Source organism: Serinus canaria, chromosome 2, assembly GCF_022539315.1.
Source record: "Serinus canaria isolate serCan28SL12 chromosome 2, serCan2020, whole genome shotgun sequence".
Taxonomy (NCBI): domain Eukaryota; kingdom Metazoa; phylum Chordata; class Aves; order Passeriformes; family Fringillidae; genus Serinus; species Serinus canaria.
The window spans coordinates 57,450,609-57,551,561 of record NC_066315.1 but is presented as its reverse complement, the minus strand read 5'-3'; the positions used below and the strand labels follow the sequence as shown (position 1 = coordinate 57,551,561).

Below are 100,953 nucleotides of genomic sequence, written 5' to 3'. Positions count from 1 at the left end.
GGACACACTTTGGTGAGGCTGGCAGGTGTCACAGGTGATTTGAACAATCAGTCTATGTGCCTGCCGAAGCAGGAGCACTGGGGATGGTGTAGAGAATCTGGAGCAGCTTTAGGTGAAATCAGCTGAACTTTTTCACATCAACATGCACACATTTAGCCAGGCAGGGGAGGCATGGATGATGGATTTCACAGAGGCATTGTGTATAGAGAATCAGGAAAAGGAAAGATTCCCTCTCTGTAGATCAGCCAAAAATTTAGACCAAGAAACATCAGAGCCTACTTATAAACATAAGAAACAAGTGTGAAATTATCATGCTAGCAATTGAAATTATCTACTTAGCTGCCTTTGTTATTTAAGAGTCTTCCTGGTTTTCCTAAGAAATTAATCTGTTTTGCTTTTCCTCTTAAGTTACGCTACAGGAAGCTGAATACGTGTACACAGAAACAATGCCAAGGTGCATTTATTGTTAATTTATTATTAATTAATTTATTAATTAATTTAATTTTTTATTTCTTTATTTTTAACTTTATTTTCCTTTTCCCCCCACTGGATCTCTGAAATCTGCGGTTATCGTTTCTGTCCCAGTCTTCCCCCAGCTTTTTAGCATAAAACAAAATGATGACTTTTAAAGAGCAGCAAATACAATCTCATTATGGTTAGAAAAATCACTTGTGCCTTGTGTCTAGTGTAAACATTTGTATTGGTGAGTCCCCAGAAGGGGTATAAGTGGTGAAAAATGACAAAGCTGAATTAGAAGGGATAGAGAGAGAATCATCTCTTAAGTATTGGGGTGAAACATCATACACAAATTGCATTGTGAGTGTTCCTTAGGTCTCTCCAGTAGGGATTCTTGGTGAGTATTGACAGAAGGTATGCATGAAAAGGAAAGACAGCAGAAACAAGGAGAACAAAGAACAGAGAAATATGAGTAGCATGCCAATAACATGGGAATGAGGTGAGCACAAGACAGAAAGTGTGGAAGATGCAGACTGTCACAGGTGGAAATCTCTGTGGCCACCTTCGACTAATAGCAAGCCTAGAAAAGTCCCAATAAAAATAGAAGAGTTTTCCTTCAAATTGGAACTGAAATAAAGAGTACCTTTAATACACATGGCATTTTAAAAAATATGTGGAGTTTTTTTCTGGAACGCAGAGGATAAACAGGATCAGGTGTCTGGTGATATGTAAGAACTCCTTTTTCTGTCCCATTCCCTTTTCACTGTGCATGGCACTGAGAGCTCACACAGATATCATCCCTTATGGGGGGGGAACTCTCCTCAGTGAAGGTCCTAGGCTGTGTCAGTTTGTCATTTGTACTATCCTACTCCTACTAGATTAGCTTCTAATCTAATATAAATGTGGGGGTTCATTAAAAGCAGTAATAGCAACAACAGCATGCCAAAAAAGTCTTACAATCTGCCTAAAATATCTTCCAATTTCAAAAATATTTGAGGCTAAAAATGAAGGTTCTGGTAAGAATCCCCTTCACTTGCTATCCTTAGAGTGAGTCTTGTATTGAAATGAGTCGAGAAGAATTCAGCTAATTTCCTCTTCCACCCTACTTCCCAGCCAAATCTATTTCCAACTCCCTGTCTGATTAATTCATTCTCACCCTAGTCTTCATCTTATTCACCTTAACTGGTAGTAATGTGTGTGGGCTGAATTAATATATTTTCAAATGTAATTTCAGAAGTTCATGTTTATAATGTTGTAACACAGTGCTCTGCAACATCACTTAGTCCAGCAATATTTGTCCAACTCCTTCCAGCATAAACTTGCACAGCAGCACTCATTTCACTTGGAGAGTGGTTGGCAAAATGTCAGCTGTTGAATCAAGTAAACTCACTATAAATTTGTGTGGTTCTACATTCATCTGCATTAATTTTCACCAAATTGTGCAGTTTTATTGATACAATGCCATTCACAATCATTGCTGTTCTATTTAACAGTTTGCATTATGGCATAAAATTATAGACTGGAACTCAAATCCCATTAAAATCTTAACCTGCTTATGCATTTAATAGACATTCATATAAAAAAAGTGCATTTTCTTGAGGAAAGACAGGAGTGATAATAAGTGATTTATCATAGTTTATATTGCATCAGGAGATTTTTCACACTTCACTTGTCAAATATTTGCTATTTATTAATTTATTTTTCCTTTCATGAGATTTCTCAGTTTGACAGGGATGTGCTTCTTAATTTCATATCACCTTAAATAGATTTTTGGCAAATGCAAATATTAAAAGTCTGATACAGTTTTAGGGATTTTTTTAAACTGATTTTTTTTTTTTTTTTTTTTTACCTCAGCTTTGAAAAAATTGCCAAGAAGTAATCTTTACAGGACACAGGTCGTGTGAAGGATATATAAGATACTTGTATAACAATTATACTGAGATACTCATAATTCTTTCTTTAAGCCATTATGTACACAATATTTCCAGAAATTACAATGCTAGAGTTCAGTCAATTGAAAAAAAAAAAAAAAAAAAAAAAAAAGAAGAAGGCTCAGGACATAACACCATCATTATTTTTTCAGTAAGTAGAAATTTTCCTTGTGCAATCTTTCTGGAAGTCGGAAAGTATCAGCTGTTGTGTGATATGGTATCTTTATTGTAAGCATAATTCTCAACCAATGCTTTTTGTTACTGATACAGACCCAGGTTATTGGAAACTGCGTAAGGTTTTCCATAAAGAGCACACAAGAAAATGGACTCTGATAATAAATACATATATGTAAATGTATTCTTGTACAAGTACATGTTTTGTACATGAGCTTATGTATACTCAGTGGATTCTTGGTTTATTGTACATATATTGGTGTACCTATAGGAAATTCATGATAGACAGTCCCCTCCTCTGTCCTCTCTGTGTCCTGCTGAAATATTAATGAATCACACAACAATTCCCTGATATCTCCAGTCATTTGATACCCTGCCAACATTAAAAAATTCCATAAGCAGTCACAAGTACACTTTGAACTATTAACTTCTTGTTGTTAAAAGAAATACAGTGTTGGCCTTTAAACAGTGTTTTAAACCTTGTTTTTAGAAGATGGTATGACAACTTTTTTTCCCTAATACTGGTTTCCTCCACCAGCAAACTCAGAATTGGCATGTAACTTTTGTTCCTGTTGTCATGGGCAGAACATTGCCTACAGGCAATCAGAGGTGTGATCTCAACTGCTGCTCCTCCAAGCCTTTGCTTATCTCTAGAAAAGATCCACTGGAGAAGGCTTTCTCATTTTTCTTGCTCTGCTGCAGGTATTCTTGATCCATGACACATTTAATAAAAACCATCTGGACAACATGGCTAGCTTCAGCACTTTCAATAGAAGGATTTTTTCTAATCAGTCAGCATTTTTTTGAACTAGATTTGGGATAAGTCATGAATATAAGATGGAACACTGGCAGAACTGGTGCCCTTTCATTAACTGCAGCTGAAATGTTAAATTGTGGTATGAAATAAGCAGGGCAGGGGATCTTTCTCCTTTTTAATGCCGTTATTATAAGTGATCAGCTTACAATGGGGGTTTAGCAGGTCCTCAGGTTACTGCAACCACTCCCAACAGTGCCTTGGAAGAGCAGGAGCATGCAAGTCTGTCCTTCTGTCCTCTAGAGGCAGAGCCGAGAGTCCGATCCCCGCAAGGGCAGGGGGGATACAACCAAGATTCTCTGCTCGGAATGCCTGTCCAGGGGGTCCTGGGTCCGTCTGACTTTGTTTCTAATCAAGGCGAGGAGTGACCGAGGTTCTCAGTGTCTCTGCCGGCTTCGGACCTCGCCCCTGCTGTCCAAACACCACCCTGACCTCTCAGTTCTGCTTTGGCTCGTCTCTTTTGGGGTATTTCCCAGGATTTGGTGAGGTTCTTGTCCCAATGCAGTCTGGGTTTTGATATAAATTTGCATGTCTCCTGAGATGCAAAATCTCCCTTTCTCTCCACCGTCGTGGGGGGGGTTGTCATCTTCTTGGCAGCAGACAAGGGTGGTGCTGAAAAAAAGAATTCTCCATAATAGAGGGTTAAACGTCGATACTCAACGATACTCAACAGGTGATTACAACATTTAACTAACAAAAGAACTCTTGGCCAGCGATCAGTTCCCAGCTTAAGTTTAAACTCTGCAGCTCCTTCTCTTAAGAAAAACGGGTAACTCTTTTTTTACTCATAACATGGTATGAGCATACTTGGAATAAGTTGTGACAGTAAAACCACTGCTGACAGCTTGTCTCTGCTGAAGTTTGTGGTTCTCCTAATAGCAGCAAACAGGATTCATGTTCATGGCTAGGAACTAACACTCTCCACGGGGCTCAGCAACAGGTTACACAGATGATCAGCAGCTACCTACTTCCAGCTACAGTTTTCTCTCTCGAGTGGTAATCCACAAAAATGTTACTTAGGCATTGGCTACAGCCACCTGTAGAAGTCACAGAACAACATTTGAGTGCCCAAGTTATGCTCTGAAAAAGATGAAAAAAATGTAGAAAGAATTTGTTGTTAGACACTGAAGAATTCTTCAGTCTTTATCTACAACATTTGCTGAATGTGAAGGAGATATTTTGCTGTCATGCTTCCTAAAAAGAGAGTAGCCAATTCTGTCTTCAGATTTGCTCCCTCTTAAAGAACTTCCCGCATTATTTCCTTTCACTTATATAAAGAAGAAGGAAGGAGAGTCTCAAGATGTTTCATTGAAGTCAGTTGGTCCAGTTTGGGGCCTGCACTTGCTTTGAGGTAATAATGACAATAAATTCCCATGGAAATTTATAGATTTAATTAACTAGCTAATTTATTTATGGAGTGTCTGTGCAGGACAGATGACCATGAAAAAGTGTGTAGGTTTTCTCCTTAGTGATTGAAATAATAAAAATAATTTCCCTGTCTTCCAATAATTTCAAAGAAGTTAAAGGAGTCCTGTTCATTTTTTACCTCTGATAAAACCAGCTGTTTTGTTAGGGAAACAAAAAGGTAGTGTTTTTCCACAGAAAGTCCCAGAAGGAGCGGACTGCACACAGATTGTTTTGGAGCACACAAGAGCGGAGAGGAGCTGCTGCTGCTGTTGCAGAGGTGTGTGGAAGGGCGCCCTCAGCTCTGCCCGTCGGGAACAGGATGCTTTGCTGTCCTTTTACAGCAAGGCGATGACTATCATGGGTCCGTCTGCCTGCAGCACCATGGTCCCGTGATATCATGGACCATGCAGGATAGCAGGCAAATGTTATCAGCAGGAAAACGGGCTTTAGGGGTCGAGTAGAACCTCTTGAAAGGTCTCACAGTGTAAGCATTAAAAAAAAAAACCAAACAAAAAAACCAAGCCAGATAGCGTTTTAAAAAGTTTTTAACACAGCGCATCTTAACAAGCAGACGTAAGCGGAAAGCCGAATGTTGCACGCTGCTGTCCTTTCCCCGAGCACCGTGAGAAGAGGTGCTCTCTGGTGGACAGAAGGAAAAGCTGGTCTGAGGAGCGCGCTACTGCGCCCTCGGTGAGCTAGGTCGAGCTCAGAAGGGGACTCGAGGTTGAGAAGGGGAAAAGCGTGCGTTTCCTCTGTGACAACCTGTCGGGACAGAGAGGCTCAGGGAGGGAGGCTGGTACAAAAGCATCCAAAGCGCCCGAACGGAGACCTGTGGATGCCCCGCGCACCCGGCTCCGGTGCGGGCGCGGACCCCAGGCTCCCCTAGGACATGCCCCCCGCAGCGTCCCAGCCCCGGCTCCGAGCGCCAGCAGCTCCGGGCCGCTGCTGTTCGCCGCCCACCTGCCCAGGGCAGCACGGACACAGCCCAGAGCCTGCGGCCGGCCCCGCCGACCCCCGGGCGCTCTGTCAGTCAGGGCATCGCCGTCCCCGCACGGCAGCCTCTGCGGGAGCGGCGGGAGGCTCCGCCTCCGCCCGATCGGGAACAGCCTGATAAAGGCAGGTGCGGGCGAGCAGCGGGACCCCAGCTCGAAGCATCCGCTTGTGCGCGGAGCCCCTGACCCGTCCTTTGGCACCCCGCGCCAGGCGACGCCCGGGGCAGCCGGTGCGGACGGGACAGGAGGGGACAGGAGGGGACCCTGCCGCCGCCGGCCGCGCGCGCCGCTGTCCCGCCGCTCCTGAGCCGTCGGGCGCGTCTCTGCGAAGGGACAAGGACCTCGCCCCCAAGGACCTCCGAAGAGGCGGGATCTCTCCGGGAAGGGGAAGCAGGATTTTGTTGTGTGGATTGAAGATGAGGCAGGTATCTGCAGTGGCGCTCCTCCTGGGGCTGATGGCTCTCCCAGCGGCGCTGGGACAGAGAAGCTCGGAAAGCCCTAAAAATAGCAACGAAAGCTTTGCCATCGTCTCTTTCAAATGGGATCACGTCAAGGAGCCGTATGTCATTGTACTCTGGATACTTGTGGCCAGCTTGGCCAAAATCGGTGAGTCTGGAGTTACATATTAATACATGTCCTCTCCCTTTCCCTCCCCCCTTGCCCTTCTCCCACCCGACGTAAATGAAGAAAGCTTATCATAGGTCCGCTGACCCGTTTTCAGGGGGTTTACTGTACTCTGTCCTGATTTCATAATACTGCCCTACACGGTGCTTAGCAGTGTGATTTTCACCAGCCTCGAGGGGTTACCTGGTTCATTTTCACCGCCCACGACAATGGTTTCTGCATCTGACTCCTTGTGAACCCTTTCATTCCTTGAGACCTTGCATTCCTCTTGTTCCTAGGAAAAACTTTTTTGCAAAAGTGAAACAGAAATCGGGCCTTACTGTTTACACAATATCTATTGCAGTCTATGATATGCTTTTCTCCTGCCGATGATTGTTAGCTATATCAGCTGGTAATATCAAAAACAACCACTGCAAACTGCACATATGAATTTAGCGTTCTCTGCTTTGAAGTGCATTGCTAGATTAGTGAAAGAGCATCGTTTATAGAGAAAGGTAACACATATTATCAGACCATCTGATGTAGCTGAAAAAAAGACAAGCTTTAGAGCACCCAGAATTTTCTTCAAGAAATTGGAACGAGTGAAAAGCCAGGACTTAGCCTAACTTCGGTGTAGATTAAATGAACCTACATGAATGCGCCAACTCTTGTGTTCTGAACTTTGTGACTTTTTCCAAAAGCGATCTTGTATCAATAATGCATTTTGCTGAATGAGAAAAGTCACTATTTAATTAGAATGTATTTTACTTGATTGATGTTATTACTTTCAGACCTTTTGTCTTTGGATTTAAAAACACACCTTCAGTTTGGCTGACACTGTAAATGCCATTTTCATTTAAATAAATCTTTTCTATAATCAGTCTCATCTCAGAAGGTCAGCTGGAAATCCTATTGAAGACTTTTCTGGACTTGTACTGTTCATACTAATTTGGTATACCAGAATCACATTCCACAGATTTTTCATGCCACAGAGAATGAAAGATGTAAAAAGGTATACTTAGGTATATTCTGTCTAGCACATAAGAGAAGCATAGTGAGACCTGGATGGAAAATGCTGTCTCCAAACCCCAGAAAAGTATTTTTAAAAGGAGTAGTAAGTTACAAGTTGGGGTGTACATAATTTTCCAGCAGTATTTGCATCTTGGTTTTTACTTGGTTAACCATAGATATATAACTAAATACCTTTATCTGAACCTGTTTGACTACATTATGCAAATAGTTTTGTCTTCAGACAATTGCTGCATCACCAAGATTACATAACAGACATTTATGTTTTAATTGACTTTTATTGAGGAGTTATAGCAATTAGAAAGCTGGGGAAACCATATATAGGAAACAACTGACAACACTGAGTACCTATAAAGTTGTGCTGAACAAAGTAATAAACAGGCTGCTTGTTTGAACCTTCTTTTTGAGACAGTCTTCTAAGTGGGTATAGTTATTAAGGCCTTGTGCTATTTAGGCTTTGCTGTTCTGTACATGTGGCCCAGTTGTACATTGTAATATTAGTGGTGCACAACCACATCAGTTTGTGTCTAAAACCACTGAACCCAAGCACAGGACAGTTAGATTGTACTATATTGAAATTGCAATGGCCTGGATTGAGATTAGTTGGGATTAATATGAGCCATTTTACCATGAAGTCCTTGATATAAACTCTTGATAAAGCACTTACTGTCAAGAGCCGAGTGGTGCTGATTCTGTTTTTAAATTCTTTGTGCTTCTTTCACAGCTACACAGAGCATGTCACTTATTAGTAGATCATACCTACCATCAACTCCATCACTTTTCTTCTCCAAACCTCTCAAGCTTTGTATGTATCTCTCTTCACATTTGTATTTTTCATCCTATACTTCTCTGGACATAGTTTCTGAAGAAGCAATGGATAACTGCTGTATTCCCCTGAGAGCCTATGAATGTCTCTGCTTTCTTAGAGACATTCCCATCCCAGAGACCAGTCACAAATAACACACAGAAAAGCAAGAATGTACACTCACTGTTCAACACCTTCTTAATGAAGAAATCAAGAAGGTGTTCATGTAAGTCTGTGAGATAAGGAACTGAAAAAAATAGCTTTGCAGCCTTCTGTCTGCCTTGGTGTGTCAAGGGTTCTGGAAAGTAGGTCAGAAATCTATGAGAAGATTTTGAATTGCAAAAGTCCTGTGCTGCATCAAAGAAAGTTTACAAATTCAAAAACAGACAAGAAAGAAAATATAGAACATCTGTCCTTGGGTTTCTTCAGTACCTGAAGCAGGTCAATTGTAGTGGAAAGTGCTGCTTTTGCTGTGGGTTTTTCAGCAGGGAAGGAGCTGTTCTTACACATGCAAGCTCACTTTTCCATGGCTACAGGGATTGGGAGTTATTTTACTGATGGATGATAGACAACTGGGTCAGCAGAAAGTGTTCTAGGAATTGCAGTTGTTACCTGGGGATAAAGGTATATGAGAATTGGAATAGCATTAGTGGTTTAGTGTTGATTTGAATTTTTGTTGTTTTCAGGGTTTTTTTTTAGATTTGTTTTGTTTCATTTGTGTGGAATTTCAGGGTTTTTGTAAAAAACAAGTTTCAGTTCATGACGTTATATGACTGAGGGAAGCACTTTTTATTAGGAGAATTTTGCAGATTTTCTGGGGGTTGATGTTCGTGTTGTGTACAAGGTATTCTGCAACATAAACTATTGCATATTAAATCTCATAAGTATCCCAAATACATGAGGAAGTGCCTAGTGTTTTGGGCTTTTGGAGAAGGAAACTGCTTTTTTAGTTTTAGCTTGGTCTAGTTACTGGTCAACTCTAAATATTGCTACAAATGAAACTGGAAAAAGAGTCTTCATACAATTTGCTTTCATGCATTATAGAAAATAAAAAAATTGTGCCTTCCATGAAACTTCTGATGCATCTTGGTCTACTGTTTAACATATTCTAATTGATTTGATTTGACCCACTTCATCTGAGATATTCCAACTCTTCATTCTTCCACTTCACGTGAAACATTCTTAAGGTTCACAATGTTCTGCTTTGGCTAATGATCTTTATTTCCTCTGGTAGGTAGGCTGTCTTATCACTACAGAGGAGTATCCTTGTGGGATAGGGCCAATAAACTACTTAAATTTGTAAATCTAAGCCAGAAAATCATCTTATCTACATGAAGAAGGTACATGAGGTGCAGCTTAGGACCCTCCTAGTGGACTTCAGGAGTTCCACGTCCTGGTATCTCAGATGAAATAAGCAATACCACTGGAAAAGAATCACCTCCAAATGCACACATGTGTGCATTTATAGCTACAGACAGTACAGACATTTCCTGCTGTAGGTAAAGGATGTACCATTTTTAAACAACATGCTTACACAATGTATTTCTGGTTTAAGATGAAAGACACTTGTATGCTGACCAGACTCTCACGTTCTTTCTGAGCTCACTTGGCCATGTGTTCTTCTTCTTCTTTATATGTCTGTCACGAATAACATCTTGGAAATATAAACTTTGAATAAATAGATGCACAGAAGACACAAACAATATTTTAGCAGGAAAGTCTCTACAGAAAGATGTAGGAACAGGTGGAAGATCAGAAAACTTTTGAAACAAGTAGAAAAAGGGAAAAAATAATGAGCTCAGAAGCTAAAAAATGGCTAAGAGAAGAATTTTTTTAACACTGAACATTATATACAATTTTGTGACAGTATTTCTCAGGCCATGTCAATAAAAACCAAAAACCAACAAGTATGCTTTCTACTTGAGGGATATCTAGTACATGTTTCTATACTTGTTCAGAATCTGGAAACAGAGAGAGATTGTATTTATATCTTTGTTGAGGTTATATTGGGGAAATTGTGAAATTTCTTCTCGCAGTTTAAATCCCTTTGTGAGCTCTAATATTTTTATAACATTTTTCAACATTTTTACAGAAGAATAGTCAATTGTCCTAAAGTAAAAAAAAAAAAGCCATTCAAAGCAGCCTTTCTGTCTGTCTGGCCCCCTGGGTTTGCTCAGTGTATGCAGATAAGCAACTGGAAGAAATAGTGGGAGAGTAAGTGACTATGAACAAGAATGAGGAAGGATACACAGCCTTTTCATTATCTGAGTCAAACCTCTTGCCAACTGACTTTGTTGGTATAGGATATGCTGAGTCTAAGAATGTCACAAAAGCTTTTTTTCCCCCCTTAATTTCTGTGTAGTTGCATACAAATTCTAAAGGCTTTTACATAAGAAATTAAAAAGTGGGAGTGAAATTTGAATCCAGGGCAGCTGATAAATCTGTCTTCAGGAATTCCACAATGCTTTGGAGGAGGGGGAAGAAATGATTCAATAACAGTGAGCAAACACACAGGAGAAGGCTGGTGAAGATACTGTGTCAGATGGACTTACTGAGTCCCTCAGCTCTTGAGACCCCAGGAGGACACGAGGTTCAGAGCACAATGCATCTCTGAGCTCAGAGATATGGGTCCCCACAAACAGTCTGGTTTCTGCATGCCTGGGCTCCTTCACATTGTCTCAAACTACCCTGAGAAAGGAGCTCTTTAGAATATTTTGTTAACACAAACAATTGCTGTGGAGAATTTTAAGCATGTTAGGGATGGGCTAGGGAAGGAACTGTGAAAGGCAGGTCTAACCACCCATCTAATTTAGACTCCTGGGGCAATATTTTCTTTGAAGAAATCAATAACCCTCCTTCCAAAGCAAACTGTCATAACAAAAGCCCATTTGACTCCAAAGTTTCTCCTCCTGGCACTCTAGCTACTGAAAAGTGTCAGTTGTGTAGAGAAAGTGATTTAGGGTATTGTTTTAATAAAATAAAAAATGTGAGACTAGCTCTTCTGTTGTCAATTCTTCAATAAATGACATAGTTAGAAAAATGTTGAAGGGTGCTTAGCAGAACTTTACTGGGTGTATTTAACTGAAAATGGAGTCAGAGATTCAAAGGTGATGATATCACCAGACCCTGCAAAGTTTAAAATCTCCTCATGACTGTAGATATTGTTAACTGTTGCCTTCATTAGCAAGTGATAATCTTTACATTGTGACTTAAGAAGTCTGGAGTTTGCTATCTTCCCCCATATCCTGACAAAGATAAAAAGGGGAAGATGCTTCTTTTACCTTTATTGTGAAGTCAGTAGAAGCTGGAACAGGTTAGCACACTTAGAACAGAGGCATAAGCATTTTCTCCCTGGATGGTCATAGAAACAATATAAAATTGTGCTGACAACTTACATATTGCAGTGTCTTTATTTTTGTATGATGCTGTATTTCCTTTCCAACATGCTCTATAAAATACCTGTGAGGTAGGAATGTTAAGTACTGTAAAATCTCTTCTCTTTTAAGGAATTACCTTTTATATCTAACATTTTATAAGTTTTAGGCATCTGAAAAGAATATTTCCAAAACTGAATAATTGCATTTCCAATGCTAGGAACAACTGCGTGAGCCCTATTTTTATTAAATTTATCATCTGTAAGTGACTAACTATTCCCACAATTTAATTCCATTTTACTCTTGTGCCTTACTTATAATTTTCCTGTACTTCCTGTCTCCCTGTAACACACATCTATCTTCTTCCCCCTCCCCCTCCAAGTCTTGCAAGTCTCAAGTCTTAATTATTTAGAGCAGGGAAGAAGATATGGGGATAGTATAATTTGACAAGATTCAGATTACATGCCCTGGCAAATAGCAAATGTACAATGGCAACTTGTGCGAATTACATAAGAAAACAATGGCATTTTGAGAATGGCCCTGAATTGAATACAGTTCAGGCATGCATACCTAAGGAAGGATCTCTGCCATCAATTACTTTCAGGCACCTGTGTGCAAAGTGCTCGGCGTTCTCTGCAGAACAATGGAATCCTTTTAATACTGTAGTCTTAGGATTGTTGAAACCATTGATTTACTGTCTTCAGAGCTCAAGCCACTTATTACCAAGAGCCATCTAGGAACCCCCGAAGTGGCTGTAAGTCTCTTATGTGGTAAGGCAGCAGACCACAGCCCCATAAGGAATTAGACCAAGCAGCAAATCCTTCTAGGTGTACTGAAGGAGGTGCACACTTGTTCTTCAAGTGAAAGGCTCTGAGGTCCCCCTTAGTGTTTTGTGGACATTTGTGTGTTAGAGATGCTTAGTACGCAAGCTGGTACTGGAAATCCTGAATTATTACTTCGTTTGACATGTACGACCAGAAGCCTGTCAAAAATCAGTAGTTTTACCACAAGTTTGCTTTAAGAAATGTTTGGAATCCAACTAAAAGAGTTCCCACCCCTATTTAACAGAGTTGTAATTGCTCTGAATTAACAGGCTAGTGGATTAATTAGTTCTTCTGTATTGTATGGCTGGCTCTATTCCAAGATGAAATATTGAGTACAAAGTCATAGAAGAATATTTCTTACCTGAGTATTCTTTTTCCTTTCAGGAAAATGTCTCTGATTTTTCTCTTCTCTCTGCAGCAGTGAAGTTAGACTAATGGCCTGAAGTTAGACTTAATGGTCTGAAGAACCAGAGTCTTTAATTGTTATTTGGTTTGTTGACAAGTGGCAATCATTTAAAACTAGAGACCGTTAAAACAGTCTTGGTAAACCACAGAGCATGGTGGATTGGCTGTGTTGCAATATTTGTTTCCTTTTGTAAAGCAATTTGCAGAGTATTTACCCCTGTGGAAGGAGTGACTTGATACCCAAATGGCTGCTATGTAAAGCACTGTAGAGTCATAAATACTGAAACTACAGGCTGACAAGGAAGAGCTGACCAAGATGGAATGCAAGACATCAAGTGGAAACACTTTTAATTAAGGCACGAATATTTAATGTTCATTCATGGAAGAAGAAAACTGGAAGGTGTTCTGAAAGGCCTGCACACTAAGAGGAATTTTAAGTACTTGGATCTGGAGAGTTTTCTCCTTCCATTAAATGAAAATAGAAGCAGTAATTCTGGATTCATAAAAATGTGTCTAGGACAGAAGTTCTGCTTTTATCTATTAAAAGAAAAAAATGCCTTAGTTTTTGCCAAAGCCAAATGTAAAATAGCAGTAGTCACACACCAGGGAAGAAAATCTCAGTGTAGATTGTAGATTGATTTTCAAAAGCATGTAGTTATGATTATTTTTGCTTCAATTACAATTTTTTAAAAATGGGGGAAAAAAGTTTGAACTAGTATCTTTATGGATTCATCCAGTTTCATAAGTTAAGCTTTGAGGAAAATATTAAATATTAAGAAACCAGTAAAGGTCTTGAGGCAGTGAGATTTCACAAAGAAAATCTCCCAGTTGCAAATAGATTGTAAACTGATGGAGAGACTTGCTAGCTCCTTTATTAAAATTAATACTATTTTATTGGTTTGGTGATATAATACTTTCCCAGGGACTAGGTGATACCAGTTAGTATAAGATAGCTTTATGTTAATGTTATGTGATTGATACATTAACAGTTGTACTGGAGGTAGAGTTGTTATGTGATCGTACTTAAAACTAAATATAGATATATTTTGGAGATATTACCATTCTACTCCAGTGAATATCTAGGTGTAAATTTTCAGACCATGGCAGCTTAGATATATGCTTAGGAAATTCAGTTTTTAAATGCTACTTAGTGGTTTAAGTGGTTAAAATATTAATTCCAGAATGACTGAAGCAGTCTTTGAATGCTTCCTCTTCTGTCTGTGCACAGTCTAGAGTCTGAAGTGCTCTAAGACCTTGAAATAAATGTCCAGATTTTCTGTAGAAATAATTCTGGCTCTAAGCTATTCCATCCTATTTAGTTCTGGGAATGAATTTGGGACAGTAGTGAACTGGGGAAAACCGTTTGATACTGGGTCTCCTACAGAGTTCACAGAATCATAAAATAGTAGTGTCACAGGCTTGTTGAGGTTGGAAGGTTCAACATCTGGTCCTATGCTCCAGCTCACCCAGGGTGACCTACAGCTCATTGCCACAATCATGTCCAGACAACTTTTGATTTTTTTCAAGGATGGAGACTCCACAACCCTTCAGGTCAGCCTGTGCCAGTGTTTGGCCACCCTCACACCTCTGCCAAGCTGTTCTGCAGCTGGGTGCCCCCTACATACAATGGTGTGTGGGGGGGGTGTTCCTCATCAGTCGCAGGACTCTGCACTTCTCTTTGCCAAACTTTATACAAGGTTCCTGTCAGCTCGTTTCTCCCGCCTGTCAAGGTCCCTCTGGATAGCAGCCACCCCAAATTTGTGTCATCAGCCAAATGGTTAAGGGTACTCTCTGCCCCATCATTCAGAGCATTAATGAAGATGTTGACCAGGACTGCACTCAGTTCAGACTCCCCGGGGTTCGTCTCTAGTTACCAGCTTCCGACTATACTTTGCACCTCTGATCACCATCCTCAAGGTCTGTCCATTCATCCAGTTTTCAATCCAGCCCACAGCAGCCCATCCAGCCCCTACAGCAACAGCCTGAGGCTGTTCTGGGAGGCAGCATCAAAGGCCTTATTGACGGCTCATTAGAAACTCATCAGGCACTGCTCTCCCCTCATCTTCCATGTGCATCACTTTATTGTCATCAGGTCAGTCAAACACTTTCATGTAGCGACGCCTCCTGAGAAATTTCTTGTCCCTCATGAGTCTGTTTACTGAATTAGTTGCTCTGTCAGATCTGCAGAACCTTGGATTAGCAGTGGTCATACATGGGTGGACGTTAATCTGCATTTTACCTGGTCAAAGAAGGCAACATTTTTGTATGCAGTTGTACACTTTGGTTAGCTGGTACAAAATTGCACACCACAGAGAAGTGAAGAATACAAGGTGTTCATATAGTGGCCACATGATCATGCCATCATGAATTAAATAAAGGAATGACAAAGTACCAGCACAGTTTATCTCTCCTCTAAGCTAGGTGCTCTCTGATCAGAGTGGCTTCAATTTTCTGTTATGAATGGCTTTCACTCATATGTCACTCACCCTTCTGCCTTCTCTTACCTGATACAGTGTGAGTTTCATCTCTTTATGTTAGCCAAAGCTTTCTCCAGGATGAACTGACATTCTAATGAGAATTATTATTATTACTTGATGGGAACATGCAGTGAGATCTGTTAACTGGTAGTACCAAGCTCAATCAGCAGCTAAATGAGTCAGGAAGAACATGTGTAAACTCAGCGGTGGTGTTTGTAGTGTACCCTGTTTCCTACAAATCCCTCTCCTGCACGCAAGCTGTATGCCAGAAAAGCACACCTCTGTGGCTCTCCTCAGTACTATGCAGCTATTGCTTCTGCATCTTCCACTTGCAGCACTGGCACTTTGCAACCTCGTCTCAGCTTGTCCACTTTTAATGGGCTTTTCTCAAGAAGACTTTGTCCTTCTAAAAAAAGAACCCTAAATTATGGCCATAATGGTCTTCTATTCCTTCCCAAAATTATACTCATTCAGCTAACTTCATTTCACTTCACAAAGGACTGTGAAAACTCTTGACTCTGGATAGGAGGACATTTCAACTATTGAACTGGTATTTTGTCAAGAAACATTATTGAATTGTAGATAAAGATATTTTGAACTCCGTTACTTGGTCAGATCAACTGCTGTGGATGATCATTACTGGACGACAGTGTATTTTTTTTTCTAAGTAGAACTACTGCTTAAATGCTGTGTTTATTCTCATGCCTCCATTTTCACTTGCCACCATAGGAGCCATGTAGAAAAGAAAGCACAAATAACTTTATAGGTAAAAAGTATTTGAAGTTGCATGCACAATCTTTCTGGTGTAATGAACTGAGAAAGATAGTCTGCATCAAAAAAAATGAGCACTTTTGAACTGAGCAGTGGCCTGAGTAGGAATGAAAAAGTATGAGATGAAGGGCAGAATGGAAGCTACAGATGAGGGTGCTATTACGTAAGCATAAAAACATTGGAATTACATTGTGAAAGAACAGGAAAAACTGCAGAAAGAATCTTGATATTTACATTCAAAGCCTAACAAACACATAAATGTATTAATTAATTTCTCAATTTCTGTTGCTTTGTCATCACAAAGATAAGCACTTGACTGTCATTAAAGGTTTTCTGTTAGAATATTTTCTATTCATTGAAAGAATCTTGTCATGAACTATTGCCTGACAGATTCTATCAAGACTTCTGTTAATCATAATGTCTTAACATGAGTTAGCAATGTAAGATTTTTGGGACTTTGCTCTATAGAGCTTCAAGAGGATTGCTTTTGCTCTTGGGCAATCTGTCCTCAGGAGGACTCATCCAGTAGCTCTCCATGTTATCCTGTGCAGTACAGTGTATCTGCTGTACAGACAGCATTTCTTAGAGAAGATGAATAGGCATCAAATCACTGAGCATCAATATTTTCAGCTCACTGTCCTGCTAAATATTCTTTCAAATGAGGGAGCCACCTTTCTACCTGGTCCCAGAAATTCTATAAATCTTCTGGGATATTTGAAGCTGGATCTTCCAATTGCTGCATGGAGCAAAGTCTTATGATTCAAAGCAAGAATAAAAGATAGGTTAGTGGCTCACTCAGGCCAGATATCTAAGTGGCTGTGTAGCATCTTTACAGAGACTGAAACTTGTACTGGTGAAAACTTACACAACTTATGCAGTAGAAGTGCCTGGAAAAGGAAGGCAGGTTTTGTTACTTTCTCCGTGACAAAATTTAGGAAAAAAGTCAACAATCCTCCAAAATTTTTGTTAGAAATGAAGAACATAAGTTCAGAAAATTCTTTTTTTTTTCCAGTATAATAGATATGTCACTGAAGTCAGTGAAAAATAAAATTTTCTAATTCACCTTCCCCCTCCTCTGCTCAAGTTAATTCAATCAATTTTCAGACATTCTCTGATCTTAGGGTGAGGTTATTGCAATTTACATGAGCTTAAAAAAAAGGACTGTCACATTTACCATGGACTTAAGGAGAGCAGCAACTCCTTAATACACAATACATTAATCTTATTTGAACCTTATGTTCCCTAGCCTTTCAGTAAGCAGAAGAATATGTTGTTTTCATGTCTTGAATACTTGTACTGAAGGAAATGGTAATTAAGGGATAAGCTAAATCTTTTTTGGAACCAAAATTATTACTTTTGAGCACTCAATAAGGCATCTTAATTCTTTAGCTTTTCTTACAGCACTGTTGACCTTACTAAAAACCATAATTTTTAAGGCATGTTCACTTGAATAATGCTGTTTGGTGTTTGAAAGTATGAGGATGTAAAAACAGCAGGAGGAAGTATGAAGTTTCCTTCTGTTTATTGTGATTTAAGAGTAAAGATTAAAAGCAGTCCAAGATAAACCTGCCACTGCAAGTGGAAATTCAGCTTGTGTGCGGGTACTGAAGTGCTTGTGTCAGAAAAGACCCATGGAAATATAAAGGAGAATGGTCCTACATTTTCCTCTTGCTACTTGGTCTAGCATGTGTTGTCTGCTGCATTTTGGAGGATCCCAAATGTGTCGAAGGTCAGGAGAATCTTGTTGATATGCCATCATGTGAAAAATGCTTTCTGATTATAGGGAGATGAAGAAGTACTACTGCCAGTGGTAGGGCTTCTGCTGTAGTGCCTAAAACACAGAATCCTGGATCCAGCCAGGACAGGGTTAATTTTTGCAGCAGCCAGGAGGGGCATGGCAAGGAGGTGATTCTGTACCCCTTAAGTAATTTTCTTGGGAGGGTGGGAGGGTTCCCACACTGGGTTGCTCTGTGAGGCAGAGTGGGGCCAGGGTATTGACAGGGGTTTTCTGAGAGGGGTGGACAATAATGTGTGAATCAGTCACTGTTTTTCTTTTACTGCTCTGGCACTGGTATTGCTCCTTGTTTTATTTTATTGTTTCTTCCTGGGCTGCATCAGAAGCAGCATGGCCAGCAGGTCAAAGTGGGGTGGTTCTCCCTCTGCTCTGCCCTGGTGAGAGCCTGCCTGGAGTGCTGTGTCCAGCTCTGGGGTACTCAGCACAGGAAGGAAAGGGATCTGTTGGAGCAGGTCCTGAAGAAGCCACCCAGATGACCAGAAGGTGGGAACACCTCTCCTATTAAGACAAGCTGAGGGCATTCAGGCTGTTTGAGAAGAGAAGGCTCTGGGGAGACCCAATTGTTGTCTCTCAGTACTTAAAGGGTGCCTAAAACAAAGACTGAGGCAGACTTTTTAGCAGGGCCTGCTGGGATAGGACTAGGACTAATGGTTGTTAACTGAAAGATTCAGGTTACATAGAAGGAAGAAATTTTTTATGACTAGGGTGGTGAAACACTGGAACAGATTACCCAGAGACGTGATAGATGCTCAGTCTCTGGAAATGCTCAAAGCCAGGTTGGATGGGTCTTTGAGCAACCTGGTCTAGTTGAAGATGTCCCTGCTCATTGCAGGGGGATTGGAGTAGATGGCCTTCAAAGGTCTCTTCAAATCGTAACTACTTTGGGATTCAACTGAAGTTTAATTCTTATATATTTGGTAATAAAAGTAAAAAAGAGGGACTACTATATGGGTAGTTTAATAATATTTGTTTCATACTGAATTCTTACTGCTCCCAAAGTTTAATTTCTGCACAGATGTTTTTAGGAACACATGCAAAATCTTTCCCATGTTGGAAGGGATCTATCTATATGAAGCACATGCTTTTACAATTAAAAGAATCCCATGTTGATATGACTTTATACTATATATCATACAATAGAATCATGCTTAGTCTATGTATGTGGCATTCAGGGATTTTTTTTTTTTACTTAGGAAGGGATTTGTGTCTGGTTTCTACCTTTCTTTTTTCTTGTAATAAACAGTCATCTTAAGTACCCAGAATATTTGAGTTGTGAGCTGGCCTTCAAATACAGCTTTTGCCAGTTGTTTTGTTCCCTTCCTTTTTATTTCTCCACTGTGGAAAGTAATGTTAAACTAATCTCCTTGTGAACTTCTTTTTGCACACTGTCCTGTCTCATTTTGCCTGTGCATTTGTGTATAAAACACAAATGCATGACTGAAAAAACCAGCTGTCTTACCACCTTCCTACTGCATTTCAAAACATCAAAACTATTTTCCATGTACTACATTTTGCAGTATATGGACCCTAAATACACTACAGTTACCCTGCTGCCACCATCGTGTACATCACATCTCAAATGAGATAATGAAGGTATGAAAGTTAACGTTTTACTTAACTGGAGAAGCCGTAGGGGATAAAAATCAAAAGTCAAGTTGAAGCACATTGAATGATAGCAGTATCTCAGAGCCATTTGCAGGATAAAATTAGAGTGATATAAACTAAAATGCATCTTGCCCTTTAGTCCAAAAGAAATAAGTCACATATCTGGATTTCTGAGCAAATTTACTTTCTTACGGGCAGGAATGAATGCATTCAGTAACAAAGCATGCCACATTTTCTGTTTTCTGTTGCCTAACCCAGAAACTTACAGGCTTGATTGGTGAAAATGGTGTTCTCTTAATAGACGGAGTACTGTGTAACTATTGTAACATGAGAATTGTTCCCTCTTTCTTTCCCACAGATCACCTTGCTCAGTTCTTTACCATATTCTTTCTGACTAGCACTAGTAAAGTTAAAAGAGCTATTCTGTCATGAAGCAAATTCCATAATGTATTCTCCGTAATAGTATATGGAGAAATAAGTAAGTGACATGTTATGTCTACAGCATTCTTAAAGACAAAAGTTTTACTTGCTTCTCCATTTTATGATGAAGTTTTGGGATCATAAACCATTCACTGAGATGTCTGCAAAGCCTTAAAAAATTAGAGAATTGGGGAATCATAAAATGATTTGGGTTAGAAGGGACCTTAAAATCAGTTTCTCCCAGCTCTCCTGCATGGGCAAACACATCTTCCCCTAGACCAAGGTTACCCACATCTGCATCCAGCCAGGTCTTGAATACCTCTAGGGATCGGGAGACCACAATCTCTCTGGAAACCTGTGCCTCACCACCCTTACAGCAAAGAATTTCTATCTAGTATCTACCCTCCTTCAACTTAAGGCCATTTCCCCCTTGTCCTTTCACTATGTATCCATAGGGAAAGTCCCTCTCCAGCTCTCTTGCAGTCCCCCTTTAGCTACTGTAAGGTTGCTATAAGATCTCCCTGGAGCCTTCTCCTCCAGGCTGAACAACTCCAAGTCTCCCATTCTGTCTTCACAGTGGAGGTGCTCCAGTCCTGCGATCCACTTAGTTGCCTTCTCTGAACCTGTTACAACAGGTCCCTTTCCTTGGCTGGGGACCTCACAGCTGGATGCAGAACTCCAGGTGGGGTCTCACCAGAGCAGAGTGGAGGGGCAGAATGTCCTCCGTTGCCCTGCTGTCCATGCTGCTTTGGATGCAGCCTGGGAGACAAGTGGATTTCTAGGCTGTGAGTGCACACTGCTGAATTGTGTTGAGCTTGAGAAGAGACTTCATCTCTTGTCATTCTGGCCACCTTATGTCAATAGGGAGTGTTTACCTTTAACGTATTTCTAACTTTTTGGTTCAAAATCTCACCTAGAAAATCTGAGATGACCAAATTTCTGGCACATATAAACAATATATTTGAGTTTCTGAAATTATGTATAGGAGTTGTAGTCCACCATGAAACTCTTCTCTTATCAAGCTGCTGGAGACTCTCCTCCAACATATAACTGGCAAAACTTTGAAGCTTTTCAGGGGGTGCAGTAGTATTTACTTTCAATGGAAAGTAGACTGGCATATTTTGTTAATTCTCTTAAATTAAATTCTTTTTCTGTTTTAAGCAAGAGCTACTTGACATATGTGTGTTTACTTGGTTGGGGTTTTTTTGGTCTGTGGGCATTGCTAGGGAATTTGAATACCATAATGCTTATTTAATTTACTGCTGTAATCAGGAATACTTCCACTGTAATTCCACGCTATTCCACTTGCATTAATTAAAATCTTACTGGGGGGTAATGTAAGGGGCAGGAAGCAAGCCAGTCTGCCAGTGCCTGAAAAAAAGTACTTTCCTACCCCATGACTTGGAGCAGCCTTCATAGCTATTTGCCCTAGCCCTTAGGGTTTATGTCCCTCATGCCCTTCCTAGCAGAAACAATCCTTACTATGCCTTGCTGGAAGCAGTACAGGGGAAGAAGACCAAGTCCCTACCATATAAGGACATTTTCAGAGTTTCAGCCTACTGTTGGTATTCATTAAATGATTTCTTCCTCATCTTCTTTTTCTTCATTTACTGTAGACCTCAACCAGGGAGAACTGATTCTGGTTTTTATTCAGGCTTTGGTAATTCCTTACACAATTTATCATACAACAGAAAAACTGCTTCCTATATTACTAGTAACCTATTTCTGTGCAGTTTTTTTATCTGTATGAGCAGATGCCAAAACATTCCCATGAGGATGTCTTAGTTTCAATTAATTTATCATATTAAAATGGAGGTTGAAAGGAAAAAAAATATGAAAATTCATAGTGTGAAACTCATCTCTGGTAATTTCTTTATTTAACCCATGTTGCTGGAAAATAGTTTGGTATTTTAAAACTAACAAAATGCTTTCGCTATCTGTCCATAACTTTCAGTGAACTTTATAGACAATTTTAAAGCTGGAGCAATTGCAATATATTGCAACTTAATTATAATACCTTTACATAGCAAGTGAAGCAGTTTTATGATTCTTTTACTGTCCTGTTTTATATCCTCTACTATACTTCAAGGTGTTTCCAATGTGTACTTTGCTCTCATTTTGAAATATTATTTTTGACTGTTCCCATTTTTCTTTCAGTGCTGTTCAGTTCCATAAGGGCCAGATGCTACCACACTTGCACTGCAGTGGGACTGCCCCTTCAAAAAAGAACCACTTAGCATAATTATGATAAACTGTGCCTGACTGTTTAAACTTCATTATGTTCTAAGTGCTTATAGAGGTAATAGTTGCTTACTCACACACTTCTTTGAGTTTGGCTTGAGGCTATCTTACTATGTTATGACCTATCAGCTGAGAACCTTGACCTGTATGTTGGTTACATTTTTAATTGCTAACATGTTTTGTTAATTGTTCACCTACAGAGACCAGCTACCTAAAATTTCCTCCTTAATGAGCTCATTACAATGCTGTGCACTTTGTAAATGGTGACCATTACATGTGTGACAAATAAAGCAAGCTTTCTTGAGCTGGATTAAACCAAACTCAAACCAGTCCTTCCATATGAAGGACTTTTGTGCCTTGCTTAGGAAAAATATGTCCAAGATTAAGTATAAGTAATATTAATAGACATGGTCACGTAGTATATTTTAAGGCAGTACCAAGATCCAATACTAAAAGTGGATTTTATCTCTTTTTACAATATATGTATATTACATCTCTTGAGTTTCTTCAGATATAAAATAACTCAATTGTTTTTTTCAATAAATCTCTTGTTTTTTCTAGGTTGGGTAAAAGCATAAGGTACTGATTAATAAAATAATTTCATTCTGTCTAAGGAGTATGGATAGAAGAAATCCTTAAATCTGTTTTCTTAACAGATTTTTGCCTGTTGTATATGAATAATTCAAAATGGCAACATCAATTCACAACACTTGTTTTGTTGTTGCAAGGTCCACAGAACAGAATCCAAAGGACTATAAAATATGCTATCAGTGCTCTGAGCAGGAAAAAAAAGAACTGAGCACACTTTGTTGATAAAGATTAGAAAGGCAAATATAGAATAATAATGATCAGCTTCAGTTCTGACAAGTCTGCCCAAACATTTCCTGGACAAACTAGAAATGCAGTTCCCCAGTGCTTTGAATCTTTGCTTCAACTGAACCACTCTTAGAACACAATGGAAGATATTTTTTCTTTAATAAGGTCTAAATTCATCTGCAGATAAGACAGGGTAAAATAGTTTCTGTGCAGATAAAGAAAAGATGAGATAAAAGTATGAAACTATAAGAGGATTATTTTTCAGCCACAGGAAGTCACTAGAGTTTAGTTTTTTGGACAGATGTTATGCAGGGCTTGGTTTTGCTCTTTTTTGATTTACCACTACACAGCTGTGGGCCTTCCTACTGAAGGTTTCTGATTACTCATTTCTGCAGGCATTATCAGTATTCATGTAGATCTGGCTATTGTTCAAGGAAAAATATATAATCCTGAGTACTAAGGGAAGGCGTGCAATATAGTAATAGCAAGGGCAGTTTCACTCAGAGGCCGTGACAGGAATTGACATGAGAATGGGAAGGGGAAGAGAGGTACATCTGTACAAAGTGAATGCAAGGTGACTGTGAGTCACCAGTGAGATAAAGAATCCAGGATGTAGCTGAACTATAGATTGTGATAGGAAATTATTAATGCTCTTGGACCCGCTTCTACTATGACTCATGCAGAGTGCAATCTATATTTCTGATGGCTCTGAATCCACAAAGTTCACGTGAACTCAGATTGAAGCAGACAGAACTGAGGCCTGAAGAGCAGTGGTTTACTTTCAAAAACCAAAGACAAGCAACAAAACACGTGTTTTTCTCTGCTGATATGGAAATTAAGGAATTAATATTAGGGCAAACCAGCATTTAAGAAAATCGATATCACTTCTGCAAAAGAAAATGGACATAAAGTATCTGTGAACAAGTTCAGGCTAGAAATCAGAATTAAGTCTCTAACTGTGATGAGGGCTGGTGGTGTACCTTCACATAGACTTAGCTGAAGCAATAATCCTCTGAGATGAGGATCATTAAATATGATGGTGTGATAATGAAGGTCTGGATAAACAGCCAAATAGCCCTTTTAGTATTTATGGTTCTTGATGAGAATTCCCAGATGCTCTGTGCAGGCTACATAAGCAGCTGTAATTAGTTATGGCTATGCAGGCAAGAAATGCTGTTTTTCTTTGCTAAAGTAGGAAACTCAGGAAGTCAAGTTGTGAAAGACATGTTAATAAAGAGATCCAGTACAACTGAGGTCAAAGCACTCAAGGATGCAAAACTGGTGCATCTGTGAAAATAATAAAAATTACAAGGATAGACCAGAAAATGGAAGACCTGAGAGTAAAAAGAAATCAAGTATAGCATGTGCAAGAAGTTTATTGGGGAACTAGTAGGTGGGCATGACGGTTGAGAAGTAAAGGGAGCCATAATAAAAGATAGGAGAATTATAAATAAGTAAAACTTCTTAAACAAGAAATGGTATTAAAAAACCATCTCTTAGTAAAGTATGGAGTAAGCAGAGATTAGATTTATCAGCAAAACTTCTGGAGAAATTAGAGATTAAAGTGGCAGTATAAATGAATTGGCCCAATAAACAGAAGAAAAAGCAGCATTAAAGAGAACTACTTTTAAAAGCTGCCAACGTGATTAAAAATGAAATAAAAAATGACCATTATTGTTAAGCAATTTTCTAAACTGTTGCAATGGGGAAGTTTGCTAAGGATTTTGTGCTGTCCATTTTATAAGAAAACTTCACTGTTAGACTGGATGAGGCTATGTGCAGACTGGGACTGACATACACTGCCCTCTGTATCATGAGAGGACCACAGCACACACCAGAGGAAGCCAATTAAACTCAGTGATTATATGAGACTCCTGGTAAACCAAGAGTGAGAAGGGGTTTTCAAACAGTGACTGCTCAGCTGCTTTTTCGATGTCAGGGCTCCTACTTAAACAGTTTAATGGGAAACAATCTCCAAACAATCCTAATCTAATCTAATCTAATCTAATCTAATCTAATCTAATCTAATCTAATCTAATCTAATCTAATCTAATCTAATCTAATCTAATCTAATCTAATCTACTTTACTCTGTTAAAGGAGTTTGCAGACTAAAGAAAAAAAAACCAGATATAGAAAATACACTGTCTCTGAACAGTGAATGGTGTAGGAACTGTCTCTGTCCCAGTTCCTACACCATGAATGCTGCATCCTCTTGCAGGGGTGTGTATTGGCTGGATGTATTTCTACAGCACTGCTGCCTCTTTCTTGGTGTGGCAGATGCGGCTGGTCAGTCTGAGCTGTGACCCACTATGTGGCTGCAACTAAAGTGTGGGGCTAGGGAGCAAGAGCGTGCCCAGGGATCCATGACTTTAAGATTACTGACCAGCTACAGTTGATACAATTTAGGTTACAAACTGGTATTTGTCTATACTTTGAACTATTATACAGGCAAGATAAACCAGATTTTTCTCCAGGTGTGCTATAGGAATCATGGTTTTTTTTTGTTTGTTTGTTTGGTTTTTTTTTTGGTGTGTGTGTGTGTTAAATAATATATATCTGCAGAAGGCACCACTGAAAAAATTGCAAAAATGGTAGAACTAAACAGTTTTTGAATTAAATTCTTTTATAATGCTAAGGAGAACGTGAACAGGTACATAAGGTAAGATAAAAAAAAATTTCATGCTTACTGGTCTGTGTCCAACTGCTCCAAGCTATTTAGAGGGAAGAATTCTCTTTGGGCAGAATATTCTTCTGTGTAATTTATTATGCCTTCTCTCAAGAAGTTTCTTGTGCTATTAAAAAAAATTTACTGTGTGTTGCCTTGGAGATCCTGTTATTTGCATTTCTGAAAAGTAAAGAAGCACAAAGGAGCCTGCTGTGTTTTGCTCTCACTTTGGTCAATGGCAAGGGTTTGGAGCTCCAATTAGAAGCACCCATGGCTTGATGAAGTATGTTAACTTCAACTTTATAAGTGGAAATATAAAGTCAGAACTGGAAAACAGACTAATAAGGGAGTGTCAGTGCTTATTTGAACCACTAGTAAAAATGCATGTGGGAAACGTCATGTCTGGCACTAACCTTGATAGGAGGAGTTTAAAAATGTTTGTGGATTCATATCTATGCTTTCACAGAAACTATGGAAATTATAGGCTGATCATATTTTAATTTTCTAAATTATTTTATGTGTCCTTGGATTTTATCCAAAGATACATAGAAAAAAATCATCAGAGAATTATCATCATTATTATAGGTCCTTTCTTGATTTCTCTGGATGACACATTGTGTACTGTGCACATGTGGTAGGATTTGTGATTCACTAGAACAGTGATGCTAACTGCAAAAATAATTTCACTGTTTTCAGAGACTTGATTTACACTATCAAAGTTAATAGAAATGTAATTATTCATTTGAAATAGTGTTGAAATGACAGCATAAATCCTGAAATTTAGCAGTATTTTAAATAGGTACTTTCAGATTTTTGTTTTTGCAGTGGTGTATTTTCGAAAGGTTGTAAATCTATCTCAAATTGGTAATTTTGGCTGGAAATAATGCAAAAAAAAATCCTAGCTCTAGCTAAATTAAAATATTTCCTTTGATAAGAAAAAAACCAGTATTGATTAAAAATAGGTTTTGTTAGAGACAATTAAAAAAAAATATGGAGATGAATTGTACAGTAGTATCTCTTCTTTATTATGTTTAAATCAATTTTTTCTTTCTTTTAACCAGTTTTCCTGACTTCATTTCTTTGACTAAGTGAGAAAAAGCTTATTCTGTTGAATCACATCTTCCAAACCAGTCACAGATAGCCTTAGAAAGCAAGAGATAGTTCACTAAATGCCGTAAATTCCTCTGAAGGATTTAATCAAAATAACTGCATTTATAAAGGGCCATAAATCCTAATTTACTTCTTAAAGTATGTTTCAAAAGAAAGTGGTTCCAGTCACCACTTTCATAGACTGCTGATTTGTTTTGTCTTTCTCATCAGCTTAAATGCCACAGGCCCTTTTCCTGGATCTCAAAGGAAGCATCTGAAAAAAAATCACAGGATGTTTATACTGTGCAACTGTTTCTTAATTTTGTAGAAAGCTTCTAATTTGGTGATGCTCAGCTTGAATTTAAACCCAGTTTACCCAGTAGCCAGTCCAATCCACTTTCAAACCAGGTACAGCATGTATTGGAAGTGAGGCAGATGTTTAACTTTTTTTCTTTAACACTGCATCTAGACTTAGGTAGAAGAATTCCAAATGCTAAATGTTAAAATGTTAAATGTTAAAATTAATGGATCACAAAATTGCCCTGTGCACAGTTATTTCTTTTATGCCATGAGCTGTCTACAGGTGTTCCTCCTTTACCCTTTCCCTCTCCCCATTAAAATATATTAACAGTGGTGAAAGTAGACAATTACATCTCTTGGTCTGTAACAGAGTAATTCATCTGAGCAGCACTGCATGCTATCCTCCTTCCTGATAGTTGACATTTCTTTCACATCAGAATCAAACTAAACTCTGTCCATTAGGAGTTTACAAACCTTGCTGGACTGTATTTTGCTCCTCAGTCAGGTGAAACACCAAGTCATGCTAGACATTTAGGTGTAATTAAAGGTTCCAGTTCTACTTTGTCATGGGGACACAATTAATTTTGTGGAACAGTTTTTGGATCTCTTTTAGACAAGTAAAGGCAAACATTATGAAACAGAAGTGCTATCATTGTGTGAGTTTGTAATACTCTCAGAATATATCAGAGACGTTGCTTCAGAATAATGAATGACAAAAATAAACATTAAGAAATTAATTTGGAATTAACCTGTTTCTATCAAATTCCACAAATGTAATAACTACTCATAATGTACAATCTTGATTAAATATATTTTATACACATAGCCAGAAAAAAAAAAAATCAATCTGTGTAGGTGCAAATACGAGCTCAAACACTAAGCTAAGTTCCAATTGCATCTCAGTCCAAAGCTATTTTATTGAATTTCATCAGTTGTGGTATTTTCCTTTTATTTATTTCTCTGCTTATTGACATATTTCTGTTAATCACATAGCATGCTATCTGCCTGAAGAGTTAGCTAAGCAATTATCTTCAAACAAATACAGTCTGGTTTTCAGATTTTGCTTGGGCCATACACAAAAATGAAAAGAGGCTTCTCTAGACCCCATTCATGCAATAACTTTCCTGTCTACAGCCTGCATCCTTAAACTAACAGAGCAGAAGAATTTATTGCTGATAGTATTAAAATCTGGCACAGATAATCAGTGGGTTGGAGTTAAAGGGGACCGAGACAGATAAGACAGAGCTGATTCACTGGGAAAACGCAACTTTTAGGAGGAGACAATCTTATAACCAAAATCAGATTGGCTTCCCAGCATTCAAAACTGGTTTTGGTTGTAAAGGGGAGAATTCTACAAAATATGAAATTGTAGCTGGACATTGTTTTTTTTTTCCAAATGCCTAGTTTTGAAAAGTCTTCACAGGTTCATCTTAAATTTTTAACTTTAACTTCTTGTAACCATGGCTTATCTGCTAATGTAAGAGTAGGAAAAACAGACTTTGGTTAGTAAGACTAGCTCAGCAACATTCATTTTCAGGGATAAGGAGATAATCCCCTCTCTGTGAAGTGATAAATTCGTTGATAATTCACTGACTGGAAATTCAAGGAATCAAGAATGACTAGTAGGAAGGACTTTTGAGAAGCTAAATGCCACAATTTGTACACATGGAATAGTAGCTAGTTTATTTTTCTTCATTTGATTTCCTCTCTCTTCTTCTTTTTTAATGCAAGCCCAAGGGATTTTATAACAAAGAGAGGAAACTTAACAGAAAAATCAGAGTGTTTTTTTATCTCTTCATTACATGACACCGATGACATAGAAAGCTGGCAGGGCTTAGTCAGCTTCACTGAATGCAGTTTGTTTTCATGTCTGGTTGCTTTTGGATTAATCCCACTTTTTAGCTGTGCTTCGACGTTTTCAAGTCTTGTCTGCAAACACTCAGGGACAAACATTCATGTTCATTATTGGCATAGGGAGGCTGTGGTCACTTTTATGTTTTCTATTCTGATGAGCCCATGAAGGTTCTAAAGCTTAAGGAAGCATGTTATTGTGGGGCTGCTGTAGTGATGGATGGTGCCTGTGTAGATGCAGCCAAGGCAAAAGCTGACAGTTCAGGAGTGGGGCTTTTAAAACACTCCAAAAGGTAACTAGTAAATGTTTGACAAGGACAAATACTTGGATGGGAAGAAAAACAATGGTCTTTCAGTGAAGTAACCTAGTCTAAGATCTCTGCATGGTCATTGGAAAGATTCTTCTGCTATGGCTTAAGAGTCTGGATTCATAATCATGGATTTTTGTCCAAGCTAGTTCTTAGCTAAATTGTGTTAGCATTGTAACAGCTGATGTTCAAACCAGGAGAAACTTGGTGGTTTTTGCTAAAATTTCCTTCCTGAAGTGTAACTCACATTTTCAACACAAAGCTATGTAAGTAAAGCCACGTTTATTGGGTCAGTTTCACAAAGTACCAGGGTTCAGGCCATCTGGGACACATCATTACTTAAGATAAACTGAAGGACAAGCTTGCAGAAATCCCAAGAAAGTCAATTAAACCACCCGTTCTTACTTATTATCAAACACTTCTGCCTCTTCCTCCCATTTTATGTTCCAACTTTCTTTGTAGACTTGACTTCTCTCTGTTCTTCTCTCTGCTTTTTTATTTTCTTTTATCTCATACCTATCAAATGCACTATACATATATGTTGCCACATGTATTTGCAGTCTGAGCTGTGTTTCTGTCACCTTGAACAGTCTTGTTTTTTCTGTCTGGTTGTGCCATCTCTCTGTCTCTTTAGATTTGCTCATGGAATTCAGTAATTTTCCCTCCTTCTAATCATTGGCTAGTTTAATAGTTTGATCACAACATACAGTTACATGTTTTGCTGTGATAGATACTATATATTCTTTGTCTTTATTAACAGATTTTACAGACTATTGTAATATAAAATTTTTGTGACACCTTATACAAAAGAAAGCAGCCTTCTGCAGAACAATTTCACATAAATAAATATTTGAAGGAACCACTAAAGCCTCAATTCCTTCGGAAAGCCTCTGAATTATGAGAAATCCTTATTAGGGATGTCTTGAAGAAAAGGCTTAAAAGGGATCTCCCATGATATAAGCTTAATTTTTTTTCCTGCTGCAGGCTACATTATCAGAATATTTATTCATTTAAAAAAAGTTGTCTTGAAACTAGTTCTTCTTGCAGCATCCTTATCATATCTTCCAATACACCTGTTAATAAACTGATCATTTTTAAAGACAATAATTAGGAGGCTGGATGCGTATTTTTAGTTACAGAAACAAACCATAATATCCTGCATTTCCAGGACTTCTCTACTACTTTTCAGCTTGCACTTTCTGCTTTGCACAGAACATCATCTTTCCCTAAACAGATCTTGTTAAGAAAAGATAATCCAATGAAGGATATAAATGTCATGGAATATTGGCTCCATAGAAGTTAAAATATGCTGGATAAAATCTGAAGATTGACTCCTTTTTTTTTATTCTATAAGGGTCTGTTTCCCAAACATTCCATGCAAGCTTTTGGGTCTAATCACAGTGAAAGCAAAAAGTTTGTGTGGAGTCAAAATTGCCAGCTAACAACAGTTGTTGCTCAAATTGTTTCTCCATTTCATTTCTGACTCACTGTTTTTGTGTTTCCTTGCAGTTTTCCACTTGTCCCACAAAGTCACTCGGGTGGTTCCAGAAAGTGCTCTGCTGATTGTCCTTGGTCTTTTCCTCGGTGGCATTGTATGGGCAGCAGATCACCTTGCCTCCTTCTCCCTGACACCAACTGTATTTTTCTTCTATTTGCTGCCCCCCATTGTTTTGGATGCTGGATATTTTATGCCAAATAGATTGTTCTTTGGAAATCTTGGCTCCATCCTTTTGTATGCTGTCATTGGGACAATCTGGAATGCTGCCACAACTGGTTTATCTCTCTATGGTGTCTATCTGACCGGAATAATGGGTAAGTTTGATCTGTGAAGACACAGTTCTGAATGCCACTGTATATACTGTTAGATGGGTGATAAGTTACAACGTAACAACTCTTTCCAGCAGAAAATTTCCATTTAAAAGGGAGCAATTTGCAATATCTTTATCAAAATTAAAAATGACCTTTTCCTTAGGGAAAAATCTTCCCTAACAAAAGTATAAAAGCTTCTTGAATCCACGTCTCTTATACTGTCCTGGTCAAAGTGTGTGCGCACATTCTCAGGATAAAGCTCAGGATTCTTTCTCTAATGGACATCTGGACAAGAATACACACTAAAGGGCTTGTTTCTTTCTGCTGTGATAGAAACCTTAAAAGTTACTCTGAAATGAAAGTGTCTTTCTGAAGTCAGCTTTAGTATTATGTGTTATTTTTACTGTTATTTAATATTAAATGTTATAATTGTATTTAATGTTATTAATGCAATTAAATGCTATTTATAATAAGTGTTATCCAATATTAAGTGGCTACTGAGTGGGTATATATGCATGACTCATCCACACATCTCTTTTGCATTTCCTGATTTTGGAAATTGTAACTAAAGATCCAGAAGTTTTACAGACTGAAGTAGCAGATGTCTTACTAAAAAAAAAAGAAAGCCATTTTAATGGGAGCAGTCCAAAGGGGCTTGAAGAGGTGGCTGACACACAATTTCCTAGACCACAAATCCAAAAAGTGAGGGTTTCCTATTGCTTGTGCTTTCCACCGAGGAGCTGTGGATGGCCCATCCCTGGCAGTGTTCAAGGCCAGGTTGGATGGGGCTCTGAGCAGCCCGGTCTAGTGAAAGCTGTCCCAGGTAGTGGAACTGGAGGGTATAAGAAGTCCCTTCCAGCACAAATCATTCCACGACACACTTTGTCCTAATTACACTGTGATGTAAGGGCACAGGGCTGCTAGAAGAGGCATAGAACAGCAGTATTTAATCTCTACTTTCATTTAAGACTCATGTTATGTAATTGCAGATGTTTGTAATATAGACAGCTATGATGGATATATTTTAGATATTTACCTTATTATAACTCTTATTTTAGAAGCAGTAATATTTTCTTAAGAAGATACAAAGGAAACAGCTCAGATGCAAAAATATTTGACATTTTTTAGGTAGATAAGAGGTTTACTGTGCTTTAAGCAATATATTTAATCCACAATATCACATTTATAATTAAAATCAGGTGTTCATAAAGAAAATATATGACAGGGATATTTCTATTGCAGATTGGAAAAGGATTTCTTTATTTAAATATCCAAGATGCTTGGAACAATTTAAAAATATGACAAAAAATTTTTTCTTAAAAAACCTGTTCCCAGAAATATAATTTATGATAATTACTATAAAAATAGGTTGCTATAAGTCATTAAAGGAAATGATTGATTTCCTTACAACATACGAAATATAAAAGTTGCCTGTTTCCCAAAAAAATTTATTTTAGGAGGAAAATTCACTTTAATTAGTCTTCTCCTCCCAATCTGTAAACAGCTCAGGACTAACTGCAAAAGCTTGGTTTGATGGTTATGTGTTCTGCTTCATCAATATGAGAATCTTTTAGTGACAATGCATACTAGAACTCTGAGGTTACAGCTACACAGGACAATCAGCCCCTACTACAGGTCACAGCTAAAGCTCTACAAAAGAAATATGGGGATGTTAATAAAGGCAAACAATAAGCTGACATGTCTGGCAAACTTTAATGTTTACAAAGAGCACTATTTGTGTACTGTGGGGACCTGTCTTTGCCATGAAGACCTACTAGAGTTCTAATTCCAGCTGTGAAAAAGGCCAGACAAGACTGTCCCTGATTCAAACTATGTCATTCTCCAGCACAGCTGAGTAGAAGTCTAAAATATCTACATGACAGAGACTTACTAATCCACTAAATCTATTGTGTTGACCTCCAAGAGGTCAACAGGATCTAACCACCACACTGTGAAAAACCTTGCTATTGTTACTTGCTGAAGATAGGAGAATGCTGAGTTGCTCAGTTTCTAGAAGAGTTCATAGTACCTTCTGGTTGAAGCTCCATGGCTTATATTTATTTCTATCCCATCTGTTCTACAATTGAAGTGAATAATCATAAAAGTAATATTACTAAAATGAAGAAATGTAAATCCACTACAGACTACGATGAACTAAAACCAAAGGACTTCTAGCTTTGCCATTCAGTGCCATTCAGTAGTACTGTCCATCAATAAAAGAATGCATAATCCAAACTGGATTGCATAGATTTCCTACATAAATAAACATAAAAGCAGCTCTTTGTTGTCATTCAACACCCTTGAGATATAATAATTTGCAGAAGGAAAACTGAGAAGGTGGTAATGATGAAGAAATCCTTCTTTAGAACTGAAATAAAAAGATTAGCACATTAATTGTTAACCATTAGTTGTACATTGTCTGCTTCTTTCACAGAATAGGAAGAATTATGTAATTTCTGATTACAGGGAGCTGTTCACTGTCCACTGGAGAAATAACACTTGCGGTATTGTGGCTGTGACTAGTTCTTAGAACTAGTCACTAGTTTTTCCTGTACAATCTAGGTCATAGCTGCAACATGCTGATTGTGTCTAAAGGTCTTAAACTGGGCCCAGTGAACATATCTTGCTCAGGTGTCACTGATGAGCTGGAGGAAACCACGGTCGTGTACCAATTAAAAAGAACTGCTATTATTACTCTAGATGAAAGTCTGATTTAGAAACTACAGGCCTCTTGACAGTGCTTTGTAGAAATTATAGATGTGTCCTAATCTCCCCATAAATATTTGCTTACTAGATTTGCAAGTCTTCAAAGAATGTACCAATGATTATAATTGGTAACACATAAAAAAGATAAGCAATCTCAGTGAGCCAATTTATTTTCAAACCTTATTTTCTATTATACCCTGATATCTGATAGTTATTGTCATTGGGCTTGTTCCTTCCTTAGGTCTGCCTGAGAAGGACAACATTTGGTGGAACCATTGCTTAGATTTAGGTTCAAGGCTACTGTCAGAATTTTTGGCACAGACTTAAGGTCACTGCCTCAATCCCACTCGCACGCTAAAACTGATAGGCTCAGTCCCTGTTCACAGCCCCATAGGTCCAAGTGTGAGCAAGACTATTTATCTTCTTGAAAAAATAAGGTAGTTATACATCTGTGCAAGCTATGAGTTTCTGTTTTCAGGGCCTTACCAAGATCCCTACAAACTGTATGGAAACCTTGTAGATATTCTGACTGGCAGATAGTAGCTAAGAGAATATATACATCTGCAGCTCCACCAGAATATTGGCCACTGTCACATATAACAGGTTGTTGTTTACTCCTGCCTCTGACTGCCCATATAAGTATCCTTTTCTTGAGTAAATAAGCCTATGCATTTTGTATCAAAACTATTTGGAATCTGGTTTCTGTTTCATTTACATTCTAAGCACAAACCATTTTGAATTTGAAAAATTACCTTTCAGTGTTCTTTCTAGAGGGGTGGCCATATTGTTCTGGAAGTACCTTACAGGCACTATTGATCCTGTGGCTATGGCTACTGACTGTCATTGTCTGACTCATCCTTCAAAACCATTTAATTAGACAAATTTCTTCTTTACCTGTAGAAATCATATCTGATAATTTTGGGCATGGGCCTCTGCATTGTGTTTTAATGAATGAATTCTCAACCTGTTCCTTCTTGGCTCTTCCTCATAAAATTTTTAGCAACATCACTTCTTTGTAAACCTTGCTTCCTCCATCCATTAATGAACACAAAGGGAATTTTACTGGTCAGAAATCTTTTCCCTAGAAAAAAAGGACTAGGTTTCCACTTTTGATTTCATGAAGGAGGTAGATTTTGCTAGGTATTTTGGAAGCTGAGCAAAGCATTTTTTGTGGCTATGCTACTTTTCTTTTTCTGCTACATTTATAATGACAGTGAATGCTTGTTTTGGTCTGTTTGCATAACTGAACAAAATAACATTAATAACTAAAAGCAGGTTAAAAAAAATACTGGGTTACACTGTCACCAGAGTTTTGTACCTTCAAAACTTTTGAAATCATTGCCAAAATTCCTTAGGGGCTACAACACAAACATGTTGAGGTACATTTTGGTCCTTCATCTATTTTTACGGTCCACTTGCAGACAATTTAACAGCCTCATGAATCCTAATTTGGGAACAAGTAGCTTAACCACACCTATCAGTGAGTAAGGAGGCCACAATTGGTTTTCATTTGTACTGAGTGCAGTTAAACACTACTGTAGCAGTTCTTACTGACCAAAAGTCAGATTTGACCTGTAACATGAAATATTTTGGAACATTTACTTCAGAAATGCTGGTATGGTCCTCTTAACATCTTGTGAGTTCTCAAGTTATCCTGGGATAATCTGGTCAAGTTAGACAAAACATGCCACACACAAATAGAAAGCTAGTTTAGATCTGGAACTGTCTTGTCACAAGAACAGGCCAGTAACTGGTCCTGCTCCCAGAAGTAACTTTGATCCACGTGGGCTAATGCTGAATCCAACAAAACTTGTAGGACACAACATGACTCAGCGCAGAACTTTTTAAGTGGTCACTGTAACATGCTTTCAAGTTGATACCTTGGCATCTCCATTTTCCAGTATTTGGCATTATCTCTAATATCCCAGTCTGTCATTGCTATTGATAATACAGAGATTATTCTGCTTATATTTTTTTTTTTGCTTTGTTTTGGAAGGTGAACTGCAATCTGGGCTGCTGGACTTCCTCCTCTTTGGCAGCTTAATTGCCGCTGTGGATCCTGTGGCTGTTCTGGCAGTGTTTGAAGAAGTCCATGTCAATGAGGTTCTATTCATCATTGTTTTTGGAGAATCACTTCTGAATGATGCTGTAACTGTGGTAAGCAAATTATATATCCCAAAGTCAACCTAACTCAAGGGGATTTCTTCTGAAGTGCATTTTCCCCTTTAAAGAAACACTATACTCTCTGTGTGTATCTACTCATGGGCTACTGCAGTGCAGCTCATGGTGTTTTCTAAGTCTTGCTTACAAACATCAGATATTTGAGCATGAAAGCTATTTGGAGCTGGTAAGTGACATAGAACTCACAGTCCTGGGTTAGACACTCCAAATGAAGTTTCAAGGGTGCATATTTTATTTGCCTTTGCTGTTTAAGTAGGGCTTTCATGACTTAATGAAATCAGTTTCAGGGATTTTAAGCCTTCCTTTGCTGTTATTTTTAATGCGCATACATTTTTCTCTATATTTGTGTTATGCCCATAATTTATATGCATACTTCAGCCAGTGAGAGAGAGAATACTCTTCAAAGTGTTTATGCCTGCTCCCTTAGTTTTACTTTGATGTTTATCAAGCAGATATAGGATAAAGAGCCAATTTGGAAAAAAAAAAAAGAGTGACATTTTAGAAAGTTTCTGATTTATTAAAAAAAAGCCCAAACATTATTTTTAAAATTTAAACAGGCTTTAATAGACATGGCAGAATCCCAGATTTCTACTGATTTTTTTTTATTTTTTTTTTGATTAAAACACCTTTTCACATAATTTTTTTTCCCTGAATAAAATTGTCAATAATTTTGTAGTTCAGAGCTAGTGGTGAGGGATCAGGAAGTCCTAAGGCAGAAAGATGCTTTGCAACCAAGTTGCTGGGCAGCTTCAGTTCACTTTTGGATCATTTACAATTCCTGCTCCCTCTGCAAGGGAGAGTAAGACGTGTTCATGAGGCTTAGTGACTTAACTTTTTGCAGCCAAGAAAACAAAGCACTTCAAGGTCATTGGCAGCAGCCTAACTGTTGACATGAGCTTGAAGCTGACAGTATGGCTTCCAGAGAAACCTAATTGCCCCTGGATATTGGTATCATTAGTACTTCTGGGGTATTACCAGAAACAAATATAAAAATAAATGCTGATGAACTCAAGTATCAACATCACTGGCTTTCAAAAGGAAAGGAGATTTTGTTACTGTGAAATGAACACAAACAGTCTACAAATAAAAGAAAGTTTGATTGTTCATTGATGAAAAAACAGAAAAGCAAGTATGGTCCAGAAGTAGAAAGCACAGCCTATGGGGAAATTTGAAACAGTGGAGTCACTACTTTGAAAAATGAAAGACTGGAAGACAGAAAAAAGTGGATGGTATAGCTTTCTTTAAACATAAATATGTAAAAGACTACTTTTATAGAAGAAAAGTAACCTGTACCCCATGACTGGGTGAAGACGATAAGAATTATCAAGTTTAGCTGCAACAAGGAACGTTGAGAAATCCATAGTAAAGTCCTCATTCACCACTGGAGAAACTAAGAGCAGATTAAATTGGTATGTCTCAAAAATGATACTCAGGTAAACCTCCTTAGGCACAGGTATGGATAAGGTGAATTCATTACTTTCAGCTCAATCACTGTTAGTCAATTATTTAAAAAGTTTCAGCACAATCATTATATTCTCTTTTATGTTCAACGTATTCAACATATATAAATTCAGTAACTTATTATTAGCATCTTATTATTGTCTTATTAAATATCTTATTTATCTTATACATGTGAGTAAATGAATCTTTCAAATACCTGGATTTTTCAGTGAGGAGTGCTTTAGAAAAAACACCTATATGTAACAATGCTTCTTATACATAGGGGACATATTGAAGGGAGAAATGTGCTGTGAGGTGTTATTTTTTTATCTAAAAAATTGTTTTTTCTTGGCCTACTGCATTTCTTTTATTTAGAGAAAATATTAAATTCTCCCTTGAGACAGAATTTCCTTCAGTCAAACTCAATTTCAGACTTCATAATGTTGAGGCCCCTAAGGAAATTATTTTAATAGGCTCAATTCAGGAGCAATTATTAAATTAGTCTACTTTTCTTTCCAGGTGCTGTACAATGTGTTTGACTCTTTTGTTGCGATAGGTCCAACGAATGTGACGGGGATTGAATGTCTCAAAGGCATAGGTGCGTAGAAGTGAATTCTGTATCACACAATTGGTATATATATGCAGTATTTTAAACAAAATATTACTATTATGCTATTGGTAACTGTTATTTTCAGCCCTTTTCATTATTACTCATATTCACATACTTTTATGGCAAATGTCTTAAGAAAATAAATAAATAAACATTCCTGAATATTTGGGAAACTTAATCAGATCTGTTTTCTTTTGAGGAGACTCAACAGGTCTGGAGTTCATTTGTTGAGAACACCAAACCTGACAGCTATATATATTTTCTTTGTATTTAAGAGCATTTCCCTAATTTCAGCCTATGCTCTCCCTGCATTGCAGGAAAGTTCATACTGCATGCAGACATTGCCACTCCCTATCACTGATCACCATCAGGCAATGTTTGCCAGTAACTATCAAGAAATTTTCCCTGAAAAATTATTCACTATTTCCTATTCCAAGCATTGCATGAAATGAAATGATCTTATGAATAAATGTTGAAATAGCGACTTTGTCATAGTCTACAAAATGTTTTTGTAAAATCAATTGTTTACAGATCATGGGAAAAAATAGCATAAAGAAATGCAGTGGGTTTGAAAGTAAAATGCTGAGGCTTAACAGAAGTAGCCTTGTTTTTCTACAGAATTCTACATTCACGTACCAAATGCTCAAAAGCCTTGAGCCTAGAAATGAATTTGATGTGTCCTCCAAATTTTTCTGTGATTTACTGGCCATTTGCTGTCCTCTCTGTGGAAGAGAACTAGTTCAAACCATTATATTTCTATGGTTTAAGTTGTGTTAGGTGTTTTGTTTTTCAGTGTCATTCTTCGTGGTGAGCCTTGGTGGGACACTGGTTGGCATTTTCTTTGCATTCCTGCTCTCATTGGTCAGTCGTTTCACCAAGCACGTGAGGATCATTGAACCTGGATTTGTGTTTATCATTTCCTACCTGTCCTACCTCACAGCAGAGATGCTTTCTCTTTCTGCCATCTTAGCGTGAGTCTCTTTTTATTACTGCCTACAAAGGGGATGAGAAGGGAATATGGTTTTTAAAAACATTGAAAGGAAAACCTAAATTATATTGGACAACTATAGACTACAACACTCATTAAGTTTATGCTGGATAATATTATGTTCACACTGCACTAGATTATAGTTTGCCAATCCTGTCATTCAGCCTTGAAAAGGAATGCAAGTTTTCCTGTATCTGCTGAGCAACATGAGAACTCTTTGCAAAATACAGACATGACTCTTTCCTCTCTGTTATTAATAATACTTCAAACTTAACAGTTGTCCATTTGTGCTGACATATTTCCCTATAACTTGAAACTAAAGCAATATTTTTCTAAGGCACTCTGTAAATGTCACTATTCTCTGTTCTCTCTCTCTGTCTTGGCTGGCCATTAAGGTTTGCCTGAATGTTGCCTGTTTTGGCTTGAGTACGTCTGTGGTCTTCTATTAGTCTCCACTTATTCTCAGCATACTATTCTTCCCAGTTTTCCTTGTCATGTTTGTAAATGATATAGTAGGTGTATTCAAGTTCTGAAAATCTTTCTGCAAACAGATCATTAGTTTAAGATTATGTCTAACGTAAACAAGGCTTAGAAATTTGCATTGAAAGCAGTATGGTAATCTGAAGAGAATTACATGCTGTTATGTTCTAATGAAATCCTGTTCACTCCACTTGAGGTCACACCATCATGTATGTTTGAGATATGCTTTTTACCAAGGGTAGACTCCACAAGTACTCATGAATGTATCTTTTCTTGGGAATTAATAGTGAGTTTTTATCACTATGTGACAGATGGATGGAAATAATATTAAATGTTGCAACATATATTTTCTGAACAATTGCTTCTTTTTCTAGGATAACCTTCTGTGGCATTTGCTGTCAGAAATATGTTACAGCTAACATATCTGAACAGTCTTCTACAACTGTAAGATATACTATGAAAATGCTAGCCAGTGGAGCAGAAACTATTATCTTCATGTTCCTGGGTATTTCAGCTGTGGATCCAGAAATCTGGGATTGGAATACGGCTTTTATTCTGTTGACTCTGCTCTTTATCTCAGTATATAGAGTCATTGGTAAGAGAGTGACCTTCCTGTTCTTGCATTGTACTGCTGATGCAATCACATATTCTTTAGCCCTCTCCCCAAAAAATATTTTGAGTTCTAGGTTTGCTCCTTTTAAAACATTCCATTTATTTTAGTTGAATTTGTTGTTGGATTTGGATTAGAGTAGTAGAATAAGCTCTACAGTAAGTTCTGTCATATGCTGAAAATACAGCAGGATTTAATTTCTGATGATGGTTGAGAACATGAGTAGCCCAGCAGTTAACACGAATCATTCAGTGGCTAACCTTTGTTGACCCAGCAAATGGTACTGGCAAAATCTCCCAGTAAAATTGACTTTGTTCTTTAACTTGCAGCCTAACAAAAGAAGTGACTCTTGTTAGCTGTATCTTTTCTTCAGCTCTTTCAATTTGGCACTAAAGAGATTGTCTTAAGCTAATGTTATGGTTGACTTCAGGCTTTGGACACACAGTGATATCAGACCATACAGAATTACACTGCAGTTTCTCTGGCTTAAGAAATAATTCTCAGAAACTGATGAAAAACTGAGTAAATAAGGCTGTGGCAGTAGAGATTACCTACTGTTAATTTACTGGGTTTATATAAGTTTGCAAACATTTCAAAATACCAACGATGATTTGCCCAGCTACATAGTTCAGCTGTAGTTTTGCTAAAATAGCAAAAGAGTTGTAGAATGAAATACTTGTTGAGAGTAACACACATGGGAATTTGGTGTATGTACTTACCCCTGGGAATAAATGAAACCAGCTTATTTGCCTGTTTGTCTTGACTTAAATTCAAATGACAGGTCACACATCTATCTAGCTGGCAGTTTTCCTAGATTCTGTGCTCTTATTCTGTGCTCTTATTCTTACTCCTGAGCTGAATGAAGTGCTACCACCTTGCCCTCATTTTCTAAATATTCTGCAAGCATTGTTCATTTAGCTGCCTTTCAGTAACTGCAAATGTGCCTGAGGTGTTTTAAAAGAGTTTTCCTGGTCTTGTCTTTGACATTTTTGTATTCCTCAAATGAGTGGTTAACGATCCTGTAATAGATGTGATGATAAGTAAATAGTAAATATTCAGCAATAACAATAAGCACCCACTAAAGTAATTGATCTTAGACATTCACAAATTACCAAATACCAGATGATATTGGGCCTTACATAATTGAAGTTCTCATTCTCTGGAGGAGTCAGATTGGTAGAATTTCCAAGGTCCCCTCCTCCGGAGGCCCTCCTTACAGTGACAATACACTTCTCTTGGCACAAGTTCAAAGTTCTTTAAAAAGAGAAGAAACTGTTTTGCACTGGTTAACAGCCCTGGCCTGCAGCAGTGGGAAACACATGCCATAGCAGTCACATGAGTGGTGAAGCTGTTTTCCCTCTGTATGGTGGGAGTTCATTGAGATAGCTAGAGCCTTAGGTCTCCTGCAGCAGGCAGCATCTCACCTGTAGGTCTGGAGACAGTGTCAGCATAACTAAACAACCCGTCATAAGATAATGACTTAAATGTAATTTTCAGTGATTTGCAAAGGGTACAACGCTTACTCCCTAAATCACTGCTGTTTTAACCTGTTTCTGTTAACTGACCCTGTGCATATCACTGGTTACAGTGCTACAAAACCTATTCTTTCTTAATGTATTTCCAAGGTCAGCACATGGCAGAACCTTCCCTGGAGTGCCTGTGCCAGAGGCCAGCACTCTCAGAAGAGCTGCTGGCTCACAGAAGTGGCTTCACCTAATTCCTTCGGCTTGATGTAATGAGAAGGCACCAAGTGGGCCACACAGTGATAAGAGGGGGGAAGTAGATGGTGAAGATTGTTATAAAGGCAGTCTGGTGGCACCATTTCTCTTACTCACAGCTGGGATATTGATGTTCAGTAAGGGTATTTCTAGACATGCTGACATTTGTTTGTTACAGGTGTCATTATACAGACGTGGATTCTCAACCGCTACAGAACTGTCCAGCTGGAGATAATAGACCAGGTGGTGATGTCCTACGGTGGACTACGAGGAGCAGTTGCTTTTGCTCTTGTTGCGCTTCTGGAGGAGCATAAAGTGAGAGAAAGAAAGCTGTTTGTCAGCACAACTATCATTGTTGTGTTTTTTACTGTTATATTCCAGGTAATTTAATTTCTCAAGCATGCTTCTTGCAAGGAGAAGGAGTCCCCCAAATGTACTGAATGCTTAAAGCAGTTCTCAGCTGAAGGTTGCATATTGTTTCACTGAACTGAAAACATAATTGAATTTGTAATTTTAGTAACAAAGATCCTATTTTATGTTTTCATGTGGGACCACATGGGGCAAAACACAATTTCCTCTGCGCTAAAAATTGTTCAGTCTTAGCTGCTTGGTATTAATAGTGCCAAGTTAATATCTGATTAAACATCCTTCACCTCATGTGAATAACTATAGGGAACAGTGCTTTTAATGGGCAGATACAGTCATTAAGCTGATCTACCTGAGTTTCAGTCCTTGTTTTAAAATATAGCAGCAAGCAGTGGGACAAGGAAGTATTTAACATCCAAACAAAATAGCACTTTCTGGATGAAAAAAAAAGTAATTTAAATGAAAATACGTCAGTAGATAGCAGCTTACAATATTTTCTAAACTGCATTACAGAAAGTTTATTTGTGTTCACAAATTCCTGATTTGTGGAGAAAATTCCACATTCAGTGGCATAGGAAACACTTCTTCCACTACCATATTTTTCCTATAGATTATATATTTTTCCACTGTTGACTTTTCTAACCTTTATAATAGGAGCTGAGGGTACTGTATTATTTTATCTTCTAGAAGGAATAGAAATCAACTAAGAAAGCATGAAAACCACTAAATAAAACACAAATGTGCTTTATTTCTGTTTACCCAGTCTAAGAGGACTTCCAAGCATTTATTGTCATGTTTCAATCCTTAGGGACTGACTATCAAACCTTTGGTACAGTGGCTGAAAGTGAAGAAAACTGAACACAGAGAACCAAAACTGAATGAGAAACTTCATGGCAGAGTAAGATATTTAGAAAAAAACCTCATGGTATCTTCTGCATTTTTACAGAGCACCTTAGGAGAAAAAAAACTTGTTATGAAAATGTCTTTTCTTTGTAAGGGAGTGGGCTATCAAATTTCAAGAGCAAAATCCTTCAAACATTTCAAAAGTTATTTGTAGGCTGCTGTTTCTCTTTGGTTGGAGTCCTGTGAGAAGATTTTCATATGAAAGTTCTGGTCTTTCACTTGAGAATTCAAAGGGGCTGGGAGTCCTGGGGAAACAGCACAGATGGAATATGCTTCTTTGTCTTCATCTAAAAGAGGAGGATGATTGATAATTGCTAGGGCAAAGCATGTCCAAAAATTTTTATTTTCCTTCTCAGAAACTTAATTTTGGGAAAAGGTAGGAAAGCAGGCTTTGTAGCTTGCATATCACATGGAAAAATACTCTGCTGCCCAGTACAGAAAAATTACATACTGAAATTCCATACTAATGACAACAGTTTCAATTCAGTGTGAGTGTTGTGTCCCAGGATTTCTTTACCCTTTTAGAATATTTTGAAACACAAACTCTTCCAATTGACTTTCACACCACATTATAAAGTTTCCATTAAGTAAAAGAAAACATAACTTTTCAATATAAATATAGGTTAAAGGATGGAAGACTATAAGACATCACAAAATCATCAAGGTTGGAAGAGATCTTCAAGAACATCCTGTCCAACCATCAACACATCACCACGATAGTCACCCCTAAATCATATCCCCCAATAGCACACCCAGACAGCTCTTGAACACTTCCAGAGACAGTGACTCCACCACCTTCCTGGGCAAATTATTCCAGTGCTTACCACTGTTTCAGGGAAAACTTTGTTTTCTGAAATCTAATCTGAACTTCCCCTGGCACAACTGAGGACCATTTCCTCTGGTCCTTTCACTTGAGACATGGTAGAAGAGGCCAACACCCACCTGCCCACAACATCCTTCCAGGTAGTTATAGAGAGTGAGCCTCCTTTTCTCCAGGTTTAACAACCTCAGCTCCCCCAGGTGCTCCCCACAGGACTTGTGTTCCAGACCTTTCCCCAGCTTTGTTGCCCTTCTTTGGACATGCTCCAGCACCTCAATGTCCTTTCTGAAGGGAGGGGCCCAGAACTGGACACAGGTCTAGAGATACAGGCTCACCAGTGCCAAATGTCAGTCCTGCTGTTTCAAACCTAGCACCTGTATATTCTGCAGTAATCATTCCAACGTCCAGAGTGAAATGTTAATAACCATACACAGAAAAAGGCCAAATTGTACCTGCAGCTGCCTTGGTTTGAATCAAGAGTTATAAGCCTCCAGATTTCTATCAGCCAGATAATATACTCAGTATGAAATTTTGCCCTAGATATTAAAAGAATGGTACCTACTTCTACTCTGAGGGGAGTATGAACTCCTGAAACATCTAAAAAGAATTACTGCGGAAACTGCTCAACTGAAATAATCACCTACACTAATAGTGGCAGATGTACTTAATAGGGCAGAAAAGGAGATGGTAAAATGAGTCCATAAAAGTTTTAAAATTGAATGTTAAAATGGGGGTTTAAGTACCTTCTCATTGAGACCCTTGTAATTCAAGAACATTTAGTGAATTTATGAAGAACTGGTTAGAAAGTTCAGAACCTTTGAAGGAAAGCTTATAGTAGTTAGTACTTCTGTAAAAAGGGAAAAATTTTATAACAGCCAAAAAATTATTCTGCATAGTCACCTGGTACAACTTGAAATAAATTGAGCTATTTTCTAATTATGCTTTGTTTATTTCTGTAAAGATATTAATTCCACTCTCACTTTCCTAGGCCTTTGATCACATTCTTTCTGCTATAGAAGATATTTCTGGACAAATAGGGCATCATTATCTGAGAGACAAGTAAGTAGTAACCAATTTAGAATCTGGAAATACTGCTAGGAAATATCTGTACATTATAACTTTTTACACCTGTGAGCTTAGGGAAAGTAAGGATGCTAAATGTAGTTAAAGAGGTTGCATACTGAAAATACTGGAAATACAGCAAATGTCAAAACATTGAGTTTATTTTTGTCCCCTTACAACTAGAAACTTTCCTTTCTCTTCCACAGTTTAGGTTATGCCTTAGTAAGCACTGTAGGTGCTTCAGTTCACATACAGATGTCATTCTCTCAAGATTAGAGAACTGACTATTTGCAGAAGTTTTCATCTAGAATGTTAATGTTGGTTTTTCTTGGTACTACTACATTTCATGAACACTATGTGTGGAGGCGCTAAAAAAGTTCAGGTACAACTATGCTAGCTGTTTATCCTGTCTCTACAAGGATGTGTTTAACACCTGTGAAAGTTATGGCAGAGGGTTCTCTGAAATTGCTCTGACAGTTTCACCCTATTAGTCTGAAACCAATAGTGAACCATCTCCTCTGTTTATAGTTGATTCATCCAGAAACAGAATCACTCAGCTGAAAGATACACCATTACTTTTAAAGTACATGTGAAGATTTACCCTTGTGATGGACACACTTCCATACCTAGATGAATAAATGTGGTAAAAAGGACATTAAATCTGGACATCCTTAAGACTGTTATTTCGAGTTGTTTCTCCCTGGAGTCAGGTCATTTCATAGGTGCAAACAGTCACAGTTTTGACCTGCTAACCTTTTGCTGACTCCACATGACAATTCCAATCCAAAAGCTATGTGGTTCTGTTAGCTTTCTGCAGAGCACACCCCTAATGCTTTTTAAGAAGCTGAGTCTGCTAGCTTAGGTTTAACATTATCATGCAAAACAATACAATTCTTAGGCTGAAGCATGTTTGTACTGGAACTCAAGCAGAATTGCTCACCTGCATCCAGTTATAGAGACAATCTCCTTCCTTGCCTTTTACTCTTCATTTATTTATGCAATAAAAAATTTTCCTGAGGCACTACAGAGAGAATAAATCTTCTTTATTTTGGTCTAAGATTGTATTTTACTTTTTGGGAATAAATTTCAGTAGGCTATATATAATATAGGCAAATATGTCTCCAGTTTTGCTATATTACCTCAAAGATAGAGCTGTATTTTTAAAAAGTGGCAGATTAGCATGTGACCTCTTGCACGTCAGAAAGTAATCCCCTGGAGTAAGAACAGAAGGAATAGCTTAATGTAGATTCATGGTTATGATGACCAATGTATTTTGAATGAGACCATCTTAAGCTGGCCTTTTGGACTCAACGTACATGGAAGTGCTGCTTCCATAAAGAAATGGCAACCCCTAGCATCCTCACCGATGGGTTTAGGTGTGGAAACCTGAATTAGAACCTTCTGGTCAGATGTTCTGGCCAGAGAAGAGGAATAGCCATTAATTATGTGAATAATATATAACACAAAAAGGTTTAAGCAATCTGAATCAAAAACTGTAAACTCAAAATGGCCATTGGGTGAGATGGATAGAGTAATTGTGAGCAGTAGTCTCCAAAGCTGCCTCATGCCCTTTAGATGAAGTGTTGAGGAAGTTAGAAGAAAGTACAACAGCTTTTAATCTTTTGGACCCTAAACATGACAGGGCAGATATTCTACTCTCAGACAATCTTGGAAGTGTTAATCATTGAAAATACACACGGCTGCTACCCCCAGAGCAAAGCACATCAGTGGCATGAATAAGGCCCTCTGGTAGAGCTTCTGGAAGGGCACTGTCATTCTAAACTGATGGTCTGGCTGTCTTACAATACACCTGGAGAAAAGCAGATTACTTTCTCAACAAGGGAAGAAAATTTAACGTAATCAAGAAGTAGAAAAATAAGGTAGCATAATATCCCAAAGTATAAAATGTGCTAATGACTCCGAAATGGGATACTGTAATCACAGCACTCTTCTAGTAGTGTTGGGTAAGTGAACTGATTAAATGCTTTGTGACAGCTGTGTAAGTATGTAGCAGGCTTTTCCTTGACCTTCTTTACATTCTAATTGAAAAGCTTCAAGACACAAACCCCTCACATTCCACTGTTCACTCTTTTTTTCAAAGTGTTTAGCTAAAAAAAAATATAATTTATACTAAATTAAAAATGCTTTGAAACTAAAATTGCTTGATGCCATTAACACAGTTTGTTTAAATTATCAGGTGGTCCAATTTTGATAGGAAATACCTCAGAAAAATACTGATGAGAAGGTCTGCTCAAAAATCAAGGGACCAAATCCTTAATGTTTTCCATGAGCTCAACTTGAAGGATGCAATTAGCTATGTGGCTGAGGTACTTATGAACACTTGTTGACATATTATAGCGTCATTTGGAATTTGTTTTTTTAAATTTTGTACTATAACCTAAAGTTGATCTATTGCAGGAGATGCCTAAAGGAAAACTATTTCCATCTCAGCTCTGCTTTTATTTATTTCTTTAATGTGTTTTAAGTATCAGTATTGCTGTTTTGAGGAGCTGTAGTTCTCAATATTGTGCCTGATTGTCAAATGCTAGTGTATTGTACTTCAGTGTACATTTCTGTTGCATTTTACTGAATATCTTTGTTTCTATATTCATTACATGAAAAAAATACTGTAATTCTGAAGGGATGTTGTCTTTCTAAATGTGTCGACAGGGATGTTGTCTTTCTAAATGTGTCAACAACCCCAATAGTGGTTCTATGTGATCACAAATCTGATTTGAAGAAGCTCACTTCTCACATGATGTGCATATGTGGCCAAAGTGTGGGACTGCTAATCTCAATCTGCCAGATCACTGTAATATGCACCAAAAAAAAAAAAAAAAAAAAAAAAAAAAAAAAAAAAAAAAAAAAAGAAAGAAAAAAGGGTAACTTTAATTCAATGGAATCATAACCCCCAGAATTCAGTAATTAGGGTAAAATCATCTACAAATATCAACTGCAATCAAAGAATTGTGAAGTTAGGGAAACTTAAGACTTGCAACAGGAGACGTTGCAAGAACTAGTATCATTGATACTACTACTACTTCTAAGCTCTTTTTTCTTTTTTTTTTTTTTTTTTTTAATGAGCTATAGCCAGGCAGTTTTCTTCAAATGAAACATATAATTTTGGAGAATGAATTCAGAAAACAGGATGAAATTCAGAAATTATGGAAGATGGAGACTAGTTCAACAAGACAAGCAAATTCTTCCTTTTGAGATTTTGTAAACTATCCATTTGGTTTTTAGACCATCTGAACTCAAGAACTAGTTTTCTTTCCTGTGATTCTTTCTGGGTCACACCTCAGAGGAAGAAAGTTGGATAATGACTTTGAGGTGGACGACCACAAAACTCATGTTCAGATTGATTGCTCAATCTGTTCAGTAGATTCAGTACAGTGTTTCTTCTCTTTAACAAATGCAAAGGGCTTTATAGATCACCAACACATGCAGATTTAGAATCAGAATTTTTATCAAATAATGTCTTTGATCCCATATAGTAAAGACAGATTTCTAAAAGTTAGATTACTCATTTTTTAGGAGATGAAACACAAGGGAACTGCTTTTTGTTACCTTAGTCCAAATCCTATTTGTGTATATTGTTAAAGAAAAATTTTGTTGGGTAAATGTCTACTGATCTGATAATAATAGAAAAAGAAATTAAAAGTTCTCCAAGTTCTACAGAAGTTTTGCAACACGTTTTCTTCCAGCAGAAATTAATTATGAGCTGTGAATCCTAAAGTAATTTCACTTTCTCACTTTTAACAACTAAAAAGTTGTTAAAACAGTGTATCAAAAGAATGTATTACAAGAAAACTTAACTTTGCAAATATATCTTTGAACTAAATATCTCTGAATTACAAGCTGACATTGAAACTGAAGTTATTTCTTTCAGGACAAGTAAAGACCTGCTTCCCCACAGCTACTCACTCTCTTCTTACTTGCAAGAAACTGAAGAGTTTAAAAATTATTTTTATACTCTTCAGTTCCTTGCAAGTAAGCTCTTTTCCTTTTTTCAACTCTGCTGCTGTGGTGCATCTATATAATAAATAAGAATTGAGAGAGTTAAGTCTCTATTTAAGTAAATTTCTTACAGTTGAGAGGGGAGAACCTAAGCCAAGAAAAATGAAAAAAACCCAGAGCAACTGGAGGGAAGTGACTTGAAATACTCATGGTTCATAACTTGTTCTGGCTAAAATACCTTCACTACTGATATGGTATGATGTATGTATGAAACATTAATCTTGATTTGAAAAGAAAGTCAGATTCACTTAAGAAAATGGATGGGGCAACATTCTCCCAAAATTCAATTTTATTAACCTTTTCTGCCTGCAGAGCCCCAGTGTACTTCTTAATGCCATTGGTAACCCACATACTGTGATGTATGTGGGTTACCACATCAAAAGAAAACTTTTTTTTTGTTTGCTCCATGAATATGAAAATGTAGAGGGAACACAGGACAGTTAAAGTTAGAGAAATGTAGATAAAATCTCTGTTCTGCAAGGGAGGTGATTTTTCTTGATTATTACTGCTTAAAATCTATAGACCTGCTATGTGATTTCACTCCACTGATTCAAAAGCATAGACATTTTCAGCCTGTGTAACCACAATGTCACCCAACAGATACCTTTTAGCTAAACAAGAGATTACTTAAGGTGTAGGCAAAAGTATGAAGACATAAAACTGAGCTTTTCCAGCAGTTCATTTCTGTGACATCAGTTTTAAAACGGAAAAAAATCTCATCTCTTCAATATCTCATGTTTTCATGTCATAAGCTCTTTTTAATAGTTGTGTAGACTTCTATCACCACTTAATATTTGCTGCTTCCAGTCTGGTAGAGAACAAAAAACTTAATGTTGTGTCTTTAAAAATGCTTCTGATAATGGGTTGATGTGTTGAAGCATAAAACATCCTTATCTATGTTCCTATGCTCTTGGCTTGCAGCATTGTACAAAGTAAAGTTGCAAATCTATTGAGGCACAGGAAATCATTCACTTTTCAAAATCAATTTCTAAAAGTGGAGTAGATTTTCTCTTTGCTTCATTTGTTGGGATAATGTCACTCAATGCAAAGAAACCATAAAACCTAAAAATGGTTTTTATTTGTCACCTAGATACAACTCCTCCAATGCTTCTTGTGCCATTTCCATAGTCTCACAAATTATCTGTACTCTGATATGCATTTTGTCCTAGGTTTTTACAGCTGTAATATGTCTTGTTTCTTTCCATGACCAGGGAGAACGTAGAGGTTCGCTGGCATTTATACGTTCTCCAAGTACAGACAACATGGTAAATGTGGATTTCAGCACTCCACTCCCAAGCACTGTGGAAAGCTCTGTCTCTTATTTATTGTAAGTAATGTGGTCTGACAAGGTGGTGTGTGAGAGGAAATTGAAACACTGCTAAAAAAATTGAAAAATGCAAACTACAGGGGCTTCAGTCACTACTTTTTTGAACTTTATTAATATTTTCTCCCACAGAAAATGGGTGTATATGTATTTATAATGTCATATTTTACACACAGTTTTTTCGGTAAAGTCTGGTAGTACGAAGCAGACATCCACATTAGAGTTGGTTCATTTGCCTTTGGTTCATCAACTGTTATATACAGGGCTAGATGTTATTTCTGTGTTTGCTCCAGAAAAAATAAGGAGAGAGGCAAGGAAAAAAATTGCCCCTTCGTTAACTTCGTTAACTGAAAAAAATTGCCCCTTCAGTTAACTTCGTTAACTGAACAGACCATGCGTCATGTACACTGTGAAATTAATTAATACTACATACCCCTGAAAGACAAAAACCAATGATCTTTTCACATTTCCCATTAGGCATTTACTCAGTCATTGTAATTTGTTTCTTACTAGTTCTTACTCTTCCTTTTTTTTTTTTTTTTTAACTTCATCTTGTTTTCTCCTTTTCATTCCTTGTCTTCCTGTTTTTTCTTCCTCTTCTGCAATCACTGATTTTAAAAACCACTGTTTGTGTTTTTCTTCAGGAGAGAAAAAGCTGGACCAGTTTGCCTTGACATGCAAGCTTTAGAGCAGAGAAGGAAAAGTATCCGGGACACAGAAGATACTCTTGCTCATCACACCCTACAGCAGTACCTGTATAAACCCAGGCAGGAGGTGAGAGCCAGAGGCTAGCATTGGATTGTTTTCCAGGCTAAAACTAAGAGGAAATAGGAACCAAAACTTGCGAGTGAAACTCAAAAGGAGAGAACCCTCTGCAAAATCTGCACCCTTGAGGAAGATAGGCTCTTTGTGTGATTTCCCATTTAAGAACATGGCATTTTAAAAGAACTAGTGCCTTTGAAATTACTGGGGCCAGTGGAATGCAGAACTGAGTCCAGCAAATGTTCTGATCAGGATTAAATGAAGTGTATCAACTGAAGGGATTCAGACACTTACAGGGGAGAAGCTTACTTTGAATGACTGAAAGTCCACTCTTACACACTTAAAAATCCTGGACTTGTTTCATGAAGAAAAAAGAAAAATGGGAGTTTCATTAATGTCTTCAGGCTAATCTTTAGTTCACTTGTTCTTACGGAGTTGTTTACATTTTCGTGACACTGACTGAATGCATTGATTCAGGGCTTTCACCTGTATTTCTCAGTAAATGAATATTGTCTTCCCTTCCTGGCCACAGCACAAACACCTGTACAGTCGACATGAGATCATGCACAGTGAAGATGACAAACAAGACAAGGAGATTTTCCATAGGACAATGAGGAAGCGCTTAGAATCTTTCAAGAGTACCAAACTAGGAATAAACCATCCCAAGAAGCTCAATAAAATCCACAAACGAGACCGGGGCCAAAAAAGGGTAAAAATACTTTCACAAGGACCCAGATGTAGCCACCTATTATACAAACTAATGGGTGGGAAGGGTAGGGAGGACTCTGAAGGGTCCTATGTCCTGCACTTATCTCTGTCCTATAGAACTTAATGAATTTAGAGGACCTAAGCAAGAAGAGATAAAACTAGGAGGTAAATCTAGGGGCTTCTTCTCACATTCTGCACTTCTCTATGCTTTGGGACTCTTCTTCTCTGTCTGTACACACTTCAGGTATAGGTGGGAAATTAGTGGCCTCCCTATTGAGTCTCAAACAAAGATTACAATGAATTTTAGGCTTCTTCTGCTGAACTCACCATTTCAAAGGGTAACACTGCCAGTGCTATCTGATGACATTAGCATTTTTGGTCACTTTTTGCTTTCGTTTCAGAGAAATAGCAGTGTCATACCAAATGGAAATATTCCTTCAGAAAATCCAGTACAAGATTTTGCTTTGAAGGAAAAAGGTAAAAAGATTCTTAGACTGTTTTCATTAACTGAATTTTACCAGCTACATTGCCAGCAAAGCATCACTAAGAGATTTTGTGATATGCCATAGCAAATCTGACAGTAAAAAGGGACTTCAAGTTATAGTTCAGAACTTGGAGTGGTGATCTACTTCATGCTTAAATGTAGCATTTAGAAGTTGGTTTTTTTAGGAATCTGGATGACAAACAAAATTTTAGTTGGCCTTTTTGCTCACATTTTAAAAGTATCACATTAATATTCTGTAAATAAAACAGTGCAGCGGCTACAATATAAATTAAATTTCAGCTTCTGTTTGGATAAGGTACACAGAGCTGCCAATTTTTTTCATCACAGCAGTATATGTCTACCTAAGATATCAGCCGTATAAAATTCAGTAGCTGAGATTGCATTCTTATCTGAGTTAAAATCCACTGCTTTAGAAGGGTCTGAATCAGAGTTGAGGCTAAGCAAGCATGATATAACTCAAGGAAGGCGTAGCTTTGGAAGGAACATGTAGTCAGAGGTCAGTTCCAGCACTGCTTCACCCTCCATGAACAGATCTATCACATGGATCAGGATAATTGGAAGCTGACCAGCCTGGGGACTATCCCTAGCAAAAGCTGGTCTTGCATATAAAGCCCAAAATTCTTTCCCGTTTTAGCCATTTTTTTGGCACTGGTGTCAGACATTGCCATGTGCAATGGGTACTAACATGCTTGTTATATAATTTTAAATTATATGTGTCACTTCAAACTGAAATGTGGTCAAAAGCCACTGAATTAACTTTGATTTGTGTTCTTCCCTCTGTTTATGCCTGTAAGTCCTTGATCTCAAAGACAACTCAAGTAAAATAGAGGGGGATTTATCTTTTCTCTGTAGCTCCAAGCAAATATATTTTTCCTTATGTACCTTCTTTGAATCATTTACTGAGTCTTAGTTTTGCTTGACTGAGAGGAGCAATACAAGTTGTCTCCCCAGGTGTAATATTCTAGAACTACTTTGCTTGGGAAGAGCCTTACAAATACTCATTAGTAGGTCATTCAATATTGTCTTATTAAAGAATTCTGCATAGAGATGTCATCATCTACTTAACACCAAAAAAGTTTAATTGGAAGACAGACTTAGCAAGTGGTTTAGCAGCTACTGTAAAACTTATTCTACTGCAGTAAAAGCAGCAATGACCTCATTAGGTTTGAAACTAGTCATTATACTAATGCTGACCATGTCAAGTGATGAAAATCCTTGTTAAAGATGTATTTTTGATAACCATGACAGCATTAAAACAGTAGGAAATAGCAATTTCTATCAGAACTGATACAAAGCTCTAATGAAATTGCATTTTTTTGCTTTCCCCCTAGATCTGGAGTTTTCTGAATCAGAAGAAAATAATGATTATGAGACATTGCATCTAGGCAAAGGAGTTGATTTCCTGGCTAATGTGACGAAACAAAATTTCTCAGATTCTCCTGCTGGTAAAAATATTTATTACCTACAAAGATTTTTTTCCCCCTCAAATATAACAAAATGAAATTTATTAGAAATGCCGATGAGTTAGCCTGTTTTTTTTTTTTTGTTTTTTATTTTTTTTTATTTTTGTTTGGGTTTTGTTTGTGTGTTTTGTTTTGTTTTTTTGATTGAGTGATTTTATGTGCTCAGTCTGAAAATACATTTGCTTAATGTTAACATACAGATTTTTGGATATTTGGAGGTATGGAGAGCACCACTTTTGAAACTGACAACAGTTGTGAACATGACTACCTAGACTGGTTTTAAAGCCATTAATTATTTCTAGCAGCAGAAAATGTCATTTTAGAGTTGTCTTACTTCACAAGACCAGTCAATACTAGTCTTCTGGAAATATTTTTCACTTGCATTGGAACTTTGTTGTGATAAATTTTGTTCTTATTTCAGGCAAGATTTCTACTTTTATGTTCAAAATCCCATCAGATCCTTACAGGCTTATAGAAGTCACTGAAAAGGGCAGATTGCAGCATTTCTGGAGCACTCCATGCTCTTGATTTCCAGCCCTGAAAGACTCTAAAATATTAGATTGGAAGCTTATAAATATATATAACAGGAACCATATCATATGACTTATGGAGTTATAAAATTCAGTATTTCTCTTTAGCCCTTCTGTGTTTAAGTTTTTTCAGTATGCCACTGTTTGCTTCATGTGTAACTGGTATCTACAGTGAAGAAAAACACTTGTGTCCGTACTCTTGTGGCAGACACCCTTAAATGCAGTTTATGCTTGACACTGTTTCATGACTAATTCTATGTTTGAGTACGTATAAAGACACCTAGAAATAAGTGGATGGTAAGATGCAAAATGTTTATGTAAAAACTTGTCAAACTTGATAATGTATGAACAGGCTCCTGTATCTTACTTTCGACTGTTTCATGGCCTGCCATAGCTACCTCACACCCATCTGTTTATGGAGTGGTGAAGTCAGGGTTTTTTTCACATTTTTTAATGCATTTGATTTGAATTTTCTGCAGTTAATTTATGCTGTGTTTTTTCCCCCCTCTTGCTTAACACTTCAGGACTGATTAATTCTTTTATTGATTTTATTTTTTGTCTCAAGATATCCCTAACTTAATTGCACATTTGATGTGACAACCAATATTTCTCTTTATTGAAATCCAGTATACAACTAGCTATAACCAAGATATATATATGTGTGCGATGGTCTGTGTATTGACTTCGTCACACACATACCAGCATATCAGCCTCTTTTTTCCAACAGCCTTTCTCTTTTTATAAAGCATCTTGCTGTATTATCAAGAAATAATTTTGATTACTTTTCTTTGTCACTCGTGAATTTCTTTTTAGGAATTGATAACCCAGTATTTTCAGCTGATGATGACCAAAGCATCTACATGAAGTTCTCACCATGGTTATCTGGTGAAGACACTGTGGTACCCTCACAAAGGGCCCGAGTGCAGCTCCCATATTCTCCAGACAACTTCAAACGGCTCACTCCAATCCGGCTCAGCAATAAATCAACAGATTCCTTCCTGCTAGCAGATGGCCCAGAGGACCGACCCAGATCTTTTCTCCCAGAATCAACACATATGTAATATTTTAAAAGATATTATCACCTTTATTTTTTAACCAGACTTCTTATCAATCCTGAGAAGTAAACTTATTCTTGTTTTTTCTTCTTTCAGAAAATGTCTTTCTTTCCTGTTTTCTTTGTACAACTTAACATCTTTTATTTCCCTCTGACTTAATTAACAAAACACTTCTCTATTTTCCTTGTGCAGAAGAGCTGTTCAACCATTTGGGGTCCAATGCCTTGCAACTTTTACAGCACAAAAGGGTCCTTCTCTTTGTTTTCACTTGACTATTTTAAATGCCAAGAAAATAGTATTCCAAGTACCAGAATATTGGGCATACATTTTCAAGAGGCTTTAGGTTTCCCGGTTAGTCAGTCCTAGATGATAAAACTGGTAACAGAATTCCCTAAAAGGAATAAACTTTTTTGACTCTGTTGCTAAGAAGCCTTGAACTAGCTGAACATTTTTCTAGATTATTTATCCAGTGTCCAGGGAGAAAAAATGCCCCACTGCTACAGTGCAACTATTCAGTGACACTACTGATGTACCATTAAATTACATAAGAAAGGGGATTAAAATGAATTGTATTTACTAAAATGCATCAGATTCTCCTTGTGGGGATAATTACACAACAGAATTGGGGAGAAGCAGAGTTTCATTTAGAGCTTTATCCTTAAACTGTGAATTTACCTTAATCCATACCTTATTTTGAAACTTGAAAAAGGCTTAGCTTTCTGATGCAGCAAATAACTTGTTGCTTCTAATGTGTTAGAGGCTTGAAATTAAATTGACTCTGGGTTTAAATTGATATCCCAGTTGCCCTTTAACTTCTGCTGTATGGAAATTTTCCACACCATAAAATCAGCTTTCATTTTTATAAACAAGTCAGAGAGTGCTTCAAATGAGGTGGGTCGGGTCCACAGTTCAGATGTAATTGAATAGAACACAGGGCACTTCAGGGATTGTGCAATGCAACACAAAAGTCAGTGTCATCATGAATACACTTTGGTGGAATCCATGGTCACAAATATAAGTCTTAGTGTCCTCTTAGTGTGCATCAACCAAAAAAGTGAGTTGAAAGTATTCTGTAGCTGGTTGATGAAACTTTGTTCAGACAAACACCTCAGGCCAAGAGCAAGTACTGTTAATTTTGACATAAGAAGAATTCCATACTTCTGAAGAATAAGCAGAAAAGGTAGTTCTATTTTTCCTCTGTTCTGGCTTCTGCCCCTTCAGAAGATGTGGTAGTTCAAGGCTAAGTAGGGGAAGGACATCACTTTCTTTACAGGAGTGGCTTGTAGGTCTGTGTTTGGTTTCAGTACTGAGTTTCTTCATAATGCATCTTTGTTTATTTTTTAAATGATGTTTTAAAATAAACACTGTATTAGTTAAAGGACTGTGAATTACAGTCCAATATTCTGATTAGAAGTGTGAACAATGAGCAGCATTCCAAAAGGAAAATTTCACCTGGACACTTATCCACACTGAAATTCTCTTCACTTTTTCTTCCTCACTGAGAACATTGTCACAGAATATTGACATATGACCTGCAGAACACTTTCTTGCAAGCCTTTGTTCTTTTCCTCCATTTAATTGCTTTATTTATAATTCACTTTATTATTAGGAAGTGGTATGTGTAAGTTCATTTCGGGGTATCTTTGATATGTCAGTATCACTGGATGTTTGACTAATGTGTTTCTTAATAAGTGTTTTGCAAAGTTAGATTTCCCAAGCTAATAAGCACACACCTTGATTACTGTCTGAAACAGTCTTCTGAATGATCTCCTTAACAATGTTCTCCCAATATGAGAATCATAGTAAAATTTCAATTAAAAGGTTTTGAAAAACAATGGAAACTAGAAGCCAAGAGTGTTTGAAATGTTAAGTTTCTCTACATACCTAATGTATACAGAAAACTGATAATAGGTTCTGATCAATTAGAGATTGATTCCCTGGAGTGAAATCCTCTGCTATTTGATTGAAAGAGTACAATTTGTTTCAAAAATTTCTGAAATATTTCTTTGCTGAGAATCAGGACTGTTTAGAGATACACCTTAGTGACCAGATGATGGCTCCATCTCCTAACTATCTGAAACAGGCAGTTCATCTAAACACTGAACTAAGTTTTGCCTGACATTCAGCAAGGATAAGAAGTTTACTCACTTCAGGTTGTCCAAGATAGAATTGGATACAGAGGAACGTTCTTCAGGGAAAAAAAAAATCTTTAACCACTTACTTTCTTAAGACTATCATAAAAAGAGCCAAAAGCAAAGCCCAGTAGCCAGCATACTAACAGATAAACTGTGTACAAATAGAAAACAAATGTTTCTATTTAATTATGCTCTCTAGGTGATATGGACCACGATGTTGAAATGACAGAATACTCCTCTTCAGATGATCAACTAAACCAAAATGGAAGTGTTTCAGTGAATCCCCTCCACTTCTTCCCCTCTTGTCTTCAAATGCCTTGGACACAAAACTATTCTTCATTGGAAAACAGAGGGAATATATCTCTATCTGCTGTCTCTGAGTACATTGCTTCATGTGACCCAAATGTACCTGATCTCTTCTGGGAATCTGGTACAGATATGAATAACAAAGAGACAGTAAACTCAGGTTATTGTTCTGAAGTTAGCTTCAAGTCGGAGAATTCACAAGAAGAGAATACTCTGCTTATGTTTGAAGGGCTGGAAGACTCTTACATGAAGGAGCCCCAAGAGAAGAAAATGTTGCTTGATATAGAAGGGAATTACAGGTCTGCTGCAGCCAGACGTGTACAAAGCCGACGCTCTTTCCACAGGCCAAAACCTCTGCATCACCCTAAGCTTCAGAAGCTGGCATCTCTTCCAGCATCTTGCCATGTCCCTCCACATTCCTTGGAACAGGAGGAAACACAGCTGTGAGCCAGAGCTTAATTGAAAGAAGAAGATGAACAAAGGGCTTTTGTAAAAATAGAGAGCAACCTATTGGGTCATAGGATCTGCTCTAGGATGGCTTCAGATAGAAAAGGGAGTGGGGTCCTGTGATGTCAGAAACACTTGAGCTTTTCTGCTGCACTTACATTTTTAAGTTCTTATTCATAATGAAAGGGTGCATAGTGAGAGGGAATTATGACTCCTTGTTATTTTTTCATGTAGACTGTTACAAATAATCTATTATTTTTGGCGGGCTAAACCAAGAATCCTTTCAAATGGTAAATCCTTGATGTTTTTTGACACGGAGATGGTTTATTATGCCATTATGCCATAAATACATTTAAAGGAATAGGCTGCATTTGCTGCTTCAGTAATGGAATTAAGCATTTATGCTACATGAAATTAAAGTAGAAGAAGCCAATGGTTAGCCTCTTCCCTGCTAAGTCTACTCTGATTGAAATGGATCAGTGCCTTTATAAGTGCAAGCTACAGAAAATATTTTCCTGCTCTTGAATATTTGTGTCACTGAGTAATTGTGGAATATTGACTCTCGTGTAAAACTTTCCAGGGAGAGGAAAGTCCTGGAACCTTGAAATTTATTCAAGTACTCCAGGAGGGCCATTTCCTTCCTTCACCTTCACTCCCTCAACTCGGTAGCACTGGAATGAAAGAACATCCAGAATTAGCTCAGAATTTTAATTTGTGTGGTCAGAAGCAATTAATTTAATATTCTTAATTAAGCTGCTCTATTTTAAATAGCCTCACTCAGACAGAAGTGTAAATATTTGTCATTTTTACTGCTGCTTTGGAAGACACCTTCCATTATCTTGTTAATTTATGTATCACTTCAATAGCTGATCAGGATAGTGGTCTCTCAGATGGTGTTCTGCATTTTGCCACATGATTTAAGTGCCACAAAGACTCAGGATGCTGATGGTTCAAAGTATTGTACAGAGGCAGTTTGGCTACTGTGCATGTATATACCTACTTGTATTAGGAATGTCCTTTATTTTTGTACGTGGTTTTCTGTCAAATGATAGTCATGGTTGCACTAGACACTTACTGCATATGAATTAAATCTACATCACCTTGAAGACACATGGAGACATCAGTGAAAGCCAATTCAGATGAAGACTAAATAAAAGTGAAAACTCTAAAACCTCTCAAACATGTATAATACTACATGTATAGTCCTCTGGCCATGTTGCTTTGGATGATTCCAGTCTTGAAATTTTGGTTTGAAATCTTCAGTGGTATAAATTGTAAAGGTTCTATGACATTAATAGAAGGAGAGTGCTTAGCCACTTCTGTGGTCCTAATATGTTCCTACTTTCTATTTTATATCAGTGTAAACTATTTGTAAATGAGCTGTCACCTTCAGGGAGGTATCTGAATGGTTTAAGACTGGATCCTGGACAGTGGCTTTATGTGGTAAATTTTTTACTTTATCTATAGAAATTAATGATTTTTTTCACTCTACCTACCCATATTTTGAATGGGTTTGAGATGATTCTGTGTCAGATATCAAAACTGAGATTTACCCAGACACCCAAGAAGAGTGGAGCAATGTGTGAAAACTCATGCCCACATTCTTTTTCTATCATTGTCCTGTTTCTGAAATCTGTATGTTAGGCTGCTGCAAATTGCAGAGATGTGATGGCATATACAAATCTAGACAGATACAAAAGGTACACCTCTAGAGACTAGACTCAGAGAGAAGTGGTTCTTTTCGTATCAGCTGCCACAAGCAGCTGCCTGTTTGGCTGTCATTGTAGGCAACGATTCAAATCAGGGTCCCTAACTGGAAAGCTTCATCACCCAGAGTTACTCTCGTTAAAATTCAACAATATAAATACAATTTTTGTGAAACTGAGTACATGTGAACATACTATTTTGATGAAGTAGAGCATATTAATGCCATTCTAGATATTATAATTGGAAAAAGTATTTTAGTATTCAGCATAGATACGTAACAGGATTGTGACTGATCCCAAATATTAGTACAAGTAAAGTGCAATGTGCCAAAAAACTACCCCTCTGTCTCATAGCATAATGCTGAAGTACCAACACCAAAATTGGCAAGATGCTCATCAGGTGTTGGCTTTTTTTTAAACAAAGCTTTCATTTCTTATTGGTGTCATACAGAAGTCATTGCTGTACTGCAGAGAACCACACTGTGGACTGTTTTCTGCATGCATGTTAGACCATTACCAATCTGTTTTTGTACACCTCAAAGGTGTACCTCAAAGGTAGGAACCTCAAAGAAATATTTGTAAGTTGACATCAGCAGATGGGAGTTTTCACCACATAACTGTTGCACAGACAAGAGTATGCAATTTTGAAAACCACATTGTATGTTTTTACAGTTCTGGTAAGCTTTTAGGCTAAAGAAAAGAGGATCCATAGACATCACCATATTTACAAACACAGCTGTCTCTGTGAAAAGTCAGCAGGACCCTGTATGTTTTTGAGGGCTGTGGGCTGTAGTATTATAGAACAGAGGAGTATCACACCATTTCAAACAGTAGAAATGGAAAGAGACTATATAAAAAGGGCTTATCTCTCTGTTTCAAGGGCCTTAGGCATTGTCTATATGTTGCTCAACATATAGAAAACTACAGCTCAACAAATATAAGATAAAATGGGCCATTCTGATAGCGAAGAGACCTTTCCCTGGAATATTTTGCATAACTCCTGAAGCTCTTATGCCCCTGGAGGAGGTTTTCTAGTAGAATTGATTCTACAGCAAGCTTTTGCTTGTCATAATTTCTCAGTTTGAAATGTGATGAAAAAGACTTTCATGTCCCCAGTTTCCACATTTGAGAATGTACTCATAGCTCATAATACTCCTAATAATGGATTATAATTCCTTTTTTATCAAGGGCAATTGATAAATAGACACTCCCACTCTCTATCAGGGTAAATACAAAAAAGCAAGTTATAACAGTTGATAATTTGTCATATTTTTTTCTTTTTTTGCATTCTCTTTCATTGTACATTCACATTTCCTGTGGTATGTACCTGTGGGTGAAAGTGGTTACTTCTTCAGCACACTTCAATCAGTCAAGCACCATTGACTTCTGTCACAGCAATATAAATTCAGAGCTGCTGAAGATACAGCTATTTTTGCCCTGGTTTATTAGATTGGAATGATCAGTTGACAACTCATTCACCTCTGATGAGGCCAATTCAGTTCTTACTTCTCTGAAAACTCTGTCTCTAAATTTTTTTTTGTGACATACTCTGTCAGAAAAAGAAAAGCTTGGCATTTCACAGTTGCTATTTATTTAATAAGTAACTATGGCCTACCTTCTTGCAAAAACATGAAATGAAGAAATATATCTTGTTTCTTCTACATATTTTGCTCCATGAATAAAGTTCTTTTTACAATGTTTATTATGCTGCACTATGATCTAGCAATGTTCAAAAACCCCAGAAGTGTTGCCTGCATTGAGGTGAATTCTGTCTCTCCGAGCTGTGAACCTAGGTATTGAAATATATGAAATTATGTTTTACAAACACATGGTCTAGTCAGAGATTTACGTAACAAAGGTTGCAAAACAATCACGTGCCTTAAATTGTCACTCTCTGGAGTGCTGTTGTTTGGAGATACTTGTGTGTACTTTCCAAAAGGTGTCAACTTACTTCATATATTTTTAAACAAGTCAAGTTGTTCTGCTAATGTCTTTATAGAAATGTTTTAATAGTATATCATAATGAGAAGTTTGGCAATAAATTGTATCACTTTGGTGGAATCACACTGCTTTGGTAAGTGATTTAGAAAATCATTTATTTATTACAGTTGAAAAAGACTTTGTATTCAAGACTTCTGAGAAGTATGTATTTGTGCTCCCAAATCAAAGTTAAAAAGGACAATGAAGTGCTGCTGATAATTCATGTCACTTATAAAACATGAATCATTAAAAGAAGCAGCAAAACTGGTAGATTTCCTGAGGCTCTTTCTGACAGCTGCAACACTTTTTGTATTGTTCTAGTCCCACTGTAGTCAATGACAGAATTCCAATTGACTTTAAAAGCCACAATTTTCATCCATAGAGCAGAAAGGCACATATTTTGTCAAGTTATATAGAGATGTAATCATAACAATGATTTATAAATTAAATTTTATGTAAATGACATATGACATCTCATTATTATTATTATTATGCACCAGTATCGGGGCAATTCAACATCATAGAAGCAAAGTTCTGACCAGTCTTAAAAAATTATTTCATCAGTTTCAGCAAAGTTTCAGGAGAGCTAAGTGATAAACTGGCTCTAGGAGGTATTTATAGTTTATTTTAAAGCGTGATCCCTCAAGCCTTATCGACAAGGGAAGAGGCTTCTCAGACCCAGCACAGAATACTGCAGTGCTTTCAGGAAGCACACATGTGCAGGCATAAAAGGGATCCTGGAAGGCAGTGTAGCTGTACTCATGACTGAAAAAATGAAGAAAGTCTAAAGCAGAAGGATCACTTTAGTGCTAAGGTGTGAGTATCTTAGAGTGGGGAGAAACCTTATGTGGTCTATGTACCTATGAATACTCATGATAGGAACAATGAAAACTGAAATGGGTAAAACTGACCTCAAAGGAAGATAACACAGAGAGGTGCAAAACACACCTATATCACCTGCCTAATAACCAATGCTTAGTTCCCACTCACACATACATATTTTTAAAGGATAACGCTATAATGTGCAATTTTAGCCGGCATCTTAATACAAACATTTCCTTCAGTGTAAAAGCAGTAGAAATGACAGATAATGTAGTCACAAATAATCCTGGACCTACAACCCAAGATGTGAAAAAATAATTCACAGAAGTTTAAACGAGGACATAAAACTCACTTATCCAGTGACTGCAGTAAGGCACCGAGAAACACCAGGATGATTACACAACTTGTGGCCATCCCATACTCACTGGCTCAGAACATTACTTTATAGAGTAGAGAGAGTTTCACCTAGGAAATAGAAATGGATTTTGATAAGACAGGATAGAATGCAGTGACCAGTTGAAGGGCATGACCAGATAACCAGACTGACCAGCAACCTGTTCACACACAACCAGTCCCCTAAATACCATCATCTCTCTATCTTCTTAGAGTTGTTCACCCTCAAAACACCTTAATTGCCTCCCTTTCCCTGTCTTAGCTTCCTATTCAAAGCATCTTATGCAAGGTCTTTCAGAATCCCAAGATTTATCCCATTATCCCATAGGCAGTAACCCTCCTTGTTCTGCAAGGTGATACAGAGCCCATCCACGTGACTGACCTCAATGGCTTTCACCACACAGACAATAAGGCTGATTGTCCTCCTGTGACAGCCTTGGAAGAAGCCAGATTAGAGTGCCCCCGTATCTTTTCTTCAGTTGTAATGGTTTCCTGACTATCACTGTCTCTCTGCTCCTCTGTGTGTGTGTGAGGATGAACTTTGTGCTTCATAATCTAACAGTTTCATTGTAGTTTCTGGGGAAAAAAAGTTCTATTGCCACCTGCTCAGGTTTTGTGTGTGATAAAAAGTATTTTTTGAGTTGGTGGGATTATCAAGATAAATAGTGTTACCTGCACTAAACTGTTTTTTTTTTTTCTGCTAAAAATTGGTGAATTCTATCCATCGCATGACATGCATAAAGAATAACAGCATCATTTAAAAAATAGCAATTATAATTTAGTCAATTAGTATTACTGAAACTCTTATCTAAAAAGGCTATTTATAACATCACTCCAGCAAACTCCTACTTCTTTGACAAGTTTAAAAGCCAGATCAAGCTGACAGGTAATGTACAATCCTAAATTTAATCCCCCGAACACTGCCTATATTTCTCAAGATACTGAAGCTATTCAGACATTCAGAATATGGAATCATTTAGGTTAAAGAAGAACCTTAAGATCAATGACTCCCACTGTTAATCTAACACCTTCAAGTCCACTACTAAACCATGTCCCTAATCACATGTCCAGGTCTTTTAAATACCTCCATGGATGGTGACTCAAACACTTCCATCCGCAGTCCCCGTCAGTGCTTGTCAACCCTTTCAATGAAGACATTTTTCCTGTTATTCAATCTAAATTTCCAATCTGCAGCCTCATGGGGCAACTTGTTTCCACTTGTCCTATCACTGAGGAATGAGGCCACAAAGCTAAGCTAAAAAATGTCTGAGACATAGATATGTTGGAGAGCATTGAGTGTAGGATGACTGTAAAGTCTCATGCCATAACACAGATAGATCTGTTGTAGAAATATATTTCACAGGTCAAAAACAACACCCAAAAGTGCCAATGGAAGAAGATTTGTGTTAGATTCATCACTGGAGTGATTGCTGAACCACATGGGATAAGTAACCTTTTTGGAGCATTGTAAAATAGATTTTTTGGCTGCATTGGCATGTGAATGGTCTAACAATAGATGTAAATGTGCTGAAGAAACAGCTGAAGTGAAACAGCCTTTATCATACAAGAGTAAGCAAAATACTGGGAATATAGATAAGGATTACCATATGGATACAAAAATGGACATAATTTGGACAGAAGATATTCCTATTTTCCAGTGCTGCAAGTCTTTTTACTTCATGTTTTGGAACAAATACAGCTTTTTAAGAAACTAATTCTTATACAAATCATTAGGGGACAACCTTGTGTTGTGAATGTTTCATTTCTTTAACAGGCTTGCACTGTAAAACATTTAGATGTCTTTTTAAGTGACAATTTTGAAATTGTCAGAAACTGGTTTTGCTCATGATTTCGCTTAATGTTAGAATGATGCTTAATTCTAACATGAAATAGTCAGGAGTACAGAGATAGTTTAACCTATCTTCCCAAGCAAGCACTGCCCTTCTAAACAACTAATTTAATAAAGTGGAAAAGGAAGGGGTGGCTCTCTTCCCCTCTTTTACCTTCCTCCACACCTTGAAACATGTAATTAATATCTTCAAGAATTTCCAAATCATGTGGTGATTCCCATCTGAAAAGAAATCTGAATGAATTCGTCCTGCTGTGTTGGATCTGGATACACTCTGGACAGGCCTAGAAGAAAAGAAAATCTTTTATGAAGGAAGGTAATGGTACTTTTTGTATACATGTGGTAAATATACGAAGAGATAAGCAATTACTTTTCTGGGAGCAACTGAGTGTGACCAATAGGCCCTTTTTGCTAGCTTTCACTAGGATTCCTAATGAATCCTAGGAATTTTAGGATTCCTAATGCCTATAGCTGTTAGCAACACTACCAGTTTGCAGGAATGGAATAATGAGTTTGACTAGCCAGTGACCAGTAAATCAGATGTTGTGACAGTTTGTAGGAACCTTTGTACAGCAGGGTCAGAAAAAAAAAAAGACTGGGACTGAACACCTAGAAGTGCTTTGTGCAAATTATAAACCTAAATATCTGTCATGAGAGAATACAGGCTCTTGACTACATTTCTGCCATACCTAATGAGGAAATAGTGGCACATTTCAAGCATTCACCTGACCCACCTGAGCTCTGAGTCCACTTCATGTTACATTCATATTCAAACATCCTTGAATAGGTAAATAAGAAGCAGTTATGCATTAGAAACTACCTACATTTAGCTTATGTAAAGAAATGAATACTTAGACTTTTCTGCAAATAATGAACCTGGTTCTACATCCTCATTGTCAGTATTTTCTTTTGCTTTATTGGACTTTTTAGTTAGGCTCACTTATAGTGATGATAAATATGTATTGGGCAATTGGGAGGCCTAGACAGGGAGATCCCTTGACAAAGGAACATTGCACAAGTACAGGGTACAGCATGTGACAGGTGTTAGCAATCCATGGACAGATAGTTTCAGGGAAACACTTTTTGAGTAGCTTTACAAGTTTATGTTTCAGTTTGCTTTGCAAACAGTTAGAATTTTACTACAGGAGAACATACTACTAACATACAACTGTATGAAAAAATTATTAGATTAGATCACAAAATCAGATTAGATTTGACTAGATTAGATTACAGGATCACTAGGTTGGAAGACACCTTCCAGATCATCGAGTTCAACCCATGCCCTAACACCTCAACTAAACCATGGCACTGAGTGTCACATCCAATCTTTTTTAAACACACCCAGGGATGGTGACTCCATCACCTCCACGAGCAGACCATTCCAGTACTTAATCACTCTCCATAAAAATCTTTTTCCTAACCAACCTATATTTATATCCAACCCATTTTTCCCACAGCTTAAGACTGGGTTCTCTCATTCTGTCAGTTGTTTCTGCCTGGAGAAAGAGACCAACCCCCACCTGACTACAGGCACCTTTCAGGAGGTTGTAGAGAGTGATAAGGTCACATCTGAGTTTCCTTTTCTCCAGGATAAACAACCTCAGCTCCCTCAGTCATTCCTCACAGGGCTCATGTTCCAAACCCCCCCCAACCTCATTGCCTCCTCTGGATGCACTCGAGCATCTCAATGTCCTTCCCAAACTGAGGGGCCCAGAACTGGACACAGCACTCAATGTGTGGCCTCACCAGTGCCAAGAACAGGGATGACCTCCCTGCTCCTGCTGGCCACACCGTTCCTGACACAGCCCAGGATGCCCTTGGCCTTCTTGGCTGCCAGAGCACACTGCTGGCTCATGTTCAGCTGGCTGTCACCAGTACCCCCAGGTCCTTTTCCACCTGGGCACTGCCCAGCCACACTGTCCCCAGCCTGTAACGTTGCAAGGGGTTATTATGGCCAAAATGCAGGACTCAGCACTTGGATTTACTAAACCTCATCCTATTGGACTCTGCCCATCCATTCAATCATTGCAGATCTATCTGCAGAGCCCTCCTGCCTTCCAACAGATCAACACACGTCCCAGCTTGGTGTTTGCAGATTTACCAGTGGAAGACTCAATCCCCTCATCCATGTCATCAATAAAGATATTGAACAGAGCTGGCCCCAGCACAGAGCCCTGAGGGACACCACTGGTGGCTGGCTGCCAGCTGGCTGCAGCTCTGTTCACCACCACCCTCTGGGCCTGGCCATCCAGCCAAAGATGTGTAACCCAGCAAAGAATGCTCCTGTCCAAGCCGTAGGATAAGATTAGATTACATTAGGTTAGATTAAATTAGATTGGAAGCGTTACTGGACCTGCTGCTCAGCGAGAAGGGCTCTCTAAAAGAGGTGAAGCTTTACAGCGGTATCCCGGGGCCGCCCGCCGGGCCCGAGAGGCGGGATTCTGTCCTGGACGGATTGGGCCGGGCTCCTGGAGCGCCGGCAGGGCAGGGCAGGGCAGGGCTGGGCTGGGCTGGGCTGGGCTGGGCTGGGCTGGGCTTTTCGGAGCCCACGCCATTCCCGGCGCTCCGCGCTGCTCCCGGGGCCGAGGGCATCCTCCAGGCCGGGGCTCCGTCCGGCCGGGCCCGGCCACCTCCCGGTGCGGCCCGCGGCTCTCCGGCCTCGCAGCGCCGGCCCGGTAAATCCCGCTGGGGCTGGGGCTTCTGAGCGCCGCCGCTCGGGCTCCTTCGGCTGCTCCTCGCCGGTTTCCGCCAGAAAGGCGCTGGAAGGGTTGGGATTAGCAAGTTTTAGGAAACAGTCTTATCCCAGCTGGCGGGGTTTCAGAGCTGCAAAGCTCTGATAGAAAAAGGGATGGCAGGGCTCAAACCGCCCCCATGTTCCGCTTTAGTAATTTCCCTAGACAGTGTTTTTCAGGGGCTTTCCGAAGATCACCGGCTGTTCAAGCCGCGCTCAGGACTATAGTCCTGAACATAGTGGTGCTCACACCGAATTGTTAGGTTTTCTCGACGTCTTATTAACCTGGCATGAACATAACCCCCCTGACAAATCCAGTTTCACGTAAAATATTTAGCAAGCTGTTTGCACTATGGTATGATGGGCTTTTGTTTGGGAGAAAAAATATAAGGGCACAGCTTTCTCCCATGCTCCAAGTGCCCAATGGAGAAATGGACTCTAATTTTAATATTCAAGTAGACCCACATGCCATGTTTATGGTACCACTTGCACGTACAAACAACATGACCTCCAGTCTTTATGCTGCCATCACTATAGAAAACAAAGTTCTCTTCATACTGTAAGCCCCTAAAAGGTATGCTTTGGGGAATTTACATTGTGTGTTCTACAAAAAACATTGCTCACCAACTGCTAGTTAATAACATTAACTTTTTCTCCCCTTAGAGAGAATCATTTAGAGTGAAGATCTTTAAGACTGAGTCCAGCTGTAAACCTAATACTTCTACTCCACTAAAACTTGTCTCAGATCACCACACCTGTGAGTCTTGGAGATACCTCCAGAGACAGCAACTCCACCACTGACTTCCCTGGGGATCCTGTTCCAGGGCTTGACAACCTTTTCACTGAGGAAATTTTTCCTAATATCCAATCTAAACCTCCCCCTGGTGCAACTTGGTGCTCTTTCCTGTCATCCTATAATTTCTTATTTGGAAAAAAAGCCTTAGACATGCTTTGCTCAATAATTAGAGTGTGATTAGATCTTCTCTGCACCTCCATTTCTCCAGACTGAACAACCCCATCTCCCTCACCTGCTCATCAGACTTGATCTCAAGACCTTTATACAATTTCATTGCTCTTCTTCAGACACCCTCAAGTTTAACATACAGATTCAAGGCTATTAGTTCTTCTGTTTAAACTGTGAAAATGAAGAAATCAGAGCATGCCATATCTTGTTTTTTTAATATTTTATAACCTGGCTATTTTCATTTTAATTTCTCTTCCCCTTTGGCAGATGACCTGTTTTTTACATCTCATGCCCACAGGTTTCAGTCGAGTCAGAGCTACCTCTTTTGAAGCTGCAGATCACACACTTCAACTGGTGAAAATAGATAATATATTTTTGAGCAGCAGACCAGGATGTTAATAATTTACTAAGCTGTCAGTAAAACACCACAGTTCCTTTTGACGCACAAGACTTTTCTGCACTGCAAGAATTTCTGCTCTGCCTGAAGCTTTTGCATTCCACAGCACATTCTAAACTCTCCTTGTCTTGCTGAAACATGGTAATAATGTTTGTTGATCACAGTGCTTCATTCTGCATTCTGAAGTGATGCAGTTATGAGATAATCACTTTCCTCCCATCTTTTACACCCTTTTTTTGGGGTGTAAAAGGTTTTTGGGATATTTCTGTTTTTATAACCTCTTTTATAACCTAGGTTTGTGATTGCCTACATTCAAATAAATATTTTATTTTTAGTGTCTTCTAATTACTTGGAAAGTAACTATAGAATATGCTTTTAAAAACAATCTAAAAGTTTGAGCTGTTAAATTACAACTGTGTTTTAAGATTTTAGTATATATAGTTTAGCTCAAAGGACTAATTAAAACCTGCCAGAATTTGTAGATTTTTGTATTGCAAAATGAATATGTCCAGTGACTGACAAAAAAATGGGTATGATCTGAAAAACCTGAAACATTTTGTGCCTTGAAGTAATCTGAAGTGGTGAGTGGCAAAAGCATGAAAGAGCAAACAGAGGTATCTATATTGTGAAAAATCAGATTAATGTAATAAGATTTTAGGATAGGAACTGCAAGAGGTACTTATATATTACTTATTTGGGTAATTATATATTACTTATTCATTCACACACTTGGTGTGGAGAAGGAGTATCTTAATTTTAGTATAATATAAGATAATTTCATGGTGCTGGTTTGCAATAGGATTTTTTAAAACTCCCAGACATTTATTTTTTACATGATAATGTACCTTTGGTTCCTGAATGGTCAACTTGCATCCTGGTTTTGCCAACAGGTTTGACTTTGTTGCTGAATTCTTAAAAAAATATTGTAAACAGGATGAATAGTCTTAAAGAAAATTTCAGTTTCCTTTTCCAAAAAAGTAAAACTTCATAGACTAATTTGATGTATATTTTTAGAATGAGTTTATATTGTGATGCAAATCTGTTTCTGTTCCATATCATTGACACTTAAAGAGGGTGTTATATGTTCAGTGCTTTTTATATCATAAAAGAGTAAAAATTTTGATGAAGGTTGACTTAAGCTGTCCCTGGCCAAAGGAAAATGTGATACATGTAGATGTAACATGTTACATAGTTTAAAGAGTTTAAAAGTGCAGTTACATTTGTCACTTAGATGTGCAAGGGAAGAAAACCAATCTTATGTGCAAATAGTGTTTGTTGAGACTGTAGAGGAATACTGACAGAATTTTAGAATAACTAAATTTTCAGTTGTGGATTACAGATGTGATGTGGATTTGTTTTATTTCTATGTTCTAACATCAAGCTTTCAGCTTAAAAAATGTAAAATATATTTGATTAACTTTTTTGCCTTCACACAAAAGAAAAGCTATTACTGATGCTCAAATTGCTCAGACTTTAGACTGGATAACTGGTTTATAAGGCTGGCCAAAATTTTCAGATTAAAGATTGTCATATTTTGATAGTGTAAAATCCAGCTCTCTACCTTGTGCCTTAATATTACTCATGATTGTAAAGTGGAATAAATCACAGGATTAGTGATAGTGAAAATTGTTATCTTCCATTTTCTGATTGCTATATTGTGCTTGGATCATGGAAAGATTTTTGTATCATTCCCATCTGAGGCCATGGTTAATGCATTGGGTATCAGAGGTCTGCACGTGCAGATGCATTTCAAAGGCATTTGCATTTCGAGGCCAAACTGATCCTTTTATCCTTCCCAACCTCCTCAACTTTTCCCTGCCCTTTCTCTTTCACACTCCCCTTTCTCTATCCCTTTGCCTTAAGCCTTCCTCTACCTTTAGCCTACCGCCTACTACCCATCTCCCAATGGATCTTTTATCTCCTGGCCAGGCAGTGGAACAGCTGTTTGCTGTATTGTTGTTGCTATCTTGTTTTTGTTTGTCTGTGGTGTATTTTTTTTTTGTTTGTTCGTTTTGAGTTTTTTTGTAACTGAGAAAGTTATCTCAGCATGCACCATGAAGCAGTAGAAGAGCATTTAGCAGTATTTGGAAACAGTTACTCTAATCTAGTGGAGGTGTGTGTGATTGGCAATGAGGAGTGTTTCCTGGGAGCACATGAGTGTTTATAAAACTACATAAAGAAGGGTGGTGTAAGCTGAAAGACATGTCAAGTGAAATTTAGAGTGACATGGATATCAGTGCTTTGCATTGTTTTGACAAAGTGCCATTTATGCAATTGCTTTTTTCATTGAAATCAGGATGCAGGAAGTCTCAAGATGCATCACCAAACCCAAGCCCCAAAGACAAGTCTTGACAGCTGTTGAAGTAGAAAGGTATGTTGAATGTAAGTGCAGTCAGGGAAGTGATAGCAGATGTGTGTGCCCTTAAAAAAGGCCTTGAGATAACAAAAAGTGTTTTGATGGATGTAGGTGATAATTCTGTGATAATGTTAAGTAAACAGGAGGTTCAGGTAGCATTTGATAAATCCTGTATTTTGTATCCAGGTTTGCATTCTCCTAGGAGAGAAAAACAAAAGAAATATGAGTAAACATTCACGTTCTTCAAGAGTAGTTTGGTCCCTGTAGGTAAGTTCTAAGGGAAGGGGCAACACACCATCCTTCCTTCTGCCTTTTTTCCTCAGCTTTAGAACTGAGTACATTTAACAGGCTGCTTCTCACTGTCAAAAAAAAAAAAAAAAAAAAAAAAAAAGGAGATTTTCACACTTCAATTATAGCCATTAAGCCATGATTTATTGCTTAGGGAACTTTGCATTTGACTTGACAAACAGGTATGACTTACAGAAGCAGAACAATACAACAGTGTTACTTGCATGCAGATTTTTGAGAAAGGCTTGGGTTGGGGGATATTTCAGTAAGTGATGGTAGCTAATCAACAATATTTAAGATTTTAGTATATATAGGTTAACTCAAAGGACTAACCAAAACCTGCCAGAATTTGCATTTCAAATTTGGAATACAAGAGCAGATGCATTTACACAGGTTTGTTGGAGAAAAGTATGTGCTTTTTTTTCTCTCTAAAGTTTGTGCATAAAGTGTGTAAGCAAAATAATGCCAGAAAAATGCTTGAAAGGAAAAGAAAGTGCTGGTAGTATCAAAAACATTGCTGTTAAAGGGGAAATTTTAAAGAACAAATTCATTGATTGGTCAGGTGGTTTGACTTGCCTTGTAGTGCAACTCTATTGCTATATCCCCATAATTCACAAAACATTGTTAGTGTTCAGTGCTTATTGTTGTCACAGAAATAGTGAATTCAAGCCTGATTCAGTGTATTTTTGCTATACAATATTTGCCATGAGGAAAATTCAGGCTCTTCTTTCATGCATAAGCAAATTGCTATTAAATAAAAATGCAAAGAATATCTGTAGTGATCTGTGGGACACAGGGAAGCTCAGCAGCTTTCACCTTCATCTGGTACACAGTGGGGAAGACAACATGTAGCAAGTGTAAAAATCTGTCTGTCATGCCTGTTGAGAAACAGTCTAGGTGTAGCAATACTTGATTCAGTAGTTATGCTCTGCGAGCCCTCTGTTCAAAATCAGTTCAGCCTGGGAGACAAGTTTAAGTTCAGTAGATCATTCAAGAGAGAATTGGAACATTTTGAACCTTTTTTTTTTTTTTTGAGTTCAACAAATGTCTTGCTATGAAGACTGAACTTACCACCTTATTTGTCATATTTGCCTTTGAGCTTTAATCAGCTGGTGAACCAAATTTAATTCCTACTGCTTTGACCCATAGAGAATTCTTGGGGCAGTGAGTGAATCTTATTCAAGTGAATTGTATTTGATAGAGTGTTTTTTCTGCTTTTTGGTGCTAGCAGGTAGAAGCAACTACACATCCTTGTAGAATGGAGGCTAAGTGGATTGAAAAAGTCAGGCAATCAAAATGTAATTTTCTCTCTCAAATACTATTTATATTTTGTGCATTTTATGATTCAAAGTATGTGTTGAAATAGCTGTAAAAAAGGCTTAAGATTTAACTCTAGAAAACAAATCAAACTATTTCTTTTGCCTCAAAGGATCTTTCTTTTGGAAAATATTATCTCAAGATCAAGCCTAGTTTTAAGGTTCAAAAATGACTGTTGCTAGCAAATACACAGAATTATGATTAATTCTGAGATAAATGCAGACTCTAAGATGCAGCTGATGAGGAGATGGATCAAAGGGCTCAGAAGTACCTGAAACACTGTGCTTAGAGAAAGGCTAAGCCTGTATAGCAACACTAGCAAGTGTTTCTCTGACTAGTACTTAGTATATGTCTATAAAGGTTTTCACTGAAATATGAGGCTGGCATAATCTTGTATGATTATCTCAAGTCAGTACACTCCAATTTTGTGTGGAATTCTTTGGCACTGCATGCCAATGAAAATAAGTGCAATGTGCCAAAAGGAATTGGGAGGTCTGTGATTGTCTCCTTTCTCCTCCCGCTTCCAGGTGAGTGAGCTAGTGGGAAAGTGAGCTAAAGAAATTCTTATCTTTTCCTGTGACTCTTTGTGAGGCAGGCTACACTCTCAGGATCACTGTTTGCTCCTCTTTAAGGAAAAGAGATCCTGAATTTTAGCAACTGCTTAGAGGTGTTTGCTTCCTGAACAGGTGCTCTTTATGGTCTGTGTTTCCACATGAATAACACCATCCATCCCTTTATATTTTAAACAAGAAATTAGGAATAAATGAACAAATTCTGGCATACTCTGTGTACTGCAAAATATTCTCGGGGACACAATCCTGGGTCACTCTGCTTCCTGGGGTCCAGTTTTCTGACTTTGAAATGGGACTTGTGAAACTCATCAGATCATTACAGTGCCAGACCGAGCTCACTCTTCTGTGAAACATCTGTAAGACTGGGCTGGAGAACTCATTGCTTCCAGCCTGACCTGGAATTGATGACTTCATTACTGGCTGAACAGCAGATCCTGGAGGGTCATGATCAGTGACACAGGAGCTAGTTGGAGACCTGTCATTAGTGGTATCCCCCAGGTTATATACTGGGCCCTGTGTTTAACTTGTTCATCAGTGATTTGAATGAAGATGTAGATGCCTCCTCAGCAAGTTCACTGATGACCCAAAGCTGTGAGGAGTGTCTGACACCCCAGAGAGCTGTGCAGCCCTTCAGAGGGACCTTGATAGGCTGGAGGGATGGGCAGAGAAGAACCTACAGAAATTCAACAAGGGCAAATGCAGGGTCCTGCACCTGGGGAGGAGTAAGTGTGACCACCAGTACGGGCTGGAGGCAGACTGCTGGAAAACAGCTCTATGGAGAAAGACCTGGGGTCCTGTTGGACCCCAAGTTGTCCATGGGCCAGCAGTGAGACCTTGTGGCCAAGAAGGCCAATGGGATCCTAGGATGCATTAGGAAGAGCATGGCCAGCGGGACAAAGAGGTGATCCTGCCCTTCTACTCAGCCCTGGTGAGGCCACATGGAGTGCTGTGTGCAGTTCTGGGCTCCTCAGGACAAGACATGGAGCTCCTGGAGCAGTTCCAGGGGAGAGTTACAAAGTTGATCGAGGGTCTGGAGACTCTCTCTTACAAGGCAAGGCTGAGGGGGCTGGGCCTGTTCAGCCTTAGAAGGAAATGACTGAGAGGAGACCTCATCAATGTCTATCAGTATCTAAGTGAGGAGTGCCAGAAGATGGAGCCAGGTTCTTGTCAGTGGTGCCAGCTGAAAGGACAAGGTGCACTGGGCAGAAACGAATGCCCAAGAAATTCCACCTGATGTGAAGAAAAACTTCTTTGCTATCCAAGTGACCTGCTGAGCCACTTAGATACTCATAAGTCTATGGGACCAGATAGGATTCATCCAAGGAAACTGAAGGAGCTGCTGGAACATTCACCAAATCTCTGTCCATCATTTTTAATCAGTCCTGGTTAACCAGGAGGTCCCAGACAGCAAGAGATTGGCCAGCATGATGCCCACCCACAAGAAGGGCCAGAAGGAGGGTCCAGGGAACTACGGGCCTGTCAGCCTGACCCTAGTGATCTGGAGGGTTATGGACCAGATCATCTTGAGTGTGATCACACGGCACATACAGGACAACCAAGGACTCAGGCCCAGCCAGCATTGGTTTAGGAGGAGCAGGTTCTTCCTAACCAACCTGATCTCCTTTTATGACCAGGTGACCCACCTGGTGGATGGGAAAAGGCTGTGGATGTTGTCTGCCTGAACTTCAGCAAAGCCTTTGATACTGTCTCCCATAGCATACACCCAGAAATGCTGTCAGCCCATGGTTTAGACTGGTGCAGTCTTTGCTGGGTTAAGAACGGGCTGGATGGCTGGGCCAAGAGAGATGTGGTGAGTGGTGCTACATCCAGCTGGTGAGTGGTCACTGGAGGGGTTCCCTGAGGCTCAGTATTGGACCAGTCCTTTTTAATATCTTTATTGATTACTTGGATGAGGGAATCCAGTACACTCTCAGTAAGTTCACAAATTACATCAAGTTGGGTGGGAGTGTTGATCTGCTGGAGGGTAGGAAGGCTCTACAGAGGGATTTGGATGGGCTGGATTGATGGACTGAGGCCAATTTTATGAGGCTCAACAAGACCAAATGCTTGATCACAGTAACCCCATGCGGCTCCATGGGTGAAAAGCTCCAGCTGGGGGAAGAGTGAAAGCTGCCCAGTGGAAAAGGACCTAGAGGTGCTGGTTGGCAGCAGGCTAAATGTGAGCCAGTGTGTGCCCCAGTGGACAAGAAGGTCAAGAGGGTGTGGCTTGTATCAGAAATAATGTGGCCAGTAGGACCAGCACAGGGATAATCCTCCTGTACTCAGCACTGGTGAGGCTGCATCTCAAATCCTATGTGCAGTTTTGGGCCCCTCCCTCCATGAAAGCCATTGAGGTGCTGGAGCACATCCAGAGAAGAGCAGTGGAGCTGGTGAAGGTGTGGAGGGTAAGTCATATAAGGAGCATCTGATGAAGCTTGGATCGTTTAGTTTGGAGAAAAGGAAGGTCAGGGGTACCTTGTTGCTCTCTACAACTGCCTGAAAGGAGGTTGTATCCAGATGGGAGTCATTCTTTCTTCCCAGGCAGCCAGCAACAGGACAAGAGGCTTCAAGCTGCATCATTGGAGGTTTGGGTTGGACATCAGGAGGAAGTTATTCCTTGAAAGAGTTGTTAAATATTGGAATGGACTGCCCAGGGAGGTGGTAGAGTCACCATCCCTGGAGGTGTTCAGGAAGCAGCTGGACCATGGCACTTAGTCCTATGGTCCTGTCCACTCCTAATCATTCTGCATACTGTGAGTCATTGCTCTCACTTGAATACAAAGAGCATTAGGAGGTGCCATAAATGTGCAACATTACAAACAAACTTTAAACTCTGTGGATAAAGTATTATGTCATTTGGATTTACTTAAGATTAATTCCCCAATATGATGAAGCAATAAAGTAATTGGAAATAGGTGTTAAAAATCATGTGTATGTCAAATGAGGGGAAAAATAATGGGTATGTTAATACATAAATTATATTAGGAAAGTTGTGTGGAACTATTTGAAGTGTGTATTATTTGTCGTGCAGAACAAAGCCATATACAGGTGTTACCTTTAAAAATCAGAATCTGGCTGAAGAGAACTTTTTAAACTTGACATGTCATTGGATGTCTTTTGCTGACAGTGTAAGTGGGAATATAGCTTTTTTGGTAAGTTGGTGGTGCGACTTAGTAGCTATAAACATTTATTAACAGCCTAAGCCTAGACTATATGCTTTCAGATAAAATAAAAGACATGGATGATGAACTACTTTAAAACTTTCCGAGTTTTTTCCCTTGCAAATTATTTCATCATTTGTTTTTGGTCTTGCCACCAGCTCTGAGCCTGGAATCTTGTGAGCCTGCACAACCCATCTTTTCATTCTCTCTTTGATCCTTGGAACATGAAATGGAACAAGTTTTTCTGGCCAAATTAGTTCAAGGTAATCAGCCAGTGTATCAGATTATTCCGTGTCTGTCCCACTGCCTAGATGAGAAAACAGTTCCTTCTACAGGTTCCCAAAAAAACCCCAGAGACAGCAAAATATTGCAATCAGGGAAGAGCTATGATTCTTTGTGGTTTTGCTTTGCCTAATAGCATTTCCAGGAAAAACTGTTTCAGTCCTTCATCTGTCGTTGCTCAGTGTCACTGGTTTAGTGTTCTTTTGCCTCTAATGCATGATCCAAAAAAAAGCAGGATGTGGAAGTGCACATTGTCATGTAAGCTCAAAGCAGGAGAGGAGATAGTGGTCAAAGTGATACATTATTGAGACTCTTTGAAGATTTACAGACTGCTATGCCCAGCTTCCCCTTTTTACAGAAGGCTGATCTCTGAAATGTACCATGAAAATGAGGATAAGACTGTGGAGTACCAGTAAATATAGCTGCTCTGCTGCCTGGGACCAAAGCAGCACCCCAGACTTTTAGTAACTTGGAAATGCAGCCCTGTGCACTGCTTGGAGAAGTTACTACGGCCACTGAATATGAAAAAGCATTTTTTCCTGAGTTTGAAAACCACACCCACTCAAATATTCCTGTGCCAGCTAAAATACACAGCTGTAGATCAAGAAAGATGAGCTCTCTCTCTGTCAGTACTCTTACTGTAAGGGAACCACATCCTGTTGTGCAGGTAAGCCAAATCAACCAAGTTAAATAAATGTTAGAGGGAAAGATTAGTTAACTAATACAGAGATGTTACAGGGATGAGTGGTTATTGAAAACAAGAAAAAGAAATGAAGTAAAGTACTGCAGATCTAGTTTTTGGCTCTAGTTAGTGCATAAGAGACAATTGTTGGAATGAAAATGTTCAGAAATGTGACGTCTTTGTGAGACCTGACTAGATATCTTATTTTTGCCTAGCTCCTAGGTTTTTTCAGAGCTATAGTTAGCCAGCATAAACAGTAGGAGGAAGGCTTCATTAGGAGTTAAGATTCTTTCTAGCTATTCAGTTTTCATTGTTTCTCTCTATAGATGGACACAGTATGAAGTGTTATTATTTCTTCTTTGGTATTTCAGGTTAATGGGAAAGTGTTTTCCTTGTACACTGTTATCTTTGCCAAGATTTCCACGAAGGATACAGACATTCTTTGGCCTGGTTTTCTACAGGTGCTGCTTCTGTCATGTATTTTAGATAATCTGTCTCTTGGCTGCAGAAACATAGCAGGATTCCTCAGCTATGGTGGGAGTTGTATGTTGTCTGTGCAATCTGAAGTAAGGCAGTATTTACTGCCTTACTGTGAGATACTGATTTTAGAACTGCAGAGCTGCAGGCAGATTTCAGTCTCTTCCTTCTCTGTGAAAGCTTGGTTAACTTTGTTTCCCTGTATTCAGAGATCAAAAAGGGGCTTCTCTTGATAATGGAATATTCTCCTCATCCTTAATCACTAGCTTATTTTGTTTACAAATGCCTTGGTGTCATTGCAGCCTGCTTGGAGTGGCCAGCATTGTCTTCTATTATGCTACATGTAGCTGTCACCCTCTAGTGTTAGTATCTATTGCAACAGGGACATCAAGATTGATACAGGATCTAGAAACTAGGAGAAAGGAGGATGCTGGTGCACTTGCATCAAGTGCACCAGCATCCTTCTATCAAGTGCACCAGCATCCTTCTATCAAGAAGGATAGATTTTAAAGCTCTCAGAGACTTCTGCATGTTTCTTCTGGAAGGCTGTTGCATCAGTGATGAGTGACATTGTGAAAACAACCAGTAAAATTCTCAGTAGATGGTCAGGCCAAATGAAGAGGCAGTACATGGAAACAAAAAAATCAAAGCTTCAGGTCGACAGTTTAAGTCTCCTAAGCAGTAAACTCCATGCCCCTGACTTCCCACTAGTTAATGTGTGGCTGGATCAATGTCAGAGAAACAGACTTTCAGAGACTCTTCACTGATTTATACAATCAGTATGTGAGGAGACTTATATAAGCTTAGAATAAGCTTACAGAATCAAAAACGTTTGAAATAAACTAGTAATTGTTGTTCAGATGAATAACATTAATTAAATGGAGTCTTATTGTTAATATGGAAAGTGAAATTCCTTCATTTACACCTTTTTTCCTTTTCTTTTTTAAGCAGGAAAGAGCATTTTCTCCTGATCTGAAATGGAATTTGTCTGTTCTTGTGCCATTGCATAAGCATAGATCATAGTCTAGTGCATAAATTAGCTCTAAAGCAACTAGTAGGAATAGGTGAATATGTAACTACATTACAGAATCCCAGAATGACTGATTGGGTAAGGTTAAAAGGGAGCTCTGGAAGTCATCTAGTCCAACTTCCTTGCTCAAGCAGGTTCCCCTAGAGCACATTACTCAGGACTGTGTCCAGGTGGTTATATAATTGGTAGGTGAAAAGAGAAATAAGATCTTGGAGATGTCCATGAAATTACTAGTTTACAATCTTTATTTTAAATTTTGCATTTTAGTAATGTACTTATTTTTGAAATCCAAGAGTGGCTTTCTAAAGAGGCTTGTGAACACTGGGTACTGTAAATATTCAGTATAGCTTTTCATATCACAGTATGGGAGTGTATGACATTGAAAGAACCCAAACTTGATATACTCAGAGAAGAATTGCTACATGTCTTGTGGTACAATTTTTAACATCTTTTGTATTACTAATTGCATTATATGGCATCCCTGTGTTATTAAATGTATGTAGGACTGGGTGGAAGTGTTGGTTATTAGTATCTTTAGTTTCAAGAAAAGTAAAGTACTTATTAAGGTGTCAGTAACAGTGGTGTTTACAGAAAACTAGTATTAAAAATAGTAGTAATAGTGATAAGTAAGATGCATCTTAAGAGACATCTGTAGTTCTTAATATGACATTCTTTCATGTTGCTAACTAGTATTTAAATTCAGCTAAAGCTGCATGAAGAGATTGTAGTTATTATTTTTTATTTGTAAGAGGAGATATTCTAAGGTACTTTGAAATAATAAGTGGTAATTATGTTTTAGAATAAATGAATTTATGTAAAACTTAAATTTACTTTCATAAGTGGGCATTAATTCTAGTAGGAATTTTTTTAGCATCCTGGAATTTACCTGAAATTTATGGGCTGACATGATGTCCTGAATAGACCAAGATGTTTTAGGGGAACTAAGTTGCTTTCTTGATTTTATTCTGAGTGACAATTAAACAGGGGAACTTCCTTCTCTTGCAGCTTAACAAATGAGAGTGTGATATTCATAGTGATGAATGTACTATACATAGTAATGAATGTGGTTCTGAGGAGGTACTTTTTAATTTGACAATTTGAATAAAGTAATATATTTTGTTGTTGCTGGCTTGTTTGCAGTGACATTCATTAAAAAAATAGGGATTGATGCATCCTGAAGGATGCAGTTTACTCTCAGACAAAGTCCACATCAGATAAATTCTGTTGATCTTTTCTCCCCATTTAAAAAAGATACTATAGAATTTGTAACCAAATTGTATAATCAAGTAGATGAGGAAGTCTATGGAATGTTGCTGTTGCCCAATAAATGCCTTTGCCAGCTGGGGAGTCTTGGAGAAGCATGAAAATTGGAGGAAGATAGTGACTAGGTCATCATTACTTTTAAGGAATTTATTAAACAAACTACAGTCTTAAATATCTTTTTCTCTGCTTAAATAGCTGAATTTATCTGATGTTATATATATCTCTCTTTGTCATGTAGTGCTTCAGAGACAATTATGTGTGCAGTGCCACTAATATTAATATGAGTAATTTATAAGCATGCAAAACAAATTATTGTCATCAGGTCAATGTGTCAAGCTGGCCCAATTCAGTTGTAATATAAGGACATAGAATTCCTTAAGAGAGAAATATATGAGATAATATATTAAGTATATTAATTTACTTCAACAAACCATCTCATTTCTATGCCCTATGTCTGTGAATAGTGTATGTTTGATTTGCTGAATGGGGAGACAAATTTTTTTGCATTTTTATGCAGATTTACAAACTGTAGTTTGTAAATGAGCAAGAGAAATATCTTGGCTCTTTAGATCAAGGAGGACTTTCATTGGAGGAAGTGAGAAAGCTGCAAGATTTCCAGGTTTTTATTGACAAGGCAAAGGTGATGTTCTCTTTCCTTCTACACCCACCCAAATCCAAACTAAAAAACTCAGCACAACAGAACACTATTTTAAAAACTAGATGCACAAAAATATGGTTTGGATTTTTTTTTTCTTTTTCTCCCCTAACATTAATATTACAAGAAAGGAGTGTAATCAGTGCCAGACAATTGTTCATTAAATATGGAAGAAAAAAATCAAATCCTTAACAAATACCTGGTCAATACCTGAGTAACATAATCATTCTGACAGAGAGGAGGAAGGCTGAGCTGAAAAAAAATCAGTCCATTTGTATGAGTGACTGTGTGGTACTTAATTGCTCCTCTTTTTTTTTTTTTTTCTTGTTTTCGTAATAAGTTTAATTGCAATTTTTGTAGTGAAACCCGTTATTTTACTTCATTCTCGTGTAAAATATTTGCTGTGATGTTCATGTTATACTCTGTAAAACCTATGGGTTTTTTTTCAATCATTAGCATTACTTTTCCTGTGCAACTGTGCCTTTCATAATAAATTAACTTCCTTAGCTCTTTGCAGATAAAGCTGATGTAAAATCTCATCCTCACAGATCGGATTCTAAGACCACAAAAAAATTTGAAATGACTTTTCAAATTTTTCATGATAACTTGGCAAGTCAGAAATTTTCTGTAGAAAGTAGCAGAGATCTGAGCTTCACAACAAACACTCTTAGGAAAGAGATTAGCAATATTACTTATTTACTTGCATATGTAAGTGTAATTTGGTTGCAGGGCTATTGTTCTCAGAGTTGTGTTATGTCATAGCTTATTGCAGTATGTGTTCCCTGATATGGTGTTTATCACCTTTGGTGCCTGGCTGAGGTCATGATCTTGTTGTACTTTGTATTAATGGCTTGTGAGCTAATAGAACCGCTGGTCATGAACCTAATCCTGTCTGCCTGCTTGGCACTGCAACACCTCTGAACCTCTGGAGCCATCTGCTGGGAACTATTAACAATCACACCTATATTATCCCACATCATCTGCTTCTCTGGCTAATTGCAGTGGCATTTGGGAATTTTGAAAGATTTGAATACTCTTGGGATGCTGAACCCAGCACGGTCCTATTGCTAGGAGCTGTGAATGTGGTTCAGGTCTTGTTTAGAGGTGTTTTTTTTTTTTTTTTATCTTGTGTTTTGGTTTGCTTTTAATTGCTTCTTTCCCCACCTTTTTACTTTATTTCAGTTAATAAACTGTTCTTATCTTGACCCATGGGTTTTACAATTCTCTTTTTCATCCCCCTGGGGAGCGGGAAGCAAGTGAGCAGCCACATGGGAGTTAGTTGCCATCTCTGTTAAAAACACAACACAGGGCTAGACAGACTGCTAAAGTTGGATAGTTTTTCATATAGAAATGCCTGGATAAAGATGTAAAGGCTCCTAGACAGGTAAATACTGAAAGTCTAGACTCCAGGTCAGGTCTCTCCAGAGGAGAGAATCTTCTCCTTTGCCCTGCTGGCTTCACTGCTTTTGATGGAACCTGGGATAATGGTTGGCTTTTTGGGCTGTGAGTGCCCCTTGCTGGCTCATCTCCACCAGCACTCCAAGTTCTTCCCTTCAGGGCTGCTCTCAATCCTCTCATGCCCGTGTTGATACAGGGACTTGCCCTAGCCCAGGTGCAGCACCTCACATTTGGTCTTGTTGAACTTCATGAGGTTCCCACGAGGCCACTTCCAAGCTTTTCCAGGTCCTTCTGGGTGACATCTCATCCCTTGCACATGTCAGCTGTAACACTCAGCTTGATGTCTTCTGCAAATTTGCTGAGGGTGCACTGGTTGCCACAGTGTCGTTGGTTCAGACAGTCCTTGTCTCAATATGGACCCCTGAGGGACACCACTTCTCACTGATCTCCATTCAGCTCTTGACCAATATTTTCTGGATACAGCTGTCCAGCCAATTCCTTATCCACCAAACAGTCCACACTTCAGATCCATCTCTCTACAATAAAAGAGAAGGATTTTGTCAGGGACCATGTCAAAGGCGTTACAGAAGTCCTGACAAATGACAGCCACAGCCCTTCCCTTTTCCACTTGTGCAGTCACTCCACTATAGAAGTCCACTGGGTTGGTCAGGTGGGACTTGCCCTTGGTAAAGCTTTGCTGGCTGTCCCAAGTCAGGTCCCTGTTCTCCATGTGCCTTAGCACAGCTCCTAGGAGGACCTGTTCCAGGATCTTGCCAGGCACAGAGGTGAGGCTGACAGGCCAGTAGCTCCCATGGTTTTCTTCTCTACCCTTTTTAAAGATGTTTCCCCTTTTCCCAAGTCACTTGGGACTTCACCTGACTGGCATGAATTTTCAAGTATCATGGAGAGCAGCTTGTCAACTGCATCAGCCAATTCCCTCAGGAGTTTGGCATTCATTTCATCAGGTTCCATGGACTTCTGGACATTCAGGTTCCTTAGGTGGTCACAAGCCCAATCTTTTACAGTGGGAAGAACTTTGCTCCCCCAGTCCTTCCCTTGAGAGGTATGGGAAGAGAGATTTGTCAGTGGGGACCGAGGCAAAACAATAGTACCTCAGCCTTCTCCTAGTTTGTTATAATCAGTTTCCCAGTTGTGTTTATCTGAGGACCTCTCTTTTTTGGCCTCTCTTTTTTGGCTGAAATACCTATAGAAGCTTTTCTTATTGTTCTTTCCCTTGCCAGATTCAGCTCCAGCCAAGCCTTGGCTTTTCTGACCCCATCCCTATAAAACCAGGCAGCATTCCTATTGCTGTATTTTAATAAAAATCTGGGACAATAGTACTTTAGTACAAAAGTACTTTAGTACTTTAGTACAACTGGGACTTTATCTTGGAACTTTTGGACCACTAGTCCAGATATACCATGTAAGCAGGTGAAGAGGTCCACATGTACTAGGTAAATAGATAAAAACTTTATGACTAGCTTATTCTATTTAGAAAGGCAACAAAACTAAACTGACAAAAGTTTCAATCAATTTGTGCATTTTTCTTCTCATACAGGGATCAGTTATATGTGGGCATTTTCAGCATTTATTAAGTGGCACAAAATACTGTAATACCTACCTCATTATCATCTGATACACATGAAGTGGAGTTGAAAAACAAAGGAAAATACTTAATACCTTGTCAAATTCTATCTATTTCACCTTGCAGGTTTTTTACCACTCATCTATTTGAAGGCAAAATTAAACAACACAAACCGAAAGTCTGCAAAAATAAAAAGCTTCCTCAGAATGGCACAATCTAATAAAGATGTCCCTTCCCTGTAATTTAAAGCATATTTGGGATTTTTCTTTTGCTTTTGATAAAATATTCAAACATTCCATAAGGACTTTACTTGAAAAGAAAAAAAACCCTGAAACTTTGAAGTGTGGTGTGAATATTTCACAGCGAAACAGATGTGGAATTATCTGGAAAAGCAGGATCAGCACAGTTTGAAGGAAGTCTCCATCCCACTAGCTGCCTAGCAAAACACGTGGGAGGTAAGGGAGGTGTCCATCATTGCTTCCCCTGGGAGGAAGTGCCAGATTGAAAGAAACATCATCTCTGCTCTTGTGATAGGTGGGTCACAGAGGTTTTTCTCCTGACCTGGAGAGATTTTGAATGTTTTCCCATTCAGTATCACAATGGAACCATCATTTCTTAAATAACAGGAAAGAAAAGACCCTCTGTTGCTCAAAGCAAGAGCACTAAGACACTTGTCTGGGAAGTTATGAGAGAGTTTTAACAGTGCTCTGTTTTGTTCAGCTTGTCTTGCAATCAACGTTCAGTCTCCTACCACAAGCAAGTGTCCTGGTCACCAAGGCTCTGAGCTCTTCCAGAGTCTTTTGTCTTTTCCACTGCAGCAACTGTATCAGCTATTCCTTGCTGACAGCCTGGGCAAAATGGAGGGGCATTGTTGTAGTTCCATGACTGTACTTCTCAGTCTTTCCTTACGGCTGTAGTTTTTAGGAGAAGCTCAATGCTAACTCTGGGAAATCATCTCCATTGAAATCAGCATGTGAATCCCCAGCATAGCATCTTTCATGGGAAAAAAAGTGCAATACAGATCATGTTTTTTGTTTAAGTGGAACTCTGAGTTCTTTTTTGTATGGCAGAAAAAAGATACAGCAGTATTCTCATGTATGTGTGCTGCACTGATCTAACTGTTCCTGCTGGGTAGCAGTCTACATTTACTTGAGTTATCTTAGATATAAATGTGAGGGCATAAAAGCTCTCTGACTGAAGATCTCACAGATGATTACTGCAGACTCACAGTACAACTCTAAAATAGAAAGCAGCATGTGACTCTTCACTCTGGCTTCCCAGGCTCCCGCTAGCAGCAAACAGCAGATAAAAATAGAAGGTTGTAAGCAACCAGAATCTTTAGTTAAATATAGAAGTCACTCTCCATGACAGTAAGGAGTCCAGGACAACAATGAAGTCTCTCCGATTCATTAGCGCCGAAGCATTCGTGTCAAATGCAGAGTTTGCCAGGAAGAGTCTCGGAGCTGTTGCCCATGATCTTTTTCCGCTTCTTTTTAAAGCCAGCTATTTACTGGAGCAAGGGGAAGTGATTCACGACTTGGTAGAGAACTGGCCACTTTTTGATTTTAACATAGGAAAACTTTTGGGAGCTACTCTGGACTACGAGGAAGACCTGAGCCATAGAACATGCTCAGTGTGCTTGGAAAGCTGTCTGACAGGGCTGAGAGACTATGTGCTGAATCAGTCTTCTCCCTTCATGAAAAAGTTGAAAGTGGTCGACCTGACTGGTATGAAAGATGTTGAAGTTCAGTATTGTAAGTGCAAGAAGACGATGGGCAGGTGGGCCAGGACACAGCTGCTCTGTAAGCTTTGTTCAGACCTCCTGGTTTACCTGCAACAAGCACAGTGTAATCGAGGTACCTTTGAAGTCAGTATCAGTGTGCTAATTGACTTGTTTGTTACAGAGCGGAACTTTGAGCTGGTCGTTCAGGCCCTGTTGAAGAAATGCAGTTGTCCGCTGAAAATCTGCTGTGTGGCATTCAGATCTGACAACCTGACCTTGCAGAAATTCTTCTACATCATAAAGCTCACCGATCCCTCCTTGTTGCGCAAACTGGAAATAGTTCATAATGTTCACTTGGAAATGGAACACTTGGATATGCTCTTCAACAGTATCCACTTCCCTCTGTTGATGTCCTTGACCTTGCCAGCACGAACATTTAATGTGCGGAGGTTCACGGCTGAAGATGAGCAGACGCTTGCTAACATAGGCGAAAAGATGGGTGAAATGACACAGCTTACTGAGCTGAGTATGCCATTTTCTATACTCACTGGAAGAATACAGAAACTTCTCAGGTAATGTGGTCATCCTGCTCTCAGTCGCACTGTAAAAAAGAGCACTTTGTGCCACCAGCAAGCTGGGATTCTCTGAGAGGAAGGGAAGTGAGTGTATCTTGGGGTGTATGTGGGATGGGGCAGCAGGGAGCTAGGAAATATTATGTGTTGGGGAGAATGGGCAGCCAATGTATACCTAATACACTTTGAAAAACTGACTATTTTGATTAATTTTCCAGAGTTCATCTGGTGAGAATATCCTTTTAGCTACCACAGAAGAGACTGGTATAGCCAGACATTTTTTATTTGAACTTATGTATTAATCATCTTTCGCTGGCCTTTGGTGCAAGTCCTGAGTTGTATTCCAAGTGTTTTTTAGAGTATCTAGTGAATGTTTGTCCTCTAAAAAACAGTCAGTAAATATGCTTTTCCACAGATACTGTACTTAAGGGGAAGAGCTGATTTTCATTTGAGACTTTGATTTGAATTATTTGTTGTGTCTCTTGATGTCAAGACAAGAGAGATTTGATGGCTTTTTTGTACTGCAAATTAAGCTGATATGTGAATATTCATTATGAATTCCAGTGGAAAATTGGCAATTTGCAAAAAAGCTAGTAAACTACCAGTGAGCAGTACTCATATTGGAACAGGAAATAAGTTAACTGTAAGCTTTTCAGAGCATCAAAAAAAAAAAAAAAAAGCAGATGAAAGTTTCATACCAACAAATAACCTGGTCTAAAATTCTTCCCATACAAGAAGCCATTTAATTTAAAATTTATGAGTAGCATACTGCATATATTGATTGATACAATTGAAATGAATTGCAAGTTTCTAAGCTTGATCCATCTGAGCCCTGTGGCAGAAGTCTCACTAGGATGTAGTAAGTATGAAAGTGATCTCTTGCTTTTCATTTGTCAGAACTATTTTATATTTAATGTGAATATCTGAGTATAATCTCAGTTACACTTCTTCCAACCTTCTTCATCAGAATGTCTCTTTGCAACTCTATAACACTACAATGTATAAATCTCTTGGGCATTAAAAATTGTAGCAGAAAAACACCAGCTAGAAACAAAAGCAGATATCCTGTCAGAATACTGATTTCATATTGGAATTAATCCTTCCCTAATGGAAATTATCTAAATTCCTGGAATAACTTCAGCTTTCTGCAAGAAGCAGCTACTAATGCTCTTATGGCAGTAGTGATCTGCTGTTAAAGCCAGCAAATGACAGACACTTTACAATATATAACTGGTTAAAAAATAGATACATGGAATGTTAATAAATTAATCCCCATTAAAATAGCACAGAGGAGTCATGCATAGAAGGAGGTAATTAATGGAACTAATTTCAGGAAGAAAATATACTTGCTATTGTTGGCACATGCTTCTATTTTCAAGAGAGGTTAGAAAAAAAATAATGTGGTAGATAGCTGCATTCATAATGTGGCTAGATGCATGAAATTTTGTAAAGGTAGCTTTTCAACATTTTGTACCATAAAACTTTTTTTCTCTTTAAATTTACAGCCCACTAAAAACTCCACTGAAGATGCTGGATGTTTCTAACTGCTCCTTGAACCATGCTGATATGGCCTTTTTAGCCAATAGCTTCCATGCCAATCACTTGGAAGCCCTGGACCTCAGTGGTCACGATATACCTGAGCTTTACCCATCAACATTCTTTAAGCTCCTCAGCCATTGCTCTTCAGTGCTCATGAGTCTTACCCTGGAGGACTGTAATATCCAAGACACTCATGTCAACATGTTGATTTTAGGTTTAAGCCCTTGCCAGAAACTACAGGAGTTCAAGTTTATTGGAAACCCACTGTCATCCCAAGCACTTAGACACCTTTTCACATTTCTCTGTGAATTGCCAATGCTGAAAAATGTGGAGTTCCCAGTTCCTAGAGATTGCTACCCTATTGGCATCACCTACCCCATTGATGATGCCAGTGTCTGCAGATTTGATCACCAAAAATATGAAAGGGTAGCAGAGGAGCTTAACCTGATTTTACTCCAAGCAAACAGAGACGATGTGAAGGCTTCAACACCACTCTTTGGGAGTTATGATGCAGCTGTTCAGGAGACAAACAATGAACTGGGAGCTTACTTGATCAAGTCCTTCAAAGAGACTTTAGAGAAGTTCACTTCTTCATTTAACAAAATGAGTTAAATTTGTAAAATTGTAAAGTAGTGATGAGATGATCTGCCAAACCAGAACTTAGTCTCTTCTAGATCTGCACCTTCAATCATCAGTTGTGAATTTTCTTTAATTTTTCAGCTGAATTTACAATTTGAATAGCCTCTAATCACTCGAGGTACTGTAACTTATGCTATATCTATTGCATCCTCCTCAAACAAGCACTACTTGCTCACAAAAGAGGAGAGGACACTTAATGGTGCATTATTTTATACAAATGCACTTTTTCTCAGTAAATCAAATAGGTGTTTAAGCTTGGCTGATTTCATATACAGGTTCCCTTAGATTTGTCAGCTAGTCTGGTAGCCCTGCAGAAAAAGCAGGGAGGTCCTTTCCAAGTCCAGCAGGATGGTCAAAAGATTGTGCACATATCCTCACCTGTGGCTCCCTAAACTGATTTTTTTTTCCTGCTCATGACCTGAATTTACCAATCTGTGTTTTATGTAGTATATTCCAAATAATGGAGAACGTGTAACAGTCTCCATATCCCTGTGCCTCTTTCTTCCACAGAGGCAAGTGCAATAAACAGAATTTGTCTGATACACTGCCTTTGATGAGGAGTAAAATTCCATACTGAGGAGGCAGCAAACCAAATGGTTGGCTGACAGCAGGGGGTCTCATCCCACTTACTCAGCAATATTAAGCAGTCTGTGGGGACTCTGCTGATGTTCTTGCAATGTGTATTTTAGAAAAGTGGACCAGGACAGTGCTGCACAGCCATGCCTCTCATGTCAGCAGGTCAGTGCCTCAAGATACTCCCTTCCTGGAATCAGCTTCTTGGCTGGTAGAATGTACCCTGCTCCTTTTAGCTGTTTTAAACAAAGTCTGCGACTCTGGTAGTACTGAAAAAAGACTAGTGTTGAAAAGACATGCAAAAAATTTTATTCCAATGCCAATTGAAAAAATATGGAAAAGGGACAAGGCCAGTTGCTGAGTAAGTAGAAGTTCATCTGTGTAAAATACTGCTGGCTTTCTGTCAGGACTGTGTGTTCTCTACAGACGTGCAACCAGTATCAGGAAAAATTGCATTTATTTGTCTAACTTTAGTGCAAGGAAAGTATTAGAATGACAGAGTAAACAGTATTCCAGACTCCACACACACAGCATTGGAGCATAGGTAAAGGGGCCAACTGGATGTCAGGACAGTAAGGGCCACAAGACACACATCTGGGGAGAGTAGTATAATTGGGGCCTGAGTGGTAAACAAGGGCTACTCAGCTCTTCACCTGTAAAACTAGAGACTTGGTTAGCTCTAGGTAAATAAAAATAAATAAAATAATATTTTTAAAAAATATATAATAAATATACTTTACTAGTTCATGAAAACTTGTTCAAACAGGACTGAAAGTGAATGTTTGTAGCAGGAGCTGAAATATCACTGTAGTATTGAGGATCATCATTAAGATAACCAGGACAGTTTACTTGAAATAATACTGAGCCTCATCATCTGAGGGTAAGGAAAAAGCTTTCTTCATTTAGGCAGTGCTGATTTGTTAAGCTTTCTGTTTATCTACAGTAAGAATATGCAAGCAACTCTTAACCTAATTTATTTAAAAAAACCCAAAACAAACCAAAAATTAATGGACTGAGTACTAGGCCGAACTTACAGGTTCCACAGCATGCATTTAAATTATTTTTTTAATGTCAGCTCACATTCTAACATGTTTTATTGATTAAACAAATGATAGTAAAATTGAAAGTGAATGGTCATGACCTGTTTATGTTTACAGAGCCCTTGAGAAATAAAAAGGTAATCTAAGTTGCTAAGCTAAAGAGTTGTGAATAGTAAATGACAGAATTTGGTCCCATATGACCTTGCTTATACTTTGACAGAATTCCACATGCTCCTTTATCCTTGCCTCTGCTGTACCTTTTCTTCCTTCTAACCTCACCATTCTTTCCCTTTCAGACTTCACCCATGACTTGTCAGTCAGATTTAAGTTACTTGAATTTTGTTATGCCAAATGTCTACCCCTTTGGGATGAGTAGTGGTGCTTTTGCTGGGAAAGGACACTGTACTATAGCTGTAAAAGTGTAGTGATTCTTCCCCCCTCCAACCTAACAGGTTGTACCTGGAGGTGAAGGCTGGCCATTTTGGAACATGCTGTGGTATGTCAGTCAGTCCTTGCCTTTTTCGCTACATACAAAATAGCTCTTACTTCAGAATAATTAGATGCCTTATAAAGTCTGTCTATGTAGCTCTCCTTCTGGTTTCTTCTTGCCATGGTTCACCCCATTACTTTATTTCCTCCTTTTTCTGAGCCCTGCAAACTCCTGCCTTTCTTCCAGTTTCAGTCTCATGTCTATATGCTGGGCCAGCAGAAGTATGTAGCTTTTGTTTTGGTGCAAGGTGACGATCATCACTATGACTATTTTAGAGCTTTAGCTCTCAGATATCCCACCTTTTTCCCTTTAGTTTCTGTCTTAATTATGTTGATTTTAGGTTTAAGCCCTTTTTATCATTGGTTTTAAATACAGGTCAAGCTTTAGCATTTTGGTGTTTGCCTGATTTACTGCAACAAGGATTTCTATCCTCTCTCACGTAAAGGGTTCCTTTACGTCTTCTGCCCCAACAGTGTGATTTTGGTTTGGACCTGCTCTTTCTTCCTTCTTCCATGTGTGTGGGACTTGGAATGCAGCTATTAGAGAAGAAGGATTAATGCTATGATGACCTAGCCATATAAAGTTACCTTATACTTTGCGAGTACAGACAGATACTGATTGGTGTTCCCTTTTCTTCCTTATGGGACTGTTGTCGGCTTCACTGGGTTCAGACTGGAGTGGATCCAAGTTCATTTGTATTGTCTCTCCAGAAACCTGTCTAAAACCTTAACTACATACCACCTTGAGGGGAGACAGTCTTCTGAGCTCCAGTTAAGGCTGCCCAGACAGAGAGAGGACAGGAGTTACCACAACACATAAACCACACAGCTGTCAATGGAGTGAAGATGTCCAATGTGTTGTGAAGGGAGTTGAATTCAATTCCCTCCTACCACATCTGCTCATGATGTTCCTTCAAGTGTCTAAAGAAGAACACTCAAAGCTGCTTGAGGTTTATTTGTGAAAGACACAGAAGAGATGCATGCAGGAAAAAAACCCTGAAAAACAAAACCAGGATAAAATCAAAACCATTTTCACCATATTCAAACAAATATTCTAAACACAAAATGCAATAATTAGTATCACAGAGAAGCTAAAGGCTGAATTTTTAGTACCAATATAAAGAAAGAGACTGCTAAATTTTTATTTTATTTACCATGCTTTATTCAGTACCATGTTTTATTTACCATATTGTACTTTTTTATTCATTAGCATATTTTAATTTCATTTGCTGGGACATGTTTTGTTCAGCAGCAGTTGCTTGCAAATCTTTCTCTTTTGCAGGGTAAGAATTGCCAGAAGAGCTTTCTGCTGCTGAAATTGCTAAACTCCTCTGTCTGTACTGAATTCAGTGAAATACCTAGTACCTAGGAAATAAATATTCTCCTTTGACAAACTTCTTGAAACTGAAGAACGGGCAAAAAAATCTTTGTAAATGACCTTTGTTACATCTGCTCTTTTCATAATTTAAATCATATTATGCTTCGGCCACACACAGAGCAATTGAAAAAAGCAACAGGAAGAAAGATGACAGTAAGATTTTTTCTGTGGAAGAAGCAGCACAGCAGCTCTGTACTTAGAGACAGCTATCTCAACAACATAAAAGCCTATCAATAGAAAAAGGCAAATAAAATCTACTTTTGCAGGAAAGTTGTCATACATGAAACTGAAACAAGCTCCCCAATATAATCCTGCACCTTTTAAATTAATATTCTTAAACTCAAAAGTTATGGACTACAGGTCAGTTCTTCTGAACACATATGACCTTTGCTCACAAAGCTCTTCTTTCTCTCCTTAAAATATGCATCAGTCAACAACAGAGCAAGACTGTATGAACCACCTTGCAAAGAAACACGGGAAGGAACATTGTACCTAATGCTCTCCACATACTGAGTACCCTGTGTGAAAATTATTGTGTCTAGGATAATAATTTATGGTGTAAATTTAACACCTGTTTCAATGAATGTGTGGCCAGAGATTCAAAGCTGCCTCTGGTTAATTGTAAAAGCAGCGACTGTAATCATTATTTTTTAGGGATTTTTTAAATAGTCTTATACCTAGACAAAGAAGCTTTACTTTTGAAGAAAACACGTTGACTGTGACTGATGATTGCATTATTTTTAAAAGTCTTTAAATAGCATCCAACATGACCTTCTCTATCATTCTTTCAGGTACTAAAGTTAAAGATTTTTTGCTGTCTAAGGTACTACTGCACTGAAATAGCTTAATTTTACCCAAGAAATTTTTACAAAATAATGCTAAAGATAGTTTTAATCTCAAGTAGAATGTGCAGCATAGGATCACAGGATTTTAATGGGAACAGGACGTGTCTGTCCAGAAAAAAGAAAAATTATTCTCTTTCTGGAAGATGATCAACTCTCCACCTTGTTCTCAACTTTAAAGTATTCTAAATTCCATAACTGAGAATATTCAAACATCTAAAACACATATCTCTTCTGGGAATTCATAATGAAGATGGAGGTAATTTTTTTTGTTCCTTCTCAATCTTTCAGTCAGAAGTGATTTTTTTGTTCTTATTGTCTCTGCTGTGAACTCTGGGAAATCATGCACTGAGCTGTTGCTTTTTCCTTTTCCATGCTTTTCTTCACTGGGCTGATGGTTTCTCTTAGCCTCAGATCCACCATACAACATTGGTTTTACTTGTTAGAGTTTTATTTGTTTGCTGTAGAAGGTTTTACAAACTGAAAGACAACCTTGGCTATGCTTATCATTATTTTACTTTATATTTTGAGCACCAGCTAACATGCTCCTAATGAAGAAGGACTATAATCTTTATTAATGCTTAATAAAACCCGGACTTCTTTTTGTTTGTTTGTGTCTTTTTGTTTTCTGCAGTGGTTTGATATTTTGGCTTTCTTGCCCATTGCAAGCTTGGAATGAAAGCAAGCTCTGCAATTCCCTTGGCTCCATTTCCCCAGAGATTCTTCCTTAAACAAAAGAGGAAGGACTTGGAAGGACTCCCAACTTGCTGCACAGTTCACTGCTGCTGCTTCCCAGCTCTCCCTGTGTCCAGTACAAGTGCAGGGCAAGCACTAGAGTGCTTTTCATGCATCACTGGCCAAGATACACAGTGGCAGAGCACATTTTGGAAGGCAAAATGTGTGCTTGTCATTGATGCATGACCTACTTTGGAAAATGCCTCATGGCACCACACACTTCTTTTGCGTGTGGTTGGTATCAATCCTCATTCATTCTTTTAAGTTCTCATTTAAGGTTCTGTTTCCACTAGGAATACTTTGTGTATTTCAAAGGGATTTTGTAGCTGTTTTCTGCAGGAGTTTGATATTTTGGTATGGTGTATATAGGGGCAGCTGTTCACCAGTACAACATGTACATTGAAGCACATTGATGTGGTCTCATCACAGTGACTGCTGCATGAAGTTCTTTAAATATTTAAGTCCAGTGCACTCTACTGAGTTTTTAAAGGAATATGCAGTGAGGCTTGGCCACTTCCTCTATTGTGATATTGTGCTCTAGGATAATTCAAATTGGGTTCATAATGCCTGATTCCTGGATATCAGAAGAGAACAAGCTCAAAATCTAACTCCTCAACAAGGGGGAAACAAAAATTAACTTGCTGTAAGTGTGTCCTTACATTAAGCAAGTATGTCCTTACATTGTAAGTATGTCCTTACATTATTTACTCCTTTTTTTTTTTTTTTTTTTTTTAAATATTTGCACAGTAGAGGGAAAGCGGAAAGCTTATACATTCAGTGTGCAAGTGTTGCCTGTAAAGATAAGAAATGTCAGTGGAATAATGCATGAGGTTTTAGCCTTGTAGTTCAGGATGATGATGGACATTTATTCTGATCCACTAAGTTAAATGAGTCGGATGATTTTAAGTCAGTGGTGTTAATGGTCTTTCCTGGAAGCACTCCCATGTAGATTATAATACAGCAGAGGCTCCTCAACCACATGCTTTGATCAGATTTTATTACACTACAACTGACCTTGATGCTATTTATGTTCAGAAATACTAATTTAATGGAAAAATTTAAATATATATATTCCAGTTACCTTTCAGTTACCTTTATAATACTTTGAGAATTACATATTCTTTCCAGATTCTTTAAGTGTTGAGGTTTTCTTTTTCTTTGTATTTCAGTTGCCCTCAAATTGGTTTCAGTTGAGCCTGAGATTCAGTCCAATGGAGCTCCCAATATAAAGGCACATGTACTTGTCCTTGAGCCTGTTTTTGTGAGCACAATCCAGGTTAGCCTTCTCCTTCTCCTATTTCCATTAGATTAAACTATTTATGCTAAGCCCATTTTGATAAAACCAGGCAAGGGAGTGGCTGCATGTTTAGCTGGCCTGGTATATTTGGAAGAAAATATAAACCAGTGTTATCTTTTGCCTTCCCAGAGCTACGGGCACCCTGCACATCCTGTGAAAAGTTTCTCAATCAGTGTTTATTTCCAACACACATGGGAATCATCAGGAAACCCTCTGAAGAATAAAATTCCCCATTTTCCTCACTGTCCTTTAACTGTAGTAGAAAAATCACCCACCTTGAAGCAGCCCTACTTGATCCTTCTATTTCTGGGGCATCTCTGAACACCTGCAGAGAAGCATGGAGCAGCACCTCTCCTCGGCTGAGGGCAGAACTTCTTTTGAGAAATTTGGCTGGGGCCCAGCTGCTTTCTTAATTGTAGAGAGGGGGCCAGTTAACATGCTGCCTCTTGGGATGCATCTGCTGCATGGCCTCCCCTGGGTGGGAGCAGCAGAGTAGAGCAGAGGAGCTGAGGAGACCTCCTCAGGCAGCTTGGGTACATCATGGTGTTGGTGTTCAGGAACACATAACCATGGGATGATTGTATGCAAATGCTTTTATTGAAGAGCTCTGGGTGTCAGGGGCACAGACCCAAAGCTGACTCCGACATGGATTCAGGATGAACACGTTTTTATACCCTTATCATTATATAACTACATATTAATTATTCAACTTATATAGTTCTGTTGTATACATTGATTTCATCCAAGCATGGATTTTTGTAATTTCCATCAAATCCCCCAAACATAATTTCTCATGATTTTTGTTACAATTATACAATAATTATATCCAATTACCAAACAATCATTGCATTTAACAATCATATCATTTATCATAGAACAATCACATTGTTTATCATAGTCATTAAATGATTATGCAGGTGCAGTTTTGCATGATCCAGTAAAGCCTAACATTTTCCCAGGGCCAACCAGGCCCAACCTTTCTTTCCAATCCCCCTGAATATCCCATGATTTTAGAAACAATTTATCCCGATACTGTCAATGATCCCACACCTGACCAAAGCTGCAGTGACCTCTGAGGCTATGGGTTCTTTTGGCTCTTACAGTCAGGAAAGCCTTGTTTTCCCTCCATATCCTTTTGTCTGGGAATTAGGGGTTCTAGTGTACAAATATAAGTGTACAAAGGTGTCAGCAAAAGGCAGAGTCGGGGAGGGCTCTGAAGGATCTTTTAAGTGAAGACAAGAAATTTGAGAAAAAAAACAACTGTAGGATTTTCTTAATGTAATGAGATGGAGGGGATGCCTAGCACTGATGGCAAAAGTGTTTATTGTGAATTGAGTTAATAGAGGATGTGACAGAATGAGAGCTCCAGCTGCATGGACAGTCACACCTCAGGCAAGGGGAGAGGAAGGCATGAAAAAGATCAACACTGATTTGAGAGCTTAAAAATGAGCTTAAATTTGTGAGTGGCAGTTTGGAAACCGAAATTGCCACCTTTACATCATATCTGTCCTGTTGTTACCTGTATTATTAAAAGAGGTGGTTTTATAAGTAATAGTTTAATCCCTGTATATAATTCATCTGCTGTTTCTTTGCAGGCGATTGCTGGAACGGCAGTTCAGGCTGCTGCCACGGGGTGTCTCTCCCTGGTACAGCACGGCATCCTTTCTGCTGTGACCCATATCCCCTCCCCGCCGATAATTACTTTCTCTTATCTGGTGAAGAAAATTATCTTCAAAAGTTTTCTTTGATTAAGGAAATTCATTAATAGGGTGTCTAGATAATATTAATGCTTTCCTGCTTACTGTTTCAACAGCACATTATTCCATAGTTTCTTAAGATCAGCATCTTTGGAGTTTAATAGAAGCTCTACTATCAATTAACTATCATTTTTTAGGTTCCAGAAAAAAACATTTGAGAAAAGTTAATCTATGTGTTATTATTTCAGAAAACATCCTTGCCCATCTCTTACACATACAGATTTAATGTAAATCATTGTGAGTGTTTGCCTGAAGAAAAATGTCCCAGTTGGGTTTTCTGAGCTCTGCTCCCAAACTGTAATATTCATACTTAGCAAAACGGACAAATTAAATAAATGTTCAGGAAATTAAGGTCCATTTGACGCCACGAGCAACAACTAAAAGGTGTGATTGTTAATAGTTTCCACCAGATGGCTCCCGAGGTTCAGCGGTGATGCAGCGCCAAGCACTCAGGATTTGGTTCATGACCGGCTATTCCATCAGGTCATAAACCCGTGCAAAGAGCAACAGAGTTGTAACTTTAGCCCACGCCCCATCGATGATCAGCATCACCGCAGGGAACATGTAAATCAAGAACAGTGTTCTATAATGCGCCTGTGAGCACACATGCAGGGAACAAATAAAACAACATGGTGACCAGCATTGATTAAAACAATTCAATGGTTCCTTAAAAGTAATTTGTTTTAACAAGCTCTGATCAGATTTGTTGTTATCTCAATCCTCCAGCTATTACCGAAAATGTCTGTTGTGGTTTAACCCGAGCCAGCAAGAGCCATGCAGCTGCTACCTCGCTACCCTCACCCCAGTGGAAAGAGAATTGGAAAGAAGAGGCAAAGCTCCTGGGTTGAGATGAGAACAGTTTAATAGCTCAAACAAAATAAAATATACTACTACTTCTACTGACAATTGTAATTGAAAAGAGAGGCAAGGGGCAATAAAACCCAGAGAAACAAGTGATGCACAGCACTATTGCTCACCACCCGTTGTCTGATTCCCAGCCCATGTCCCAGCAGTAACCTGCCCCTCCCAGCCAGCTCTCCCAGGTTTATATACTGGACACGGTGCCCTATGGTCTGGAATAACATTTGGCCAGTTTGGGTCAGCTGTTCTGGCCATGCGTCCTCCCAGGTCCTTGTGCAGCTCCTCACTGGCAGAGCACAGGATCCTGAAAAGCCCCTGGCTCAGGCTGAGCCCTGCTGAACAACAGCTGAGCCATTGGTGTGCTATCAACATCAGTCTCACACCGAATTCAAAACATCACACTGTACCAGCTAAGAAAAAATTAACTCTATCCCAGCTGAAACCAGGATACATCCTTTTATTTATTTCTTCCACAAAGGAAGAAATATGACAAGTAATCTGTTAAAGAAAATTTGTTCACTTAAGAAATTAACTTTCTGTCTCGAAAGATGAACCCAGCTTTCATCACAAGCTCAGTCGCAGGCCTTTACTTTATTCAGAATTGGAATACCAGTGTTCTGAAGAGGAGACAAAAAGTTAACACTGAGATGGTAACTCTCTCTTCTGATAGATGAAGAGTTGGGACATAGGTATTTTCTTTTAAAAGTAGTTGCCTAATTTACAGTGTGAAGAGGTTTTGATTTTTTGGTTAAATATTTAGGATTCTTTTTTCCCCCAACATGCACTTTAGGCATGTTATTATTTTTGTTTTGGGTTATTCCTTTTGCAGATGGTTTTGAATCTCACATCTATTTGAAGCTCTAGCGTATGATTAAAGCAAATTACACCAACGCAATAGCAGAGCAAAAAACACGCCTACCTTCGATGTGTTCAACACTGACTTTACTATGAACTTGAAATCTTGGTCTGACTTTTGGGCTGGGGGAGATTTCATATTTTCTGATAGGTGTCACTTCCTCTAGTGCATCATTGTAATATGCCTGCCAAGATCAAGCTGCAAATTACACCTGAAACCATTGAGTTGCAACTTGGTAGCTGATATAGTAGCTGGAAATATCAAGTGTGCATGTGGGCCAGTGGTACAAAACCTGATGTGCCTGTCGACCACTTACTCACATCCTTCCTCTGATTTAGAAATCTCTGGAGACAATGACAATGATAGCTCATCTTTGTAATATTTTATATCTCTGTCTACCAACAAAATAGCTGCCTACGCCAGTTAATCTAGATTATTTAAAGCACTTTTACTCATCTATATTATTTGTTCACTTCCCTCACATGGAAAAATTTAGTATCTAGTAAATTTGTTATGGGAACTATTGTTATCTCCCTTTAAAAAAATATTTTCTAAATTTAAAGCAAAAAGAAGTGATGATAAGAAGAGATCCTGAGTAAGATTTAACTGATACTTCCATAAGATGCAAATCATTCTACTATAAGAGTCAAAAATAGTGAGAGATGTTCACAGCAATTCAATTAAATATGAAGGGCTACATATTCTGTAAAGTGAAATTTTTGATGAACAAAGCCTTTCATAAGAAGTAAACATTTGAAAAGATAATATTTTCTTTCTTCTATCATTTATACTTTCACTTGAGGATTGATATTATTTCATGTTAACTAATGCATAAATACATACTTTTCTTAATGATAAGAATTTCCTTGAAGTTTATGTTGTTTCTCTGTGAATCAGAGATTTGGCACACCAGTCCCAGCAGCCTACACTGCTGTTTGACATAGTGCAAATATAGTGAGTGCTACCAGGATAAATCTGTAACCCATTGTTCCCACCTGTGTCCTGTTCTTATTTTTGTGCTGCCCCAGATGTTTGAGAAACATAATTTTTTCAAAGGAGAGCTGTGGTCACTTGTCACACTTAGATACTCTCTGTCATTTGAGGTCAGCAGAACATGAGCAGATGCTCTCCTTTCTGCAAGTGCAATGAACACAATCAAACCTTTAACTGATGCACTTGTAAATGCAAACAGTAGTTTCATTCCTATGTGGGGGAAATAATTGGCCTCCTTTACTCAGATCATTTGAAGGGAATCCCAACACTTGAAAGTATGTGGTCAAAAGGTGAAAGAGCCCTTGTGAATGGATGCATTTGCAATCCTGGACAAATTATGAAAGAGATGGAAAACACAACCAATGGTGTCTCTGACATACCACCTCTCTTTCCTCCCTTCCCCTTTTGAATGGCAGTGGCAATCAGGGATGTTCTTCAGGCACACTGCCTACAAACTTTCTCCAAATTTCTCATTAACAAGTGAAAGTGTTTATGGTGCATTTCTTCCAAGTCAGGAGTAAGGGAGGCAGTTCTAATAAGTGAATGCATGATGAAGGGGAAGCTCTCTGGGTCTTCTCCTCAAGTAATGGAAGCTGGGGCTCTGCACCCTGGCACTCGGAGGGAAATTGGTCAAGTAGAACAGCATGAGGCGATGTCTGTGTCTGCTTTCACATTTTATGCAATTTGTAGCAAATGCTGTAGCAAATGTGTCAGTGAAAGAGGTGTGAGTGTTCTGTGCATGAACTGGGGTCGCCTTGGGACTGTAAGGATGACAAGATTAAAATAGGATGATTTATTATAATAGAAATATGTGTGAATGCAATAGCAGGTTGAATTCAGCCTTAATGAAAACATGTTATGATTTTTTTTTTATTTTCTATTTTACTTTAGAAGGACACTTATACTAAGGATTAGGATTGAATGATTAGAAATGCTATGCATTGCACTTGTTTTGTGCAGCCAAATAACATTCTACTTATTATAGTAACATCTTCCATTTTATATAGTGCTGCATTTTTCCATGGAGTGGAGATTTATGGAATTTTTCACTTAAGAAGTGTTCTAGGATCTGTCTTGCCCAGCCCTAAAGCCATTCATGCACCTAAGAAATACAATTAGTCTGTTTTCATAGAAGAAGATACTGGTTCAGGACTGCACTGATCAGAGCCCACATGTGGAATCAGAAATCCTGAGCTCAGGGTGAACTCGAATAGGCTTTGCTGCTTTCTCTTGCAGTAGGTTTATGTTGCTGTCTCACCAATCCCTGTGGAGTCAGCTGAGTTCTGATGGTTAGGAAATGGTCCTTGAATGTTCCTTCAGATATGTCTCGGCTTTCATCTCTGTAAGACTTTGTATGAAAATAAACTCTAACAGTGTTACTGTTTCTAAAAGGAAAAGTAAACCTAACCCAACAGTGTTTCTTCCACTTTGCTTCTTGTATCTGTCTCCCTGCTTTTCAAGCTGAGTTGTTTCTCAGACATAGCCATGTATGGGAGACATGGTATATATATATATATATATATATTCTTTCCTTGCATTTTCCAAACTGCTCAGTGAGTCTGTCACAAAAAAAAAAAAAAAAAATTAATTTCTGAGTAGAAAGTCAGGGCCTCTAGAACATAACTGACAGTTTTAAATGTTTGAAACCTTTAA

The 100,953-nt window shown here is 38.4% G+C and overlaps 2 protein-coding genes across 2 annotated transcripts; both read left to right on the top strand.

The window, feature by feature from the left end:
* The first annotated feature begins 6,190 nt into the window (after nt 1-6,190).
* SLC9A3 (solute carrier family 9 member A3) lies at nt 6,191-55,216 on the top strand. Its single transcript, XM_009093874.2, has 16 exons — nt 6,191-6,380; nt 30,663-30,965; nt 35,665-35,825; nt 37,809-37,887; nt 38,693-38,870; nt 39,742-39,962; nt 41,874-42,076; nt 42,870-42,959; nt 44,773-44,843; nt 47,044-47,173; nt 50,075-50,190; nt 50,832-50,961; nt 51,482-51,658; nt 52,059-52,134; nt 53,494-53,607; nt 54,969-55,216. The coding sequence occupies exons 1-16, from the start codon at nt 6,191-6,193 to the stop codon at nt 55,214-55,216; spliced, it is 2,487 nt and encodes an 828-aa protein (XP_009092122.1).
* A 30,141-nt stretch (nt 55,217-85,357) lies between these two features.
* Nucleotides 85,358-90,135, top strand: LRRC14B (leucine rich repeat containing 14B). The gene is made up of 2 exons (XM_009093873.4): nt 85,358-86,301; nt 87,807-90,135. The coding sequence occupies exons 1-2, from the start codon at nt 85,397-85,399 to the stop codon at nt 88,450-88,452; spliced, it is 1,551 nt and encodes a 516-aa protein (XP_009092121.1). The 5' UTR covers nt 85,358-85,396; the 3' UTR covers nt 88,453-90,135.
* Nucleotides 90,136-100,953: the final 10,818 nt, after the last annotated feature.

Excerpts from the sequence above, each read along its gene's own strand:
- SLC9A3 (XM_009093874.2), top strand. The coding sequence starts at position 6,191 with ATGAGGCAGGTATCTGCAGTGGCGCTCCTCCTGGGGCTGATGGCTCTC. Across the intron at positions 44,844-47,043 it reads CATCATTATCTGAGAGACAA|GTGGTCCAATTTTGATAGGA; the intron begins GTAAGTAGTAAC and ends TTAAATTATCAG. Across the intron at positions 53,608-54,968 it reads TTTCTCAGATTCTCCTGCTG|GAATTGATAACCCAGTATTT; the intron begins GTAAAAATATTT and ends ATTTCTTTTTAG.
- LRRC14B (XM_009093873.4), top strand. The coding sequence starts at position 85,397 with ATGAAGTCTCTCCGATTCATTAGCGCCGAAGCATTCGTGTCAAATGCA. Across the intron at positions 86,302-87,806 it reads AGAATACAGAAACTTCTCAG|CCCACTAAAAACTCCACTGA; the intron begins GTAATGTGGTCA and ends TTAAATTTACAG.